Here is a 121896-nt window from a genome sequence, read left to right as displayed (position 1 = left end):
TCTGTGGCTGAAGGGGGACCTAGAACGTGGCTCTTCACCACAAGACCAGGCTGAGAGGAACGATCTAGCCCAGAGTCCAAAGGAGGACCTAGAACCCGCGTCTCCCTCTTGCCAGCCCAACGTTTTCGCCACTAGACCAAGCTGAGAAGGAAGAATCATCCTAGAGATCCCAAGAGAACTTCTGTAGCTGAAGGGGCACCTAGAACCTGGGTCTCTCCACTCCTGGTTCAGCATCTTCACCGTCTTTTACACCTATTCCCAATACAATGTGTGCATGAACAATGAAGGGCAGCCGGCTTTTGCACACCTCTAGTTGGATCACTCTGGAACCAGCACGATGCTCTGGGGAACATTTCTCCTTCCAATGCCATTCCCTTCATTTATTAGAGCTTAGCTTGGTTTGTTACAGCCAGCATCTCAAGACAGGATCTCTTCTCTCTTGCAGAAGACAGCATCCTTATCCCAAGTGTCCTAGGGAGGGAATCTGATCCTGAGGGCCATGTGGCTTGCACAGGCTTTAGATTTCACAACCCCCAGAAGTAACATCAGTCCCCACTCCTTGTGGTTATTGGTTGGCCAGGTTATTCAATATCCTGACCTTCTGAACACAAACAGCAACACCCAGAAAACCTGGAATGGTTATAAGTCCTCAGGGCTGGGAATGGTGATCTGCCAAGTGGCACCTGTACTTTCCAGACAACAATTGTGTTTTTTTTCAGGGTTTCCAGCTGTCAAGGAACAGAGACTTATGACTTTTGCAATACTGCAGAGTTCCTGCAGCAATTCTTCGCGGCTTCTTTTTGGTGGCCCTGTTTTTCAGACATCAGCAGGTTGAAAGAGAGAAGGCGGGGAGAGGAAGGGAGGGAGGGGGAGGAGAGAGGGAGGGAGGAAGAAAGAGGGGGAAAGAGGGAGAGAGGGAGGGAGAGTGGGAGGGAGGGAGAGAGCAGGGAGGGGAAAGGAAGGGAGGGGGTAGGAGGGAAGATGGGAGAGGGAGGGAAGGAGAGAGGGAGGAAGAGAAAAGGGAGGGGAGAGAGAGGAAGGAGGGTGGGGGGAAGAGGGAGAAGAGAGGGAGGGGGGGGGAGGGAGGGAGATGGGAGAGGGAGGGCTGAGAGAGGGAGGAAAAGAAAAAGGGAAGGAGAGAGAAAGGGAGGGAGAGGGAGAGAGAAAGAGAGAGGGAGGAAGAGAGAGAAAGGGAGGGAAAGGGAGAGAAAAATAGACAGGGAGGGATTGTGGGAGAGAGAGGAAAAGAGAGAGGGAGGAAGAGAGTGGGAGGGAGGGAGAAGGAGGGGGGGAGGGAGCGGGAAAGAGTGAGAGATTTTCTTCTAAGTTTTTATTATCTCTAGGCCAGACCAAGAGTTCTCCACTCCTCTACTCGTTGTAGAATACCTTATGCCACCAGACTTGAAATTCTAGACCTAAAAAACCTTAAATTAAGCCATCTTCTGTCTGATCTAAGTATGGTATATAAAATCATACATTGTAATGTCCTATCAGTCAAGGAATACTTCAGCTTCAACCATAGGTTGAAGAGGAAACAATAGATACAAACTCAAGGTTAATTGCACCAAACTTGATTGCAGGAAATACGACTTCGGCAACAGAGTGGTCAATGTCTGGAATACTCTACCTGACTCTGTGGTTTTTTCCCCAAACCCCAAAAACTTTAACCTTAGACTGTCTACTATTGACCTCACCCCTTTCCTAAAAGGTCTGTAGGGGGCGTGCATAAGCGCACCAACGTGCCTACCGTCCCTGTCCTATTGTTTCTTTTATATATATTTTTTATTTTTCTTATATGTATCCATGTATTCATAACTATGTTTTACTTATACCTATTATCTTGTAAGCAATTGACAAATTAAAAAATAAAAAATAAAATTTTCAAGGGCAGGCCCGGCAAGAAATGCATGTTGATTCTGGTTTTCCATTTGAGTCATATATCATTTCTATAAAATGAGGGATGTTTAGCAATGGATTTGTCAGCCTCTGAAAGTCTAAGGAAATATTTTTATATTACCAGATTTAAAAAAAAAAAGTCTAGTTCCTCTGACACAGAGTATCTATTAAACATTTAGCTATGTTTTAACAGCAGCAAAGGAAACCTTAGATTTCTCCTGCCCTGGGACCATTTTTAATAGCATTTATTCAGAATAAACTCAATTTACGTAACATGATAAACAACTGAAGCTAAGTACAACCTCTGAATCTGGCCAGAGGACTGTAAACAACTGTATCTGGCTTAATACAATGTGGCTTAAAGCAATGTGTGACAGCTATAACCACTGCCTATCTCTTAACGTGATGCTTTTGTCAATAAATTATACTAAATGGACATCAAGCCACTATGTCTTGTTCAATAAATTATGATCACAACAAACCATGAGGGCTCTAAACCATTCCCCATGTCTTCATGCAGCATTTCTTTAACTATTTTTCCTCAGGGCCTCTTCCCACTTTTAAAAATCACGGAAGACCCCAAATCAGCTTTTGTTTATATGTGTTATATTTATCAATATTTACCGTATTAAAAAGTAGAATTGAGGCCATCACTGCTACTACCTCCTGTCACAATCGTTTGATGGGATTTTACTATTGAGTCAAAAAGAGGGCTGTGAAAATATTTACAGACCCTTCACATCCCGGACACAAACTGTTTCATCTCCTTCCCTCAAACGCTATATAGGATCTTCTGCTTGAATAAGGGCTGGACTAGAAGACTTCCAAGGACTCTTCCAGTGCTATTCTGATTAACATTAACATTTGCGACACTGCAGTTCCCATTAGTGGTTGCAACCTCTTTATTTTCTGCCTACAGCTGCTAAATACTTGCAATCTCCCAGCTATAGAGCTTCTCCTTCCTCTGTTTAAAGCTGAGAATAATAACAATGCGTTGTTTCTGTGTCATATATGTGGGTATGTGTGTGTACACACAATTTATTTATTTATATTTTTGTCAAGTTTATGTAGTGTATACTGGAGGTGGTGACCCTTTGAGAGCTGTATGCAACAAATTTTCATTTTAATCTATGCCGATTTATGTACATTCAAAGTGACAATATTCTATTCTGGAACAGCTTTGTCTTCAGAAGTTGTGGGATCTTCATCACTGGAAACTTTCAAGAAGAGATTGGACAGGCATCTGTCAGAAATGCTACCAGGCTGTGATGGCGAACCTATGGCACGCATGCCACAGGTGGCACGCAGAGCCATTTGTGAGGGCATGCAAGCCCCAGCCAAACTTACCTGCACTGTGCATGTGCGCCTCCCAGGTGATTGTTGGGCTGTTTGAGGCCTTTTTCACCCTCCCTAGAGCTCGAGGGAAGCCTCTGCAGCCTTTGGAGGCTGAAAAACAGGCCTTCTGGAAATATCAGAAGTGCTGAAACCAGAAGTGCTGAAATGGGCCAGTTTTTTGGCCTCCAAAGGCTGCAGAGGCTTCCCTTGAGCCCCAAGTGGGGCGAAAAAGGCCTCAAACTGGCCAAAAATCAGATGGGAGGCATGCACATGCACAATGCAGGTAACAGGAGGGGGGGGCAGAGCGCACTGCATTGTGGGTGCATGCATGTGCTTTCGGCACACCACAACAAAAAGGTTCGCCATCACTGCTATAGGGTCTCCTGCTTCAGAAGGGTTGGACTAGATGACCAACAAGATCCATTCCAACTATTCTATTCTATTCTATTCTATTCTATTCTATTCCATTCCATTCCATTCTTATATCCTATCCTATCTATCCTATGATTCAATTCTATTCTATTTCATTCCTATTCGATTCTGTATATTGGGAATGGTGACCCTTTGAGAGCTGTATGCAACGAAATTTCAATTTAATCTACGCCTATGCGTACATTTAAAGAGACAATCAAGTTATTCTATTATTCTGCTATTCTTCTAATAAACTCCGATTGCTTTTCCAGGGCGGACCGCAATTGGGGTGGGGGAAGACAGAGCGAGGGGGAGGGACAGTTTCCTCCCCCTTTGCAGGAAGTGACACACACGTTCGCAACCGGGTCAGCTGGGATTCCGCTTTCCTCGCCGCCCACCCCCTTCGCAACTTCGCAAAGCCCGGGCTTTCAGGAGGGCGCATGGGATTCCTGCAATGGGAAGGTGGAGGGCGTTGTGGAGGCCTTGGGGCTGCGGCCAGAGCAACCTCTCGGCGCCTACGGTTAGTTTAAAAAAAAAAAACCCTCGCCGCCGCCCCCCCCCTTCTCTTTGGTTGTTGGGTTTTGTTTTTTTGCAAAAACGCCGAAGGTTACTTAGCAGGGCGAGAGCGTGCAAAAGTTAAGGCGGGGTTGTTTTTGCAACAATTGCCACCCGCGCGCGGCTGGTTGCCATCCGTGCGCGCGGACGTGCAGAAGGCAACGCTTGCCCATGAAGGCGGGGGGGGGGGGTCTACCCTGAAATTGGGGCGGAGTGGGGGGTAAAATAAGGGGTTTAAGGGGAAAACAGGGAGTCGTATTGCAAACCGTCCTGGAAAGTGATCCCGTGCAAAAGAAGCCGGGATCGTGTGCAAGAAGCTTTGCGTGCAGTGCAGCGTAGCGCAACCAGCCTTCCTCCCCTCCCCCCTTTTCTCTTTGCTTAAGGGCGAAACCTCCGAGGATCCAGATGGCAGGCTTTGTCCACTGCGTGGAGAGGTGTTTCCTACCTCCCCCACCACCACCACGTAGGTGGTGGTAGCTCCCGTTTTATAAAATTAAGCGCGTTTAATGTATAATTAATCGATTATGGTATAAGCAGCCTTTGATTTCGCCGCGCGGTTTTGAAGGGCGAAGTGCTATCTCCGTTTTCGGCGGTGTGCATGAATAAATCGTGGTATTACCGATTACTTTAACCATTAGATTATAATATAAATTATGTATAAATGATGTATTGTGGAATTATGATAAGTTATAAAAATGCAATGCTAATAATAGGATGGTATATCGCCGTGCCCTGCTTGTATTCAATCGTGGGTTAGTTACCTTTCGAGGAAGCAAATAAAACCCGTTTAAATACAGGTTTGCTGCTGGAGATCCCTTTAGATGAGATTTGCTGGGGGGTGGGGAAACGAATGCCGGGGATAGGAGTCAGATAATCGGCATAAAACTACCATGGGTTGATAAAAGATTAGATAATTTTTCCTTAATAGACGCAAGAGTGCCACTTTTTCTGAATTCGGCCTTCACCACCAGATCTTTCATTCCAATTTTCCCGGCTTATAACCAAACTAGAGTCTGATAAATAAGCAATGATACCCTCTTGATTTGTGTCTGGGATGTGGGGAGGTACAGGAAGCCAAGTTTTGGGAGCTAGGCGGGTGGGAAGGAGCTGATTATCTTAAGTCTTTGAAATTCTAGTTGTTTCTAGTGGTTGAGACTTGGGAGGTGTACAACTTTAGTAGATCAAACTAAGATATAGTAATTTAGGTCCCATGTGTATTGTAAGAGATATCTCTCAGCCTCTGTGTACAAGCAATTTTTTAAGGATCTTTCCCCCACATTAAGAAAACACATAATAAAGTTTTAGCTAAGGATAGTTGAATAAGCCATGGTTTTAACCATGATTTATTGAACTTTGTTGAGTCCACATATTACGTTAATCCATTAGCCACCCATTAATGAGAAATCCCCTCACTAAACCAGAGGAGCCAAATTCTAGATTTAAAAAAAAAAGTTTATTGGAGAAATACAGGAACAAGGAAAAGGATGGTTTTTACAAAAACTCCGGATAAAATCAATATCATCTGTTTAAATAGACAATTTTTACCTCCTTGAATTAAGATGTTGGATTCCCAAACATGTTGGAAGTTCATTGACCAGATATAGTTGGAGAAATGTCGTCAGGGCCTTCTCTGGAGATGTTGATAGGCAGGGACCTCTTTCCTCCTTCCTTGGAGTGCTTCTCTGTTTTAGGGGTGGAAGGTAGAAGGTAGATCAGAGCCAACCTCTTTGAGCAGAGTGACTTTTATTTTGCCCAATCCAAGCCAGTCCTCTTTCTCTGATGTCTTAGACCTAGCTAGCAAATCAGAAATTACCTTACTGGTTAGACCCACCTTCATAGCAAGGTGGAATATAAAGACATACCTGTAGTTTAGTGTTTAGTCTGTATTATGTCAGTGGAAATCTCATTTGAGGAAACAAAATAAATAGAATAGAATAGAAAGGACAGAACATTGTTCTATTCTCTATTCTAGTCTCTATTGAATAGAGAATAGAACAGAATATAGAATAGAACAGAACAGAACAGAATAGAATACAGTAGAATAGAATAAGATAGACAGAACAGAACACTGTTCTATGATGGAAACTGAACAAGGAGAGATTTAACCTGGAAATAAGGAGAAACTTTCTGACAGTGAGAACAATCAACCAATGGAACAGAAGTTGCCCTCAGAAGTTACGGGTGCGCCATCACTTGAGACCTTCAAGAAGAGATTGAACTGCCACTTGTCAGAAATGGTGTAGGGTCTCCCGCTTGGGCAGGAGGTTGGACTAGATGACCTACAAGGTCCCCTCCAACTCTGATTATCTGTTATCTGTTATGCTATTCTCTATTCTAGTCTAGTGAATAGAGAATAGAATAGAATATAGAATAGGATGCAATAGAATAGAAAAAATAGAACAGAACACTGTTCTATTCTCTATTCCAGTCTATTGAATAGAGAATAGAATGGAAAAAGAGCAGAGTAGAGTAGAAAGGAAGGGACCTTAGAGGTCTTCTGTTCCAACCCCCTGTTCAAGCAGAAAGCCCAATTGTGTACCGTTTCAAACAAATTGTTGTCCACACTCTTCTTTAAAACCTCCAGTATTTGTGCCTCACAACGCATAACTAATTTATTAGATCTATATTGGGCAGTTATGATAGCATAGTATCTAATGCCTGAAGAGTTCAATGTTTACATGTTGAAGAGTTTACATGTTAAAAAATTACAGATGTTTCCCTTCGCCCCTGCAGAGGAGCCATTATTTCCCCATGCTTTTGTGACTTTTCTTCCGCCATTATCCTGTGGGAAAGTCTAGCTGGGATACAAGTCTTCATGAGGAGATATATCTCTCTAAACCTTAGATCAGGGGTGTCCAACCTTGGCCTCTTTAAGACTTGTGGACTTCAACTCCCAGCTGAGGAATTCTGGGAGTTGAAGTCCACAAGTCTTAAAGTGGCCAAGGTTGGACACCCCTGCCCTAGATCAAGAGTCTTCAAACTTGGCAAGTTTAAGACTCGCGGACTTCAACTTCCAGGATTCCTGAGCTAACATGAATCGAGGAAGAAATCTGGGAGTTAAAGTCCACAAGTCTTAAAGCTGTCAAGTTTTGAAGACCCCTGCCCTAGATCAACCTTGAACCCTATCCATTTTGCCAAGATGGCTGCCTCATGGGCCTTATTTAATGAGGCCTCTTTCTCCAGGCCGTCTTTTATACCCTGCTCTTCAATGGTGGTTCAGAGGAGGAAATCGTTTTAAAGAACCGATGCCTACAATGCATCATCTGCTATTCCCAGAGCAGGGCTGCAGTCTTCTCCGGTCAACAGCGAGGGGTATGAGAGTTGTAGACAGAAAATATCTGGAAAGAGAGAGAGAGAGAGAGCATAGAGAACAACTTTGAACGACAGAAGGATTGAGCTGCTAAGCCCATCTAAGGTCAGATAAGAAGGGACAAGAATGTAAGGTGAGTAAACATTACAGAGAAGCCCCTCCCAAGTTCACATGAAGATAAATTGAGGGAAATGGAAGGAGTTTGAGGCTTGGGAAGATTCTATTACTACAGCTGTTACTATAACTGTGATTCTGTGGCCCTCATGTTGTGGACCCCTGGCCTACACAAATGGGTGCAAGATAGTCCATACAGCTAATCCTTGACTTGTGACCATAACAGCCTGCAATTTTGGTCATAAGGTGTGAGGGTCCTTGAGCAGATCACTGCATCACCATGTTACAGGCTTTGCTGTAATTTTATAGTCTTTTTTGTGGTGGTCATTAAGTGAGCACCACAGTCGTTAAGCAAACCCATTGTTTGCTGTGGAGTGGAGGGGGGGAGGGGAAGGGAAGGGAAGTCTTTATTGGCCAAGTGAGATTGGACACACAAGGACTTTGTCTTTGGTGCATTGTAAAGATTGTAAAATGCAGTCACATAACTGCAGGATGGCGCAAGCAACAGTAAATACCGGTTATCCACCCTCTGAATTTTGATCAGGTGACCGTGGGAATGCTGTGACGGTCATAAGCATGAACAATGATTGTAGGTCATTTTTCTTTTTTAACTTCGAAGGGGTTATTGAATGAATGGTTGTAAGTCAAGGACTACGTGTATCGTTGGGTTTTGTGGGTTTGGATCGCTGGGTTATGAGAACCCAGCTCCAAGGGGTCGATGGGAGGAAGGAAGAAAATAGTATTGACTGAGCAAATATGCCAAGTTCTCTCTTGCCTCCTTTTGACTCTCCAGGTGTTCCCCCACCGAAATGCCTCTTCCTTTGCCCTCCCCCGCCAACCTGTACCATCGTTGGCTCAAACCATGACCCAGTACCTGCGCTCCCTGGAGCCCCTGGTGAACCCCAAAGACCTGGAGCAGACGCGGCAGCTGGTGGCAGCCTTTGGGGCCCCAGGCGGAGAAGGCGAGAGGCTGCAGGTGCGGCTGAAATGCAGGGCTGCCCGCATGGAGAACTGGGTAAGGAAAGGGGACTCCGGAGGGCAGGGGGAGGAAACCATGGAGCCCTGAGGGTGCAGTGGCTAGAATGCAGTACTGCAGGCAAACTTTGCCCGCAACCTGGAGTTCAATCTTTACAGAGCTCAAGGTTGACTCAGCTCGCCATCCTTCCAAGGAGGGTAAAATGGGGGGAATCCAGATTGTTGGGGGCAATACGCTGATTGTCAACTCGTAAAGCATTCAAGGCCTGCTCTCGAGTTGCCATAAGAAGTGGGGGGCGGGGGGGGAGAGATCCGATAGAGCAGTTTGGTTGCTATGACCAGAAACACATTCCACATATACCTTTCTCCAGATTGTGTCCCAGGTTACCAGAGCCACCCAGAGTGGTGTGTTTTCTATAGCCCCTGAAAGTGCTCAGTTGGAGAATATGATTTATGACACACTCTGGGACGAAGCGGGAAACAGGGTCATAGGTGGGCAGTAAATTACATAGGGCAGAGTCGACTGCACTTGGGGAAAATGCTGACACGTTGCTCCTAATAAATAATTGGTTTCCTTTTGAAATTTGGCCCGAGGCGCATGAATTAATTAGGGCATCCATCGGAACACTGACACTAATATTGTGAACTGCCCAGAGAGTACTCTTAAGAAGGGGTCCCCAACCACCAGGCTGTGGCTCACTACCGGCCCATGGCTTATTTGCAACTTGGGCTGCTTAAGTGTGCACACAAGCAGCAGGCCAGTACACATGCATGCAGCTTGACTCACGTGAGTGGTGACTCGGTTCCTCCCTCCCCTTGGAAGTTGACCCGCAAAAGTTGAGGACCATAGCTATAAAGCACTATAAAGCGCTATAAAAATCTAAGTGGTATTACTATGTTTCTAGCTATTCCTATCCAATTTTTGTTCCTGTGGCACTATTAAAGGTAAAGGTTCTCCTCGCACATACATGCTAGTCGTTTCGGGCTCAAGGGGGCGGTGCTCATCTCCGTTACAAAGCCGAAGAGCCAGCGCTGTCCAAAGAAGTCTCCATGGTCATATGTTCAGCATGACTAAACACCGAAGGCGCACGGAACGCTCTTTCCTTCCCACCAAAGTGGTCCCTATTTTTCTACTTGCATTTTTTTACGTGCTTTTGAACTGCTAGGTTGGCGGAAGCTGGGACAAGTAACGGGAGCTCACTCTGTTATGCGGCGCTAGGGATTTGAACCACCAAACAGCCGACCTTTCTGATCAACAAGATCAGCATCTTAGCTACTGAGCCACCACGTCCCTATATAGAGGCATTATTGGTAGGTTGCAAATTCCGAGTCATGGAGAGCAACTACGTGGTGGAGGTACGTCTGTTCCCCTTTTGCTTTCTTGGAACGGCTCTTTTCTCCCACTTGGTGCCCACCAGATGTTTTGCAACTGCAACCCTCCCAAATTCTGCAACCGCATCATGGCCTGTGAACTAAATGTCCCCAAAGAAGCCACAAAAGCTGACTTGCCTTTCTGCCTTGATAAGGAAGCTTTGAAGCATCATTGCTGGTCCACACCATTTACTAACACCCCTTTCCTATTCTTAGGATTCTGAAACCCACAAATAATAGGAATAGCAATAGCAGCTTTATATTCTGCTTCACAGTGCTTTTACAGCCCTCTCTAAGTGGTTTACAAAGTCAGCATTTTGCCCCCAACAATCTGGGTCCTCATTTCACTGACCTCGGAAGAATGGAAGGCCGAGTCATCCTTGAGCCGGAGAGAGTCGAACTGTTGGCAGTCAGCAGAAGTAGCGTATAATACTGCATGCTAATTAACCACTGGGTCACCACGGTTCTCTGGGTTAATGTTGGTTGCTTTTTTTCTTGTTTCTTTTCGCTTAAAAAATATCACACTTTTGTCTCTCCAGTAATGTCACCGTGTCATCGGAAAAGCTTTGTGGTCCTTGACGCCCTGATTGGTTTCTTAAATTTATCTCCAAAAGAAAAAAAGAGTCCTTAATCTTAAGGGTTTGTTCATATTAATGGGAAAAGTGGTGAGGGAACTACTACTGGGCACACTACTGCCCCAAGTTGCTTATTTGATGGCATGGGAACTCAAGAGCTTGCTTCTGTCCTTATCTTGTCACAGAAATGAGCCACCAAGTGGATGCCAAGTTCGTAATGATCAATCTAGGGTCTACTTAGTAGCATTTGCTGGGGGCAAGAGGAGAACAGATCAAATGGATGTGACAAGGGTCGTTGTGTAAAAGTTACAACTCAGATACGTGCACCCGATGTTGCACCCCAGGTACACAGTGGCAGTGTTTGCATGACGTTTCACTGCATGGGATTCACTGCATAACCTAAGAATCGTTGTAGTTTGCGCTGGATTCTGTCGGGTCTTCCCACAGGTAAGGGGAAGCCTGATGACCTCCAGATGTATTGGGCCAATCTTTGCACATCTGGAGGGGCATTAAGCAGGGGAAGGCTGCCATAACTATATGTTAGATTTTGCAGCAGAAATTCTAATCCAGAAAGCTCACACAGATGACTAATTCAGTAGGATTCATTAACTTCTTTGTATATATATATATAATAACATGTGAAGTAAAGTTTACAATACCAATAGTAGATTCTTCCAACGTAACACAAGCAAAACACAAGCAGCAGCTTCAAAGCTCAGAGCAGAGACTATAGCCACACCCAGGTGAATCTAGTTTCACTTTCCAATTCAGCTCCCATTGGCTGGTTTGTGGCCATGCCTATACTTTGGCTGACTTTGTTAATAAGCTCTATTCCATTCATGAATATACTCTGACACTATATACCAGTGGTGGCTAACTTTCCTGTGCCAAAAATTGTGTGTGCTGTTGCGCGCTCATGTGCCAGCACCCAGAAGGCAATGTATGCCCTCCCATTGCGCATGTGCACGCAATCCCCCACCCCCTTACCTACACTGCACCTCCCAGCTGATTTTCAGCCGGTTTGAGGCCTTTTTCGGCCTCCCAGGCTTGAGGAAAGCCTCTGCAGCCTGAAAAATAGCCTGTTTCATCACTTCCTGTATCACAGGACGGGCCTATTTTTCAGGCTGCAGAGGCTTTCGTCAAGGCTGGGAGGCCGAAAAAGGCCTCAAACCAGCTGAAAATCAGCTGGGAGACACGCGCATGTGCAGTGAGGTAAGTTTGCCTGCGGCTCGAGGGCTGCCATAAATGGCTCTGCGTAGCACCTGTGGCACGCGTGCCATAAGTTCGCCATCATGGCTATATACTACTAAAAACCTTGTGTATCCACTGATTGTAACCAGGGTAGATGAAAATTGATGTTTTTTTTTTAAAAAAAGCAAAAAAACCCAGATTTTTTTAAAATTTAAATTGGATTTTTAATTTTTTTTTATCCAAAAAAAAATTGGTGGTGTAGGGCTTCCTGCCTAAGCAGGGGGTTGGACTAGAAGACCTCCAAGGTCCCTCCCAACTCTGCTATTCTACCCTACCTGCTTTTTTGCCTAGCTGCGATCATTCTGTTCCTCTGTTTAAATAAGGAAATATCCCTGAAACAATGACCTAGTAGATCACAGGTTGTCTAGTTTGAATTAGACAATCAAACTTCTAACACTTCCAAGTGTGCAAGCAAGCAAACATGATAATCTTACTAGACTTTGTCTTCAGTGTTACCACATTGTCCTCGTTTTAATGACCCTTTGCGTCAGTGGGGAGCTGATAATTAATAGTTTGGAGGAAAAATATTAAAGCTTTCTCTTGTTTTGGTCCACTGAAGCTGGACTTTCCTTTCAGGAAGAAAGTAGACTGTTCAGTCCATGCCTGACCGACTTTATTAATGATCTCAGGAGGATGTGGCACTAATGCAAAAATTCAGCTGATGCAATTTATATAACTTCTTTTTGCTGCTGTATAAATTTTTATTTTTTAACCCTAAAAACATGCCATGTTCCCCTTAGAATTTACAAATATAAATTCCTTCATACAGAAATTTACATTCTGTCAGAACGGTTCTATGCATTGCTTGAAAAGTTTGTACATATTTTAAATTTCTTGTTGCTCTCTATATATTTGTAGCTTTTACTTATCTACTAACAGCGTTTATTGGCTGCCCCCATGTGGCCAGTTTAAGGCAGTGTACATCAGCAAACAGATACAGAATATCTTTATAATTAAAACCAATGAAAACACATTACCAAAACAATAAACAAGCACAGAATGAGATGAGCTGGTCTAATCCCTTTGAAAATAAGAACTTTTTAAGAGCCATCCTGAGCGGAAGGAATCACAAGGAATGATTCCTTAATTATGGGGCTGTCGACATAAAACCCCATCTCTTGTCTTATTACGGGAAAGGCACTGATATCAGAAATGAATTTTCTTTCATTAGGCCCAGAAAAGCAAAATCATATTCGGTGAGTCAGTCCGCAGTAAGTCCACATGCATAGTATTCTGGTCTGTAGAAGCATGTTTGCATCATTGAAAATAGAATAGGAATAATTTCAATAATATAATTAGCAATAATGAATTTTCTTGAGTCTATTGATCTATTTGAGCTTACCGAAATATTTATCAGACTTATATAAACTGTCCAATTCCAGAGGCACCAAGTTTTTGGTAGCTTCAAATATTTTTTTTAGAAGCAAAGTATGAACGCAATTGACCCCAAAATTTCTGTTGCTGAACAAGACCGGGATATGTGGAGTTTGCCCTGTTTTTCAGCCTTTCTTGTTATTAAATGCATCACTGCAGTTTAGTTAGGGACAGGGCTGTTAAGTGAACCTGGATTTTCACTGACTTTGTCAGTGACCCCGGGCCAACTGTCGTAAATAGGAGTCAGTTGCTGCAACGGGATGCTGCAATGGTCATAAGTGTGAAATATAGTCACGTATTTTTTCCATTGCCGTTGTAACTTTGAATGGTCACTAAATGGAACTGGTGTAAATCAAGGAGTGTGTCCTTTTGTCTAATGGCAACAAGATAGAAATCAGGATCGGGGCAGGGATGTATATCAAAGGCCTCAGTGGAGGTGGGGCAGCGACCAGATTGCAGCCTCAGTTGCGTATTGCATCCTGAGGCAGCTGACGCAAATTCTGTAATCTGGGTTTGTGTGATGATTGCCAACTCATAAAACATTTTCTGTGCCCCGTTTTATAATTGCCAACAGAAAGGACTTTGGAAGAGCAGGGCAGCAGTTTGAAATCGAAAGTGCATTCTGTTCATATTTTGCAGAGATTGTAACTAGGTGACTGAAGTTTCTGCTGTGGACAATCTCTAATTGGAGAACATGATTGATGACTCTTGGCTATGGACGTGTTTTGTTGGAGAATATGAATTACGATACACCCAGAGGGGTGGGGGAAAACCAAGAGTCAAGGATGACAGTGAATTATGTGTCTCAGAATCGGCTACATACAGATCGTGCCAATATGTCGCTCCTAATGAATTCTTTGAAGTTTTTTTGAAGATTGGCTCAAGGGTCGGGATTTAATTCGGGCAATCGCTGGAATCCTGAAGCGACTTCGTGACAGATGTACTGTGGCTTCTAACAGTTGCTTATGCATGCCATAGACCAGGGGTCCCCAAACTTGGCAACTTTTAAGACTTGTGGACTATGCTCGCTGGAGAATTCTGGGAGTTGAAGTCCACAAGTCTTAAAAGTTACCAAGTTTGGAGACCTCTGCCATAGACCTTCCTCCTGCCACGCATATTCTGATGGTTGATGGTTGACATATATTCTAACCTTGCCTAATTCATCCTAGATCAGAGATTGGTGGATTCAGACAGCCTACTTGGAGAACCACCTTCCCCTGGTTGTTCACTCAAGCCCAGCTGTCGTCCTGCCCAAGCAGGATTTCAACGACTGGAAAGGACAATTGAGGTGAGTCATTTGGTATGGGATTAAAAAAAAAATGGCTTGGGTCAAGAAGTGGAAGTGTCATGGCTGTTGGAGGAAGAATCAGGTCTTTGGGAAGAAAAGGGAATGACGAAGGCAGTGATTGAATTGATACATGAGATTCAATCATGGTTTAACCCGGGGTGGCTAACCTTTTTGGGCTCCCGTGCTGAAAATTGCGTGTGCTCTCTCGCGCGCTCGTTTGCCAGCACACAGAAGGCAACGTGCCCTTCCCCCCCGCGCATGCGTGCACAACACCCCCTGCATCCCGTTACCTGCATTGCACATGCGCATGCCTCCAGGCTGATTTTCAGCCTCCCTGAGACTCGAGGGAAGCCTCTTCAGCCTCAGGAGGTCGAAAAATGGGCCTTTCGGAAATACCGGAAGTACCCATTTTCAGCCTCCGGAGGGCCTCTGGAGCCCAGGGGAGGCCGTTTTTGCCCTCCCGGAGGCTTGAAGGATGCCTCTGCAGCCTTTGGAGGCCAAAAAACAGGCCCATTTCGGCACTTCTGGTATTTCCCTCAAGCCTTAGGGAGGCCGAAAACTGGCTCAAATGGGAAAAAATCAGCTGGGAGGTGCACGCATGCGCAGTGCAGGTAAGTTTGTCTGGGGCTCGCATGCCTGCACAAATGGCTCCGGGTGCCACAGGTTCGTCATCACCAGTTTAACCAATATCCCAAAGGTGCTTTTTCAAGAGGCAACTGGATTTTCTTGTTTTTGTTTGAAGACATTTCACTTCTCATCCAGGAAGCTTCTTCACCTCTGACTGGATGGTGGGGAATGGAAAGATTTATATTCCTTGCAGACAGCTGGTCATTTGCATTCTTTTCGAGAGTCCTTGAGGCCACCTGGAGGTTTATCTGTGTTGTCAGGGTCACCTGAGTGATGTAAATGGGTGTGGAGCCTTCTGTTGAAAGGACTGTGTTATAGACTGGAGATAGATGATGCTATATCCCTCCCCCTCTGTTGAGAGAGAACATGTTCAATTTCGACATTGTTGGCCTCTTTGACCCCTCTTTCAAACTAGCGGTCCTCTCTCTCCAAAATGTGGAGTTTTTTTATCTTCAAAATAAACCTCAGGTAGCCTCAAGGACTCTTCGAAAAGAATGCAAATGACCAGCTGTCCACAAAGAGTATAAATCCTTCAATTTCCCACCATCCAGTCAGAGAAGCTGAAGAAGCTTCTTGGATGAGAAGTGAAATGTCTTCAAAGAAAAACTAGGAAGTTTAGTTGCATCTTGAAAAAAAGTTTGGCTTGTTCTATTTGGATGACTGAGAACCTCCATAGATGTTTAATCAATGGTTTAACCAATGTTTTTGGGATAAACTATAATTTGCTAGATTCTTTCAACATGCTAAACATAAACCATGTTTCATATATCTCTGCGCTGGGGCTTTCAGAATATATTATCCCACAAACAAAATATGGGACATTTTGGAATGCATTGACCTATTTTTAAGATCTTCAGGATCGCCTTATTTTATGGTAGGGGCTCAGTTGTGTAACACGACTTGGAATGTGGTTTAGCAAATTGGATGAGCTAGCCAGTTAGGTTTCCAAACTATGGTTGATGGTTCAGCATGTGACAAAAACTTAGCCAGTTGTGGCTCCCATCAGCCCCTTTGCAGCGTGTCAACATCTCAAGATAAGGCCGTGAATTTTTTTTCTTAAATTGAGCTGGTTTCAAGAATACAAATGGGGAGATTCTTGCTCTATCCCATCATTAAAATGAAAAGTGATCAAAGAATGGCCTGAGAAAAATGTCCATAAGTCCCCCAGTGACATCAAGACATCCGTAGAGCGGAATGTATTAAGAGTTTGCAGCAATCCAACCAGCACACAAGTAAATAAATCAGCAGGATTCATCTATAGAAAAAAACATGTTCATATACAATAATATAAAACATGATTCAAGTATACAATACTCATGCAGCTCTTGCAATGTGATAGCAAGGACAAGAAGCAGAAGCAACTAGAACCATCAGAACTCAGAAATCACAGAAGCTCTATATTTATACAGACCAGTTACTCTTAAACCACGAGCCGGCTGACATAGCTCACAGCAGGTGGTGTTTCTTAGTTATCAAACAGTTCCCATTGGCTGACTTGTTATGGCTATTCCAGATCACGATTTCTTACATGCTGACAGAATGGGACAATTTGCCACAGCCAACTGAGTAGAGTAGAGTAGAGTAGAGTAGAGTAGAGTAGAGTAGAGTAGAGTAGAGTAGAGTGGAACAGGAATAGAACACAACAGAATGGAATGGAATCATAGGGTAGGGTAGGTTAGGATAGGATAGGATAGGATGAGAATAAGGATAGGATAGGATAAGAACAGAAAAGAACAAGAGAATAGAATAGAATAGTAGTGTTGGAAGAGACCTTGTAGGTGATCTAGTCCAACCCCCGGCCCAAGCAGGAGACCCTACACCATTTCTGACAGGTGGCAGTCTAGTCTCTTCTTGAAAGTCTCCAGTGATGGCACTCCCACAACTTCTGAAGGGAAACTGTTCCATTGCTTGATTGTTCTCACAGTCAGAAAACTCAGTACAGGACAACTCGCCACGGCCAAGTCACCGTGGGACAACTCGCTGCAGGACAATTTAACAATTCTATTTAATTATTTAATTATTTAAAAAATTTTTGTCATTCACATATTCTGCCCTCCTTTTGCACCCTTTCTTTCATTATTCCATTCTGCCATTTCTTTAATACCAGTGGAACTCTTGTCCTGCAGTGAGTCGTCCGTGTTGAGTTGGTCGCGGTGAGTTGGTTGTAGCAAGTTGTCCTGCGGCAAGTTGGCCGTGGCGAGTTGTCACAGACCCCTATAGAGGCCCTCTGAGGTCCTCAAAGGATGGGGCTGAGGCCCCGACCCCTAAAACTGAGGTCCTCGTTATTAGTGCAATGCACTAATCCAGACTGAAGGCTGAACCGGCACTGGCAAATCACCAGCAGGAATCACAACAGAAACAATAGGTCTGTAGTGTACGCTGAACACAAATTGCTTTGAAGCTGGGAGCATTGTTTGAAGAGCTCCTTATCCAAAGACACATCGAGCTGAGTCTGGCGTAAAATGAAGTATAATTAAAACTTGCGTGGGTGGCCAGTCAAACAGAGATCACTTCATATAAGTACACCTCTGGCTGGCAGCTGCTGAAAAGGGGTGTGGCTTAATGCATATCCTTAACCAGATTGTTTGAAAGGAACAAGTGTGGGGGTATAGCTCAGCGGTAGAGCATTTGACTGCAGATCAAGAGGTCCCTGGTTCAAGTCCGGGTGCCCCCTTCTTTTAGTGGGGGGAAGGAAAAGAGCGTTTAACTTCAAGGTCATCGACTACCTTCCCAACCTTTTGGCCACTATCCCAAAGGTGCTTTTCTCAGGAGGCAACTGGACTTTCTGGTTTTTTTCTTTTCTTTGAAGATGTTCTCATCCAAGAAGCTTCGTCAGCTTTATACTCCTTGCAGACAGCTGGTCCTAGAGCAGGGGTGTCATTAAAGTGGATTTCATTGAGGGCCGCATCATGGTTGTGTTTGATCTTGAGGGGCTGGGATGGTGGGGGTGGCCAGGGTAGCTGTGCTCAATGTCACTCAAGTCAGGGGTGCCTGTGGTGGCCCAAGTGCTCTGCCAACGAAAATGGGTTTCCGAGCTCCGTTTTTGGCTGCGACCCTCTGACAGCGAAAACTGAGCTCGGGAGGGCCACATGCAGCCCTCCCGAGCTCCGTTTTCACTGGTAGAGGCACTGCGGGACGGTCCTTTGCTGTTTCCAGAGTGGCCCCCATGGGCCAGATCTAAGCACCCCGTGGGCCGAATCTGGCCACCGGGCTTTGAGTTTGACACCCGTGTTTTAGAGGGTGGTTGAAGCACCTTTGGGACAACCATGACCTGGATGACTGAGAATATCTAACAGACTTTTAGCTATACAATTTGGGATGAACACCCTTTGGATGGTGTGGGAGCAGGAATGGATTTCCAGAGGAAAATAGCAAACTGCAGGAACCAGCAGCACTACTTGAATGACATTGAGGACACAGATAAACCTCCAAGTGGCCTCAGCGACTCTCTACAAAGAATGCAAATGACCAGCTGTCTGCAAGGAGTATAAATCCTTCCATTCCCCACCATCCAGTTAGAGCTGAAGAAGCTTCTTGGATGAGAAGCGAAACATCTTCAAAAGAAAAAAAAAACAAGAAAGTCCAGTTGCCTCCTGAAAAAAGCACCTTTGGGACAACCATGACCTGGATGAGGGAGAATCTCTACAGGCCTTTGGGGCACTAGGGACCAGTTCTATGGAGAGAGGTTTTTCCATGGACAGGATGGGGCGTGGTTTTGCATGCTGCTTGCACCCCATGGATGGGGCTTTGCTTGTTTGGGTGTCCTGGTTTTTGGCATGCCGTGGCCCAGTGCCAGTCTACAGATCCCAGGGGTTGTTGTGGTTAGCCGGCAGCAGGTGCGGACAGCTGAGGAGAGCGAGGACTCAGGTGAGGGGCCAGGACCATCAGGGAGTGGACTGCTGCCTTCAGAGATTGTGGGGGCTGGCAGCAGTGATGAGGAGGTTCCTGAGGAGCCCGTGGCCAAATGCACATGTGCGCAGGATTGCTCACAGGCAAGAGCAGCTACAACAGCACGAACGACTTGGGAGTAAGGCTGCAAGGTAATGGCCCCTCCTTCAAGCAGATAAAAGCCAGGTGTGAAACGAACATTCTTTGCAGAAGGCAAAGACATTTTGAAACTCCAGCCTCGTGGACATTCCAGTGTCCTGAGTTTGTATTTAAAGATTCTTGTATTGCAAATTATTTCTTGCCTGTTATCTTTTGGCTGTCTCGTACAGTTTGGCAAGGCTTGTGCTTATCACAGCTAACCATTTTGCAGAAGCATTAAGAGGTTTCTGTTCCTTTTGGATTGTGTTTGATTTGTTGGGAAAGGGTGTGGGTCAGAACGGGTTGGGGACCCCCTGTTCTATGCCAACAAAACAAGTGGGAAATAAATATTGAGACAGTTCCCCAAGACTAAGAGTTAAGGTCTTAATTTGTCATTCTTCATTATGGGGAGGTAGACGTTGGTTGCTTGCCAAGTAAGAGATGCCATTCTCGGCCACACCCACTTCTTAGGGAAGAAGGAATATATTTCTAATTTAAACTATTTGGATGTAAGGGTTGGGTAGTTGGGTAAAACCTGGAGGACTTCACTTAAAAACATTGTCATGTTTTTAAGTGTTCCTTTTTCTTTTTTTTCCATTCTTTTTTCTTTTTTTCTTTTTCTTTTCTTTTTTGCTCTTCTATTTGTGTATGTGTTGTTGATTTGTTTTTAATTGTAAAATTAATAAAATTTGTTTAAAAAAAACCTGGAGGACTTAAAAACAGCAGGGAATAGAAATAGAATAGAATTCTTTATTGGCCAAGTGTGATTGGACACACAAGGAATTTCTCTTGCCATCCCCTTTTCACTCATCGCATCACATGAACCAATCCCAAAGTAAGTTCCTTTTTTTTTCCTGTGCCACACTCTTTGGCCTTGAACTAACAAAAGAATTCTGTTTTGTCTACTAAGAGCTACCCAATTAAAATCACCACCCTCCCACTTTCTCAAGCTATTATGTGGCAGCCACGAATAAGGATTCCAAAGCTGACACCAGTCACAAGTGGGAGGGGATGTGTGATAAGGAGTGACGGAAAGATTAGGTGTTGTGAAATTTATTTCCCTATCTGCATGGAGAAACTAGAACAGCCTGTTTTATTTTTTTAAAAAAGAAAGAGGCCCATCATTCATTACAGACAGCCCTCAACTTATAACCAGGCCAAAATGTCCATTGCTAAGCAAGAGGGCTGTACAGTGAGCTTTGCTGCCATTTTGTGAGCTTTCTTGCCAGAATTCTGTCAACTTATAACCAGGCCAAAATGTCCATTGCTAAGCAAGAGGACTGTACAGTGAGCTTTGCCGCTATTTTGTGAGCTTTCTTGCCAGAATTCTTTCAACTTATAACCAGGCCAAAATGTCCATTGCTAAGCAAGAGGACTGTACAGTGAGCTTTGCCGCTATTTTGTGAGCTTTCTTGCCAGAATTCTTTCAACTTATAACCAGGCCAAAATGTCCATTGCTAAGCAAGAGGACTGTACAGTGAGCTTTGCCGCTATTTTGTGAGCTTTCTTGCCAGAATTCTTTCAACTTATAACCAGGCCAAAATGTCCATTGCTAAGCAAGAGGACTGTACAGTGAGCTTTGCCGCTATTTTGTGAGCTTTCTTGCCAGAATTCTTTCAACTTATAACCAGGCCAAAATGTCCATTGCTAAGCAAGAGGACTGTACAGTGAGCTTTGCCACCATTTTGTGAGCTTTCTTGCCAGAATTCTTTCAACTTATAACCAGGCCAAAATGTCCATTGCTAAGCAAGAGGGCTGTACAGTGAGCTTTGCCGCCATTTTGTGAGCTTTCTTGCCAGAATTCTTGAAGTGAATCACCACAGTTGTTAAGGTGGCAATACAATGGTTGGTTAAGGGAATCTGGCTTCTTCCTTGCCTTTGCTTTGCTAGAAGGTCACAAAAGGCATAAATACACACCAGTTGCCAAGCAGTACCTCATGTGACTGCAGGGATGCTGTAATGGTCGCAAGTGTGAAAAACAGTCATAAGTCACTTTTTTCAGTGCTACTGTAACTTTGAATGGTCATTAAGTGAATAGATGTAAGTGGAGGACTACCTGTAATAGGTGGAGAGTCTTATATTTTTTTTAACTGGTCTGGGTATCCCACCAGAATTCACCTTGATTTCTCCAAGGCCGAAAGGAGATGTATACTAAACTAAAAAAGACAGCTTAAAATCCTTCCTGCTCAGGACAAGATTCTGGATTTTCCCCAGTTTTAAATGAAAGGAGGAAGAGATAAAAGGGATAACTTGTCTTTTCAATGTTGTATAGATTTGGACCGCTTTCTTCTTTTCAGACCTTCCTCCAGAGCAGCAAATGACTTGGGGAAAAAATTTTGTGCTTCACATTTTGTGCTTCTTAGGAGAAGCTGGATAAAGTTGCTAGAAGGTGAAAAAGTTTCTCCATAAGTAGGGTCTTTTCCATCCCTTCTTTGAGCAAATTCAAAGCATTAGAAGAGCCGTGGTGATGCAGTGGTTAGAGTGCAGCATTGCAGGCTAACTCTACCCACTGCCAGCAGTTCACTCCTGACGGGCTCAAGGTTGACTCAGCCTTCCATCCTTCCGAAGTTAGTAAAATGAGGATCCAGATTGTTGTGGGGGGGGGCAATAGGCTGACTCTGTAAATCGCTTAGAGAGGGCTGTAAAGTACTGTGAAGCGGTATATAAGTCTTAAGTGCTGTTGTTATTTTCTTTACTTAAGTCCAGGGTGGAAAATGCCACATCAGGGCTCCAAGTAATAGACCCATAGAAAGCAAAACTCCGAGGCAGGTAGATTCCTTGAAGAATAGCTTCATATTGGCACAGGTCTGGTGAAAACCGACTCTGAAGGTTCCTGGTAAAGTAAAAGTTCATCCCTTTCTCAAAACAATCTATCACATGGCCCAATCACAGCGCTGTCTGGTTGCCTGGTGACATCACTCTGCCGCCTTCTGCCCAGGTGTGAGAATGACCTTGGTTCCCAAGAGAAAGTATTTTGCTTTGGCTACAAAATCCCAGCTATCTCAAATCCTCCCTCCTTATCCCTCGGCTCCAGTTTGGTAACACTGAAGCTCTCAAGAGGGCTTCAGTCAGGTCAGCTTCAGGGTAGAAAAACACCATTCTCCAGACACAGATGAATACCTTACCTTGATGATGATCACTATTGAGGATCTTGGTTACAGGTGTAATTAAGCAAACACCAGCCAGGCCTTTCAGTGTATATCTGAAGAAGGGCATTGTTGGCAGAAGCGATGCTCACCATCCTTATCATCCCACAGAGAGAGAGAGCATCCATTGAAAGTTAGGATCTTTTTCTTTTGAAGTTTAGAAGATGTTGGTATTCAGACTGTTTCCCAGACTATATCCCAGAAGGTTGTTCTGCTCCAGGAAAATGGTTGCAGAATTATAGGTGTAACATTTGAAAGCAATTACTCATAAATTTAGGGAAGAGAGAGAATGCCGTAAAACCAGTACTCAAATTAGAGGCCAGGTGAGGCTTACCTGTGTGCTGGGGGTATAGCTCAGCGGTAGAGCATTTGACTGCAGATCAAGAGGTCCCTGGTTCAAGTCCGGGTGCCCCCTTATTTTTTTTAAACCCGCCCCCCCCAAACACTTTGGACTATTTGTTCCTTATTCCTTTCTCCAGAGGTGTCCTGGGATCATGTGATCTCCTTTTGCAACCTTCTGATCAGCAAAGTCAATGGGGAAATCAGATTCACTTAACAACCAGGTTACTAACTTACAAACTGCAGTGATTCATCGGTGCCAGTCCACAAATTGGGGATCCCTGCACTAAGGGACAAAGGAAATCAATGTTAAACCTAGTGGAGGCAGCCTGAAGTCCTTCCTGATGCAGCCAAGACCATGGATTCCTCCCACTTCTAAAAGCGATGAAGAGAAGGCTCTGTCAGCGTTCCAATTAAGCAACTCCAAACCGATAAAACTCCGAGACAAACAGTTCCTCAAAGTTCGGTTTTATTAAAGTTGACATTTTGGTACATCTGGGAGAACCCGAATCTGAGAATTCTGGGTTTTCCCTTCCCCAAGAGAAATCAAAGACCCATCCCCTACGTCCATCAGTCCATCGCATGGCCCAATCAAATCTTCGTGCCAACTGGAGACATCCCTCCACTCATTCCCCTCCAGGCGCAGGGCAACATGTCCTTGACTCTGAGAAATAATGTTGTTGTGTCCAATCTTCTACCTCACTATGAAATCTCCCCCTCCCAGATTCCCAGGCACTGAATGTGGCAGCCTCGAAGCTTCCAAGTAACAAATGGCTTCCAAGACTTGACAGACTCATCTTCTCAAGGTTGAAAATTGGACCACTTGTTCCCCACTGCCCCTTTCTCCAGAGTGATAGGAAACCATGAGAGATGTTTTGAGCCTCACAACAATAGAATAGAACAGAACAGAACAGAATTCTTTATTGGTCAAGTGTGATTGGACACACAAGGAATTTATTTTGGTGCAAATGCTCTCCGTGTTCATAGAAAGAAAAATAATACATTCATCAAGAATCATAGGTATAACACTTAACAATAGACAAAGGGTACAAATAAGCAATCAAATCATACTAGGAAACATAATAAGTGATCAAATCAAATTATACTAGGAAACTCAATTAAAAAAAATCATAAAGATACAAGCAACAAAGTTACATTCATATGTAGGACGAGATGGGTGAAAGGAAGGATGAGAAGATGAATAGTAATAGTAATGCAGACTTAGTAAATAGTTTGACAGTGTTAAGGGATCAGTCAGGAGAAGCTAGACATAGTTGATTAAAAGCTTCCTCCATAAGCAAATGAACAAAGTCCTTCCCAGAGGCCTCTCTGAGCATTGTCAAAGAGTTATCCTCTTTCTTTAAGACCAAGGTGGAAAATGCCATTCTCCAGCAACTGATGGTTGGCCAGTCTTGATGATGCTCGCTATTCGGTGGTGAAGCTGCAAGAGTAATTCAGCATTATCTCCCAGATTTTTCTGTTTATGTCTGAAGGAAGTCATTGCTGGCAGAGAGGGTGCTCATTGTCTTTGTCCCAAAGGTGCTTTTTTTCAAGAGGCAGCTGGACTTTCTGGGTTTTTTTTGGAAGATGTTTCGCTTCTCATTCAAAGAAGCTTGTTCAGCTCAGAACTAAAACCGAACCATGACCTGGATGACTGGGAATCGCTGTAGATATTTAGCGATCACCATCCTTATCTTTCCATAGAGCAGGGGGTCTCCAAACTTGGCAACTTTAAGACTTGTGGACTTCAACTCCCAGAATTCTGGGAGTTGAAGTCCCACAAGTCTTAAAGTTGCCACGTTTGGGGACCTTCGCCATACATAGAGAGAGATTCCATAGAATTTTAGCATTCTTTTTTTTCAGATTTGAAGGTCCAATGGAGAAAATTTTGTTGCCCTTTTGGACTATACCCCAGAATTATAGAGAGAGGGTCGTTTCTACTCCGGGGAACTTGTTACAGAATTACAGGTATAACGGTTGAAAGTGATTACTCATGAATTTGGGGAACAAAAACTTCCAGTAAAACCAGTGTCCAAAACAGAGCTTAGGTGAAACTTACCTACATATTGGGAGTATAGCTCAGAGGTAGAGCATTTGACTGCAGATCAAGAGGTCCCTGGTTCAAGTCCGGGTGCTCCCTCCTTTTGTTTTATTTTTCCAAACAATTTATATTTTGAAATCCTTGAAGGCACACAGTGGATGGCATGTAGGAAGAAATAACTTCTACTGAAAGCTTAAAGGAATAATAGTAATGATTACAGGAATAATTTCAAGTCCTTTATGAAAAAAATGGATTACATTTTTTTTATTTCTAAACTACATATGTAGATTTTACTAGAATGACCGGAAAAAAATATATGGAGACATATCCCATATCCAAAACTTAAGGTTTTAATTCTATATTCCTGTATGTTAGGAGTGAAGGTCAATTGCTTGCCAATCAAGAGATACCACTCTCAGTTACACCTGTTTTGAGGAATATGGAATATTTTTTTCTAATTTAAACAATTTGGATCTAAGGATTGGTAGTTGGTCACACTTTGAAGTGTTTAAATAATAGCTACTGTGCTTTGAAATACACTGCTCAAAAAAATAAAGGGAACACAAAAATTAAACATCCTAGATCTGAATGAATGAAATATTCTTATTAAATGCTTTGTTCATTATATAGTTGAATGTGCTGACAACAAAATCACACAAAAATTATCCATGGAAATCAAATTTAGCAACCCATGGAGGTCTGGATTTGGAGTTACACTTAAAATGAAAGTGGAAAAAAACACTACAGGCTGATCCAACTTTGATGTAATGTCCTTAAAACAAGTCAAAATGAGGCTCAGTATGCCCTCCCTACAACGCCTGGGCATGCTCCTGATGAGGTGGCGGATGGTCTCCTAAGGGATCTCCTCCCACACCTGGACTAAAGCATCCCCCAACTCCTGGACAGTCTGTGGTGCAACATGGCATTGGTGGATGGAGAGAGACATGATGTCCCAGATGTGCTCAATTGGATTCAGGTCTGGGGAACGGGCAGGCCAGTCCATAGCATCAATGTCTTCGTCTTGCAGGAACTGCTGACACACTCCAGCCACGTGAGGTCTAGCATTGTCTTGCATTAGGAAGAACCCAGGGCCAACCGCCCCAGCATATGGTCTCACAAGGGGTCTGAGGATCTCATCTCGGTACCTAATGGCAGTCAGGCTACCTCTGGCAAGCACATAGAGGACTGTGCGGCCCCCTAAAGAAATGCCATCCCACACCACTACTGACCCACTGCCAAACCGGTCATGCTGGAGGATGTTGCAGGCAGCAGAACGTTCTCCACGGCGTCTCCAGACCCTGTCACATCTGTCACGTGCTCAGTGTGAATCTGCTTTCATCTGTGAAGAGCACAGGGCGCCAGTGGTGAATGTGCCAATCTTGGTGTTCTCTGGCAAATGCCAAATATCATCCATGGTGTTGGGCTGTAAGCACAACCCCACCTGTAGACATTGGGCCCTCATACCACCCTCATGGAGTCTGTTTCTGACCATTTGAGCAGCCACATGCACATTTGTGGTCCGCTGGAGGTCATTTTGCAGGGCTATGGCAGTGCTCCTTCCGTCCCTCCTTGCACAAAGGTGGAGGTAGCGGTCCTGATGCTGGGTTGTTGCCCACCTACGGCCTCCTCCACGTCTCCTGATGTACTGGCCTGTCTCCTGATAGTGCCTCCATGTTCTGCACACTATGCTGACAGACACAGCGAACCTTCTTGCCACAGCTCACATTGATGTGCCATCCTGGATGAGCTGCACTACCTGGGCCACTTGCGTGGGTTGTAGATTCCGTCTCATGCTACCACTAGAGTGAAAGCACCGCCAGCATTCAAAAGTGACCAAACCATCAGCCAGAAAGCATAGGAACTGAGAAGTGGTCTGTGGTTACCACCTGCAGAACCACTCCTTTATTGGGGATGTCTTGCTAACTGCCTCTGCTTTCCACCTGTTGTCTATTCCATTTGCACAACAGCATGTGAAATTGATTGTCAATCAGCGTTGCTACCTAAGTGGACAGTTTGATTTCACAGAAGTGTGATTGACTTGGAGTTACACTGTGTTGTTTAGGTGTTCCCTTTATTTGTTTGAGCAGTGTATATTTTCCCATCCACGTGTGAGAAAAAGGAATAGTTTCTTTCTTTTTTAAATAAGATAGTTCATCATTTATACCAGATTGGAGTGGGGCGGGAAGTCTTGTATTTTAAATCTTATATTTTAGTAGGGTATCTTGCTGGAATTCAGCCTAATCTCCCAAGGAGAATGAAGAATGGTGCTAAACTAAAAGCAACCTGAAGCCTTTCTTGATCAGGGCAAAATCCTGGATTTTTCCCAGTTCTCTACTGTGGGGATGAAGGGATGATTTGTTTTCTCAATGTTGAAGTGATTTGGATCACTTGCTCCTCACGACCTTTTCTCCAGAGTGGTGGCAAGCCTGGGAGATGTTTTTTGTTTCATGACACTCAGGAGAAGATTAAAAGGTTCCCCCCCCACACACACACACACACGAATAAGGGGTTGAGTCCTTTCCAATCCCTCCTGTAGCATCATCAAAGCATTGTACTTTTTCCTTAAGACCAGGTGGAAAATGCCGTTCTCCAGGCCCCGAGGAAGACCTTAGTTTGATGGTGCTGTTCAGGATCTTGGTTGCAGATGTAGTTCAGGAGACTAAAACATACGAACAACGGTTGCAGGAAGTGGACTTGGCTAGTCTAGTGAACAGAAGGACCAAGGAAGACGTGGTAGCAGTGTTCCAATATTTGAGAGGCTGCCACAGAGAGGAAGCGGTCATGCTAATTTCCAAAGCACCCAAAGGCCAGACAAAGAATAGTGAATGGAAACTGAACAAGGAGAGATTCAACCTGGAAATAAGGAGAATTTTTCTGACAGTGAGAGCAATCAACCAATGGAACTTGGTTGGCCTTGTGGGAGCTTCATCGCTGGAGGCTTTCAAGAAGAGACTGGACAGCCATCTTTCAGAAACGGTGCAGGATCTCCTGCTTGGACAGGGTTGGACTAGATGACCTACAGGATCCCTTCCAGCTCCGTTAATCTAATCTAATATGCTAAAGTGTCAGAGTTTTCTGTTTATGTCCGAAAAAGGGTGTTGATAGAAAAAAATATGCTCCTTATCCCAGTCTTCCCGTAAAGAGTGCATCCATAGAAAGTGAGGACATTTTTCCAGGTTAGAAGGTTTTAGGTAGGTGTAGTTGCCATGCAGGCTCTCCTCCTGACTGTGTCCCAAAATAATAGACAGACATTTTGCTCCAGGAAAGTTGCTGAATTATAGGTGTAACATTTGAAAATTACTCATAAATCTAGGGAACAGAAATAACCAGTCAAACCAACACCCACAACTAGGCCTTAGGTGAGGCTTGTTTATGTGCTGGGGGTATAGCTCAGTGGTAGAGCATTTGACTGCAGATCAAGAGGTCCCTGGTTCAAGTCCGGGTGCCCCCTCCTTTTAATTTTTTTTTGCGGGGGGGGGGGAAACGGGACAATCATCTGTATTATATTCCCAAACTAGATACTTTGTTACAAGTGGAAAATAGATATTCGGCAGATTCCATATCTGAAGCTAAGGTTTTTACCTCATACTCCTCTGTCTTGGGAATAAAAGTTAGTTGCTTGCCAATCAAGAGATAACATTTTCAGCTAGATTTGAGGAAGAAGGAATATCTGTCTTTGGGTCTGAGGGTTGGTAGATGGTGAAATCTGGAAGAACTTCAACAACAGGGAATGGGTTGTAAAAAAACATTTTCCCCATCCATTCAGATGAACAAGAATAGCCTCCTTCATTTTAAAAGACAGCGCTTCATCGGAACTAGGTTGGAGTTGGGTAGGGAGATATATATTAACTGGCCTGGATATCCTACCAGAAAAACCAAATTCACAGGTACAAAATACTTGGTACCTTGCTCAATAGTAGTCACTGAGAGGGATTTTAGAGTCCTAGTGGATAGTCACTTAAATATGAGCCAGCAGTGTGCTGCAGCGGCCAAAAATGCCGACGCAGTTCTAGGCTGCATAAACAGAGGAACAGGATCAAGATCACAGGAAGTGTTAATAATACCACTTCATAATGCCTTGCTAAGGCCACACTTGAAATATTGCATCCGGTTTTGGTCGCCACGATGTAAAAAAGATGTTGAGACTCTAGAAAGAGTGCAAAGAAAAGCAACAAAGAGGATTAGGGGACTGGAGGCTAAAATATAAAAAAAAAACACTTGCAGGAACTGGGTGTGTCTAGTCTGATGAAAAAAAGGACTAGAGGAGACATGATAGCAGTCTTCCAGTATCTCAGGGGCTGCCACAAAGAAGAGGGAGTCAAGCTATTCTCCAAAGCTCCTGAGGGCAGGACAAGAAGCAATGGGTGGAAACTAACCAAGGAGAGAAGCAACTTAGAACTAAGAGGGAAAATTTCCTGACAGAACAATTAATCAGTGAAACAACTTGCCTACAGAAATTATGGGTGCTCTAACACTGGAGATTTTTAAAGAAAAGACTGGACAATCGTTTGTCTGAAATGATACAGGGTTTCCTGCCTAAGCAAGGGGTTGGACTAGAAGACCTCCAAGGTCCCTTCCAACTCTGTTATTCTATTCCTGTTCCATTCCAATTCTAATTCTTTCTGACCTCTCCAAGGGAGAAAGATAATTGAGGCTAAATTAAAGGAGGCAGCTTGCAGTCCTTCCTGATCAGAATGAGATTCTGGATTTCTTCCAGTTCTAAACCAAACAGATGAAGGGAGGACTCAGCGTTGAAAAGACTTGGAGATGCTGTTTCTCCAGAGTGACAGGAAGCCTGGACAATGTTTTATGCTTCACGGGAGAAGCTGGAAAAAAAATGACAGAAAATTAAAAGGCGCCTCCTTAAACAAGCGGGCAAGGCCCTTCCCAGTCCCCCTTTCTGAGCATTGTCAAAGAGTTATCCCTCTTCTCTTCCATAAAAGGTGTCATGAAATCCTGGATGCCCTATTTGGAAACTGGTTGGTAGGTGTCCATTGATTAAATCAGTGTTTTTTTCAAATCTGACAACTTTAGAATGTGCAGAGTTCAGACTTGACAACTTTAAGATGGATTGACTTTTAACTCCTGCACATTTTGTTTTTCAAACTTTGTTTTAGTTGCTGACTGGGAGTTGAAGTTCACACATCTTAAAAGTTTGGAAAACACTGGTTCAGGGCACCTTTTCAGGCTTGTTGAGGTAATTCCCCGTTAGGAGAATGAGCGCATACAGGGAGACGTATTTGAGAGGAGTGTTTGAATAATACACACACAATACACAGATACACTGTACAGTAAATGTAGGTTTTTTACTTCCAGAAAGGTTTAAGCAAAGTCCAAAATAAGCAATCCAAAATCATTTACAAGTTAAATCAGTCAGTTTTCAATCCAGGGATAATCCAAGTATCAAATTCCAGTGTCAAAAACAGTTCAGTATCAGACTTAAATTAAATCCAGTAATATCAGTCAATTAGAAGAAATGGGGCCACAGCAATACTTTCCAACAGAAGGAAACAGAGATACACTCAGACAGGCACTCTTCTGAGACTAAGACTAAACAACCCAGGTTTCTGGCTCCATCTTATTGCTGTTTGAGAAACCACACCCAATTGCAGTTTTTGCAATCTCTTAAAGACATAGTACTAAAATGTTTATCCTGGTTTATATATTTCTAACCCAAATACCTGTTAGATGACTTATATTCCTAACAAGGCTGATTTCATTATAAGGCTTACTCGAGAGTTGAAGGACAAGCCACCAGTGGCCTGAATGGTTATGCAAATAAAACTTTGGGATGGAGAAGGGGGAGATTACAGGTAACAAGTAACAACTGTAAATTTGTTAAAACCCCTTTGTGTTTGTTCAAACCTTCTGAGATGCCCTGCCTTCTTTTGGAGTTCAGTAACCTCCCACTCAATTGTGCTGCTGAAGTTTCTTGGTTCCAAAATTGTTACCTGAGATGTTTAATGGAAAGTCCTAGGAGTTTAAACCCTGTGTACACATTTGATGAAGTGAACTTCAGTTTGCAAAGATTTATTGCCTTGTAATGAAATTTGCTAGGCTTGAAAATGGCTGTCAGACTCCTTTTAATTTTGGGCTACCAACACACCTTCCTGCCTTGTCATTAATTTATGGGAGGAAAATATGCAGCAAAACTAGTCCAAACCTAGATATTAAAGTAATCATAATTGTACTGGGGAGATCGCTCAGTGGTAGGGCATTTGACTACAGATCAAGAGGTCCCTGGTTCAAGTCTGGGTGTCCCCTGTTTGTTTTGTTTTTTTTCCCAAACAATTTATATTTTGAAATCCCTGAGAACACACAGTGGGTAGCATGTAGGAAGAAATAACTTCTACTAAAAGCTTGAAGGAATAATAGTAATGATTATGAGAATAAGTGTGATACAAACTATTTAACTTACAGGTCATCTTAATTTACGGCTAGAATTGGGACTAGGGTTTCCATTTCAAAGCAAGGCTGTTCTTGAGTGAGTCGCATTTGATTTCATGACCTTATGGCCATGATTGTTCAGCAAATTGCTGCAGTTGTTAAGTGAATCATGTCATTAAGTGAAACCAGCTTCCCCCATTGACTTCACTTGTTGGAAGCTGTCTGGGGAAGGTCCTAAATGGGGATTATAAGATCCTGGGATGCTTGCAACCGTCGTAAATACAGACTGGTTGCCAAGCACCCAAAGTTTGATCGCAGGAGCTTGCAGATGCTGCGAAGATTATATGTGTGAAAACCAGTTTGTCGGTCCCTTTTCACTGTGGTTGTAACTTGGAACATTTGCTAGAGGAATGGTTGTAAGTCAAGGATTACCTGTATTTAAGTTTCCCCATAGCCGGAGTTCCCCGTAGCTGGATAATAGAAGAAGAAGAATAGAATAGAGCTGGAAGGGACCTTGGAGGTCATCTAGTCCAGTGGTCGCCAACCAGTGGGCCAGGGACCATGAGAAAATTTTGGTGGTCCACAGAGAAACGTCACCCCCAAGGCGCCCCCCCCCCAAGCAATTAATCCAGGTTGCACAGGAACACAAGGCTTGTGTTGCTTGCATTGCGAACAACACGAGGTAGTGAGGGGAGGGGGGAAAGGGCAGAGGGAGTGAACTTGCCCCATTCGGCCCATGTGCCTGGCCTGGCCACCGGGCTGCTTCTTTCTGCTTCTTTCTTCTTCTGCTTTTGGCTGCACGCAAGGAAAGCAGCAAAAGACTTTCTTTCTCTGCCCCAAACTCCCCCAGAAATGAGTCTTTGGGACCCTGCAAGGCCTCCCGCTCCAAGAGGCTGCGCCAGCACGACAATCAGTCTCACAAAGGCTGATTTCTGGCGGAATTTGGGGGAGAGAAAGACTTTTGCTGCTTCTGCTGCTTTCCTTGCATGAAGCCAAAAGTCTCTCCTCCTTTCCCCCCACCCCCACCCCCAAGAACAGAGCTGGAGATGGTATCCTGTGATCCCAAATAAAGAATGAAAACGGGGTGGGGAATTTTCCTGCAGACTTTTTTGGCGGGGATTTTCCCAGGATCTCTGCTGCTTTCTGCAGAGACCCTGGGAAAACACCAGCAAGCCACCATCAGTCAAAATTCATATTAGTGGTTCGTGGGATTTAAAATTATGAGTTTGGTGGTCCCGGAGGTCCAGAAGATTTTGGCGACCCCTGATCTAGTCCAACCCCCTTGCTCAAGCAGCAGACCCTCTACCATTTCAGACAAGTGGCTGTCCAGTCTCTTAAAAACCTCTGTGGTCTCTTAAAAACCACAACTTCTGAAGACAAAGCTGTTCCACTGGTTAATTGTCATCCCTGTTAGGAATTCAAGGTTGCTTCTCTCCTTGGTTAGTTTCCATCCATTGTTTCTCGTCCTGCCTCTTTGTGGCAGCCCCTCAAATATTGGAATGTTGCTATCATGTCATCCCTGATTCTTCTTTTCCTCCAGACTGGCCATACCCAATTCCTGCAACCGTGGTTCTTCATATGTTTTAGTCTCCAGGCCTTTGATCATCTTAATTGCTCTTCTCTGAACTTCTTCCAAAGTCTCAACATCTTTTATATATGGTAGAAACATCTGGAAATCTAGAAGAGGGGATGTCCACGGACATTCTCCATTCCCAACGATGCTTTTTTCAAGAGGCAACTACTGGACTTTCTGGTTTTTCTTTGAAAAAATTTCATTTCTCAAGCAAGAAGCTTCTTCAGAAGGGGGGATGTTGGGATAATCCTTTTCAATAAAATTCTTAAGAGGTAGGGTAGTTTGGATTTTAAGTACAGGTAGTCTTTGACTTAACGACCACTATTGGGCCTAAAACTCTTGTTGCTAAGTGAGGCATCTGAGCTTTGCCTTGTTTTACAACTTTTCTTGCCACCGTTGTTAAGTGAATTGCTGCAGTTCATAAGTTGGTAACCTGGTTGTTAAGTGAATCTGGCTTCCCCATAGTTTTTAGCTTGTCAGAAGGTCTCAAAAGAGAATCACATAACCCCAGGACACTGCTGCCGTCATAAGTGTGAAATGACAAATGATTGAATTTTGATCACAAATGTCGTAACTATGAAAAAGCAGTCCTAAACCACATTTTTCAGTGCCGTTGTAACTTTGAACGGCCATTAAACAAACAAGAACTGCCTGTCTTATCTTTGACCCCGGAAGCAAATATACCTTACCTGGTGACATTGTCTGTGAGCACTTGATGGCCTCTTTCCCCTAAAAATCTGCCTGATGCCTTCTTTAAAAAGTCAGCAGCCTTTTTTTCCCCCATGGTCCAAAAACTTTTCAACATGAATGTGTATGCAAAAATTTGTTTCTGGGCTGACATCTGGAAGAATAGAAGTTTACTTTGGGAGGAAGGCTTAAAACTCATTTTGTTTGTGGTAGGTAAATATGTAACCAAACCAGTATACATGAGTAAACTTCTGGGAGCTGTATAGGATGTGCTGGGGGTATAGCTCAGCGGTAGAGCATTTGACTGCAGATCAAGAGGTCCCTGGTTCAAGTCCGGGTGCCCCCTGTTTTTTTTTATTTTTAAAGAAAGGTCTTTAATTAGATTTGTTTCCTTTCTAAAATTGGTTATTCCTGGCAACATAGTAAAATTAGGACAGGAAACTTGTAACCAAAAATGGGACTTTTCCTATCTATTTCATGGGGCAATATCATGGAGTTTAACTATGTAACTATGGAGTAACTATGGATTTTAAACATGACCTTTCTATGTATCTTTTCATGACAAGAGGTGTATCAATTCCAGAAGAAATATTAAGTAGCAATCAGAAAAATTCGGATTGTGAGTAGAAAGGACTGAAATACCAACTGACTTTTCTCTCTTATTTTTTTCAATTAAACCAAAAAGAGAACTACATTTTGAAAATCAATTTTACTAAAGCAATATTAAATCTTTCCCCAACCTTTCTGCTGCCTTTGGTAAATGATCAAACATTGTTAATGAAGTACTTTTAATCGAGTTTCCAAATTTTAAAAGAGTTGGCAGCATTGTGTTTTGTTTAGTTGAGCTTGAAACTGCATTGCTAAATCATTTTCTATTGTGAAAGAGTCCGTAGGACAATATGGCAGAAGTGAAATTGCACTGTTGCTGGCTGGGGAATTCTGGGAGTTGAAGTCCTCCAGGCTTAAAGTTGCCAAGGTTGGAGACCCCTGGTTGAGAATAATCTCATCCCTTACAGATATTCTTGCCTTCAATTCCCCTAATTTCTAGACTCATGAGCATCCAGAAGGGGGTTGACTGACTTATAGGTACTCCTCGACTTATGACCACAATGGAGCCCAACATTTCTGTTGCTGAGCTTGTTAAGTGGGTTGTGCCCCATTTTACAACCTTCCTCAACACAGTCGTTAACTGAATCGCTGCAGTTCTTAAGTTAGTCACACGGTGGTTCGGTGAATCAGGCTTCCACATTGACTTGTCAGGAAGTTGCAAAAGGAGATCACATGATCCCGGGACACTGCAATGATGTCATAAGTACAAGCCAGTTGCCAAGCGCCTGAAATTTGATCACGCGACCATGGGGCAATGGTTGTAAGTGTTGAAAACCAGCCACTAATCAACTTCGAATGGTCACTAAATGAACTGTAGTAAGTTGAGGATTACCTGTACAATGCTGTCTTGAGTTATAGCTTTGTTCTCTGTTGGTGCAATGACGCAGGGTGGGATACAAAACAAACACAGTCACAGAAAACAGGTGAAGCCCCTTTTATTCCTCCACTTTGCTTCCAAGCTCTGAATATCTTTGACGGAAGACAAAAACACTCCCACACAAACAGTTGCAGGAAGAAGGAAAAGGGCAACACAAACCAGGCAAGATAAGGGCTGGAGGATGTCCACAGATAACACACACTGGGAAGGACGCCAAACTCAGTGAGGAACCATAAACGAGATATTTACACGCTTTGTTTCCAGCGTTCGCCCGTACGCAAGTCTGTCGTCTTATTCAGTTTTCACAGCTGCAGCCCATGAAGAGGATCAAGGCCCTCTCCTCCCGACTAGACCAGTCTCTCCCTTATCCTCTCCTCCCTGCGTGCCCTAGGATGGAGAGGGGATGGGCCTGGGTCTTCCTCTGTCTGCCCAGCCGGCCTCTGCCCTTCCCCAGCCTCCTCCACAACCTCCAGAGCCACCCTTCCACTCCGTGTCAGCTGTTCCTCCTCTCCCTCAGAGTCAGTCACCACCAGGTCTTGCATTTCAGTCTGGGTTTTTTTTCAGTCCTTGTTTTCCCATGTATCAGGGAAATAATCAGGTACGGAAGCAATTGGTTCTTTTGGATCCAGAGGCAATAAGCACACCAGTAAATAAAGAGATTTTAAGCTTTATTTAAGCTTAAAAGAAACAGATTGAAAGGCATAATATACAAAGCATACATACCAACCAAAATAATACTCAAATCTCTTGGATAAACTGTTAGATAAATCTGTTGGATAACCATTTGTCTGGAGTGGTGTAGAATTTCCTATTTAAGCAAGTGGTTGGACTAGAAGAGCTCCAAGGTCCCTTCTGACTCTATTATTCTATATCTAAATCTCTCTCACAAACTGCCAGGAACTCCTTAATAAAAACAACGATTTTTTAAAATGGACAGCCAGTTTACATAGTACAGATAAGTCTTCGGCTTCCAACAGTTCATTTAGCGACTGCTCAGTTACAACAGCACTGGAAAAAGTGACTGATGACCTTTTTTTCACACCGCTGCACTGTCCCTGCGATCATGTGATCAAAATTCAGGCGTTTGGCAACCGATTCGTCTTTATGACGGCTGCAGTGTCCCAGGGCCATGGGGGGTCCCTTTTTGCAACCTTCTGGCAAGCACAGTCAATAGGGAAGCCAGATTCACTTAACAACCATGTGACTAACTTAACACCTGCAATGATTCACTTAGCAACGGTGGCAAGGAAGGTCATAAAATGGGGTAAAAACTCACTTAACAAATTTTTCACTGTGGAATAGACTCGATTGTGGTTGTACATCAAGAACTACCTGTACTCATATGTCTTAAAAACTACCAGGAGCTTCTTAAGAACAAAAGTTACAGACCCCTCACATCCTGGACATAAAACTGTTTCAACTCCTTCCCTCAAAACGACGCTATAGGCCACCGCACACAAGAACAACTAGACACAAGGACAGTTTTTTCCCGAAAGCTATCACTCTGCTAAACAAATAATTCCCTCAACCCTGTTCGACTATTTACAAAGTCTGCACTACTATTACTGTTAATCTTCTCATCACTCCTTATCACCCATCCCCTCCCATTTGTGACTGTATGACTGTTACTTTGTCACTTGTGTCCTAATGATTTATATTGACTGTCTCCTAGTATGATTTGATTGTTGATTGTACCCTATGGCTATCATTAAGTGTTATACGTTATGATTCTTGATTCTTAACAAATGTATCTTTTCTTTATGTATACTGAGAGTATTTACACCAAGACAAATTTCTTGTGTGTCCAGTCACACTTGGCCAATAAAGAATTCTCTTCTCTTCTCTTTTCTTCTCTTCTCTTCTCTTAACCTAAATTGGATAAAAGTGACTTTTCTTTGGATACCACCACGTAAATCTTACTGGCCAATCGCAACAGGGACATTTAAATTGACTTAAAGATTGCCACATGTACCTTCGTATATTTTGTATATATCTACATGTGTATATTTGAAAATGCTGAACTTGAGTTTGACACTCCTGCATTACAGGCCATCCTCAACTTATAACGATGCGTTTACTGACCGTTTGAAGTTTCACCAAAACTGAAAAAAGTGACTTGTGACCAGTTTTCACAGTTATGACCATTGCAGTGTCTCTGTAGTCACATGATCAGCATTTGGGCACTTGGTAATTCTATGCATTAATAACCGTTGCGCTGTACTGAGGTGGTGGGATCCCCAGTTAACCTTCCAATCCAGCTTCCGACAACGGGAGATGCCATTTGATGAAGGATGACATGATTCACTTAACAGTTGCAGTGATTTCCTTAACAATTGCCCTGTTTAGCAACATGAGCTTTGGGGTCAGTTATGGTTGTACGTTGAGTTCTAGCTGTAGTGGTTCATACACCATGATAAGCTGCACATCATGTCTGCTAACTACAATGCCTGTTTGGCCAACAGAGAGCAAACAAGTGGTTATTCTTGCTTACTATGAAAACTCAGCCAGCAATGCCTTTGTCTTTAATACAATTCATAGATACCATGTCTTTGTGTATGTGCAGAGCTTTGGGATACAATTACTAGGGGATTAGTTGCAGATTAGTGGGAGGAAAAAAGTGCTCGCTACTGCACAGAATAGATTATAACAGGTGGAAGGGAGGTGGACTTGTCTCTCTGCAGCCGGAAGGGTTGGAAGGAGATTCAGAAGAGGCCAAAGGAAGCAGGACATCTTCACACAGAACATAATTCACCTAGTGGAAACCATTACAAGACTTTGATGGTGGCCATTGAAAAAGACCCTGGATAAATTCATGAACAGTGAGGCTATCAAGGGCCTACACAGCAATATTACTCAACCTTGGCAATTTTAAGACATAGGGGATTTCAACTCCCAGAATTCCATAGCTGGTTGGGGAATTAACAGAATAACCGAGTTGGAAGGGACCTTGGATGTCTTCTAGTCCACCCCCTCTCAAGATGGAGACTCTATATCTGTGATGGCGAATCTATGGCATGTGTGCCACAGGTGGCAACGCAGAGCCATTTGTGCTAGCACTTGAGCCGCAGGCAAACTTACCTCACTGCGCATGCGCGCAGCTCAAAGCTGATTTTGAGGCTGCTTTTTCGGCCTCCCAGAGGCTTGAAAAAAAGCCTCTGCAGGCTTTGCAGGTCAAATAGGCCCGTTTTGTCACTTCCTATAATACCAGAAGTGACGAAATGGACCTATTATCCGGACTGCAAAGCCCGCAGAGGCTTTTTTTCAAGCCTCTTGAGAGGCCGAAAAAGCAGCCCCAAACCAGTTGAAAATCAGCTGTGAGGCACAGTGCAGGTAAGGAGGCGCCGTGGGGGGATTGCACGCGCGTGTGCAGGGAGTGTAGGGGAGCACACATTTCAGACAAATGACGGTCCAGTCTCATTTTGAAAGCCTCCAGTGATGGAGCACCTACAACTTCTGAAGGCAAGCTGCTCCACTGGTTAATTTTCTTCATGGTGAGGAAGTTTCTCCTTAGTTCTAGGTTGCTCTTCTCGTTAGTTTCCATTCATTGCTTCTTGTCTTGTCTTCAGTTGCTTTGGAGAATAGATTGCCCCCCCCCCCAATTCTTCTTTTATCTAGACTACACATACCCCAGTTCCTGCAACCGTGCTTCGTATGTTTTAGCCTCCAGATCCCTAATCATCTTTGTTGCTCTTCTCCGCTCATTTTCCCCCCCAGAGTCTCAACATCTTTTTTATATGGTGGTGATCAAAACTGGATGCAGTATTCCAAGTGGGGTCTTACCAAGGTATAAAGTGGTACTAACTTGTTTTTCATTTCTCCTGTCTTCTCACCCTCTCACAGATTCGCAGCTAAGCTCATTGCGGGCGTGCTGGATTTCAAGGCAAAGATTGACCGGTGAGTAGGTTCCTTTGGATCTACTGGTCCAGTAGAGGAGCTATCCATGCAGATTGAAACCCACTGGACCCACTGATGGGATTCAAATTTTTTTTACTACCGGTTCTGTGCGGGTGGCTTGGTGGGCATAGCCAGGGAAGGCTACTGTAAAATCTCCAGTCAGAGATGGTATTTGCCGGTTCTCCGAACTGCTTTCAGAATTTCCACTACCAGTTCTCCAGAACTGATCAGAACCTGCTGAATATACCACCTCTGCACTGGGCCAATCTGCAGGATAAATACTATCTCCAATGGAAGTTGGAAGAAATGGGTTGTGATGGCGCCATGGTGGTGCAGTGGTTAGAAGGCAGCACTGCAAGCTAATTCTGCTGTTTGCCAGGAGTTCAATCCTGACCGGCTCAAGGTTTACTCAGCCTTACATCCTTCTGAGGTTGGTAAAATGAGGAGCCAGATCATTGGGGGCAATAGGCTGACTCTGTAAACCACTTAGAGAGGGCTGTTAAAACAGTATATAGCGGTATCTAAATCTATGTGCTATTGCTGGTGCCATTTTCCCTGGGAAGAACATGGGGTCTTCCTTGGGTCAAAAGTGGCAAATAGCTACAGGTGTGTCTGTGGTTCCCAGGGACAAAGAGACTTTGGGTGTTGCTGCTCCTGTGTGAAAACAGGACAGACTGGGAAGAGGATGGCAGCTGGCCAAGTCAGAAAGTTATAGTTCCCTTTTTCCCTCTGTACTCCCAAATGGGAGGTTGGAGGGTTCTTGTCTTCCCCAAACTCTTACCTTTCGGCTTACCTGCGCAACTGGAGAATCGGTCAAAGGCTTCCAGACCGGATCTGTTTCTCCTTCTCCTATGACTTCACAGAGGGCCAGAGTTTACAACAATGAAGTTCGACCCCAGGGTAACCACCAAGCAAAATAAACCTTGTGCTTTGGGTCCCAAGGACAAGAAGGGTGCCATAGAATTATCCCCTTTACCCAGGTATCACGCACTTAATTTCTTTCCTGGCCACACTGCCATTGGAGGCAATTGTTTTGGAAGCGGCCTTCAACTTTAACCTGCCTTGTTCAAAAAAAAGGTCTTCTTTGGCACCGTAAAAGTTTGGTTTGGTTGGTTTTGGCAATGTCACTTCGGTTTTTGTCTGGTGGCATCCCAGGTTTTGCTTCTGTTGAGGAGAAACATTTTTGGGCTTTGCTTGGAGGCATCAGTTAGTGAAGGTTCTAGACTAGAAGTGGGGAGAACCCGGTTCTAGTTCTCCTCTGAGCCACAGAAGCTCTCTGGGAGAACTCATTCATTCATTTTATTTGAACCAGAATAACAGAATTGGAAAGGATCTCGTAGGTCTTCCAGTCCAACCCCTGGACTGGAAAAGCTAGTTGAGGAACTCTGGGAGTTGAAGTCCACAAGTCTTAAAGTTACCAAGGTTGGAGACCCCTGTTCTGGTCCAAGTCCCGGCTGAAGCAGGAGACACTAGGCCAGGCCTATCAAACTGGCAGCCCATGGGCCAGATATAAACCCACGTAGGCCTTGCCCATCCTGGCTCCGTTAAGGCAAAAAAACATCCCGATACGACCCGCGATGCCATCGGGTTTGACACACTTGCTCTATACCATTTCAGACAAGTGGTTGTCCAGTCTCTTCTTAAAAACCTCCAGTGTTGGATCACCCGCAACTTCCCGAGGCAAGTTGTTCCACTGATTAATTGCTCTCCCCGTTAGGACATTTCTTCTTAGTTCTAGATTGCTTCTCTCCTCCATTAGTTTCCATCTGTGGCTTCTTGCCCTGCCCTCAGGTGCTTTGGAGAATAGCTTGACCCCCCCTCTTCTTTCTGGTAACCCCTTAGATATTGGAACCCTACTATCGTGTTATCCCGAGTCCTTCTTTTTCAATAAACTACTAGACCCGTGATGGCGAACCTATGGCACGCGTGCCACAGATGGCACACAGAGCCATTTGTGCCGGCACATGAGCTGCGAGCAGAGTTACCTCACTGCGCATGCGCGTGCCTCACAGCTGATTTTCAGCTGATTTGAAGCCTTTTTCGGCCTCCTAGAGGCTTGAGGGAAGGCTTCTGCAGAGCTTTGCAGGCCAAAAACTAGCCCCGTTTTGTCACTTCCTGTTTTTCTGACAATACTGGAAGTGACAAAATGGGGCTAGTTTGCGGCCTGCAAAGCCTGCAGAAGCCTTCCTCAAGCCTCTGGGAGGCCGAAAAAGGCCTCAAACCCACCAAAAATCAGCTGTGAGGCGTAGTGCAGGTAAGGGGGCGGGGGGGGTTATTTGGGTGGGTGGGGATTACACGCGCATGCGTAGGGGGCAGGGGGGCATGCATTGGTTTGAGTGCTGGCACGCGAGCGTGCAAGCATGTGCACAATTTTTGGCACAGGAGCCCAAAAAGGTTTGCCACCGCTGTACTAGACAGACCCAATTCCTGCAACCGTTCTTCATATGTTTTAACCTCCAGTCCCCTAATCCTCTCCATTGCTCTTCTCTGCAACTCTTTGCAGCCTTTAGGGGGTGGGGGAGAATTGAATTCTGAGGCCGACCTTCAGATCCTGGATGAAAAGTGGGACAAAGGACTATCAGAAATTCATACGCAAGGATGCCCGCGGCTTTCTTGTGGACCGACATTGAAAGAATGCTGATTTGGTTCCTTTTTCTTTCCATCTCCACGGCAGCCAGACCCTGCTAGTTGAGTATTCCCACGGTCACCCACTCAGCATGGACTGCTATTCTCGCCTGTTTGCCTCTTGCCGACTCCCTGGACGAAAACATGACTCTATTTTGCTGCCTCCACCTGGACGGAAGCCCCCAAATTATATTACTGTTGTTCGCAACTTCCAGGTAAAATGCCTTCATGTTGGCCCAACCATTGTTCCCTGGATCTGTTGGGATCAGTTCTTTGGGCCTCAGTATAAGAACCTACACTCATTTGCTGCTGTATAACAAAAGAGAAAAAAATACTATTTTAATATCTTAAAAGTGTAACGTTCTAGTTTAGTGTTGACACGTAATTGGAGACATCCAGATTCTAGTCTCCCTTCAATCACGGAAATCTCCTGGATTACTTTAGATCAGTCATGTGGCAGCTTAATCCTCTTCATCCACTGTACCCCATAGAATTGTTTTTGGATAATATGGAGAGCAGTTTGGATGCCCCCTTAAGCTCCCAAACGAAGAGTGGTATATAAATCTAATGCGTCAGTAAGGTACATCGTAGTTATAGGATTGGTCCAGGATTGTGAAGCTCCTGTGAGTCCCTCCTCTCCTTTCAGAAATCATTATGGTAGGTGATCTCCAAACTTGGTAACTAATACCTGTGGACTTCAATTCCCAGAATTCAGACTTGAGAATTCTGGGAGTTGAAGTCCACAAGTCTTAAAGTGTGGACTTCTCACTTAAAGATGTGTGGACGTCCATTCCCAGAATTCCCATGCTGGCTGGGGAATTCTGGGAGTCCACAAGTCTTGCCTCCAAAAGTTGCCAAGTTTGGAGGTCACTGCCTTGGAGGAAGGCTACAGTTAGTCCTCGGGTTAAAACTGAAATAGAGACTGGAAAATTCATTAAGTGATGAAGTCGTTAAGTGAGGCATCACATGGCAGCACCCAACTTTATGACCTGTTTGCCATGGTAGTTAACTGATATACCATGTGACCATGACTTAATGATCTTCCCTGCCTGCTTTCCCGTTGACTTTAGTTGTCGGAAGCCAGCTGGGAAAATTGCAAATAGCGATCACATAGGACATTGTGACTTCTATAAATGTACAACAGTTGCCAAGCAACCAAATCATAATTATATGACTGTGGAGATGACGTGACAGTTATAAACATAACGACTGGTCATAAGTTGGTTTTCTTCAGTTGCTAAATGAATGGTCATCACTTGAAGACTACCTACAGCAGCACTCAGGGCCTTTGGACGATAGAGGATCATTCTAGGTTCTTAGAGTTCCTGGAAGGGTGTGAGCCCCAAAATATTTGGGGACTTGATCAATGAAACCAGAAGTAAACAGCTCCTTGGTGTGATGGGGTAACCCCCGTTTCTCTGTCTCTTCTGTTCTCTGTCTCTTTCTCAGTTCTTCCGGCTTGAAGTATACAACAGTGATGGGACACCCCTGACCATTGACCAGCTTTACCTGCAGCTCCTAAAAATCCGCTCTTTTTCTTGGAAGTTGAATAAAGAGCCCTTGGGAATCCTCACCAGTGACCACCGACATACCTGGGGAGAGGCCTTCACTAGTCTCATGAAAGGTGGGCAAGCCAGGTTTTGGGAGGTAGAAAGTATGGGCCTTCGATCATGAATCCTCTGTTCCATGCAGAAATCCAGATTAAAGGATCCATGTTAGAGGGCTCTTCGTTCTCCATTTTGAGTGAAGGGAGTGCCTTGAGTGCCTCTCAAGGTCAGCTGTCAATCTGCTCCTAATTTTATTTTCTTGCCATTCCCCAGTGACTGGATCCAGATGTAAACAAATGGCTTCTTTTAAACACAGATAACAGATAATCAGAGTTGGAAGGGACTTTATAGGTCATCTAGTCCAACCCCCTGCCCAAACGGGAGACCCTATGCCATTTCTGACAAATGGCAGTCCAATATCTTCTTGAAAGTCTCAAGTGATGGTGCTTCCACAACTTCCGAGGGTAAAGCTGTTCCATTGGTTGATTGTTCTCACTGTCAGAAAGTTTCTCCTTATTTCCAGGTTAAATCTCTTCTTGTTCAGTTTCCATCCATTATTCCTTCTCTGGCCTTCGGGTGCTTTAGAAAATAACTTGACCCCTTCCTCTCTGTGGCAGCCCCTCAAATATTGGAAGACTGCTATCATGTTACCCCTGGTCCTTCTCTTCACTAGACTAGCCAGGCCCAGTTCCTGTAAGTTTTAGTCTCCAGTCCCCTAATCATCTTGGTTGCTCTACTTTGTACTTTTTCTAGAGTCTCAATATCTTTTTTATAGTGTGGTGACCAAAACTGGATGCAGTACTCTAGGTGTGATCTTACTAAGGCTTTATAGAGTGGTATTAGTACCTCACTTGATCTTGATTGTATCCCTCTGTTAATGCAATGTAGGATTGCACACTGCTGCCTCCTATTTAGCTGGTTGTCCACTAAGACTCCAAGATCCCTCTCACAGTTACTGCTGTTGAGCCTGGTTTCACCCAGTCTATACTGTGTATTTTTGGTTTTTCTTGCCTAAGTGTAGGACTTTACTTTTCTCTACATTGAATTTCGTTTTGTTGGATACGGCCCAGTGTTCTATTCTGTCAAGATCCATCTGGATCTTGAGCCTATTTTCTTGGGTGTTACACATCAGATAAGTTTTAGTCTCCAGTCCCCTAATCATCTTGGTTGCTCTTCTTTATACTTTTTCTAGGGCCTCAAGGGTTGCATTTAAGCACCTACTGTACAACCTTCTCTAACCTGGTACTCTCAAAATCATTTTTTCTCAATCTTGGCAACTTTAGGATACATTAGACATCAGCTCCCAGAATACCCCAGTTCCCCATTGGAATTTTTTGCATTTTTTTTTCAGTGAGCGGTTTTTTCTAAAGATATGTATTTTTATACCAAGAATTCAAACTTGCTATTCTTTTTGCAATTGTACAACTTTTAGCTTGATATATCCACATTTGATCATACACCCCACCGAAGTTTCTTGTAACTCAAATGCTGTTAACTTTATCTTTTCAAAATTACACCTTGTGCCAAAATTAAAGTTTTTTTCTGCATGAATATTATCTAGCTAAGCAAATAATAATAATCTGTGCAATCCATAAACTAACATCAGAAAGCAGTCATCTTGAGTTACAAAAATGTTTAAGCGAGTTTCGTCAAGCCTTGATTTGATTTGACATCAGCCACCAACTTGCTTCTTGGTCTCTGATATGACCCTCTGTTTCTCATGTGAATGCACTCTGCTTGCTGCTCTGTGACCTATCTCATACATCTCTCTTGACTGGGCATGACAGGGCCACTGTGGTATTTGCATTGTTTCCTCAATGAATTTCTTTATTTCCACTGTAGTCAGTTTGCACGTCAAACGTGGCTCATATGCATCTTCAGACCAGTCAATCAGGATTAAACATTTGATGGGAGGGTACAGTGTAGTCATATTTATCGATATCTTCTACCTCTATCTTATCTATCTATATCTACATATAAAAGTGAAACACCACTCACGCATCATCACAAAATCTCCAGAACCGTAACACCTACAAACTTGAAATTTAGCACATATGTTCCTCTTGCCTTCTAGGTGCTCACTAAGAAAGGATTTTTTGAAATGACTATTAGAGCATTAGTATTTCATATATTATTATTAATATGCTCTGTTGCTAAGGAGTTCTACTCCCCCTCCCCATCTGAAAAGAAATCTGTACCAAATGCAAAACACAAGCATAGGAGAGGATTTTCAGTTCTAGTTTCACAGCACCAAGCAGCTTTATTACAGAACAGTTGAGCTAAGCCACACCCAGGCTCCTTGCTGTCTCCTTCTTGCTCACACAGCAGATACTGTTTCACTTTCCAAACAGCCCTGAACTCTCACTAACGGAACACTAGCCAGATGAATACTGATGGACGCTAGTAGGCAGAGGCACAATTTTTCCCTCCTTATTTTCCTCCCCAAAAACTAAGCCCAACCACATAGTTTTGTAGTGAAGCATGGGTATCGAGCTTGTTAAATATATGTTCAGTTTACTTTAATTTTAACTATATGAAAATGAAAAAAGGAAAGAAGTCAGATTTAAAAAATTTGTAAGGTTGCACCCCCTTTTCTGACTGCTTTTCTCCCTCCAGAGAATTAATTTGATTTTGTCCTGTGCTACCATATTGGGAATTTTGATTTTTTTTTTTTCCTGTACAACCACACCGGGAACTAAATCTGGCATTTCTTGTTCCAGACAAACTGAACCAGGAATCAGCTCTGACGATCCAACGTAGCCTCTTCACCGTCTGTCTGGATGCTCCTACCCTGAAGGTATCGGATGCTCATGCCCAAAGCCGTTTGGCAGCTCAGATGCTGCACGGTGGAGGGAGCTACTCCAACAGTGGCAATCGGTGGTTTGACAAGACTCTGCAGGTGAGCATCAAAGCAGGATGTAAGTTAGGCTTCAGTATGGAAGCGTAAAGACATGGGATCCTCAGTTGCACGATAATAAATAAAAGTAAGTGTCGGATGGCACTCCATTCAAAATCCAAGAAAGGCACTGTTAGACTCCATTGTTACAGAGAAAAGAAACCTTTGCTGGAAATCAAGTGGTTAGCATCAAAAGAATTCTAGATCTGAGGATTTACGTGCGAAAAACTCATATACAAAGTGATGGCAGTATTCCCACTCACAATAGTTCAAACGGTCCATCCAATCGAAGATATGTACCGTGTTTCTCATATAATAAGGCCCGGTCTTTTTTTTTTTTTTTTTTTCCAGCCCCGAAAATATGGCTAGGCCGTCTTTTCAGGGGTGACTTAACTCCCCCCCCCCTTGCATCTTTGGGCAGGCGGGCGGCGACGGCTTGGATGTTGACCTCGGTGTTGGTGGGGCACTTATTATCAGGGTCAACGCAGGCAGCACCATATCCGGGTGTGCAACAAAAGTACTTCCTAGCAGCAAGCCCCCCCCGCCATTTCCCCCATTTCGCATGTTTTAATATAGGCCTTAATTTGGGGGGAGGGGCTTCATTTCATTTCATGCCTATAAAACATGCTGGAACTTCCTATTGGGGGAGGCCATATTGTTGGAGAAACAGGGTATAATGTCATGTGGGGCATCTTCAGGTGGTGATACAGACATCTGGCCATTGACCTTGGCCTGGTTTGATAAAGAGTCGGTCAGCAAGCAAGTAAGCACAAACAATAAAGTTTTCCCCCCAAGTTATACAGTTCATTCTCTGAAACCTCCAGCACGTTTCTCACCCAAAAATTTCACCCTCCCCCAGTGGTGGGATTCAAACAATTTAACAACCACTCTGCCCTCATGATTTCTTCCAACAAACCAGTTCACCAAACTGCTCAGAAAGTTACCAACTGGTGCGAACTGGCTGAATCCGCACCCCTGCCCTCCCCCCGTTACTATGGCAACCGAAAAGATGTGAGGGAAAGAAAGGAGTTGTGAAGGCTGTGACAGTAAGATTAAAAAGATAAAGATATAGATAAAAGTAAGGTTGTACACTTAGGTAAGACAAACCAACTATACATCTATAGGTGAAACTGGACTCGGTGCCAGTAACTCTGAAAAGGATCTTGGAGTCTTAGTGGACAATCACTTAAATAGGAGCCAGCAGTGTGCGGCAGCAGCCCAAAAAGCCAATGCAATCCTAGGCTGCATCAATAGTGGGATAGGATCAAGATCTCGTGAAGTTCTAGTAGTTCTACAAAGCCTTAGTAAGACCACACTCTAGTTACTGAAATACAAAAAAAGATGTTGAGACTCTGGAAAGCGTGCAGAAAAAACTGATTAAGGGCCTGGAGGCTAAAATGTACCAAAAACAGAGGAATTGGGTATGTCTAGTCTAATGGAAAGAAGCATTGTGGGGACATGGTAGCGCTGTTCTAATATTTGAGGGGCTCCTAACAAAGATGATGGGGTCAAACTATTTTCCCAAGCCCCAGAAGGCAAAACAAGAAACAAGGATTGGAAACTAACCCAGGAGAGAAGCAACCTAGAACTCAGGAGAAATTTCCTATTGGAGAGAGCAATTAACCAATGGAAGAATTTGCCTTCAGAAGTTGTGGGTGCCCCATCGCTGAAGGCTTTTATTTGTCTGAAATAATATAGTTCTGCTTGAGCAAAGGGTTGGACTAGAAGACCTCCAAGGTCCCTTCCAACTCTTATGTTTTATGTAATTAAGTCAGGGTAATCAATATTGTCTCATTTCACATGAGATTTAAGAAGGAAGATTTCTAAAAGCTTCTAAATTTCGGTTACATCATAAGCATTTTGAACATTTTTAGAATTTTTTTTTTTTTTAAAAAAGATGGGATGGCTTCCGTTGGCCAAATACTAGATTAAAATTTAAGCATTTAAGAGTATTGTCCCTTTCTCTTGATAAGAACAGAATGAGATTTGGCCTGTGTGCCGATCTCTATTAAAAAAAACAACCCAATGATTTAAGAAACCTATATGGCTACCTAACAAAATAATAACTTGGGCTGATAAGCAGTCAGCCACTAACATATAAGGAAAAATTTAAAAAAATTTTTTTTAAAAAATTATCTTTATTACACATTTTTCAAACATTTACACCAAATTTCTGTTTGTGACAGTGCTTAATAGTCAGCTTTTTTCCTATTTACATAGTAATACTTTCATTTTCAATTCCAGGTATATTTCTCTAATATTTTTACATTTATATTTACCTTTTTATAATTCCTCATATATACATTTCCTGCAACTCTCAAGTAATTTTTATACATATTCTTTACTTTTCTCTCTAGCCACTCATACCATATGTCCCAAATCTTATAATATTCTGTTTTCCTCCTTGTCTTTTAACTCCATCGTTAATTTATCCATCTCTGCACATTCAAGCACTTTTTTTTTATCACCATCTCTTCTGTTAGGGATATTGGTTTCTTTCTACTGTTGTTCAAAAACAATTCTGGCCACTGTCAGTATATGGAGTATGATATATTGATTTAAAATATATATATATATTTGGGAATACATGTTATTTTATTCTGCTTTTTCATCATCCAAAATAAAAAAAAGATGAGAGAATCCTCTACTTCAGGGGCTCCCCAGCCTTTATGGCGTGGCGGCCTGGCTGGGGAGGGGGGTGGAATTGGCCCTTGTAAGCAGTGGTCTGGTGTGTGCAAGTGCCATTCCGCCATTCATGTAAGTAGAGCTGCGTGCATGTGCACCGGACCGCCACTTGTGCAAGTTAGAGCTGTGCGTGCGCCAACCCTTCATTGTGCAATCCACTTTCAAACCAGCCATGGCCTGGTAGTAGGCCTCGGCCTGTGGTTTGGGGACCCTGCTGTAGCTGAAACCAGCTTTTTAATTTTATCTTTTTCCGTGCCTAACAAACCGTTTTCCTTCCTTCTTCCCATTCGTTCTTTTTCCCTGGCCTTCAGTTCATTATCGGAGAAGATGGCACCTGTGGGGTCCTTTACGAACAAGCCATCGCTGAGGGGCCACTGATTGCCACGGTCATCGACTACGTCCTTGATTATTGGTAATGTTCCCTATTGGGGGGAGTTGTGATGAAGCTGTGGGGATAGATAGCCTGACTTGACTCCCGTGGGCGGATTTTGAATCTGTGTTGCAAAAAGTGTTCAAGAAACCATCGTCCTTGAGATGCAGCTCTGAACTAAATAGCCAGTGACAAGATGCTAAGCTCCCCTCATGATTAATTACAGAGGAATTATTGAATGTGTCATCTGTACCTCTGTAACTGTCTGGTTTAGTTCTGCAACCCAACAAGACAGAGACTTCAGAGGATAATTAGGACTGCAGAAAAAACAATTACTACCAACCTGCCTTCCATTGAGGACCTGTATATACAGCACGAGTCAAAAAGGGCTGTGAAAATAGTTACAGACCCCCTCACATCCCAGACATAGACTGTTTCAACTCCTTCCCTCAAAATGACACTATAGAGCACTGCACACCAGATACAGATAATCAGAGTCGGAATGGACCTTGTAGGTCATCTAGTCCAACCCTCCACCCAAGCGGGAGACCCTACACCATTTCTGACAAATGACAGTCCAATCTCTTCTTGAAAGTCTCAACTGAGGGCGCTCCTCACAACTTCCGAGGGCAAGCTGTTCCATTGGTTGATTATTCTCACTGTCAAAAAGTTTCACCAGAACAACTAGACACAAGAACAGTTTTTTTCCCAAACGCCATCGCTCTGCTAAACAAATAATTCCCTCAACACTGTCCAACTATTTACAAAGCACTACTATTACTGTTCATCTTCTCATCACTCCTTATCACCCATCCCCTCCCACTTGTGATTGTAGGACTGTAATTTTGTCGCTTGTATCTTTATGATTTATATTGACTCCTAATATGATTTGATTGCTTAATGTACCTTGTGACTATTATTACGTGTTGTACCTCACGATTCTTGACTCTTGACGAATGTATCTTTCTTTTATGTACTCTGAGAGCATATGCACCGAAGACAAATTCCTTGTGTGTCCAGTCACACTTGGCCAATAAAGAATTCTATTCCTATTCCTGTTCTGTTCTGTTCTGTTCTTTTCTACTATTCTATTCTATTCTGTTCTGTTCTGTTCTATTCTATTCTATTATTGCATGGAAGAATGAAATGAATCACTTTAGGGCTTAGTTCAAGGATATGAACCTGGCTAGAGGGATGGTTGTTTTGATATAACACAAGAGTAGTCCCAAAGAAGCTTCTTGGATGAGAAGCAAAACATATTCAAAAGAAAAAACAAACAAACCAGAAAGTCCAGTTGCCTCCTGAAAAAGCACTTTGCGACAACCATGACCTGAATGACAGAGAATCTCCACAGACTTAAAACACAAGAGTATATTTTAATTAAGATAAATGTCTGTGGAGATTCTCCGTCATTCAGGTCATGGTTGTCCCAAAGGTGCTTTTTCGGGAGGCAACTGGACTTTCTTGCTTGTTTGTTTTTTCTTTTGAAGACGTTTTGCTTCTTCATCCAAAAAGCTTCTTTGGTTTCAGAAGAAGCGAAACATCTTGAAAGAAAAATCAGAAAGGCTTCTTGAAAAAAACACCTTTTGGGGGAGAATTTTAATTAGGTGCCTGTTTGTTTTAGTTTTGTTAATCACATTTATATGGCCGCCTAACGTGAGAAGCGACTCTGGGTGTTGTGCAACAATCAGCGAAAGCAGCCGATGTATAAAAACGTAGAAAAATGGAAAAAAAAGTCATGACTAAAAATAAAAACATTGAAACATGTAAATGTAGTGCATCTTTCCTCCCTTTCTTTTCCCTCAGCAAAGATCCAGCCATGACCCGCAGCCCGATGATTCCTCTACAATTGCCCCAGAAACTTTATTTTTCCATCACTCCAGAAGTCAAGCGTGACCTTGAGCGTGCAAAGCAGAATTTGGATGTGTGAGTAAGCAGGGCGTGGGCTCCGGGATGGCCTGTTTTGGTAACACGCCTTGTCAGCCCCACTGAAGGGGTGAAAAACTCAATTTAACAACAGTTCACTTAGTGCCATTGAAGGTTACAACGCTACTGAAAAAAGTTATTCTTTTTGTTCTGATCCAAACCCTTTTCCAATAAAACAAACACGAACCAAAGGGAACAGAAACCTTTTAATGATTCTTACGAATCCCCGGTTAAAAGGCTGTTGCAAACTAATTAACTTTGATAAGCACAAGCCTCGCCAAAACTCTGGGAGGCTGCCAAGAATAACAGATAAGGAATATTTTACAACACAAGAGTCTTCAAATACCAACTTAAGATACTGTAATGTCCATGAGGCTGAGTTTCAAAACGTCTTTGCTTCCTACAAAGAACGTTTCCTTCACAGCTGGCTTTTATCTTTTTGAAGGAGGGGCCATTACCTTGCAGCCTTACTGCTGAGTCTCCTGTGCTGCTGCAACTGCTCTTTCCTGCGAGCAGCCCTGCGCGCACGCGCACTTGGCACAGGCTCCTCGGGAACCTCCTCATCACTGCTGCCATCCCCCACAATCTCTGAAGGCAGCAGTCCTCTCCCTAATGATCCTGGCCTCTCATCTGAGTCCTCGCTCTCCTCAGCCGTCCGCACCTGCAGCCGGCTAACCACAACACTTTTTTACACTTAATGACCGTTGCAGCATTCCCATGGTCATGTGATCAAAATTCAGGTGCTTGGCAGCTGACTCATATTTATGACCTTTGCAGTGTCCCGGGGTGACATGATTCCCTTTTACGACCTTCTGACAAGCAAAGCCAATGGGGAAGCCAGATTCACTTGAACAACTACAGTGGCTAACAATTGTGGCAATCAAAGGTCAAGCAAAATTCACTTAACAAATGTTTCACTCAGCAACGGAAAATTTAGGCTCAATTGTTTCTTGCTTTTGTTTCTTGCTCTGCTCTGGAACTTTTATTTTTATTTTTTTTTGTCTTGATTGATTATGCGCCGTTAAGTCACCTTATCAATCATATAGATAGGGATTTTTTTTTTCATAATGAACTGCTCATAGTCAGGTCTTTCAGCTCTTCCGCTAGTACCTCTATTGCAGGGGTATCAAACTCAATCTCATTGAGGGTCGCAGCAGGGCTGTGGTCGATCCGGGGGAGGGGGAGATGGACCCTGGCCAACTGGGTGGGTGTGGCTGACTGGGTGGGCGTGGCCAGCTTTATGCCACTCCCCAAACTGCTGCCATGTTTCCTCTTCACATTGGGTAGACTTGGCCGAAGCAGGCTGGCCCCTTGCATTTTCCAGGACAGCCCTACGGGCAGTATCCGACTACATTTTGGGCTAAATCCGGCCCACGGGCCTTGTATTGGACATCCCTGCTCTATTGCCACTCTTAACAACAGAGTCCATCCATCTTGCTGGTCATTTTCTTCTCTTTTCTTCCGCCTTTCCCAACATAATCTTTGGATCTTTTCCTTTGGATCCTATCTCCCCGAAGTGTTACTTTTAGTTTTCCTTGTTTGATGGTGGTTTATTTTGTGGCTGCGTACTTCTCTCTTCAGTCACTTTTAATCAAAATACTGCAATGTCAAGCAAATGTAAGAAGTCTATGAGTCAGGGAGCAGGGTTGGCCTTAGGAGACGCCACCCCAGGTATCCCATCAAGGACCTTCAAATAAAATGAGATATATTAAGAAGTTATTTTAGTGATTTACTGGGAGGGGGGAATACTTTAAATATATACATTTCAAAACATACAGTTGATTATTTAATGGATATTAGAAGTGTATCATGAGAGTATTTTATTATGATTAAAGTAGGGGAATGAAAAACACCATGTGGATTCTAAATATATTAGCTTTATTTTATTTTTACTCTTTTTAGATTGTTTATTATATACCGACTTAGAAAAAAATAAGGATAATAATGATATGTAAATCTAAAATAAAATAGTGGTAAGCTGAAAATGGAAATAATAGGGGATAAAGAATTGAAAACTTATGTGTTGATGGAGTGAGATTGATATGAATTAATGAATTGAAATATGAAATGCAAATTTATTTAAAGATGAGTGAAATGGCTAATGATATATGAGATGATATTAAATAAGAAAAATGGAAATGAAAGTAGGACTATGTACAAGTGTTATAATCCGGAAACATGTTGCCCACGTGAAGAGATGTGTAAAAAAACCCTTTTTATTAAAAAAAGGGGGGGGTCCTTCAGGAGAGGATCGTTTCTCTACCTCTGGCATGGCATCTACCTGAGCACTGAGCCTCTCCCTCTCTGTTTCTCTCTCAGCCTCATCAGCGACCTGGACATCCGTTGTTTCACCCATGACAGCTTTGGAAAGGATTTTCTCAAAAGCCAAAACTTGAGGCCTGACTCGGTCGTGCAAGTCGTGCTGCAGCTGGCACATTACAGGTGAGCTGGCAGGGGAAGTCAAAGGATGGCTTGGGGGAGGAGGAAAGGTAAGGTCCAGAACCTGAAACAGGGGTTCCCAATCTTGGGTGCCTGCAGATGGATTTTCGGGGTGCAACTAAGAGTGGTTTTGTTGGGTCCCTTAGTGACGAGCCATACCTCACGATTACTTTTAAAGGCGGTGTGAACTTTTTGATTGATTGAAAAAGGGGCAGCTACGTTTAAATGTTTTGAATAGTTAGTCCTCGACTTACAACCATTTAAGAGCTGTGGTGGCACAGTGGTTAGAATGCATTTAATGCAGGTTACTTCTGCTGAACTGCCAGCTGACTGCAGTTCGGCAGTTTGATTCTGACTGGCTCAAGGTTTGATTCTGACGGGCTCAGCCTTCCCTCCTTCCGAGGTGGGTAAAATAAGGACCCAGATTGTTGAGGGCAATAGACTGACTCTGTAAACCCCTTAGAGAGAAAACTGTAAAGCACTGTGAAGCAATAAGGTAAAGATAAAGGTACCCCTCACACATACGAGCTACTCATTTCCAGCTCTAGGGGTCGATGCTCATCTCCGTTACAAAGCCAAAGAGCCAGCGCTGTCCAAAGACATCTCCATGGTCATGTGGCCGGCATGACTAAACGCCAAAGGCGTAGGGAACGCTGCTACCTTCCCACCAAAGTGGTCCCTTTTTTTCTACTTGCATTTTTTACATGGTTTCGAACTGCTAGGTTGGCAGAAGCTGGGACAAGTAACGGGAGCTCACTCCGTTACGCGGTGCTGGGGATTCGAACCGCCAAACTGCCAACCTTTCTGATCGACAAGCTCAGCGTCTTAGCCACTGAGCCACCACGTCCACTGTGAAGCAGTGTACAAGTCTAAATGCTATTGCTATTGCTGTTCGTTTAGTGATGTTCAAAGTTACAACAGCAGTGAAATAAGTGACTTATGGCTGTTTTTCACACTTAACGACCACTGCAGCATCTCCACAGTCAAATGATCAAAACTTGGGTGCTTGGCGATTGGCTTTATGTGAGTCCCGGGATCACACGATCCCCATTTGTAACCATCCCAGCTAGTTTCCGACAAGTCAGATCAAGGGGTGAAGCCAGATTCACTTCATAACCACACGATCCATCTAATGACTGCAGTATAATTGGCTTAACAACTTTGGCAAAATGGGTCATAAAACAGGGTGCAACTCACTTTAACAACAGCCTTGCTTTGCATTGGAAATTTGGGGCTCAACTGCAGTTGTAAGTCCAGGGTTCCTTGTAGATAAGTAAATAAAATGCAACATTTCCTAGGGCTGTGGGCAGGGGTGGGCTGCTGTGCGCTCGGGAGAGCCCCTAACTAAAATCCTGTGCAGTCCAAATCCCACTTCTGGCTGGCCCTGCCCATCCGGCCCTTCCCCTCCCAGGACTCCCCACGTGGCCCGTTTTGGGGGCAGGTAAGTGCAGGGCGCACACGGAGGCTCAGTGAGGGCGAAAAACAGGCCTCCCGCAAGTTCGGGAAGGCCGGAAATGGGCCCGTTTCCGGCTTCCAGAGAGCCTCCGGAGCCCGGGGAGTCTGTTTTCACCTTCCCAGAGGCTCGAGGAAAGCCTTCGGAGCCCAGGGAGGGCAAAAACACCCCCACACCTCCCCCCCACACACACCCCGTGGTGCAGGAGGCTGACTAGGCCGCGCTCACCCAGCAACCAGGCAGAGAACCCTTTGCTAAATTTTTTGAAGCCCACCCGTGGATGTGGGGTCATAGAAAAGGTTGGGAACCACTGAACTTTTTTTCAGTGGGAAAGTGGGAGAGGGAATTTCCTTTTGTCCACGTAGGGTTTGTCACCTAGGAGGCACAGTTCTGACGGTGCGCACAGGGTGTGTATTACAACTGACTTTTCCCCCCCTCCTAGAGCACACGGGCAATTGTGTCCCACCGCCGAGACGCCTCGCTTCGTCGCTTCCATCAGGGCCGGTCAGAAATCATACGCTCTGCTACCTCAGCTGTGCTGGCCTTCGCCCAAGCAATGGCTGACGAGAAGTGCCAGGTATTTAGCTTTCCACCTTTGTGTTTTTTCTTTTTAAGGCTGAGGTGACAACACACTTCATCAAGTCCCCATATTATTTGAACCAGAATGACAGAGTTGGATGGGACCTTGGAGGTCATCTAGTCCAGGGGTGTCAAACTCAAAGCCTGCGAGACAGGTTCGGCATGAGGCTGCCCTGGAAACAGTGAAGGGCTGGCCTGCGGTGCCTCTGAAGAAGAAAGGAGAAGGAAGAGAGAAGGAAAAAGGAGGGAGGGAGGGAGGGAAGGAAGGAAGGAAGGTGTCAGCATTCCAGAAAACCTCCACTCCAACAAATAACTCCGAGACAGACATCCTCTCCAAGGTTCTTTTTATTAAGAGTAGTAAACTGGCACATCTGGGGAATCCCGAATCTGAAAGTTCGGGGTTTCCTTGCAATAAGTAAAAACTACAAAATCCACCCCCTGCACCCATCATCGCATCACATGCCCCAATCACCATCCATCCCAACGTGAGACTTCCCCTCACCCAGGTGCAGAAATAACATGACCTTGACTTAGAAGAAGAATGCTATTATATCTAATCAGATACACTCCGAGAAATTCTGCCCTCCCATTTTCCCAGGCTCAAGAATGCGGCAGTGTGGAAGCATTTGGTGCTAACATGGTGACGGAAGGCCAACAGCTGACAGAAGGAAGGAAAGGAATGAGGAAAGGGAGGGAGGGAGGAAGGAAGGAAGGAAGGAAGGGAGACTATGGATCTCCCAGCCCTGCCTGGGCCACCACAGATTCCCCCTCCCAAAGTGGTGTTGCCCTGACCCTGCCCATCCCACCTTGCTCAGGCAAGAAAACCTATAGCAGTGGTGGTGAACCTTTTCGGCACAGAGTTCCAAAACAGGAGTGCGCGTGTATGCCGGAAACCGGAAGAGCAGCTTGCCAGTGGGAGTGCCAGAAACCGGAAGCTCAGCACCGGCCACCCGGTCTTCCGGTTTCTAATGCATATGTGTGTGCAAAGACCAGGTAGCCAGTGCGCACATGCGCATCGGGGAGCTGTTCTTCCGGTTTCCGGCACTCCTCCACGTGGACAGACTTGGGGACCTGTTCTTCCGTGTGCAAAAACCAGCATGTGCAGGCTGGGAACCTAGAAGAGCAACGGGCAACGGCTGGCAAGCCCAGAAAGATGGTTCTGTATGCCACTTCCAGCACGCTTGGCATAGGTTTGCCATTACAGCCCACTACCATTTCAGACAAACGGCCGTCCAATCTCTTTTTAAAAACCGTTCCACTGATTAATTGTTCTCACTATCAGGAAGTTTTAGGTCGGTTCTTATCCTCATGTCCTTGAGTAGAATGAAGGACCATTCCAGGCAGGGAATGGTAGCGCCAATTATTGAAAGAAACTCTACTTTGTTTGCTTAGCATATTTGAGAGCCTTCAGAGGCATTTCTGGATTAGCCAGATGGAGTGGAATTTGGTTCTGCTAATCCTGCGCGTTTCTCTATGTGGAGAGGTCCATTTTTCCTCTTCAAGAAGTCTTGGCCTTGTTCTGATCTTGGTTTTGGGACAAATAGAAAAGTCTCTTTGTTATCTACAACAATCTCTTTTTCCATGCAGCTTGAAATTGAGAATACAGATAGTCCTTCACTTAATAACCGTGATTGAACCCAGGATTAGGGACGTAAGTCACGCTAGTCATTAAATGGGTCACTACATGGCCATGCCTGTTTTTACAACCTTTTTTGTGCCAGTCATTAAGCAAATGCAGTGGTTGTTAAGCGAATGCAGAGGTCATTAATCAAATCCATTGTCTGAAAAGGGTGTTTTTTGTTGAAGACCAGAAGTAAACAACCCGTCAAGGGTGACAGTGAATGATGTGTGTCAGAGTCAGCTAGCTGTCAGGGCTCTGACAGTTACCCCCATTTAAACCATGAGTCTCTTGCCAAACTTCCAAAATTTAAAGATGATTTATTAGGAGTAAACATGCCGGCGCTGCCTGGGTGTAACCGACTCTGAGACACATCATTCATTGTCACCCTTGACCCTGGTTTTCTCCCCACCCCCTGGGTGTATCATAATTCATATTCTCCAATGGGACACATCCATAGCCAAGAATCATCAGTCATGCTCTCCAGTTTGAATTTTGCGCAGCAGAAACTTCGGTCATCTAGTTATTATCTTTGAAAACTTTTTGTGGAACGCGAGCTGCTCATTGCTCCCTCCTCCCTTTCTGTTAGCAACTCTAAAAAGACCATAGAAATATTTTATGAGTTGACACAACCATTTCCAGCAAAAAAAAAAAAAAAATCACGGTTCCACGATTACGGGATGCTGTAAATGTCCATAAATGTGGGTGGGTTGCTCAGTGCCCAAAATGTGAACATGTGACCACAGGGGGGCAGCGGCAGCCATCAAAACTTCAAATTTTGATCGTAACTCTCCTTCGAGAGGTTCATCATAACTCTGAACAGTCGCTAAACCAGCCGTAAGTCAAGGACTGCCTCTACCCATGTCATCATTTAGATTCCTCTACATACATTCATAGCAAAGCTGGCTGAGGAATTCTGGGAGTTGAAGTCCACAAGTCTTAAAGTGGCCAAGGTTGGAGACCCCTGCTTTAACCAACATCTCACTTAGCAACAGAAATGTCAGGCTGCATTGGGTTATAAATCAAGGACTACCTGTATGTTAGCAGTTGAGACTTCTGGGTGTTATGGTCTGAACGTTCTGGTATTTAAAATCCATGTCTCTTTTTCTTCACCAGGGCCCTGAAAGATTATCTCTCCTGAAACAAGCGGTTGAATCCCACAGCACCCTGACAGAGCAGGTAACTTATCTCTCTGCTACATGTTTGGTAGGAACATTTATTTTTAACGTCTTCAAGTCAGCCTTGAAATTGGCAACGTTTTTCTTGGCAGCAACATTTTCCAAAAATGGCTTGCCATTGCTGGGTTTTTACGGCTGATAAAAAAAGTGACTGGCCCGAAGTCTTACCAGTTGGTTTCACGACTTCTGGGAGCTGCAGTCAGTTTGGAGACCCCTGATGTTGTGTGTATGAGTTCAAACCACCTTCCGGAGGTAGCTGGTTTGTTCAGAGTATTGCAGCGTAAATACAGCGCCAGAAAAATAAACACAGGTGGCTGAGGCTTCATTTAACTTCTTTATAAGCACATAAAGTAAATTTTACAGTACCAGTGGTAGATTTCTCCAGCATGGAGCAAACTCAAACAGAAGCAGACATGTTACAGGTTCAGAGCAGAACAGTAACTCAGGAGAGCTCAGAAACAGACATCACTTTAGTTCAGCAGGCAAGCAAGCAAGCTAGTTTTTCTTTCACTTCAGAGCTGCAGCGCTTAATATAGGGCCACGCCTAGGCTACTTCTAGTTTTAGCTTCCAAACAGTCCTCATTGGCTGACTTAGTTGCTATGCCTATTCATTGGCTGACCTTGTTACCGTGCTTTATTCCAGTTCATGAATATACCCTGACATGATTTTGTGCGATGTCTTGCAGGCTCTGGATGGACAAGGCATCGACTGCCATTTGCTTGGACTGAAAATGGAGGCCATAGCAGACGGCTTCCACGTGCCTGAGCTTTTTATGGATATTTCCTACACCCTGGCTTCATACTGGAAACTCTCCACAGGGCAGGTACAGAGAGCCAGTTCCAAATTTGTACCTCTTTACCACATTCCTGTATTACTCAGGTTACGATATTCTCCATACTGATAGTCCCTGTTTGTTGACTGTCTTATTAGATAGCAACCATTGGCAAATTCCTTGTGTGTCCAGTCACACTTGGCCAATGAAGAATTCTATTCTATATTCTATTCTATTCTATTACTATTACTATTCTATTCAATGATAATAAATGCTGATAAAACATTCATTTCCCCCCACAACAAAAGCCAGCGTGAAACTGATTAAGGCCCGGTCAGTTTCAGGAACTAATTGTGAGACAAGGCTGCTGAGAAAAACAGCTCAGGAAGAGATTCCTTATTTTCAACAGGATTGCGGGGGGGGGGAGAGAAGTGACTTATAACTGTTTTTCACACTTATGAGCATCGCAGCATCCCCATGGTCACGTGATCAAAATGGCAGCTGATTTATATTTATGACCGTAGCAATCTGGTGGTCTGTCAGGGTTCTAAGTAATAAATCCATTGAAAGCAAGACTCCGAGGTCATTGAGAGCCTCAAACTTTACTTTTGGGGGGGAAATATATTGGCACATATCTGGTGAAAACCGACTCTGAAACTCCTACGGTTTTCACCTTATTAAAAGTAAAAGATTTTCTACTTTCTCAAAACCATCAATCACATGGTCCAATCAACCATGCAGTCTACCAACCAGATGACATCTTCTGACCAGGTGTGAGAATGTCCTTGGTTCCCAAGAGAAAGTATTTTGTTTTGGCTACAAAAATCCCTCTTACCTCAAATCCCACCTCCCTGACCCTCCACTCCAGTGTGGCAACACTAAAGCGGACAAAACTGCTTCGGTCAGGCCAGCTTCAGGGTTGACATGGTCACCCTTTGGGACCTCCTGACCAGCAAAGTTAATGGGGAAGCCAGATTCATTTAACAACCGTGTTTCTAACTTAAGAACCTCAGTGATTCACTTAACAATTGTGGCAAGAAAATGTTCTGACCAAGGCTTCCTGAGACTGTAATTAAGCACACACTTAGTCCAAACAACTCTCTTTTTATTTCAACGCTGGGAATTATGTGCATTCCCAACCCGTAATGAGTCCCAAACAGTCTCTCGAGATAAGCACCCACCTTTATCTCCTTTGAATTGCTGCCAACAACTAAAGTGCCAAATTAACTGTAAAAATACGACTGAAGCACAAAGTCCACACAAAGCTTCAAGGTTTAATCCGAACAGAACAAACAGCTTTGCTTCCTGCAAAGGTTCCTGTCTCTTTGCACTTCCTTTATATCTTATAGGAGAGCCTTACTCCCAAGTTGCTCCTTTTGTCTTAACTGTTCTTGCCTTCTGACAGCTCTGTGCACACGCACACTGGGAACAGGCTTCCCTTGTTCCTCTGCCTCGCTGCTGTCAGATTCTGGAGGCTCCAGAGTCAGCACATAACTCCCAGATGGCCCTGGCCCCATCTCTGTAGTAGATGCAGGACCCTCATCCTCCCTAGACTTGCGGACTGGCCCATGTTCTTCTCCACTGTCCGATTCTGTGTTTCCTCAGGCTGCCGGCAGACCACAACAGAAAATGGGGCAAAACTCAATTAACATTAATGTTTCACTTAACAACAGAAATTGTTGGGCTCAGTTGTGGTTGTAAGCAGGGGTGGGATTCAAAAATTTTAACAACCGGTTCTGGTTGGCATGGCTTGGCGGTCATGTGACTGGGTGGATATGGCTTGGTGGTCATGTTATTGACTGGGTGTGGCCAACTCAATATCACTCACATCGAGGCACACATCTCTTTGCTTGGCCTCTCATGACTGTGGGGATGCTGCAACAGTTGTAAGTGTGAAAAATGGTCATAAGTCATTTTTTCCAGTGCCATTGTAACTTTGAATGGTCACTCCACCAAGCAAAGTACCAGCAAAGGAGGGGAAAAAAATACTCAAGAGACATTCCTGAGACAGGAAGTCTAGTCCTGCCAAGAAGGTAATAAGGGTTAACGGAGAGGCAGTTTCTGTAAGCAACACCAGAATGTTTCCTTCCTGCCTTCCTTACAGGATTAGGCCAGTAATTTCTTCTAACAAACGGTTCTCCGAACAGCTTAGAATGTTAACAACCGGTTCTAGCGAATAGATGTGAACTGGTAGAATCCCACCCCTGGTTGTAACTGAAGGACCACCTGTATTCAGAGCAGGGGTGTGATTCAATGAGTGTAACAACCAGTTCAGCGGGTGCTTGCTTTGTGCGCGAGGGTTTGCTACTGACCTGCAATCCTGCAATCTCCCTGTGTCTTCAACAGCTGGACGTGCGGCAATCCACTGTGCTGCGCTAAGCAGCTGAGCTTGAAAATCAGGAAATAAAGGTCAGAATAGAGCCCAGATGGGAAGGCCCAGTAGCTTATCGTCGGAGCAAACCGATTCGTTCACAGATGATCCTTGGAGCTACCGGTTGAGCCGAACCGGTAGAATACCACCACTGATTCAGCTGTTTTTTTGATCTCACTTTCCTGTCTTTCAGGTTGCTTCCCGCACGGACTGCATCATGTGTTATGGGCCCCTCGTGCCTGACGGCTACGCTGTTTGCTACAACCCTTTGCCCACCCATATTAATTTTGCTGTCACCGCCTTCAACTGCTGTGAGGAAACCAATGCCACTTACTTAGCTGGAAACATCCAGAATGCCCTGGCTGATGTGGGGGCCTTGTTGGGGAACTTTGGAGAAGGCCAGCCTGACAAACTCTGAGAAAATATTTTGAACTTCACTTCAGACTTCAAACGTGACTGAGGGCATCTCTCTAGCTTGGCCAACAGATGACCCGTCGTTGTTGAAAAATCCCCAATCTCTCCCTTGCCTCCTTTTGGGCTAAAATTTTGGATGCAGCATCCTTCAGCACTCCTAATCCCATAATATCCTTTGCTAGCCCTAACAGGATTTGCAGGGAAATGGCTGTCTCTATATAAATATATACACTTCTGCACATCTTCTAAATGCAAGATCAGATCCTAATTTATTTCCAGAATAAAGACATTTAAACAATATATATATATAGCAGGAAAAGTTCCTGCCAATTTCTTTTTTAGATCAGCAAAAGATCATTATTTTTTAAAATTGTGACTGGGTTGCAAGTCCATTCCGAACAGGCATTTACAGCATAGTGAACTATGATTGTGTTTCATGTTCACATTGTGCCTTAGTTTAGCTGCCTGCAATTTTGGGGGGCCCAGGGACCAGTACTGGGCACTGGGCAGGGCGTAGTTTCCAGAGTTACCTAACTCCTGCGCATATGCAGATGAAGCTTCACTCGCTTGTGCATCCCAGTTTCTAATGGGCCGTGGTCCCGTACTGGTTCACAGCCCAGGGTTTTGGGGGTCCCCTTCCTTATACGCTTTTTCGCAGGAGTTCTCAAAAGTTTGTGGTAGGACAACTTTTTGAAACAATGAATTGATTTCTGGGTCTCCCACCCCTTAAAAGAAATGGCTTCCATTGGGATGAGGTTTGGAAAAAGAAATAAAAGGCATCACAGTTAAACTCTAATCCGTATCTAAAAGGGATTCTTAAACTCTGCAGGATTACAGTGGGATGATGTGAAAAACAACGTCCTGTGGCATTTTCCATTCTCTCAACGTAGCCCTAGTTTTTGTTTTAAAGTCAATCACAGTCAAGTTTCTATTCAGGATTGCAAGATCCAGGAAGAAAGATTTCCACTGACATTTTAATTCAGATTTCCGATTTAATGCTGGCAAAATCAATGATGGTAATAAAGGGGTATGCGTGTGATTGATTACCGAAAATTCAAGAAGGAAAACTGCGGCTGTCATTCATTAGCAAATTCATTAAAGTGGGATCTCTGTGAACTACTTCCTGCAAGACTGCTTAACTCAATGATTCTTAAACTTTTCCCTTTGTTATCTAAAACTGCTTATCAGAAAGCCCTATCAGACTTTGGGGGCCAGTCCTAAATCCTTTCCTTTCAGCACCATCATAATTTCAAACAGTTACTACATGAATGGTCAAATCCTCAAAGACATATCTACTGTATACAGGTAGTCCTTGACTTATGACCACAATTGAGCCCAGAATTTATGTTTGCTAAGTAGGAAAGTTGTTAAGTGAATTTTGCCCCATTTTACGATTTTCTTGCCGCAGTTGTTAATCACCGCACTATGTTAAATTAGTAACGTGGTTGTTAAGTGGATCTGGCTTCCCTATTGTTTTTGTCAGAACATCGTAAAAGATGATCACATAACTCCGAGACACTGCAACGGACATAAATATGAATCGGTTGTCAAGCATCCAAATGTAAATTACGTGACCATGGGGATGCTGCACTAATCATAAGTGTGAAAAATGGGTCGCTTTTTTCAGTGGCATGTGGGAACTTCAAACAGTCACTGAATGAACTCTTGTAAGTCAAGAACTATCTGTACAAGACTCCTGGTGGTGCAGTGGTTAAAGTGTAGTACAAATAGTCCTCAACATACAACAGTTTGTTTAGTGACTGAATGGACACTAAATGAACTGTCATAAGTCGAGGACTACCAGTATTGTACAACAAAAAAAATTCCTGTGTGATCTTCAGGGCATTTCAATCAACATTGGTAATTTCATCAATTTTCCCTTGAAAGGAAATGTTCAGCATTTTCAAATATACACATGTATACACATACAAAATATACAAAGGTACATGTGATAATCTTTAAGTCAATTTAAATGTCCCTGTTGCGATTGGGCAATAAGATTTACATGGTGGTATCCAAAGAAAAGTCACTTTTATCCAATTTAGGGTATTTAGAATAGAATAGAATAGAATAGAATAGTTTATTGGTCAAGTGTGATTGGACACACAAGGAATTTGTCTTGGTGTAAATGCTCTCAGTATACATAAAGAAAAGATACATTCATTAAGAATCAAGAATCATAACGTACAACACTTAATGATAGCCATAGGGTACAATCAACAATCAAATCATACTAGGAAACAGTCAATATAAATTGTAAGGATACAAGTGACAAAGTTACAGTCCTAAAATCACAAGTGGGAGGGGATGGGTGATAAGGAGTGATAAGATTAATAGTAGCGCAGACTTTGTAAATAGTTGGACAGTATTGAGGGAATTATTTATTTAGCAGAGTGATAGGTTTCAGGAAAAACTGTTCTTGTGTCTAGTTGTTCTGGTGTGTAGTGCTCTATAGCGTCGTTTTGAGGGAAGGAGTTGAAACAGTTTATGTCCAGGATGTGAGGGATCTGTAAATATTTTCACAGCCCTCTTTTTGATTCGTGCAGTATAATATGCCCCACTTTAAGCATTAGCTTAACTGAAAAGCGAATGGCTCGTTTACCAGACAAAACATCCACTTGTTCTTTGTTTGCCATATTTTGAAACGCCTTTTTCCTCGTTATATTTTCTCTGGCACCTCCCTTATAAATAATTTGGGGGTCCTATTGGGGTCTTGATTTTCAGTTTGAGGCCTAGACTAATTGGGTAGGAATGCCCATGGAAACATCCGCAGAGCCACAGTGGTTAGAATGCAGTCATATAGGGCCAACTCTGCCCACTGACAGGAATTTGATCCTGACCCTGGCTCAAGGTTGACTTTGTCCTTCCAATGTCGGTAAAATGAGGACCCAGATTGTTGGGGGCAATAGGCTGACTCTGTAAACCGCTTAGGGCTGTAAGGCAGTGGTCCCCAACCTTTAGGGCACCAGGGACCATATCCATGGAGAAAGGGTTTTCCCCAGACCGGAGGGGACCTGTTTTTGCTTCCCTTGTTTACGTGGCCCAGTTTGTGGCATGCCGCAGCCTGGTGCCAGTAAAGCCACTATGAAGCAGTATATAAGTCTAGGGGTCCCCAAACTTGGCAACTTTTAAGACTTGTGGACTTCAACTCCCAGAATTCTGGGAGCTGAAGTCCACAAATATTTAAAAGTTCCCAAGTTTGGAGACCTCTGGTCTAAGTGCTATTGCTATCCCGGGACACGAGGGTGTAGTTCTGATCCTCACAGGACGGCAATTAGGAGCTGGGTTATAATAACAATATCCTGTCCGGCATCTGAGGTAAAATGCGGCTTGGCAAAGCTTTCTTCCGATTGGGCCCTGCTGCTTGAAATCCTGCAAGATTTCAGCATTCTCAACTGAAGGAGAGAGAGGGCTTCAGTGAGGGCAAATAAATTGCATTGAGAGGTTTGAGTGATTTTAAAAGGTCCCCCCACCCCTGCCAAAAAAAAAAAGCTTAATTCTAGAAGTCCACAGGTTTAGGGATGTTTGAGGGGACCTGGCCTATGTGATTCCTATTTTCTGCTCTGATAAACAGAGCCTCAGTCCAACTTCTTCCAAGGTGTTTGTCCTGCTGAGATTTTCTGCTGTGTTTCTCAGAAGAAAACAAAACTAACAGAAGCAATCTTTGGAGTCATCCCAAGCTCTTGTAGAGACACTGAGCCTGTCTCTTCTGCTGCAATCTGTTGGGAGAACCTGCTAAAACATCTTGGTTAGCAGCTGGAATTGAGATGGTAATAGATGTAGAATAAAAAAAATAATTTTTTTTTTGGTCTGCCTTTAAGTCAATCTTGATTCTTGGCAATTTCACAGAGAGGTTCATGCCGTTTCCTTGGTAACGGTGAAGAAGTGATTTGCCACTTCCTTCTGGGATATTTTTTTTTTACTTCTTCATTTAGGACTGAGAGTGGATGAATGCCCAGAGTCCCCTAGTTGGTACCCACAGCTGAGGGAGGTCTAGATGCTCTTTGGTGATCACATTCATAAACATAATAGCAATAGGATTTAGACTATTTCCCCACTGATAACAACCCTGTGAGGTGAGTTGGGCTGAGGGAGAGGGACTGGCCCAAAGTCACCCAATTGGCTTTCGTGGCAAAGACTAGAACTGGTGATTTGGTCCAAAGTTGCCCAGCTGGCTTTGATGGCTAAGGTGGAACTAGGTTTCTTGGTTTTTAGCCTGGTGCCTTAACCAGGGGTAAGAGCACAGGAGGGGTGACAAAACAGCAATAGTCGGAATCAGGGTAGCAGGCAAAGCAACTAATGTTAAAGTGGCTTGTTTCATCAGAGCCTGCATTTAAAATATCGCTTGGGCTGTTAGATCCTCCATTTCACACAATCAATCAATCAATCAAATAAATAAATAACAAATAAATGGAAAATGGGAGAGGGAAGACAGAATGCAAAGTATCTGAGAGACAAGAAAGAGAACATTTCTTTGCACTGACAAAAAATTTATATTAAACGATGATGTCAGACGGACAACCTTTGGTGCTCTATTTCAGATGGGGGTGAAAGTTGGAGGCTGATATTATTTTTTGTGATGGTTATTTTCATTTTTATGGTTATGTGGTGCTCCGCTTGTGTGTGGTTCATGAGATCTCAAGGGGCATCATGACTTCTGTAAATTACCTTGAGCATAAATGACCAGACTCAAAATTATCCTATTTTGGACATATTCTGTGAAGACCCAGCTGTCTGGAGAAGGCTCGTGATGCTGGGAAAAGGTAGAAGCAAGAGCAGATGAGCCGCAAGAGGAGAGTTTCGATTACAGTGGGGGTGGGGGCCTCTGGAAACAAAACGGGACCACTCTCCACGGCCAATTTGTTGTCAGCCCTGAAATTGGCCTGACTGAGGCCATTTTGAGACTTCAGTGCTGACACACTGGAGCTGAGGGATAGGGAGGGGGGAGTAGAGATAATTGGGGTATTATAGTCAAAAGACAATACTTTTGGGAACCAAGGACATAGCTGCAGGTGTTTGGAAGGAGGGGACTGAGGGTGCCTAGCGACTGGACTGTATCCTGATTGGACCATGCGACTGGTTGTTTTGAGAAAGTGACAAACTCCTTTTAATTAGGTGAAATCTTATCCTGCAGTGAGTTGCCATGTGGTGAGTTGATCGTGGCAAGTTGGTTGTGGCGATATTGGCTATGTAAGACCTGAAAGATCCAAGTTTGGAGCAGATCAGCATTAAGAAAATCTATTCATGTGGTTGCTAGGAGTTGAGAATGACCTTTTGGAACGTAATCGTCATTTGTCCCCAAACAGGACAAAAATATAGTGGGCGGGGGGGGGGGGAGCTTAACATCCCATAATGACAACTGGTCCCATGGCAGCCACTTTGGAAAGAAAGGAAATCTCTCCACAGATATTGTGCACAAGTATCTATAATGTATGGAGGCTTGTTCAGAATTGCTACCTTGGCCACCAGCATCTAAAGTCCCTGAATCTGGGAGTGCACATGAGCTTCTGTGTGTGAAGGAAGACAAGAGTCAGGGTCACCCCACTAATACTATAACTTTACCACCACCCACCTTTGAGCTAAGAGGGGGACTGGTCACACATCATTCAGGTAGGTTTATGAATTAGATCCAGTGGGTTTATGAAACGTAAGAAGAATGGTTGAAAGAATTGGGTATGTCCAGTCTCATGAAAAGAAGGACTAGGGGTGACATGATAGTAGTGTTCCAATATCTCCGGGATTGCCACAAAGAAAAGGGGGATCAACCTACTTTCCAAAGCACCAGAATGGAAGATAAGAAACCATGGATGGAAACTAATCTAGGAGAGAAGCAACCTAGAACTAAAGAGAAACTTTCTAGCAGTGAGGACAATTAACCAGTGGAACAGCTTTGCCTTCAGAAGATCTGGGGGCTTCATCACCGGAGGTTTCTAAGAAAAGACTGGACAGCCGCTGGTCTGAACTGGTATAGGGTCTCCTACTTGAGCAAGGGGGTGGGACTAGAAGACCTCCAAGGTCCTTTCCCAACTCTGTTAATTCTGTTTCCAGTGGTTGAAAATGGGGTAGAAACTGGGTCTCTCAATCCAGCTCCTTCAGTATCACTCTGGCTGGTACCTTTAAATCCAGCGCATGGAGGAAACTCTTACAGACACAGGAAGTAAACAAACTAACACCATTCCATTCATTAGAGCCGTGTTTCAATGGAAATCAAATTAATTTGCCATCTTGGCGCCACTGTTCTTCTGCCTACCCTCAGCTTAGAGGTGGTCAGCCCCTGGGGCAAAGATGGATCCTCTTGGCTATACTGATTACAGCTTTCATTGCAACATGTTAGCTTCCCATTCAGCAGTGTTTAAAAAAGAACAGCCAGTGAAGTCAAGTGGGGACGGAGAGTCACGTGATGACTTAAGGAATTATCTCTGACTAATTGGTGCCTGGGGACAACACACCGTGGGGAATCTGGCCATTCAAAAGGAAATTGGACTGCATTTCTAAAGTACACCTAGTCATCGACTTAAGATCACAATGGAGCCCAAAATGTATGTTGCTAAGTGAGAAATGTGTTGAGTGAGTTTTGCCTCATTTTACGACTTTTCTCAACCATTTCTGTTAAGTCATTAACTGCAGTTCTTAAATTAGTAACACGGTTGTTAAGTGAATCTGTTTTCCCCACTGACTTTTTTCATCAGAAGATTGCAAAAAAAAAGAATGGAATGGAGAAGGGAAGGGAAGAGTGAAAAGAGAAGGGAAGGGAAGGGAGGGGAAGGGGGAGAAGGGAAGAGTGAAAAAGAAGGGAAGAGAAAAGAAGAGAAGGGAAGGGAAGGGAAGGAGGGAAGGGAAGGGAAGGGAAGAGAGAGAAGGGAAGGGAAGAGAAAAGAAAAGAAGAGAAGGAAGGGAAGGGAGAAAAAAGAAGAGTGGGAAGGAGAAGGGAAGAGAGAGAAAGGAAGGGAAGGGAAGGGAAGGGAGGGAAGGGAAGAGAGAGAAGGGAAGGAAGGGAAGAGAGAAAAGAAAGAGAAGGGAAGAGAGGAGAGAAGAGAAGAGAAGAGAAGAGAAAGGAAAGGAAGAGAAAAGAAAGAGAAGGAAGGGAAGGGAAGGGAGGGAAGGAAGGGAAGAGAGAGAAGGGAAGGAAGAGAAAAGAGAAAGAAGAGAAGGGAAGGAAGGGAGAAAAAAGAAGAGTGGGAAGGGGAAGGAAGAGAGAGAAGGAAGGGAAGGAAGGGAGGGGAAGGGAAGAGAGAGAAAGGGAAGGGAAGGAAGAGAGAAAAGAAGAAGAGAAGGAAGAGAGGAGAGAAGAGAAGAGAAGAGAAGAGAAAGGAAAGGAAGAGAAAAGAAGAGAAGGAAGGAAGGGAAGGGAAGGGAGGGAAGGAAGGGAAGAAAGAGAAGGGAAGGGAAGAGAAAAGAGAAAAGAAGAGAAGGGAAGGGAAGGAGAAAAAAGAAGAGTGGGAAGGGAAGGAAGAGAGAGAAGAAGGAAGGGAAGGGAGGAAGGGAAGAGAAGAAGGAAGGGAAGGGAAGAGAAAAAGAGAAGGAAGGGAAGAGAGGAGAGAAGAAGAGAAGAGAAGAGAAGAAAGAGAAAGGAAAGGAAGGGAAGGAAGGGAAGGGAGGGAGGGAGGAAGGAAGGGAAGGAAGAGAGAGAAGGGAAGGAAGAGAAAAGAGAGAAGAGAAGAGAAAGGAAGGGAAGGGAAGGGAGAAAAGAGAAGAGTGGGAAGGAAGGAAGAGAGAGAAGGGAAGGAAGGAAGAGAGAAAAGAGAAGAGAAGAGAGGGAGAGAAGAGAAGAGAAGAGAAGAGAAGAGAAAGGAAAGGAAGAGAAAAGAAGAGAAGGAAGGAAGGAAGGAAGGAGGGAAGGAAGGAAGAAGAGAAGGGAAGGAAGAGAAAAGAGAAAAGAAGAGAAGGAAGGAAGGAGAAAAAAGAAGAGTGGGAAGGGAAGGAAGAGAGAGAAGGAAGGAAGGAAGGAAGGGAAGGGAGGGAAGGGAAGAGAGAAAAGAGAAGGAAGGGAAGAGAGGAGAGAAGAGAAGAGAAGAGAAGAGAAGAGAAGAGAAGAGAAGAGAAGAGAAGAGAAGAAGAAAAAAGGAAGGGAAGGAAGGAAGGAAGGGAGGGAGGGGAAGGAAGGGAAGGAAGAGAAGAAGGAAGGAAGAGAAAAGAGAGAAGAGAAGAGAAAGGAAGGGAAGGGAAGGGAGAAAAGAGAAGAGTGGGAAGGGAAGGAAGAGAGAGAGAGGAAGGGAAGGGAAGAGAGAAAAGAGAAGAGAGGAGAAGAAGAGAAGAGAAGAGAAGAGAAGAGAAGAGAAGAGAAGAGAAGAGAAGAAGAAAGGAAAGGAAGAGAAAGAAAAGAGAAGGAAGGAAGGGAAGGGAAGGAGGGGAAGGAAGGGAAGAGAGAGAAGGAAGGAAGAGAAAAGAGAAAAGAAGAGAAGGGAAGGGAAGGGAGAAAAGAGAAGAGTGGGAAGGAAGGGAAGAGAGAGAAGGAAGGAAGGAAGGAGGAAGGAAGAGAGAGAAGGAAGGGAAGGAGGGAAGGAAGAGAGAGAAGGAAGGAAGGAAGAGAGAAAAGAGAAGAGAAGGGAAGGAAAGAGAGGAGAGAAGAGAAGAGAAGAGAAAGGAAGGGAAGGAAGGGAGGGAGGGGAAGGGAAGGAAGGAAGAGAGGGAAGGGAAGAGAAAAGAGAGAAGAGAAGAGAAAGGAAGGGAAGGGAAGGAGAAAAGAGAAGAGTGGGAAGGAAGGAAGAGAGAGAAGGAAGGAAGGGAGGGAAGGAAAGAGAGAGAAGGGAAGGGAAGGGAAGAGAGAAAAGAGAAGAGAAGGGAAGGGAAGAGAGGAGAGAAGAGAAGAGAAGAAAGAGAAAGGAAGGGAAGGGAAGGGAAGGGAAGGGGAGGGGAGGGGAAGGGAAGGGAAGAGAGAGAAGGAAGGAAGAGAAAGAGAGAAGAGAAGAGAAAGGAAGGGAAGGGAAGGGAAGGGAAGAGAGAAAAAGAGAAGAGAAGGGAAGGGAAGAGAGAAGAGAAGAGAAGAGAAGAGAAGAGAAGAGAAAGGAAGGGAAGGGGAGGGAGGGGAAGGGAAGGGAAGAGAAAAGAGAGAAGAGAAGGGAAGGAAGAGAGGAGAAGAGAGAGAAGAGAAGAGAAAGGAAGGGAAGGGGAGGGAGGGGAAGGGAAGGAAGAGAAAAGAGAGAAGATAAGAGAAGGGAAGGGAAGGAGAAAAGAGAAGAGTGGGAAGGGAAGGGAAGAGAGAGAAGGGAAGGGAAGGGAAGGGAGGGGAAGGGAAGAGAGAGAAGGAAGGGAAGGGAAGAGAGAAAAGAGAAGGAAGGAAAGAGAGGAGAGAAGAGAAGAGAAGAGAAGGAAAGGAAAGGAAGGAAGGAAGGGGAGGGAGGGAAGGGAAGGAAGGAAGAGAGAGAGGGAAGGGAAGAGAAAAGAGAGAAGAGAAGAGAAAGGAAGGGAAGGGAGGGAGAAAAGAGAAGAGTGGGAAGGGGAAGGGAAGAGAGAGAAGGGAAGGGAAGGGAAGGGAAGAGAGAAAAGAGAAGGGAAGGGAAGGGAAGGGAGGGGAAGGAAAGAGAGAGAAGGGAAGGGAAGAGAGAAGAAGAGTAGGAAGGGGAAGGGAAGAGAGAGAAGAGAAGGGAAGGGAAGGGAGGAGAGGAGAGGAGAGAAGGAAAGGGAAGGGAAGGGAAGGGAAGGGAAGAGAGAAAAGAGAAGAGAAGGGAAGGGAAGAGGAGAGGAGAAGAACTGGAAGGGAGTTTGGAGGTCTTCTAGTCAAGCAGGGGAACCTATACCCTTGATGGCAAACCTATGGCCTACGTACCACAGGTGGCACCCAGAGCCATTTGGGCTGGCACATGAGACCCAGCCAAACTTACCTGCACTGCACATGTATGTGCTTCCCAGCTGATTTTCAGCCTCCAGAGGTTCGAAGGAAGCCTCTGCAGCCTGAAAAACAGGCCCGTTTCATTACTCAAATACCAGAAGTGAAGAAACGGGCCCATTTTTTGGCCGCCAAAGGCTGCAGAGATTTCCCTTGGGCTTCTGGGAGGCTGAAAAAGGCCTCCAACAGGCCGAAAATCAGCTGGGAGGTGTGCGCATGCACAGTGCAGGTAAAGGGGTGGTGTGGGGGGGGGGATTGTGCACACATGCACAGGGGGCCTGGGGGAGCCCCACACATTGCCATCTGGGTGGTGGCACACAAACGTCTGAGCACGAGCGCGAGCCCAATTTTCGGCACAGGAACCCAAAAAGGTTAGCCACCACTGACCTATGCTATTTCAGATAAGTGCTGCAACGGTCATAAGTGTGAACAACAGCCATGTTACTTTTTTCAGTGCTGTAACTTTGAACTAAAGGAACTGCTGTTTAGTCAAGAACTACCTGTAGCTAAATCAGGACGAAAGAGATGATCAAGGAACTTGGATAAAAAGAGCAAGTTGGTTGCCACCGATGGCTCATTCAGTCTCCTAAATTCCCATGCAGGTCCCTAGGTGGGCCAGTCCAAGAATCAAACAAGGACCCTCCCAGATACAGTGGGACGTACGCAAAACCTGCCACAAGGAACCGAGAGCTATCAGAATGGACTGGCAAGATGGCAACAACCATCAGATGGACACCAGAAGTCCTGCCCCTCTCTGTGGCCATCTTCTTGGTTGACATGTTTTTGTAAAGAAGAAGAGATAATTTTTTTGGGGGGGGGGGTGTTTGGACCAGGGCTGGTATTCAGCCAGTTCGCACTGGATTGGGTGAACCGGTAGCAAGAATTTGGTGTGGGTCACCAAACCGGTAGTAAGTTCTGATTGGCCATGCCCAATCCAGTTGCCCTCCCATCCGATGCTCGCTAACCCCGCCCGCCTGACGTTCACCTAAGCTTTTTGTTGTGGTAATTCCCCGTTAGGAGAATGAGCGCATACAGGGAGATGTATTTGAGAGTAGTGTTTGAATAATACACACACAGTACACAGATACACTGTACAGTAAATGTAGGTTTTTACTTCCAGACAGTTTAAGCAAAGTTCAAGATAAGCAGTCCAAAAGTCATTCACAGGTAAATCAGTCAGTTTTTCAATCCAAGGATAATCCAAATATCAAAGTCCAGTGTCAAAAAACAGTTCAGTATCAGACTTACATTAAATCCAGTAATATCAGTCAATTAGAAGAAATGGAGCGACGGCAATACTTTCCAACAGAAGGAAACAAAGACACTCTCTCTTCTGAGACTAAGACTAAACAACCCAAGTTTCTGGCTCCATCTTATGGCTGTTTGAGAAACCATGCCTAATTACAGTTTTGCATTTTCTTAGTTACAGTTTTAAAATGTTTATCCTGGTTTATATAATTCTAACCCAGATAGCTGTTAGGTGACTCATATTCCTAACAGTATTTCTTTCTTTCTTTTTCTCCTCCTGACAATCAGTTGTACACAGATCAGCCGTGCCGGGATTCTCCTTGCTGAGGCCCAGGAAGGCCAAAAATGGCTCAGCCCTCCCACTCTATTTATTTCCTCCTGAGCTTCAGAGGAGTGTTAGGGGAGCCAAAACGTGCCCCCAGAGGCTCCTCTGAGGCCAGGAAGCTCCCAAAATGGAGCATGGAGGAGAGCTGTGTGCCCCTCTCATGTTGGTTTTTTTCTTCCTGAGCCTCACAGGAGCCTTAGGAGTGCAAAAATGCCTCAGAGGAGCAAAGGCTCCTCTGAGGCCCACAAGGCCCCAAAAACGGGTAGGGCCTGCATAGAAGCAAAAGCAAAAAAGCCACGCTCAGCCATCACATGGCCATGGCCACCAAGCCAGGCCCACAGAACCGGTAGTAAAAATTTTTTGAATCCCACCACTGGTTTGGACCACAGTTTTCCATAAAGCCCCGAGTCCTTCCCAGACTCCCTGACTGGTCCCCTTTCTTCCCCACTGTCCGATTCTGTTGCCGTCTGCACCGGCTGCTGGCGAGCCACCACAACAAGTCTGCTGCCAGCTCCGTCAGCCGCCACCGGCCCACAAGACATATTTTCCCATTGATGTGTTCCCCTCTTGGAATAAAAATGCGAGGGCAGTTTTATTGTGCTTAAATGCTTCCCTTTCATCTGAACATCATGATGCAGACCTCAGAAATGTAAAAGCGTGGAACAGAAGCTCTCTTACAAGATTAAAAGAAAGTTAATCAGAGGTTATGGTGCCAGCCACATGAATCAGCCGTGGGGATCCAATACAGGTAGTCCTTGGTGTACGAAAGCTCACTTAGCAACCGTTTAAAGTTACAATGACGCTGAAATAATTTTTGACCATTTTTCATACTTCTGACCATTCCAGCATTCTGTCATGCCCCTGATGGAAACGGACTCTGAGGAAGAGGAGGAACAGCCGACAGGGAGTGGAAGTGTGGCTCCGGAGGCTGGGGAAGGGCAGAGGCCAGTCAAAGGAGGACCCAGGCCCATCTCCTCTCCATCCTAGGGCATGCAGGGAGGAGAGGATAAGGGAGAGACTGGTCTACTCGGGAGGAAAGGGCCTTGATCCTCTTCATGGGCTGCAGCTGTGACAACTGAATTTGTTTGGACCTGCGTATTGGCGAACGCTGGAAACATAGCATGTAAATATCTCTAGTTTATTGTTCCTCTCTGAGTTTGGCATCCTTCCCAGTGTGTGTTATCTGTGGACATCCTCCAGCCCTTATCTTGCCTGGTTTGTGTTGTAACTGCTTGTGTGGGAGTGTTTTTATCTTCCGTCAAAGATATTCGGAGCTTGGAAACAAAGTGAAGGGTATAAAAGGGGCTTCACCTGTCTTCTGTGACTGTGTTTGTTATGTATCCCACCCTGGGTCATCACACATTCCATTGATCAGGTGATTTACATTCAGATGCTTGACAACTGACTCATCTTTATGGTGGTTGCAGTGTCCTGGGGTCACGTGATCCGCTTTTTAAGATCTTCTAACAAGCAAAGTCAATGCAGAAACTGGATTCACTTAACAACAAAGTTACTAACTTAACAACTGCAGCAATTCCCTTAAGAGGGGTGACAAGGAAAGTCGTAAAATGGTCCCAAAACTGACTTAACCAATTTCTCACTTAGCAACGTAAATTTTGGGCTCCATTGTGGTCTTAAGTTGAGGATTATCCGTACATGATGTTTCCCTTCCTCGCTGCCTGTTAATTCTTGAAATAATATTGATCCATTCCTGTTCAGGAAGCATGAATCAGAAACCTAACCACCACAAGATCAGCGTGACAATTAAAAAGGGGATAAAATATTGGATAATATAAATTAAGATGAATTTGTGAATAACTAATGGAATGATACGATTTGATAAAATTTGCAAATGTGACGAATATATGATCAATGAATATAGAGAATGATTAAGAGTAAAGAGATCGATATAAAATAATGTAGGAGAATATAAAAAGGGAATTTGGTAATAGGTAAGGATGTGAAATTAGACAAAAAGGTTGTATCTGTGATTATGGTCATGTTTGATTTAAAATGTAAGAAGCCTGGAATTACACTGTTCACCTAAAGATGTATTTAAAGAAATAAATGAGGACCCAGATTGTTAGGGGCCAATAGGCTGACTCTGTAAACCACTTAGAGAGAGGGCTGTAAAAGCACTGTGAAGTGGTATATAAGTCTAAGTTCTGTTACTATTGCTATCATCAGCAGAGACATCATCACCCTGTCAAGAAAAGTGCGTCTAGTCAAGGCTACGGTTTTCCCAGTTGCAATGTATGGTTGTGAAAGTTGGACCATAAGGAAGGCTGAGCGCCCAAGAATTGAGGCCTTTGAGCCTATGGTGCTGGAGAAGACTCCTGCAAGTCCCTTGGATGGCAAAAGCGATCCAACCGGTCAGTCCTAGAGGAGATCAACCCTGGCTGCTCTTTAGAAGGCCAGATCCTGAAGATGAAAACTCAAAAGACTTTGGCCACCTCATGACAAAGAAGGACTCCCTGGAGAAGAGCCTCATGCTGGGAACGATTGAGGGCCAAAGAAGAAGGGGACGGCAGAGAATGAGGGGGCTGGATGGAGTCCCTGAAGCAGTGAGCTTAAATGGACTCTGGGGGGTGGGAGAGGACAGGAAGGCCTGGAGGAACGTTGTCCATGCGGGTCACCATGGGTAGGACCCCCGACTTCGCCACTAAACAACAGCAATCCTCTCCAGTGCTATTGCTGTCTGTATCAGCCGCAGCCGTTCCTGCAATCCAGAAGGCAAACCCAGGCAAGAGAAATCCCAAAGTTGGAAGGGTCCTTTGAAGGTCTTCTAGTCCACCCCCGCCCCGATGCAAGGATCCTGACACCCTTCTGGACAAACAGGCTGTCCCTGTGTTGAAAGGCAGCAAATGCCTTTCTTCCAAGGGTTCTTTTTTTTCCTGCTGGGAGTACTTTCAGAGTTAAGACACAGACAGACAGCTATTTGAAAGCAAGTTTGCTTTAATTTTCAGGAAGGCAAGAGATAGCAAGAAGTCTGCGTTCCTGGAGCTAGCTCGGCACGTGTAATAAGCTCCTGATTTTTATACCTGTCCTTCTTCAGGTGTGTGAGTGCTTAAGTCCTGTGGGGGGGGGTTGTCTCCATTTCCGTCAGGGGGTAAACTCTGCAGGGTGGTTTGATTGGATTATTAGTTTCATTTCCCATATTTGTTTAGTGGCAATCTCCTGTCTGCTATCGGTCTTTTGTCTTATTTGTTTTGCTAATTTGGCATGGCCCATTGTCTGCAAGGGATTTTGGTCCTAGCTTTAATTACCTGGCTTTTGCCTAGGGGGCTTCTTTCAATACCTTTTATCAAATCTCTTTTCCTATGCAAGTTTGCTTTTATGGCTAGCCTGATGTTCCCCTCAAGCATTTTTTCTACTTGGATGTCACCCCTGCCCTGGTGAAGTTCCCTTTCCACACCTGTCTTTCACCACCACCCCCAACCCCCCGCTCCTTTGACTCATCGTCCTTACCCGCGGACATCCAGGATGGGAGGTCTCGTGTGAGTTTGCCAACGGTTGCGGGTGTGTCGCGTCGGGGCAGCGGCGCAAAAACAGAGTCTGACCCTTCGGTGACCTAGCTGAGGGAAAGAGGCGCGGGTGGGGGAGAGAGAGAGGAAAAACCAGAGCCGAGGAAGAGATGGTTTGGAGCCCAATTGAACGGGCGGTGGTGGGGAGCGAGGAGAGCCGCCTGTGCCTTTAATTTGCTCCCCTTCCTCCCCGGCTCCATAATTGCCAACCGCATCTTCGCAAGCCAGGACCGCGTGGTTCTCTCGGCGGAGGGGGAGGGGGGGGGCTGACGCAGAACTTCTCCCTCCCTCCCTCCCTCCCTCCTTTCCATCTCAGGTCTCTTCTTCCCCCCACCACCCAACCCCTCCGCTCCCCAAATCCACCCTCCGGTGGCAGCCGCCTCGCCAAGCTCTCAAGCCGCGATGTCCTCGGAGAAAACAGGTGACGAAGAAGCGCCCTGGAGGCATTGGAGGGGAGGGGAGAGAGGGGAGGAGTGGGGTGGGGGTGGGATGGAGAAAACACGCGGGGGAGGGAATCGCGCGTGCGTGTGGGTTGCCGCGGAGGATACCCCCCCCCTCCACCCACCCAAGCCTGGTGTGTGTGCGTGTGGGGGGGGGAAGAACCAGCTGGAGCGCGCGGGGGCTAGCAAAATGCCACGCGTGGTATTCCCACGCAAGCCCTGGAGGTGCATTGGCGAGGGAGGGGAGGAGGGAGAGAGGGGGAGGAAAGGTGGCATGCACGGGGGGGATGCTGAGAAAGAAGCAAAGGATGCATTTGAAGTGGGGTTAGGAAGAGGGCCCGTCTGCTCAGGGCCCGGAAAGGCTCCGGGGCCGCAGATGGTCTCGGATGCAGCTAAGTCTGGAAATCTAACCTGCGTTTGTATGGAGGGGGGAGGGGAGGGAGGGGTGGGGGCCCGGCCGCGTCTCTCTGCAAGGATCTGCCGCACGTGGCGTGCAGGGATGCCACCCCAGGGAAAGCGGTTTGGGGTGGAGTGCAGAATATCGGCCGTCCCCCTCCTCTTCCCCCACCCCCCCAAAAAAAGCGTCCTTAACCGGGCTCTGCAAAATGGATTAAGGCCCGCTTTTGCGACCTGCGGGGTTTAATCGCACGTCGCTTTTGTCTCGCAAAGCGGCGGCGATCAAAGGAGCCAAAGAGGTGTACTGGTGGCGAGGGGTGGCAAGCCTGATCCGATGTTTGCGTGGATGTCATGGATACAAGGGCTGGCACGTGTGTGCGCGTCCGTGAGAGAGAGAGAGAAGAGAAAGGAAAGGAAGGAAGGAAGGAAGGAAGGAAGGAAGGAAGGAAAAAGAAAGAAAGAAAGAAAGAAAGAAATGCTCTTGTGTGTGTGTGAGAGAGAGAAAAAGAAACAGGTGCGTGTGTGAAAGAGGGAGAGAAGAGAGAAAGATTGAGATGCTTGTGTGTGTGTGTGAGAGAGAGAGAGAGAGGAGAGAAAGAAACAGGTTGTGTGTGTAAAAGAGAGAAGAGAGAAAGATTGAGATGCTTGTGTGTGAGAGAGAGAAGAGAGAAAGGTGTGTGTGAGAGAAGAGAGAGAAAGAAAGAGATGCATGTGTGTGCGTGAGAGAGAGAAGAGAAAAAGAGAATGTGTGTGTGTGTGTGAGAGAGAGAGAGAGAGAGAGAGGTGAAACTCTGTGGCAAAAACCAAACCAAACCATGTTACTACTTGGGTGGAACCCAATTCTACCGTCTGACTCGGTAGGGTGAATGGGGGGGGGGGGAGGTTTCCTTGGGATGTGCCTTGAAGTGTGTGAAATTGGGTGTGAGATTGTGCAGGTAGGGGAAAGCGACAATGGGGATGATGTCATGATAGGCAGAGACCTTGGGGGGAAAAATCAGAGCATTTTTAAGGTTTTAAGCTTTGGAGGTTTGGTAGGAAATTGTCGTTATGCTTGGTTGTCTGAGGACCCAAATATGTGGGAAGCAGACGCTTACGTTATGGGAGTGGGACGCAGATGGCATGTGGCCAAGCCTGGGTGTGAGGAATTGGGTAAGACCGTCTGCTTGTTGCAGGACTGGGATTTCGAGCAAGTGGGCGCCGAGGTGTCCTGTGTGTGTGTGTGTGTGTGTTTTGCGTTTGGATGTTGTTGTGAGCATGTGGATGCTGAAGGGGCTGGTGGGGGTAAAGACATCTGGCAATGTGGTAACATTTGTGGATAGTCGGCCAGCGTTTGCAAACATGATAAACGAAAATACAATTTGGTGAGTTCTTGGTTCAGTGCAGTGGCAGATTAAGGCTCACTGGTGCCCTAAGCACTGACAAATCTTGGTGATTCCCTCCTTTATGCATACTGAACAAATGAAGACAAGCTTAGGCTACATAAAAGTTTTTGTGGTGCTCCCTTTGGGCCTGGTGCCCTAAGCACATGTTTAGTTTAGTTTACTTTATTGTCATTGCACCTCGTACAATGAAATCAGACACCATCCTCAGTACACACTATGATCATGAAAACACACACAAACACACATCCTTCACACTGTACACATTGAACCAAAAAACCTCAACACTGACTGCACCAATACTGCACTATACAGCAGAATTCAACAGAGTTACTGCCCTGGGATAGCAGCGGTTTTTCAGCCTATTTGTCCTTGTTTTTATTATTCTGTACCGTCTGCCAGATGGTAATAAGGTTAAAAAAAAAAGGGTGCCCAGGATGAGATGGATCTTTGAGAATGTTTTGAACTTTCTTAAGACAGCGGCCGCTATAAAGCTCTTCCAAAGAGGGGAGAGGTCAACCCATGATCCTCTGGGCAATGATGTTTGGAGTGCTGTCCTATCTGCCACTGTGCAATTAGCAAACCATACACAGGTTCAGTAAGTTAAGATACTCTATAGTGCAGTGGTAGAAGGTCACCAGTAATTTTTCATTCAGTAGTTGTTTACTGAGAAATCTTGGGTAGAATAATCTCTGCTGGGCCCTTTTGACCAGCGCTGCAATGTGAGCACCCCCAGGTCAGGTCCTTTTTTATGATAACACCCAGAAACTTAAAACTGGCCACTTGCTCCACTCGGTCTCCACTGATAAGCAAGGGCTGGATCTCTGATCTGTTCCTTTTATAGTCCACTATAAACTCCTTGGTCTTATTGGTGTTATTGTCTCCACCCCACGAAAGCAACCAGTCCACCTTATCTCTTCTGAATCTCCTTCCAACCCTCAGCCTCTCCTCTTTGAAGAGATTGAAAACTTTCTCCAAACTAGAGGTGATTTTGTAACATCTTGGCCATGTTCTAGCCTTGGACATCATCTTTCCCCCAATCAAATTGTCCCATACATGCAAGATACTTTCTCATAGAGAAGATATTTCAATCCCACCAATAATTTTGGTTGCCCTTTCCTGAACTTCTCCCAGTTCTATTACATTCTTTTATTAAGGAAGCGACCAGAGCCCTACCTTATGTTTGCATAACACAAGAATCACCTTATCGGTCAGATGGGTGGCGTATAAATTTAATAAAATAACTTGGGTAGAGGGATTTGACATTGTCACTCTGCTGTCCTCTGTGACTTCCAAATTTCTTTCCCTAGTTCATTTTAGAGCACACCATGTGGATTAGGTTTTTTGGGGGGGGGGCATTTTCCTGAAATTGATGGACAATTGTCATTTGCTAGTCCGTTCACTTAGTTTCTAGAGAATTTTTGCTATCGCTTGTGAGCTTTTGCTGCCCCAAATAGTTTGGTGTCTTTCTTGAAATTGTCAGGTGCAAGAAACCACGAGTCAGGATAGAGTTCAAAAGCAAATTGATGCAAAATGGCCCCAGATAAGAGTCTACGGATTTCAATGGGAGATGGAGTTTGTCATGCCCCTGTTGGAATCTGATTCCGAGGGGGAAGTTGAACAGCTGACAGGGAATGGGAGTGTGGCTCAGGTGGCTGTGGAAGAAACTGGGGAAGGGCACAGTCCGGCTGGGCATTCAGAGGATGATCCAGGCCCACTCCCTCTTCAACCTAGGGCAAGCAGGGAGGAACGGATAAGGGAGCAATGTGGGTTACGGGGGAGGAAAGGCCCTGATTCCCTTCATTCGCTGCAGCTGGGACCACAGTGTTTAAAAAGGGAAGCTGCGCACAGCAACTTGTTGGGAGCAAATCGTGAATTATCTGGTATTGTCGAGGCTTCTGTGTTCCTGGCGTCTTCCCAACTGTGTGTGTTTTGCTGTGCTTTCAAGTCTGCAATTCCTTCTCTTGCCCTATCAAGTTAATTACTGCAGCATGGTTTGTTTGGATTTTTAGTTACAGTTTGTATGTACTTTGTTTTTGGACTGAATTTCCTCCACTTAAAGACTGTTCCTGGGAGAGTTTTTCTCCAGCCTGGACATTGGGGGCAAAGTTGGAGATAATAAAGGGACTCTTCTTGCTTATTTGACTGTGTTGCCTTTGTGCCACACCCCTTTGGGTCATCACAACACTACTGTGTAATTTAGCATCCTTTATCTTCTATCTCACGCTTAGGGGTGACAGTTGCACAATATCTTTATAAGATTTTGAGTGTGTATCTGTAGCATATGAACTCTCCTTAGAATTTCTCATCATAGGATTAAACTTTTGAAAAAACTGAAGCAATCCATGGTTAGCCATCACATTAAGAAGATCCAGATGGATTTTCTAGAAGCCACACCTAGCATGTAAGAAACCTATTAAAAGTTTGCAAGGCTGGTCCATTATTGGAATCTTTTACCTTCCCAAGATCTCAGAGAATCAACTAGAGATCATATTGTTGAGGAAGGAAAAGGGGCCATATCATTAAATACAAAGCCCAGTTTAGCAATAGCCCTTAGACTGATATACCGCTTCATCGAGCTTTACAGCCCTCTCTGAGCAGTTCACAGAGTCAGCCTATTGTTCCCCCAACAATCTGGATCCTAATTTTACTGACCTTGGAAAGATGGAAGGCTGAGTCAACTTTGAGCCGGTCAGAATTGAACTCCTGTCAAAGGGCAGAGTTAACCTGCAATACTGCATTTCAACCACTGCACCAGTATGACTCTTTAGTTTGGCCTAGGCTAGGCATTTAAGGCACCAGACTAGAAACCAGGAAGCCATGAAGTTTAGTCCTACCTTAGCCATCAAAGTTGGTTGGCTAACTTTGGACCAATCACAAGGAGAGATCTAATCTTACCTTAGCCATAAAAGCAGTTGAGTGACTTTGGGCCAGTTCTTCTCTCTCAGCCCAATTCACCTCACAGAGTTGTCGTTATGCGGAAAAGCAGGAGGAAGGCGTATTGGGTATGTTGAATGACTTGGGTTAGTTATTAAAAATAATAAATATGAGATGATAAGTTGATAGATAGATGATGGATGGATGGATGGATGGATAGGCAGGCAGGCAGGCAAATGTAGATAGGTAGGTAGGTATGGATAGGTAGATATAATGGTAGATGATAGATAGATTGATAGATAGATGTAGATATTGGATGGATGGACAGACAGACAGATAAATAGATGTAGATAGGACGGATAGATGAATGAATGGATGGATATAGATGATAGACTGATGGATGATAGGTAGAGAGAGGTAGGTAGGTAGGTAGGTAGGTAGGTAGATAGATAGATAGATAGATAGATAGATAGATAGATAGATAGATAGATAGATAGATCAGTAGCTTCTTGAATACAAGAGATTTAAGCACAGACTTAAGATTCTGTTTAACTGGATGGGATATATATACACTTTTCTTGGATTGCACCTTATAAACTATAACAGTTTTTCACGTGGTAGCAAGCAGAGGAGAAATGAGAAAAGGGAGAGCGTGGGAAACAACAGGGACTTCGTAAGTGGTTGGCTCTGTATTGAGTCATCTTTTAATTATTTATCCAGGGCATCATTTTAATACTTTTGAGATATGACCATTCTATTCCGGAACAGTTTCCACAAGGGGCTGGTTTTAATTACTGGAATCCTGATGGCTTTCGTATTTGCTCGAGCTCACACACACCCTCTTCTTGCCTCCTCCCTCAATCTCCTTGTATTATATGTAATGTAACTTTTTTAAAAATGAGCTGATCCATTTACACGCCTCTCTTCTACCCTCCACCCACCCACCCCCCACCCCCGGCTGCCACTTTCTCCCCCAGGACACCTTCCTTTTCCTCTAGAAATAGAAAGCTGGCAGAATCAAGCAAGGTGACCTTTAAAAAAAAAAAAGCACCGAACTAGTTGACCAAAATGAATTCACTCTCTAGGGGGGTGTCCTGTTTTGGAGGAAAAGGGGGTGTAAAAGTCTTGGGAATGTGGGTTGGCATATAGCACCTCCTATCTGTGTGTATGAGATATGTGTGTGTGTGTGTGTGTGTGTGTTTTCTGAGGCTTTCGCGGGTATTTGTATGTGGATCTTTGGTTATTCGGGTTGTCTCCCGCGTAAAATTGGAAATCCAATTTTACGCGGGAGAAAACCCGAATAACCAAAGATAGATAGATAGATAGATAGATAGATAGATAGATAGATAGATAGATTACTCTGAGAAGCACAGAGCCGAAGACACAAGCTTGAAGATGATGAATGAGACTTCATCGAAACGTCGCCTAGATACTTCCAATTTTATGTGGGAGAAAACCCGAATAACCAAAGATCCACATACAAATACCCGCGAAAACCTCAGAATATACATATGTATGTATGTATGTATGTATGTATGTATGTATGTATGTATGGCATTCAGCTTTGTTCGGGTATTTTCCCACGTCATTGTAGTTGTGCTTTTAAAGTTGTAGCAACGTTTCGGCAGAATCTCATCTGCCATCATCAGGCTTCTGTACAGATTCTGCCGAAACGTTGTTACAACTTTAAAAGCACAACTACAATGACGTGGGAAAATACCCGAACAAAGCTGAATGCCATACAAGTAAGTACCCGTGAAAACTTAAGAATGTATGTATGTATGTATGTATGTATGTATGTATGATAATCAGAGTTGGAAGGGACCTTGTAGGTGATCTAGTCCAACCCCCGGCCCAAGCAGGAGATCCTACACCATTTCTGACAGATGGGAGCCCAATCTCTTGCTGAAGGTCTCAAGTGATAGCGCTCCCACAACTTCTTAGGGTAAGCTGTTCCATTGGTTGATTGTTCTCCCTGTCAGAAAGTTTCTCCTTATTTCTAGGTTGAATTTCTCCTTGTTCGGTTTCCATCCATTATTCCTTGTTCAGTTTCCATCCATTGTTCCTTGTCTGGCCTACAGGCACTTTAGAAAATAGCTTGACCCCTTCCTCCCTGTGGCAGCCCCTCAAATATTGGAAGACGGTTCTCCTGTCTCCCCTGGTCCTTCTCTCCACTAGACTAGCCATGCCCAGTTCCTGTAATCATTCTTCATATGCCTTAGTCTCCAGTCCCCTAATCATCCTGGTTGCTCTTCTCTGTACTTTTTCTAGAGGAGGGAGGGAGGGAGAGAGAGAGAGAATGAATGAATATGAATCAATAACGTGGTGGCTTTTTTCTAGTCACATCCCAGAAACTTAATTTAGATGAAGTTCTGCAATTGTTGTTTGCAGAACCTGCAATGTAGAAGAGAAGGCTCCCCAGCGATGTTAATTTTTCCATGTGATATTAATTTGTCCCTGTGATATTTATGTATCAATCCTCCTATTGTTAATTAATATTTTAACGCAAAAATACAAAGTCTAGCTTGAATTGAGCTCAGCTGCTGCCGATTTCATGGACGTGTCCGTGTTGTGTTCGGGAAGCAGCGAGGGAATTCTCTGGCAGACATTGTAATAGCAAGTGACAGGGGATGGATTATTTAGGATTGGCCGTTCACCAAAAATTCAACTTAAATTTCGACATGGGGAGGAGGGAAACAGGTGACCTGGAGATGACTGGAAGCAAACTACAAGTAATCCCCCTCTTACAACCACAATGGAGCCCAAAATTTATCTTACTTACGTGAGGCATTTGTTAAGTGAATTTTACGCACACACACCCTTTTACGATTTTTTCTTGCCACAGTTGTTAAGTGAATCACTGCAGTTCTTAAGTTAGTCACACGGTCATTAAATGAATCTGGCTCCCCCATGGAGTTTTGCTTGCTAGAAGGTCTGAAAGGGCGATCCCGTGACTCCGGGATACTGCAACCGTCATAAATACGAGTCAGTGGCCATGCGTCTGAATGTGATTGTGAGGATGCTGCCTGGGTTGCAAGGGTGAAAAACATAAGTCGCTTTTTTCAGCGTTGTTGTAACTTTGAAGGTCACTAAATGAACTGTTGTTATCATGGACCACCTGTAGTAACATCACTTGCAGAAATGATAATTAACTGTCACAGAACTGGGATGGCTAGTTGGGTTCTTCTATTCTGTAATAATAATAATTGATGGCAAAAAACATGGTTCGACATAGCATGCATTTTGTATGATAAACCTACTAAGACCACACCTAAAGTACCACTTCCAGTTTTGGTCACCACATTATAAAAATGTTGAGACTCTAGGAAAAGTACAGAGAAGAGAAAACAGGATGATTAGGGGACTGGAGACTAAAACATACGAAGAACGGTTACAGGAACTGGGCATGGCTAGTCTAGTGAAGAGAAGGACCAAGGGAGACATGATAGTATTGGGCCAGCATGGCTTTGGCCCAGTCTACCCAGTGCAAAGAGGAAACATGCCAGCAGTTTGAGGAATGTTCTGACCCACGCCCTTTTCCAACAAATCAAACACAATCCAAAAGGAACAGAAATCTCTTAATGCTTCTGCAAAAATAATTAGCTGTGATAAGCACAAGCCTTGCCAAACTCTGCGAGACTTGCCAAAAGATAACAGGCAAGAAATACTTTGCAATACAAGAATTTTCAAATACAAACTCAGGATACTGGAATGCCCATAAGGCTGGAATTTCAAAACGTCTTTGCCTTCTGCAAAGAACATTCATTTCACAGCTGGCTTATATCTTCTTGAAGGAGGGGCCATTACCTTGCAGCCTTGCACCCGAGTCACCCGTGCTGTTGTAGCTGCTCTTTCCTGCGAGCAATCCTGTGTGCATGCGCACTTGGCACAGGCTCCTCGGGAACCTCCTCATCGCTGCTGCCAGCCCCCAGTGAAGGCAGCAGTCCACTCCCTAATGGTTCTGGCCCCTCATCTGAGTCCTCGCTCTCCTCAACCATCTCCACCTGCTGCTGGCTAACCACAACAGGGAGTGGCGTCAAGCTGGCCACGCCCACCCAGTCAGCCCTGCCCACCCACCCACAGGTCAGCCACCGCCCTGATGCGGCCCTCAATGAAATTGAGTGTGACACCCCTGGTTTATAGTCATCAGAGTCAGAGTTAGCTTAAGAACCATACGTACGTCATGTTCCTTGTCATGTCCCCCTACCCGTTAGTGGCTGTCAAACCTATACAGGTAGTCAGAATTCAGAATAACAGAGTTGGAAGGGACCTTGGAGGTCTTCTAGTCCAACCCCCTGCCCAAGCAGGAAACCCTACGCCATTCCAGACAAATGGTTGTCAAATCTCTTTTTAAAATAATCTGTCAAGCGCCCAGGAAATCAGGAGATTGAGGCAGGTTCAGATGAGTATAAAGATTTATTTGCAAGCTCAAGCTTTCTACAAGAATCTGGCCAACTAGCAGTCAAGGGAAATGCATGGGAGATAAGAGAGGCATTCAAAGTGGGCTGGACTTAGATCTCTTGCAGGCATGTAGGTACTCGTGACTTATGACACTGTTGGAAGAAAAATCCTTCTGGGTTCAGTTCCAAGTGGGGAAAAAGACACTGGATTCATGGAAGTTGCTTGGAAAGAAGGTTTAAGGGTGGACAGGACCACAGGCCTTGGAGCACCTGAGCAAAAAGGGAAGAGATGAGGAGAGTCCCTTGGTTTTATACCCTCTGTTGGGCCCCGCCTTAGTGTTTCCTGTTCCTGTGTAAGAAATGTATCCCATTGGCTGTCAGACTCCCAGAGGCGGGGGTCTTAGCTGGACCACCTGGGTGCTGGCTGATGCAATCTCCCCAGGCCAGGTGGTGAGATGGGTAGAGAGAGGCCTTTGTTATGTAGAATACTCTGTCCAAAGGCCTTAATGGCCCACCCATTAACAAAGGTGGGGGTGAGCCTCTGCTTCTGAGGTGAGTTTCTGTCTCTGAGTTTCTACTTTTCTTTTTAGGGGAAATATTCTGCCTTTTTGGTATATCCTAAATTATTTCATTTTCCTAGGAGAGGGGTGGCTGGATCCTTACTTCCTACAACACGTTTGACCCAGTGATGGTGTTCTATGGGTTCTGCTAAGCCGGTAGCAGCGATGAGCAGCGGAGACCAAACCAGTTCTCTCCGCCACTCTACTGTTGGGCCCACCCGCCCGCCTGCTTGCGCGGGCTCTCATACTCACCTTTATCCTCTGAATTCGAAGCGCAGCTGCTTTGCGCGGCACTGAATAGTGCTGCATGGCAGTTCCTGAAGCGACCAGGATCGTGCAGGCTTGCAGGAGCCTCTGTGCCTGAGAAAGTGTGCGGCGTTTGGTGTGCAAAGTGTGTGCGCACACACACAAAGCGCACCCACTAAGCCACGCCCACCGAACCTGTGGTAAAAAATATTGGAATCTCACCACTGGTTTGACCCCTCCCTCAGACCCAGCCTGGCCATCTCCTACAAATCTTCCAGTGATAGAACACCCACACTTTCTGAAGGCAAAACTGTTCCAATTCGAAAGTCCTCGAATGGTGACTATTCACTTAGCAACTACTTTAAAAAAATGTGATCTACAGCCTGTCCTTGAACTTAGGAAGACTGCAGCGTCCCTCCCTGTTATGCGATCAAAATCTGGGAGCTTGGCAACTGGCATATATATAGTTGCAGCATCCACATGACTGCCATTTGCAACCTTCCCAGAGGGCTTCCTATAAGTAAAGTCAACGAGGGAAGCCAATTTTGCTTAACAATCTCATGATTGACAGCTGTGGCAAAAAAAAAAAGGTCTTAAAACATTTTAAAACAGAAAGGTCTTAAAACATGATTGCATTGCTTAGCAACCCACAAGGAATTTGTCTTGGTGCATATGCTCTCAGTGTACATAAAAAGAAAAGATACATTTGTCAAGAGTCAAGAATCATAAGGTATAACACTTAATAATAGTCATAAGGTACAATAAGCAATCATATCATACTAGGAAACCGTCAATAAAAATCATAAGGATACAAGTGACAAAGTTACAGTCACACAGACACAAGTGGGAAGGGATGGGTGATAAGGAGTGATAAGGTTAACAGTAATAGTAGTGCAGACTTTGTAAATAGTTGGACAGTTTTGAGGGAATTATTTGTTTAGCAGAGCGATGACATTCAGGGAAAAACTGTCCTTGTGTCTAGTTGTTCTGGTGTGCAGTGCTCTATAGCGTCGTTTTGAGGGAAGGAGTTGAAACAGTTTATGTCCAGGATGTGAGGGGTCTGTAAATATTTTCACAGCCCTCTTTTTGACTTGTGCATTATACAGATCCTCGATTGAAGCAGGTGGGTAGTAATTGTTTTTTTTTTGCAGTCCTAATTATCCTCTGAAGTCTGTGTCTGTCCTGTTGGGTTGCAGAAGCAAAGCAGACAGTTATAGAGGTGCAGATGACAGACTCAATAATTCCTCTGTAGAACTGTATCAGCAGCTCCTTGGGCAGTTTGTGCTTTCTGAGTTGGCGCAGAAAGAACATTCTCTGTTGTCCTTATTTGCTGATGTTTTTGATGTTAGGTGTCCATTTTAGGTCATATGATATGATAGAACCTAGAAATTTGAAGGTCTCTACTGTTGATACTGTGTTGTCTAGTATTCTAAGAGGTGATATTATGGGAGGATTTCTTCTAAAGTCTACCACCATTTCTATGGTTTTGAGTGTGTTCAGTTTCAGATTGTTCCGGTCACACCATGAGGCAAGTTGTTCAGCCTCCTGTCTGTATGCGGGAGGGAGTTATACGCAAGTGACAAAGCGCACACCTTTGCGGAGCTCCATTTGCACAAGCAATGGGCACACACACATGCCACTCACACACAACTGGAGCTTCAGGTAGGCACTTGCCCACTGTTCACACAAGTGGAGCTGCATGTGTTCTCACTCACCGCTTCTGCGGACTGGTTCCGAATAGGTCACAGCCTGGGAGTTGGGGACTCCTGTTTGAAAACACTGATTTCCAGATTTTAATTTAATCTGCCTGCTTGGCTGCAGTGAGAGAGAACTATAAAGGAACAAATATGGATAAAGCCAAATGATGTTTTTGGTTCAGCAAGTTGGATTCATCCTCACGAGGTGATCATAATAAACCTTTCCCTAGGTTTATTACCATACCTAATATATTAGTTGCACAAAGTGAGTTTTGATAGAAGTCTTTATCATTATTTTCTTGGTTTTATGTTTTGTGTTTTTTTTCTGTCTGGGTATCTCTGTGGCCTTGACTGCCCTCTGAAAGATTTTTTTCAAAAAATTGCCTCATCAGCCTCTTACTCATTTCCAGGAAGCACTTAACAGGCCTATATGTGCTTTTTAAAGATTTTTCCCCCCCTGATAATACCTGTTTACCACTACTTTGTGGTTTTCCTTTAGAAGCCAATCACAAAACAGTGACTGAATGAAAACTGGGTTCAAAGTGGTCACTATGAATGGCAGAAGCAAACATTTCCGAGACATTGTGCAGGGTCCTCCATGAAAGAAGAAATAATGAGATGTATCAGTCTCCAAATAAAATGAAATTGAGTAATTGAATGTAACAGAATAGCAGAAAAGAGTTTTAAGGAAACTTGGAGGTCTTCTATCCAGTCCAACCCTTTGCTCAGGCAGGAAGCACCATTTCAGACAAATGATTGTACAGTCTCTTCTTAAAAACTTGCAGTGTTGGAGCATTCAAACTTCTGGAGGCAAGTTGTTCCAGTAATAAATTGTTCTCACTGTCTGGAAATTTCTCCTGGGTTGCTTCTCTCCTTGATTAGTTTCCATCCATGGTTTCTTGTCTTGCCTTAAGGTGCTTTAGAGAATAGATTGTCTGCCTCTTTCTGGCAGCCCCTGAGATATTGGAAAACTGCTGTCATGGTCCTTCTTTTAATTAAACTACACATACCCAATTCCAGCAACTGTTCTTCGTATGTTTTAGCCTCTAATCCCCTAATCATCTTGGTTGCTCTTCTCTGCACTCTTGCTAAAGCTTCAACATCTGTTTTTATGCCGTGGTGACCAAAACTGGATGCAGTATTCCAAGTCTCAACACTTCACATGATCTTGATTCTATTCCTCTGTTAGTGCAGCCTACAACTGCGTTGGCTTTTTTGGCCGCTGCAGCACACGACTGGTTCATATTTAAGTGATTGTCCACTAGGACTCTAAGATCCCTCTCACGGTTACTACTGTTGAGCGAGGTACCACCTATACCAGTGATGGCTAACCTTGTCTGCACCGAGTACCCAAAGTATGTGCGTGAATCCCAAAAATGCAACACACATGCATCCTCCCTCATGTCTCCTGCACATGCACCCTGCCCCCCCTGTGCATATGCAGCAGAGATGCAAAAATCAGCTGGCTGGCGGGAGGCGCATGCACAGCAGAGCTGAGCTGGAGCGACGGCTCACCTGCCCACAGAGAGGGCTCTGTGTGCCATCGCTTCATCATCACAGACCTATACTGTACCTGTGCATTTGGTTTTTCTTGCCTAAGTGTAAAACCGGAAGACATGCTGCTATTGCGCTCAGCCGAAAGGAAAAGAGAATCTGAAGGCACAACAGTTAAGGTGTCCTGCTTGCAACATTAAGCTGAATCTGATGAACCTCCTCATTAAATAAAACTATGTAATGGCACTCTCAGGTGTGTGATTGCACTGGCAGCAATGGCATTGTTAGCCGACAACTAAGCTGTGTTTGACACACAATGGCTTAAAGTGTTGAGCTGAGAGCCGAAAAGGGGAAAGGAATGAATTAATTGAACAGACGCTGCAAAGCCTGGGATTCATTGTCAGAATGGAAGGGTATAAAATTATCTTCTGCTATATTAGAGGTGAAGTAAATGTAGGCAGGAGCTGACAAAAAAGGCGGGGGGGTGGGGAATGCACAAAGCTACTTGCTGCTCCCAGCAAAGCAACCCAGTGTTCATTTCAGAACATGCCACCCACACCAAGCACAGCGCCAACCTCTCTGCATTGATCGAGCACTTAAGAACTGATTCCTTGGTGCCCTCTTACTCATGAAGGTTTTTTTTTTCCCTCAGCAAGTGGATGTTCAGAGAAACGGGTATTTAGGAAAACAATTTTCGGCTCAGAACATGCCCCGCCCTCTGCAACATTGAGCCCCTTTGCAGTTTAGAGGTGGAAGGAACTTAAACAGGGGTGGGATTCAATTTTTTTTAACAACCAGTTCTGTGGGCATGGCTTAGTCAATGGGTGTGGCTTGGTAGTCATGTGACTGGGTGGACATGGCTTGCTGGTCATGTTATTGGCTGGATGTGGCCAATTCAATATCACTCACATTGAGGCATGCATCTCCTCGCCTGGCCTCTCATGACTGTGGGGATGCTGAAACAGTCGTAAGTGTGAAAAATGGCCATAAGTCACTTTTTTCAGTGCATTGTAACTTTGAATGGTCACTCCACACAAGCAAAGTACCAGCAAAGGAGGGGGGAAAAAAACTCAGGAGAAGTTTCTGAGACAGGAAGTCTAGTCCTGCCAAGAATGTAATAAGGGTTAACGGAGATGCAGTTTCTGAAAGCAACACCAGAATGCTTCCTTCCTGCCTTCCTTACAGGATTAGGCCAGTAATTTCTTCTAACAACCGGTTCTCCGAACTGCTTAGAATGTTAACAAGCGGTTCTAGTGAATAGGTGCGAACTGGTAGAATCCCACTCCTGAAGTTAATGTGAAGTATTCAATCAAATCAAAATTACCTGAAGTATTAATACCGAAAGTATAAAGCCTTAGTAAAGCCACGCCTGGAATACCGCATCCAGTTTTGGTCACCACATTACAAAAAAGAGGTTGAGGCTTTGGAAAGGATAGCAAAGAAGAGCAACTAAGATGATTAAAGGCCTAGGAGACTAAAATATATGAAGAACAGCTGTGGGATTTGAGTTTGGCTTGTCTAGAGAAAAGAAGAATTAGGGGTGACATGATAGCAGTATTCCAATATTTGAGGGCCTGCCACAAAGAAGACGGGGTCAACATCCTGGACATAAACTGTTTCAACTCCTTACCTCAAAACAATGCTATAGAGCACTGCACACCAGCAACTAGACACAAGGACAGTTTTTTTTCTGAATGCCATCACTCTGCTAAACAAATAATTCCCTCAGCACTGTCCAACTATTTACAAAGTCTACATTTCTGTTACTATTAATCTTCTCATCACTCCTTATTGCCCATCCCCTCCCACTCATGATTGTATGACTGTAACTTTGTCGCTTGTATCCTTACGATTTATATAGACTGTTTCCTAGTATGATTTGATTGCTTATTGTACCCTGTGACTATTATTAAGTGTTGTACCTGATGATTCTTGATTCATGACGAATGTACACTGAGCATTTGCATCAAGACAAATTCTTTGTGTGTCCAATCACACTTGGCCAATAAAAGAATTCTATTCATATTCTATTCAAAGCACCAAAAGGCAAGACAAGAAACAATAGATGGAAACTATTCAACTATACACTGTTGATAACGTTAATTAGCAGTTCTTGGTCCAAATTTTCTCCCAATCTTCTAACTGTATGCTATGACCTACATTTTGTGCCCAAGCAATCAATGGGCCCTTAACTACTACTTCCTCAATTTCTACTTGGAGTAAATAATTATATGTTCTAGTGATAAATTTTTCTTTTTTACCTGTTAAAATTTGGTCTAATTGTTGGGGTTCCAAATTCCTCCATATCTTTTTTAGGCCTAGTTTTTATCTGCATATATGGCCACCAATCCACAATTCTACCTTGTTCTTTTAATTTTTCTGTTGTTTTTAAATTCCCCTGGTTATCCAATAATTCCTGGTATCTAGCCTGATGCCTGAACCCTGAACAATCAAATGGTCTCTCCTATTTATTAAGGAAGTGCTAATAGGCTGAAATGAAATGAGGTTCATGAGAGATCAAAATCCCTGAGAGAAAGAGGTTGCATAACTGCCTTTGTCCTGGAGTAATTCTGTGCCCTGGCTGCGTCTGAATTATTTATTTAATGATTCCTTATGCAGAGAGGAAACCACAGGCCTATTTCTGTATCACCGCACCATATGCCAACGGGAAGAGCTTTTCTCCCTTTCGGAGTTTCAGAAAACCTGCCTTGGGCAGGTAGTCCTTGACTTATGACCGCAGTTTTGAGCCTGAAATTTCTGTTGCTAAGTGAGGCGTCGGTTACATGAGGGCCGCCCCGTTTCTCGAGCTCTCTTGCCTCAGTTGTTAAGTGAATCACTGCAGTTGTTAAATTAATAACTCAGTTGTTAAGTGAAACCGGCTTCTTCATCGGCTTTGCCTGTCAGAAGGTCCCAAAAGGGCACGACAAACATGGCCTCCCCGGAACACTGCAACCATCATCAATACAAGTCAGTTGCCAAGTGGCTGAATTTTGATCATGTGGCCGTGGGGATGCTGCAACGGTCGTAAGTGTGAAAAATGGTCATAAGTCACTTTTTTCAGTGCCGTTGTAACTTCAAACGGTCACCAAAATGGACTGTTGTAAGTCGAGGACTACCTGTATTTATGCACAGATTGGAAGAGTTGACTCCTGAAGACTGTATGCTTCTTACTTTTATGTGCCATTTGCTGGTATTTTATCTTCCCAACAGTCCTGCAAGGTAGGCGAGATTGAGAGAATGAATCAGAATCACAGAATAACAGAGTTGGAAAGGACCTTGTAGGTCATCTAGTCCAACCCCCTGCCCAAGCGGGAGACCCAACACCATTTCTGACAGATGGGAGCCCAATCTCTTCTTGAAAGTCTCAAGTGATGACACTCCCACAACTTCTGAAGGCAACTTCTGTTCCATGGGTTGATAGTTCTCACTGTCAGAAAGTTTCTCCTTATTTCCAGGTTAAATCTCTCCTTGTTCAGTTTTCCATCCATTTTTCCTTGTCTGGCCCTCAAGTGCTTAGGAAAACAGCTTGACCCCTTCCTCTCTGTGGCAGCCCCTCAAATATTGGAAGACTGCTATCCTGTCTCCCCTGGTCCTTCTCTTCACTAGACCAGCCATGCCCAGTTCCTGTAACCCTTCTTCATATATTTTAGCCTCTAATTATCCTGGTTGCTCTTCTCTGCACTCTTTTCTATGAGAGCAGGACTGGTGCAATATTCCCCTCACCCTCTTTTTACTTCCTTGAGCAAAAGGCGTTTCGGAAGGATGGTTTGAACCAAATTAACTAATTTTATCCTATTGTTCCAGTGATTCATTTTTTGTGCTGAGTCCTGAATTCAAACTAAAGGCAAAACACAATGAACGGAGTCAGGCTGCAGTTAAGTAAGAAGCAGCCAAGAATTTTTAGATGCATTGAACGGATGGTCAGTCTTTGAATGGTCTCTCCTCGCGCGTGGATGACAGAACCAATTGTTGGTAAAGCTGCATAAAACCTCTCCGCATTAGTGTTACCTGGACACCTCAAGAAACAACCAGGGGTGGGATTCAAATGTTTAACAACCAGTTCTGTGGGCGTGGCTTAGGTGGTGGGCCTGGCTTAGGTGGTCATGTGACTGGGTGGACATGGCTTGGTGGTCATGTTATTGGATGGGTGTGGCCAACTCAATATCACTCACATCGAGGCACGCATCTCCTTGCCTGGCCTCTCATGACTGTGGGGATGCTGCAACAGTCATAAGTGTGAAAAATGGTCATAAGTCACTTTTTCCAGTGCCATTGTAACTTTGAATGGTCACTCCACACAAGCAAAGTACCAGCAATGGAGGGGAAAAAAAACTCCAGAGACGTTCCTGAGACAGGAAGTCTAGTCCTGCCAAGAATGTAATAAGGGTTAACGGAGAAGCAGTTTCTGTAAGCAACACCAGAATGTTTCCTTCCTGCCTTCCTTACAGGATTAGGCCAGGAATTTCTTCTAACAACCGGTTCTCCGAACTGCTTAGAATGTTAACAACCGGTTCTAGCAAATAGGTGCAAACTGGTAGAATCTCAGCCCTGGAAACAACCCCTGTCACCATAGGTGGACAGGACTACATGGCTTGGAGCTCCAAAATGAAAAGGACGATCACATGCTTCAAGGTGAAGGAAAAGAGAGAAGGAAGGGCTGAGATGCTGAGAGTCCCTTATATACCACTCTGTTGGGATTTGAATTTGAGCTTGTATTCTGATTGGCTGTCAGACTCCCATGGGGTCATGCAGGGGCAACTCTGTAGGCTGTCCTGAGTCCCAGGCTTGGTTGAGCCTTGCTGGATGATGATGTAATGAAAAGGGCTTTGGGCAATTCCTATTATAGCTCTACCTGGAGATCTTTGTTAGGTAAAATATTCTGGCCCAGGCCTTAATGGGCCCACCCATTAACAAAGCTGGTGGTGAGCTGCTGCTTCTGAGGTGAGTTTCTGTTTCTGAGTTTCTACTTCTCTTTTTAGGGGAAATATTCTGCCTTTTTAATATTTCCTAGGATATTTCATTTTTCTAGGAGAGGGGTGGGTGCTAACTTCCTACAAAATGTCATAAGATCTCCTGCCTGAGCAGGGGGTTGGACTACAGGACCTCCAAGGTACCTCAGAGCTCTGCAATTCTTTTCCCAGTGGTTGAAAGTGGATTAGAAGCTGGGTCACTAAAACCAGTATCACCCTACATTGAAAATAAGAACTTTTTGTCTGAAATGATACAGGTAAGTTCTCCACTTATCACCACAATTGAGCCCAACATTTCTGGGTGTTAAGTGAGACATTTGAGTTTTGCTCCGCTTTACAACTTTTCTTGCCACTGTCGTTAAGTGAATCTCCGCAGTTGATAAGCGAGTAACTCGGTTGTTAAGTGAACCTGTCTTTCCCCATCGATTTTGCTTGTCAAGAGGTCCCCAAAGGGGATCCCAGGACCTTGGGACACAGCGACGGTCATAACTATGAGGCAGTTTCCAAGCATCGGAATGTTGATCACACGATCAGTGGGGATGCTACGAAGGTCGTAGTTGTGGAACAACGGTCATCAGTCCCCTTTTTTTTCAGTGCCGTTGTAACTTTGGAATGGTCACTAAATGAACCGTTGTAGAGTCTTCTGCCTAGATAGAAGACCTCCAAGGTCTTTGTTGTCTCTGTTATTCCGTAAGTGAAGACGGTAGCAATCAAATGTCTGCTCCTGTTTTTCCTATACAGGAAAACACATAGGAAAGGATAGGGACTTGAATGACATGATTGAGGATGCCATAGTGACACACACACACACCCAAACACAACTGAGTGAAGAAGCTATGTACCCCCTGCTGCTTTGCATTCGCCTACTTAACTCAGACCGGGAAAGAATGCTGTATTGGGGCCAGGCTGTGTCAAGTGTGGGCCTTTTATCACAAGGGAGCAATTGTCTTCTGGATTGCCACCAAGGGGAGTGATGCATGGTGCCGGCGGTAACTGGTTGTGGCAGAAGGGAGAAATTCCTATTTTGCAGGAAGGCAGAAAGACGGAACAGAATTCTGTTTTATTAATTGGAGTAAAATAAAAGCAGATAAGGGCATTGGAGGGCCTTCTCAAACTTCATGCAATAGTTGTAGGGCTGCAAAGCACTATGAAGCAATATATAAATCTAAATGCTATTGCTATCTATATACATTTTACTTATTTTATTTAGTGTGTGCCATCTACGGAGGTCATGCTATCTATCTATCTATCTATCTATCTATCTATACACATACATACATACATACATACATACATACATACATATGATATACACTGCTCAAAAAAACAAAGGGAACACAAAAATAAGACATCCTAGATCCGAATGAATGAAATATTCTTATTAAATACTTCGTTCATTACATAGTTTAATGTGCTGGCATCAAAATCACACAAAAATTATCAATGGAAATCAAATTTAGCAACCCATGGAGGTCTGGATTTGGAGTTACACTCAAAATGAAAGTGGAAAAAAACACTACAGGCTGATCCAACTTTGATGTAATGTCCTTAAAACAAGTCAAAATGAGGCTCGGTAGTGTGTGTGGCCTCCACGTGCCTGTATGACCTCCCTGGGCATGCTCCTGATGAGGTGGCAGATGGTCTCCTGAGGGATCTCCTCCCACACCTGGACTAAAGCATCCCCCAACTCCTGGACAGTCTGTGGTGCAACGTGACATTGGTGGATGGAGAGAGACATGATGTCCCAGATGTGCTCAATTGGATTCAGGTCTGGGGAACGGGCAGACCAGTCCATAGCATCAATGTCTTCATCTTGCAGGAACTGCTAACGCACTCCAGCCACGTGAGGTCTAGCATTGTCGTGCATTAGGAGGAACCCAGGGCCAACCGCCCCAGCATATGATCTCATAAGGGGTCTGGGGATCTTATCTCGGTACCTAAAGGCAGTCAGGCTACCTCTGGGAAGCACATGGAGGGCTGTGCGGCCCCCTAAAGAAATGCCACCCCACACCATTACTGACCTACTGACCCATGGCCAAACTGGTCATGCTGGAGGATGTGGCAGGCAGCAGAACGTTCTCCATGGAGTCTCCAGACCCTGTCACATCTGTCACATGTTGCTCAGTGTGAGCCTGGTTTCATCTGTGAAGAGCACACGGCACCAGTGGCGAATTTGCCAATCTTGGTGTTCTCTGGCAAATGCCAAACATCCTGCACGGTGTTGGGCTGTAAGCACACCTGTGGACATTGGGCCCTTATACCACCCTCATGTAGTCTGTTTCTGACCGTTTGAGCAGCCACATGCACATTTGTGACCTGCTGGAGGTCATTTTGCAGGGCTCTGGCAGTGCTCCTCCTGTCCCTCCTTGCACAAAGGTGGAGGTAGCCGTCCTGATGCTGGATTGTTGCCCTCCTACAGCCTCCTCCATGTCTCCTAATATACTGGCCTGTCTCCTGGTAGCACTTCCATGCTCTGGACACTACGCTGACAGACACAGCAAACCTTCTTGCCACAGCTCGCATTGATGTGCCGTCCTGGATGAGCTGTGCTACCTGAGCCACTTGTGTGGGTTGTAGACTCCGTCTCATGCTATCACTAGAGTGAAAGCACTGCCAGCATTCAAAAGTGACCAAACCATCAGCCAGAAAGCATAGGAACTGAGAAGTGGTCTGTGGTCACCACCTGCAGAACCACTCCTTTATTGGGGATGTCTTGCTAACTGCCTATGCTTTCCACCTGTTGTCTATTCCATTTGCACAACAGCATGTGAAATTCTGCAATTTGGCAATTCGAATCTCACCAGGCTCAAGGTTGACTCGGCCTTCCATCCTTCCAAGATGGGTAAAATGAAGACCCAAATTGTTGGGGGCAGTATGCTGACTCTGTAAACTGTTTAGAGAGGATTGTAAAGCACTATAAAGTGGTATATAAGTCTAAGTGCTATTGCTATTTCAAATAATAATATATTAAACTAGTTCTATACCCTTGCTTTGCTACGAAACTTTGTGATCGGGCTTAGTTTTGGGGGAGGAAAATAAGGAGGGGGAAAAATCTGCCTCTGCCTACCAGCATCCATTGGTATTCATCTGGCTAGTGTCCTGTCAGTGTGTGAGAGAGTTGAGGGCTGTTTGGAAACTGAAGCAGTATTTGCTGGGTGAGCAAGGAGCCTGGGTGTGGCTTAGCTCAACTGTTCTGTACTAAAGCTGGTTGCTGCTGTGAAAATAAAACTGAAACTCCTCTCCTCTGTTTGTGTTTTGCATTTGGAACAGATTTCTTTTCAGGTGGGGAGGGGGAGTAGAACTCCTTAGCATCAGAGCGTGTTAATAATAATATAGGAAAGACTAATGCTCTGATGGTCATTTCAAAAAATTCTTTCTTAGTGAGCACCTAGAAGCCAAGAGGAACATACATGCCAAATTTCAAGTTTGTAGGCTTTACAGTTCTGGAGAATTTGTGATGATGCATGAGTGGTATTTCACTTTTATATATATAGATTAATAAAATCACCATAATATGGAGCCATAGAATTGCAATGGGTTAGAGGTAATAATTCAATATCTAAAAAAGCTAACCATCTAACTGCTTCTGTTGTAACGGCAGTGAGATTATCCCAGGTGCTTTGAGATATGCATAAATAAAAACATATTAATCCACCTTTTCAACTCGCATGCTATTTTGGCCTGGGAAACACTCAGCTAAGAACCTTACCATAATTTATGGCTAATACCATGTAACTGAGTCCATTCAGCTGGTTGCTAGTTACCATCTCTTTACTTCCATCTTTTTTTAATCTCAGAATCTTGTCCAGGGAGCTGGGTCATCTCATCAGGTGTCTGAAATAGGATAATTTGAGCCTGGTGATCTGTCTCTCAAGTGAGAACTGTGGGTTGATTTATTCAAAGATCCATTGGTTTGTTTTTTCTTGGCCGGCCACAATAGAACAGGATACTTTATTTGGCCAAGTGTGATTGGACACTCAAGGAGTTTGTTTCTGGTGCATAAGCTTTCGATGTGCATACATAAACGACAAAGTGATATAAATCATAAGAAACCAATAGGAGAAGTTAGTAGGAAAGATGAAATGAATGATAGCAATAAGTCTGTAGAGATTCTCAGTCATTGAGGTCATGGTTGTTCTAAAGGTGCTTTTTTCAGGAGGCAACTGGACTCTCTTGTTTTTTCTTTTGAAGACGTTTCACTTCTCATCCAAGAAGCTTCTTCAGCTCTGACAGGCTAGTGGGGAATGGAAGGATTTATACACCTTGCAGATAGAGCTGGTCATTTGCATTTCTTTCAGACAGGTGGATTTTCAGAGGAAAAATTGCAGACTACAGGAACCAGGGGGTGACCCTGAAGACACAGATAAACCTCCAAGTTTATCTTTCAATGACCCTTTAAAAGGATGCAAACGACCAGCCATCTGCAAGAAGTATACATCTTTCCGTCCCCCACCATCCAGTCAGAGCTGAAGAAGCTTCATAGATGAGAAGCGAAATGTCTTCAAAAGGAGGAACAAGGAAGCCCAGTTGCCTCCTGAAAAAAAACCACACCTTTACGATAATAGCAATACAGCCCAACTAAATGGGTAAATATCTTTAGACATAATTCAGCGTTGTGGGAATGACTTGTTCAGCAGAGTGAACTGTCTCCATGTCTAATTGTTTTGGCATGCAATGCCCTAGAGTGGCGTCCTGAGGAGAGGAGTTGAAACAATTTTTTGTCCAGGATGTGTAGATATTTTGTCAATCCTTTTTCTCAGGAGTTTTCTCCAACAAGGAAGAAGGCAGGGGCTTCTAAAAATCTTGCCAAGACAAATCCCGCAGCTTGGGTTTGTCAGGAATCAAGACTGATTTGAAAGGAAGCGTACGTGCATAATATCGACTGAAGGAAAGAGAGACCACAACCACAAGAATTTCAGCTCACTGGTACCATAGAGAAGCTACCTTCCCGCCATCTTGGGCTGTGCCTCTTGGTAGGATGAGGGACATCCATGTAATACATTAAGGGACTGTCTCCTCTCGAGCCAAGGCTGTGACATTGGTGTGTCAGCTCTATGCCTTTTGTTGATGTTGACATTTTTATGCTTCACTTGCTCTCCAGAAATCAATTTGCTATGTTCAGACTGGAAGGGAAATAGTTTATACAGTATGACCAAAATCACAACACATGCCTCCCCACTCAGAAATAATTCAATGGGGCTTACTGGAACATGTGATTAACAGAGTCCATGCTAGGAAGCCTAATTAAGACTGCTTGTTTCCCCCCCAGTATATGAATAGATAAAATAGAATAGAATTCTTTATTGGCCAAGTGTGTTTGGACACACAAGGAATTTGACTTGGTGCAAATGCTCTCAGTGTACATAAAAGAAAACATATATGTCTAGTATTTGAGCCATATAGAATAAAACAATTGTGCTATTAAAACAGATTAGCTACCATATTCTTCATATGTTGATCGTTTTTGTTTAAATAAGGATGTTTAGCTACTAAGCGTTTTTCAAGCCTCTGAATGCATCTCCCAGTTCAAGAAAAGGGCTTAGTTGCACAATTGGAAAAATTGTACTTTTTCCTTCGGAATTCTTGTTTCCCATTTCTGTGTATGTCAAAAGTGCTGGGGAAGGCCGAAATGCACAAAAGTAGAAGATGAGTATTAAGAATGAGGAAGACCGCATTCCATCGGTGTGGAATACCAAGTTGGGAAGGGAAAAACAGGAAGGAAAGTTTAATCCTGCAGGGCATCACTTTATGCTGCAAGCTTTTTTTCCCCCTTGCTTTTATTTGAGCTACGTTTGCATAATACACAGCTCCACAAACTGTCTAACCACATTTTAGTCTAGTGCTTGTAGGAAGGCCCCCCTCAGAATATTCTACAGAATATTAAAATATAATTTACAGAATATTATTACTAACGTAATAGCTGCAGTGATTCACATGTCACCCGTGGCAGAAAAGACCGTACAATGGAGCAGAATTCACTTAATAGCTGTCTTGTTTAGCAACAGGAATTTTGGGATCAATTGTAAGTCGAGGACTAACCTATGTTCTTGGTCACCTGTTTCCTGACCTGATCTATCTTGGAGGGATGATGTTTAGAGCCTCGGTGGCACAGTGGTTGGAGTGCTGTACTGCAGGCTACTTCTGCTGACTGCCAGCTGCCTGCAATTTGGCAGTTCAAATCCCACCAGGCTCAAGGTTGACTCAGCCGTCCATCCTTCCGAGGTGGGTAAAATGAGGACTCAGATTGTTGGGGGCAAATATGCTGACTTTGTAAAACGGCTTAGAGAGGGCTGTTAAAGCACTATAAATCGGTATAAAAGTGCTATATATCTGCACCAATTCAGGAAGCTCAAACTGCCCAAGGAGCTGATGATAATTTCTACAGAGGAATTATTGAGTCTGTCATCTGTACCTCTATAACTGTCTGGTTTGGCTCTGCAACCAAACAAGATAGACACAGACTTCAATGGATAATTAGAACTTCAGAAAAAATAATTACTGCCAACCTGCCTTCCATCGAGGACTATATACTGCATGAGTCAAAAAGAGGGCTGTGAAAATATTTACAGACCCCTCACATCCCGAACAAAAATTGTTTCAACTTCTACCCTCAAAACGACACTATAGGGCACTGCACACCAGAACAATTAGACACAAGGACAGTTTTTCCCCAAATGCCATCACTCTGCTAAACAACTAATTCCCACAACACTGTCAAACTATTTAGTAAGACTATATTACTTCTCATCCTTCTTCTCATCCTTCCTAGTACCCACCTCTTCCCACTTACGACTATAACCGTGTTGCTTGTATCTTTACAATTTATATTGTTTTATTTGTTTCCTAGTATGATTCGATTGCTTATTAGTAACCTATGACTATCATTAAGTGTTGTATCTTATGATTTTTGATAAATGTATTTTATTTTTTCTTTATGTACACTGAGAGCCTATGCACCAGAGACAAATTCCTTGTGTATCCAATGACACTTGGCCAATAAAGAACTCTATCGCTATTGCTGTGTCAAACTATATACAGGAGAAATTGGTGTTGATGCCACCTTCTGTTTCATGCAGGCAAACTTTTTTTCTAGTGGGGGTTTCAGACTTAGGAGAGAACCAGGAAGACTGAACATCCATTTCTCTGCAGTTGTCAATGTGACAGAATTAGGTCTCTTTGTTTCTGGACCGTTGGTCAGTCAGAAAGCAACACGGGGCATTGGTGTCACGTTGCATTTCTCTTGACAGACGTTGAGGTTTGTTCCACCCTGATCTATCTTGCTTTGGAAATATAACCTAAACCGATAAGGAAATGTGGGCTGAGGCTAACCTTAGTACAGTTATCTGTCTCGGTTGCTGTTTTTAATCTGTTATTTTGAGCGCTGGAATGGTGCGGCAGATTGCAAAGCCGCCTGTGGAGTCTGCTGTTCATGTTTGGGAGTTCGGGAGTTGGGTTATTAAAATATCTATTTTGAATGGGTACATTTGTGTTTTGGATGCAGAATAGATCAGTCAGGGAAACCGAATATTGATAGAACAGGAATAAATATAACCACATGGCTTTTGAGCGTTCCAGAAAACCTCCATTCCAACAAATAACTCCGAGACAGACATCCTTTCCAAAGTTCTTTTTATTAAGAGTAGTAAACTGGCACATCTGGGGAATCCCGAATCTGAAAGTTTGGGGTTTCCTTGCAATAAGTAAAAATTACAAATCCACCCCCCGCACCCATCATCGCATCGCATGCCCCAATCACCATCCACCCCAACTTGAGACATCTTGAGATGTTGAGACTCCAGAAAAAATGCAGAGAAGAGCAACCAGGATGATTAGGGGACTGGAGAGTAGAACATATGAAGAACGGTCACAGGAACTGGGCTTGGCTAGTCTAGTGGAGAGAAAGACCAGGGGAGACATGATAGCAGTCTTCCAATATTTGAGGGGCTGTCGCAGAGAGGAAGGGGTCAAGCTATTTTCTAAAGCACCCAAAGGCCAGACAAGGAATGGAAACTGAACAAGGAGAGATTTAACCTGGAAATAAGGAGAAACTTTCTGACAGTGAGAACTATCAACCCATGGAACAGAAGTTGCCTTCAAAAGTTGTGGGAGCGTTATCACTTGAGACCTTCAAGAAGAGATTGGACTGTCATTTGTCAGAAATGGTGTAGGGTCTCCCACTTGGGCAGGGGGTTGGACTAGATGACCTACAAGGTCCCTTCCAACTCTGTTTATCTGTTTAACATCCCTTCACCCAGGTGCAGAAAGAACATGACCTTGACTTAGAAAAAGAATGCTATTACGTCTAACCACATACACTCCAAGCAATTCCCCCCTCCCATTTTCCCAGGCTCAAGAATGTGGCAGCGTGGAAGCTATGTCTGGTGCTAATATGGCTTCCAAAGCTGACACCAAGCTTTCACCGGGGTTTCCTTCGGTGAGAGTTGTTCCGTGCTGACATGTGATTTTTGGTGGTTTCTTTTATCTTGACTGCTTTCTCTCTCTCTTTTTCTCCCCCTTTAGGACTTCCTGATTCCGCCCCCCACACCTCTCCCCCACCTTACAACACCGTTTTGCAACCTCCCCCTCCCCCTCCTCAGGATGCCCCCGTCCCGGGATACAGTGATTCCTTTGCTACGGTTGTGCATTCGGGAACAGCCACTTTGCCCCGGCTTGGAGGGGCTGCTACTCTCCCCAGGCCACCCCCCACGTCAGCCACCCTCCCACGCCCACCCCGCCACCATTCTGCCACCCTACCGCGCCTCCCCCCTGACCCCTACATGCAGGAAACTCAGTTCAACGGAGCTGCCCAGGGCTATGTAGTGCAGACACATCCGCCTGTCGGGACCCTTCCCATCGGAGGATACATGCACCCAGGGTATCCAGTTCAACTACAGCCTTGCACGGCATATGTGCCAGTCTACCCTGTAGGAGCGGTGAGTATTTATGTTCAGTTGGGTACCTGGAGACATTTCTGGGGTTGTATTCATTTGGGAGTTTCTTATAAGTAGCCCTTGACTTACAACAGTTTGCTTACTGACCGCCGGAATTTACAACACTGAAAAAAGGGACTGATGTCCATTTTTCATACTTGCAGTGTTTGCATCATCCTTACGATCATCATCTTTATCTTCATTTAATGACCCCATAATCCTTTGTGGGGTGGAGTCTGAGTAACCGGATGGAGCGAACAGAGTGTTTTTTAATGGCCGGATGCCCTTCGCGTCGCCAGTGTGGAATTTTGTTCAGCAGATATATCCTCATTGTGTGAGGATATATACAGGGTGGGGACACAAAATCAACAAAGTCACAAAAACAGGCGACGCCCTTTTAATTCCTTCAACTTGGCTTCAAAGCTCCAAATATCCTTGACTGGAGACAAAAATCTCCCTCACAAACACTTGCAAAAAGGAGGAAATGCCATTCAAACTAAAAATACCTACAAAAGACAAACAGAAAAAAAAACACACATACCACACTGAAGCAATTAAGGAAACCAGGCAAGATAAGGGCTTGAAGACATTCACAGATATTGGAATACACACTGGGAAGAACGACAAACTCAGATAAGAACAGACAGACTAAAAATATTTTCATGCTTTGTTTCCAGCACTGGATCATGTGCAGTTTGTCCTTTTAAACAGTCCTCCCAGCTTCAGCCCATGAAGGGGATCAGGGCCCTTTCCTCCCCCTTAGACCAGACCATTCACGTTTCTCCCTTATCCTCTCCTCCCTGCGTGCCCTAGGATGGAAAGGGGATGGACCTGGGTCTTCCTCTGACTGCCCAGCCGGCCCATGCCCTTCCCCAGCCTCCTCCACAACCTCTGGAGCCACACTTCCATTTCCTGTCAGCTCCAATAGGGGCATGACACATTGTGTCCAGAGAGGGAAATATCTGCCTCTACCTAGAATCAAACTCACAGCCTGTTGATTGTGATGCGAGATCTCGACCTCTAGGCCACTGCACCATTCATCATCCTTATGATCATATTGATCAAAATTCAGTTGCTTGGCAACTGGTTCATACTTATGACCGTTGCTGTGTCCCAAGATCATATGATTCCCCTTTTGCGACCTTCGGGCGAGCATAGTTAATGGGGAAGCCGGATTCACTTAACAACCGTATTGCTAATGTAATAACTGCAATGGTTTGCTTAACAATAGTGGCAAGAAAGGTGGTAAAGTGGGACGAAACTCACTTGACAAATGTCTCCCTTAGCAGTGAAATTTGGGGTTCCATTTTGGTCGTAGGTCAAGGACTACCTGTATTAGTCCGGGACCTTCTTACAGGTAGTCCTCGACTTAATATTACAATTGGGAGCAAAATTTCCGTTGCTAAGCAAGGTGGTGGTTAAGCGAGTGGTGTCTGATTTGATAATCGATAAGCAAATCACTGCATTTGTTAAGCGGATCATCTGGTCATTAAAGGAAACTGGCTTCCCCCATTGACTGCTTGTCAGCAGCCGGATGAGGTCACAAATGGCAGTCACATGACCAGGGGTGGGATTCAAATTTCCTAACAACTGGTTCTGTGGGCATGGCCTAATTTGTGGGTGTGGCTTGGTCATGTGACTGGGTGGGTGTGGCTTGCTGACTGGGCATGGCTTTGTGGTCACGTGACTGGCTGGGCATGGCTTGTATGTAAATATTGTAAATATTTATGTAAATATTGAAATAAATAAATAAAAAAGAGCAACTTTCACCCAAAATCAGGCAAAGCAGATTGAGTTGCTTGCAGAATCACAGATTCACTCAGAGATCTACCTTTCTGCAATCTGCTGCCTGAGCCTGCACTGAAAAATAGAAGCTTCAGTCCTAAGGAAGATTCAACTCTGCTCTCAGGCCACTTCTCCCCCCCTCTTCCCCTGAATACCACCCCTGACTGGGCCTCAGGGAAGCCTCCTGGGTGAAGGCAAAGCAGTACAACAGCGATTTAGATTACCTAGAAAGCAGAAATCCGACAAGAGGGGAGCGGCCAGCCAGTGCCGCAATTTGCCAGTTCTCCAAACTGCACAGAATTGTAACAACCGGTTCTATAGAACTGGTCCAAACTGGTAGAATCCCACCCCTGCACGTGACCCAGGGACACTGCAGTGGTTGTAAATGCAGGCAGTCTGTCAGGATTCCAGCAGTTACTCCCATTTAAATCATGAGTCTCGAGACAAACTTCCAAAGCTTAAAGAAGATTTATTAGGAGTAAACATGCCAGCATTGCCTGGATGTAGCCAACTCTGAGGCACATCATTCATTGTCACCCTTGACCCTGGTTTTCCCCCCAACACCTGGGTGTATTGTAATTCATATTCTCCAATGGGACACATCCATAGCCAAAAGTCATCCATCATCCTCTCCAGTTAGAATTTTGCATGGCAGAAACTTCGGTCACCTAGTTACTATCTTTGAAAACATTTATGGAATGCAGTTTCGGTTTTGCAAGCTGCCGCACTGCTCCCCCCTCCCTTTCTGCTGGCCACTCTAAAAAGACCAAAGAAATATATTATGGGTTGACATAGTCCTTGACGTATGACCACAATGGAGCCCCAAACTTTGGTTGCTAAGCAAGACATTTGTTGAGTGAGACTTGCCCCTTTTTACGACTTTTCCTGCCACATCTCAGCCAGTCCTTGAATACTGAAGATTTGTCCTGAAATGAATACAAACTCCAGCTCCTTTCTAGTGCAATGGAGGTTTATTCATTAGGTCAGCAAACAACAAATACTCTTATCTGACAAGAAAAGCGAAAAACCAGGCAAGGTTAGCGCTGGGTTTAAGTTTGCTCCCTTTCGTTTTATTACCATTATCATGAGACACACCTCACCACACCCAGGCCTATATGCCTAACCCATTATCCCTAAATGCTATTAACCCTATAACATGTCTACATCCCTACCCTATTCCGACCATCACTAACTGATGCAGTAACCGGGAAAGGGATTTTGGAGTCTTAGTGGACAACCAGCTAAATATGAGCCAGCAGCGTGCAGCCGCCTCCCAAAAAGCCAATGCATGAACAGAGGGATACAGTCAAGATCAAGTGAGGTATTAATACCATTCTATAAAGCAGAGGTGGGTATTCAGCAGGTTCTGACCAGTTCTGGAGAACCGTTAGAGGAAATTTTGAGTAGTTCAGAGAACCAGCAAATACCACCTCTGACTGGCCCCGCCAACCCCATCTATTCTCTGCCTCCTGAGTCCCAACTGATTGGCTGGGTCTTCTTTTGTTGCCCTGCACAGGAGAACAGAGCTGGAAAGCAGGTTAGTGGGGTGGGGAGGGAATGGGGATTTTACAGTATCCTTCCTTGTCACGCCCACTACGCCACAGAACCGGTAGTAAAAGTTTTTGAATCCCACCACTGCTATAAAGCCTTAGTAAGATCACACCTACAGTACTGCATCCAGTTTTGGTCACCACATTATAAAAAAGGTGTTGAGACTCTAGAAAAAGTGCAGAGAAGAGCAACCAGGATGATTAGGGGACTGGAGACTAAAACATATGAAGAACGGTTACAGGAACTGGGCTTGGCTAGTCTAGTAAAGACCAGGGGAGACATGATAGCAGTCTTCCAATATTTGAGGATCTGCCACAGAGAGGAAGGGGTCAAGCTATTTTCTAAAGTGCCTGTAGGCCAGACAAGGAATAATGGATGAAAACTGAACAAGGAGAGATTTAACCTGGAAATAAGGAGAAACTTTCTGACAGTGAGAACAATCAACCAATGGAACAGCTTTGCCCTCAGAAATTGTGGAAGCACCATCAGTTGAGACTTTCAAGAAGAGATTGGACTGCCATTTGGCAGAAATGGTGTAGGGTCTCCCACTTGGGTGGGGGGGGTTGGACTAGATGACCTATAAGGTCCCTTCCAACTCTGATTATCTGTTTATCTGTTATCCCCACCTGGTGCCACCTTCACCATGTTTAACCGAAGGCTTACTTACTACCTATGTGTGCCCCAACCCCCTCTAACAATATGCACCACATCAATACATGAAAAGAGCCATCTCCAGCCTTGCAGTTGCTTCAGAATCCATCCTGCAGCCCTGCAGTTGCTTCAGAATCCATCCTGCAGCCCTGCAGTTGCTTCAGAATCCATCCTGCAGCCCTGCAGTTGCTTCAGAATCCATCCTGCAGCCCTGCAGTTGCTTCAGAATCCATCCTGCAGCCACTCTCAACACATACAAGCAGAAATACAGATCCGGCAGCAGCAGAGATAAGGTGACATTCTGCATGGCCAGCTGACTTGCTGCGAGGCGTGTTTGGAGCTGACGGGCTCCATAGCAAACTCGGAGCCCAACACCACAATTGTTAAGTGAATTGCTGCGGTACTTAACTTAGTGACATGGTTGTTGAATTAATCTGGCTTCCCTTATTTACTTTGCTTGTCCGAAGGTCGCAAAATGGGATTATGTCACACACACACACCGGGGACACTGCAATGGTCATAAATATGAATCAGTGGCCAAGTGTGTGAATTTTGATTGCGTGACCATGTGGGCTGCAACGGTTGTACGTGTGGAAAACGGTCTGACGTTCCTTTTTTTCAAAGCCGTTGCAATTTCAAACGGTCACTAAACTAACTGGTAAGTGTGGGAATTCCCTGTATGTGCCAGTTCCCAAGTCCCTGCGTTTTGATGATGTGACTCTGGGGATGCGGCAATGGTTGTAATTGCAGGGACTGGTTGTAAGTGAGCTTTTTAAAACATACCTTTGTAACTTTGAAAAGTTGTGGTTGCAAGTCAAGGACTGCCTCTTTATGACTATGACAATTGGCCAACTCCCCACAGGTAACTTGCCTCGGCCAACTCAGTGCGGGATAACTCAGTGCAGGACAAGAGTTACACAGATATCAAAGAAATGGTGGAATAGAATCATTCAAGAAATGATAACAGATAACAGATAACAGATAATCAAAGTTGGAAGGGACCTTGTAGGTCATCTAGTCCAACCCCCCGCCCAAGCGGGAGACCCTACACCATTTCTGACAAATGGCAGTCCAATCTCTTCTTGAAAGTCTCAAGTGATGGCGCTCCCACAACTTCCAAAGGCAAAGATGTTCCGTGGGTTGATTGTTCTCACTGTCAGAAAATTTCTCCTTATTTCCAGGTTGAATCTCTCCTTGTTCAGTTTCCATCCATTATTCCTTGTCTGGCCTTCGGGTGCTTTAGAAAATAGCTTGACCCCTTCCTCCCTGTGGCAGCCCCATGATGCAAAAGGAGGGACAGAATGAAATGTGACTGGCAAAAATTAAAATGATTTTTATTTCTTTTAAACAATGAAATAAAATTGTTCAATTGTCCCGGACTACCGGTTTGAAGGGCTTCGGCGACAGTCATAAATCTGTGATCGTGTGTGGTTTCTGTCTGGGCTTGCCGCTGGAGCATCCCGAGCCGGCTGGTTTCGGGGCTAAGCCACCCTGTAGAGGTGGTGAAGAGGGGGGAGACCGCCAGCAGGGTCGAGGAGAGCCGCATCTCTCCTCCTCAGCTGGCCATTACTCCTCTTCCCGACAGCAGTTGGAGCGGTGGTCAGAAATGGCTACCACAAAGAAGAACTCGACCGGAAAAGAATGTGCAGGAGGAAGATAAGAAGTGAAAGTTTTGGCTGACCGGTTTAAATTGTAAAAGCAACAACTAAGGTACTCTGGAATTTAAACTTACAAAAAATAACATCGCTCCCAAAGAAGAGTCGGAAGCAGCGAAAGAAAGTGAAAAGGGAAAGGTTTGGCTTTTTTTCTTCTTCTCTCCTTCCCTATACTGACAACTAAGAGACTTAAATAAGAAATTGGAAAAATCCGCTTTGACATCAATAGGCAATTAAGCTGAAAACAAAACAAAATGCCAAAGGGATAATAAAGATTTCTGGACATTAAAAACTTTTCTTTTTCATAAGCAGGAAAAGAGAGAAAAAGAATAAGGACAGGATCTGAAAGAGGGAGGAGACTGCCTGGAATTAAAAAGAATCTACAGTAAAACTTCAACAAGACTTCTAAAAGATACATTTTAACTGAAACTTTGCAACTAAATAGTAACCCCAGGAAGAGAAAGTGAAAAAAAGAGCAAAAAAGAAACAGCTTGTGTGTATTTAGATTATTTGGTGATCTTTCGATTTTTGGTTGTTATATTTGAATGACTAAAATCAATCAGGTGGTTGTTTAAAAATTTATACAATGGCACCACTTCTGGATGAATTGAAAATGGAACTTAAAAAGTACAAAGAAGATGCACAAGAAGGGAAGGGCTCTTTTGGCTTCGTTTTTCAATTCTTAGAAATGGAGATTTGGAACTATGAGAAACAACAAGAAAAGATTGCAAAACAAGAAGACGGGGACAAAGAAGAAGCCATCTTTAATGAACAAGTAATTCTATGTGGGGAAGAAAAAGGAAAGGCGGGAAAGAGAATGGAGAATTTAAGACTTAAAAAAACAACCAAAGAAAAGAAAAATAATTCAAAAAATAAGTATAATACTGGAAAGCAACAGAAAAGGGGAATACAGAAGAGAGAAATAGAGGTAGAGAGACAAGGGGGTAAAAAGGGGAGAGAGAAGAAGAGAGGGAAGAAGGAAAGGAAAAGAAGTTACAAAGGACTGGAGCAAAATATAGAGAAACAGGACCTATTTAGAGATAATGGGTGAAAATCTAACTGAAAAAGGGATTCTGTAAAGGTACATAAGATTGTATTGTTATATTAGTAATAGAAATAACTTTAGAAAATTGGAAACAATGTATGATTAAAATGAGGGATAAAATAGTGTAATTTAGTGAAATGTTTGTGAATAAAATAAGTGAAATAAATAAATGAGAAAATTGAATTAGGAAGGAATGGGAACATTTTAATGAGTTAATGTTTTATAAAATATAAGTGAAGAGGGGGGAATTAACTATGGAAAGCTTATAATTGTTCCCATAGAAGTATGATATTTAATTGAAAAGTAATGTGAAAGATGTTAAGACTTTAATGAATATTAATATTAATGATAGAATTGAATTGGAATGGAATGTTGTTTTAATTATATACATTTATAATTTTTTTCTTTTTTTAAGAATACAGTGTGTATTTTAAGAATGTACCAAGCAGAATCCAAATGGAAGTTATGTATTATATTGAATGTTACAACTTTAGGGAAAAGATATAAAGGCCTCATACTCCAATCAGTAACTGCAGGAGAAATTTTTTTTAATGAGAAAAGATAATAGATAATTGAAACAGGACAGACAAAAAATATAAATACAATGATTTGAATTGAGATGAGATAATTAAAATAAAATTGAGAAAATTAAAAGAGGGGAGAAGCTATGCAGAAAATGTAAAATAGTAATAAGATATGGAATAGAATATAAAAATGAGCATGAACCTGAATTTGTGTCTGTACGAAGAAATGTAACCCGGGATTATGCTGCTTTCAAAAAAGATGTTTTTTTGTGTTTTTTTTTCTCTTTGTGAAAACTCAAACAAAATTTACAAAAAAAATTAAAAATTGTTCAATTGTCCCATGGCGAGTTGGCTGTGGCATGTTGCCTGCTGCAAATTCAGAGGTGGGTATTCAGCAGGTACTGACCAGTTCTGGAGAACCAGTAGCGGAAATTTTGAGTAGTTCAGAGAACCAGCAAATACCGCCTCTGACTGGCCCTGCCCCCATCTATTCTCTGCTTCCCATTGAGTCCCAGATGATCGACTGGGTCTTCTTTGGTTGTCCTACATAGGAGAACGGAGCTGGAAAGCTGGTTAGTGGGGTGGGGAGAAATGGGGATTTTACAGTAACCTTCCCCTGCCATGCGTACCAACCCATGCCATGCCACACCCACCAAGCCACGCCCACAGAACCGGTAGTAAAAATATTTGAATCCCACCATTGTGCAAGTTAGCTGTGGTAAGTTTATTTATTTATTTTCATTTGTTTATTTGATTTGTCAATTGCTTACAAAATAATAGGTATAAGTATATACATAGTTATGAATACATGACATGGGTACATAAAAGAAAAATAAAAGAAACAATAGGACAGGGTCGGTAGGCACATTGGTGGGCTTATGCCCACACCCTACAAACCTCTTAGGAAAGGGGTGAGGTCAATAGTAGACAGTCTAAGGTTAAAGTTTTTGGGGTTTGGGGAAGAAACCACAGAGTCAGGTAAAGTATTCCAGACATTGACCACTCTGTTGCTGAAGTCGTATTTCCTGCAATCAAGTTTGGTTGTCCCATTCCCTGCCTCTATCCTGCAGATACGACTTAGTACAGAAGTAATGAGAGCCATGATTTCTTGAGGTATCACTCCAGTGGTCATATGCCCTTTATTAGGAAGGAGAGGGAGAAAGGAAAGGAAATAACCATACAAATTAAAAATGACAGGGGAAAAACAAAACACAACGAACACATTTATAAGAAAGATGACCTACGACTTCCTTTAATACCAAAGAAAATAATTGTACAGCAACCTCTCTCTAAATTTAAGTAGCTAATAATCCTAAAATCCTAACAATCATAAAATGCCAATATTAAAATATTCTTTGCTTAACTGTAATCTAACAGGTATTAAATCATTAAATATAAATAACCCGTGCATTTATAAAACCTATAATATTTCTCTAATCCAATCCAAACTAATCTTCACATTCCAAAATCGGAAGTTGATTTTTCTCCTTATCTTGTAAGAGATCAAACCGTGGTCTTTACATTGCAAGAAATTTAGTCCAGTTATTGTCTCTAAGCCGAGCAGTCGGCTAGCTTCGTGAGTTTCCAAATCCATTCTTCCACTGGGAACAGAGAATAACAGGGTTGGAAGGGATCTTGAAGGTCTTCTAGTCCAATCCCTTCCTCAGGCAGGAAAAAAATCTACCATTTCAGACAAATGGTTGTCCAATCTCTTCTTTAAAATCTCCATATTGGAGCATTCATAACTTCTGGAGGCAAGTTGTTCCACTGATTGTTCTCACTGTCGGGGAAATTCTCATTAGTTCTAGGTTGGACTTCTCCTTGGTTTGTTTCCACATTTTCTTCTTTCCAATTTTGGGCATATCACAACCTAAGGCAATTTTATTTTTATATTTCACGGCAGTTTGATTAGTGAAGGACAAACTTCCTCTAAAATACAGCAGCCGTGTTTTAGAGATACAGCCTTATCCTCTTACTAACCTTAGCTTAAAGGAACTGTAATTTGTCCTTTTATGCCAAGCCATTGTTTCTTTCAAACATCTTCCTTGTGCTATAATTAAAAGTGACTTATTTGATGCACAACATTAAACCCTAAGCTACTGTTTCCTTCAGAAACCCCTGCGGCTGGATGCAGACATCCTGCTAAGTCAAATGGCCTGAATGCAAGATGTGAATCCATTTATTTTTGGTAGAAAGGAAGGAAGGAAGGAAGGAAGGAAGGAAGGAAGGATAGAGAGAGAGAGAGAAAGAGAGAAAAAGAAAGGAAGGAAAGAAAGACCTGCAGCTAAAGTGAAGTGTTAATACAACTTTATAATGCCTTGGTAAAACCACACTTGGGATATGGCATCCAGTTTTGCTCGCCATGATGTAAAAAAGATGTTGAGACTCTAGAAAGAGTGCAGAGAAGAACAAGGAAGAGTATTAGGGGACTGGAGGCTAAAATATATAAAGAACGGTTGCAGGAACTGGGCTTGCCTAGTGATGAAAAGAAGGTGACATTATGGCAGTCTTTCAATATCTCAGGGGCTACCACAAAGGAGAGAGAGTCAAGCTTTTCTCCCAAGCACCTGAGGGCAGGACAAGAAGCAATGGGTGGAAACTAACCAAGGAGAGAAGCAACTTAGAGCTAAGGAGAAATTTCCTGACAGAACAATTAATCAGTGGAACAACCTGCCTCCAGAAGTTGCAAAGGCTCCAACACTGGAAGTTTTTGAGAAGAGATTGGATAACCATTTGTCTGAAGTGGTGTAGGGTTTCCTTCCTAGGCAGGGGGTTAGACTAGAAGACCTCCAAGGTCCCTTCCAACTTTGTTATTCTATTCTATTCTATTCTGTATTCTGTATTCTATATTCTATTCTATTCTGTTCTATCATGAAGTGTGGATAGGCAGTGTGTGTAGGCTGGGATTTGTTTGAAAGCACCCAATCCAGCTTTTCACCCCCTTCTCTTGGCGCAGTTTAGGAGAAGGGCATCTGAGCATCCATGTACTCTTAATGAAACCATGTTCATCTCCTTTACTCGGCTAGGGCCTTTGTAAGGCTCCTGACACGTATTAATTATGTGCTCTTTGGAGGCGGTGTTTTGTCTTTTTTGTATGCCAGGCAAACAAGCTTCCTTAAAAGAACAGCTAATTAGTCTTCTTTATCAGGCCCACAGTCGGGAATGGGCAGGGGAGAGCTACGGAGGCTTTGCCAGACAGCCAGAGGATAAATGCAGGCAGCTGGATTGCAAATTTTTACAGAAAAGAAAAAGAAAAAAAAAGTTGATGTGACGATTTGTACTACTAATACTTAAAATGCCACTCATTGCTTGCCTTTCATTGACCCGAATTTTAGAGGGCGAAGGAACTTCTCTCTTTTAGCAGCAAAATACCACTTGTCTTCTTATTCACTGTCTAGAATAGAATAGAATAGAATAGAATAGAATAGAATAGCAGAGTTGGAAGGGACCTTTGAGGTCTTCTAGTCTAACCCCCTGCTTAGGCAGAAGGCCCCCATTTCAGACAAATGGTTGTCCAATCTCTTCTTTAAAATATCCAGTGTTGGAGTATTCACAACTTCTTGAGGTAAATTGTTCCACTGATTAATTGTTCTCACAGTCAAGAAATGTCTCCTTAGTTCTAAGTTGCTTCTCTCCTTGATTAGTTTCCACCCATTGCTTCCTATGCTGCCTTCTGGTGCTTTGGAGAATAGCTTGACTCCCTCTTCTTTGTGGCAGCCCCTGAGATATTGGAAGACTGCTATCATGGTCCTTCTTTTCATTAAACTAGACATACCCAATCCCAGGACCTTGTAGATCATCTAGTCCAACCCACTGATTAATCAGGAGACACCATACTATTTCTGACAAGTGGCTGTCCAGTCCCTTCTTGAAAGCCTCCAGGGATGAAGCACCCACGATTTCTGAAGGCAACTTCTGTTCCATTGGTTGATTGTTCTCACTGTCTTGACAATTTCCCCTTATTTCCAGGTTGAATATCTCCTTGATTCATTTCCATTCATTGTTCCTTTTTCTTTGTTGTTCCAATCATTTTTTGTAAAAACTCTAGAAGACTATCCTTCTCTTCATATTTTTTGGTATTTTTTCTTTCTTCACTATAGTCTTCCTTCCAGTTTCTCCCTCACAGCCATTGCCCTAGCTATGAACTTCCCATTTTGCTGTCATTCAGAGGCCAAGACTGAAAGAGTTGGGCAGATACATTTTATAGTATTGGTTTTCTAATACCTTTCCCCATCCTAGAGATAATCAGAATTTGAACTTTTTAACCTGCAGAATCTACCACTGAGCTATTTTGGGTGTGTGTGCAAACACTCCAGATTGCAACACTCCACCTGCAGATTCAAGTGGTACATTCCATAACGTACTCTTCTACTTGATAGTGATGAAACTTGTTTTCCTTCATATTAAGTTGAATGAATGAATGAATGAATGAACAAACGAATGAATGAACGGTTTCTTCAGCTTTTCAATTTTTTTTTTCCAGCCTTACCCTCAGGGCAACCCACCTCCACCACCAGCTCTCTCCCCGACACAGATGACGCCTGGCATCGCCATCTTGGAACCCCGGCGCCCACCGCACGATTACCTTCCCATCGCCGTCCTCACCACCATCTGCTGCTTCTGGCCCACAGGCATCATTGCTATCATCAAGGCTGTGCAGGTGAGTGGTGTAGGCCTCAGTCCCGCAGGTAGGGTACAGGAGATAGGTTTCCGAATGCAACAGCTGTATTTATTTGTCAGGATGGACATTCAAGGCTGTTTTGCTTCTCAGAAAGCTCATTGTCTAGGACAGTGGGCGCCAACCAGTGGGCCGGGAGCCACTGGTGGTCCGTGAGAAAATTTTGGTGGTCCGCAGAGAAATGTCACCCCGAAAGCACGCTCCCCTCAAAGCAATTAATCCAGGCTGTGCAGGAACACAAAAGCTGCGCTGCCCACATGGCTTGTGGGAGCACAAGGCTTGCATCACTTGCATTGCGAACAACACGAGGTAGTGAGGGGAAGAGGGAAAGGACGGAGGGGGGAACTTGCTCCACTCGCCCCATGTGCCTGGCCTGGGCACCAGGCTGCTTCTTTCTGCTTCTTTCTTCTGCTTTTGGCTGCACGCAAGGAAAGCAGCAAAAGTCTTTCTTTCTCTCCCCCAAACTCCGCCAGAAATGAGTCTTTGGGACCTTGCAAGGCCTCCTGCTCCAAGAGGCTGTGCCGCATAACATGTCTCACAAAGACTCATTTCTGGCGGAGTTTGGGGGAGAGAAAGAAAGACTTCTGCTGCTTCTGCTGCTTTCCTTGCATGAAGCCAAAAGTCTCTCTGGCTTAGGTTGAGAAACACTGATCTGGAGGGAGGTTTTGGTCCCGTAGCTGCCTGTGTTGGTGGTTAGTGAGCAGGACTACAACCTAAATAATACTGTACTGCAGCTTCACTGGAATCCCAAGCATCTTTGTTGCCAAGCACCTTTAAAGTACCAAAGTGTTGAAGGAAATCCTTCTGGAGTAGGGAGCCCCCTTTCCAGATCCAGAAACGTCATGAAATGGCAAGAATCTACTGCACAGAAAAAGGAAATTGATTGAACATATGCCGCATGCACTCCCTGTTCACGCCTGGCTGGCAGTCCTCACCTCCCACACATGTACAGTACTGTACACATTTTGTGGAGTCAAGCGACTTTGTTCTGAAAATAATCCAGGTTTCTGAGGAGCCAGGCAACCATTTTTTCACAGGGGAAGGCCATATTGTGCCCGCCTCCATTTGAAGTGTTGCATTCACCTCACAGATAACAGATAATCAGAGTCGGAAGGGACTTTGTAGGTCATCTAGTCCAACCCCCCCGCCCAAGCAGGAGACCCTACACCATTTCTGACAAATGGCAGTCCAATCTCTTCTTGAAAGTCTCAAGCTGCAAGATTCACTTAACAACTGTGGCAAGTAAGGTCATAAAATGGGAACAAAACTCCCTTCATAACTGTCTCACTTAGTGACACAAATTTTGGGCTCGGTTGGGGTCATAAATCAAGGACTACCTGTATGCTGCTAAAGTGAAGAAAAGAGGAACGTATATCCAGTAGCTAAACAGTCAGGAAACTGTCCTCTTCCCTCACAAGCTTCCATAAGGGAAACTAAAATGGCAGCAAGAATTTCCGGAGTAGAAGATTCATTCATGTGACTAATTGAGATTAATAGACCAGTTTGCTCTCTAGTGGGGTAAGGCATCAGGACTAGAACCGGGAAATTGTGAGTTCTAGTCCTGTTATTTAGGCGTGAAAGCCAGCTGGGTGACTTTGGGCCCGGTCATCCTCTCTCAGCCCAACCCACCTCATAGGTTTGTTGTTGTGTAGGGAAAATAGGAGGAGGAAGGAGTATAGGGCGTGTTTGCTGCCTTGAGTTACTTATAAAAATAAATAATAAGTAAAATAAAACAAATTAATTTCTGTAAGTAAGGAGCGGGGGTTGACACTTAAGAGCAGGGATCCCCAAACTTGGCAAGACTGGTGGACTTCAACTCCCAGAATTCCTCTTCCAGTCATGTTAGCTCAGGAATTCTGGGAGTTGCGGTCCACAAGTCTTAAACTTACCAAGTTTGAAGACCCTTGATTTATGGTCTTCTCTTGATCCTGAAAACTCATTAGGGAGCTTTTGACCAAGAGGTCCAGCATAGCTGGCTGGAGAATTCTGGAAGTTGAAGTCCACAAGTCTCAAAGTTGCCAGGTTTGGAGACTTCTGCGTAAGAGGAAGGCATAGAAGAGCCATTTTCTCCCTCATCCCTGCAGTTAGTAAATGATTCTTTCATCCTTTACACTCCAGCTTTTCCCCTTTGTCGAAGAGCCTGCTAACGGGGAGGCATGTATCGTGCCATGTGCTCCACGTGCTTTGCAGCTGCAGCGCCTGTGTTCTCCTCCTATACCCATACTCCTTGTTCTCTCCCGTCAGGTGCGGACTGCAGTTGCCCGCGGCGACATCGTATCGGCCGAAATTGCCTCCCGGGAGGCCCGCAACTTCTCCTTCATCAGCCTGGCGGTGGGCATCGCCGCCATGGTCCTGTGCACCATCCTTACCGTGGTGATCATCATCGCCGCTCAGCATCATGACAACGACTGGGACCCCTAGCGACTAAGCGCCTCTCTTCGGCCTACTCCTGCACCCTGGCAACTGGTCACAACCGCCCTGGCAATAGCCACTCCCAACCACACACACACCCAGGGGATGGTCCTTGGCAACTACCTCCCCTCCTTCTCCCCTGTCTTCTCCCTTGCCGACGACACTCGGAATGCTTGGCAACCCTTCTCCGCCCACTCCCATCGTCCTTGGCTGTTGTTGGCCTTGCTAGCCGTACCGACTCAGCAAAATGACTTCCAGGTGACGCCATTCAGACGTGCTCCATAAGCTAAGGCTCCTAGCGAAATTGCTTGTCCTCCGCCCGTTCCTTTCCCAGAATACGTTGCTTGCTTCCTTCCTTCCTGAGGAGTAGGCTTCGCCTTCTGTGACCAAGAAATAACCATCTTCCTCCCGCTGTGTTTGCATGCCTAGTGCTGCCCTTGTGTGGACCGGGACGCCAGTGCAGTCCTGGTTAAAGCCCTGTCTCTTGTGCCCCCATCGTTCTTTCCATCGGCTACTTCCCTCCCTCCATTTTTTGCAATAGCTAGAGGCACCCAGTATTTGGAGAGCCCGATTGGCTGTCTTTATCCCGTTTTATCTGAGGTGAGAAAGGAAACTGTTTCTTTCAAGCCAAGGGAAACAAACCACCATCTGTAATTAGGGAGGGCATATATTTTCATACGCTGTTTAGAGATGTTGCATGCAAGCTATAATCCACAGCCTGTTGTTGTTATTTTTTTAAGTTCTATTTTTCAGGGCTTAAGCATCGTTCTTTTTATACCTTTCATTTTGCACCGCCATTCTAACATTTCTTCCTTGGAGAAGACTGTGAACGTTATTATTTTTTTAAAAAAAAAAAAACCTCTGTACTTAAGTTTGATTTCTTCCCATCTGGCTCCAAGCTCTTCAATCCATGTTTTGACATTATCTTAATATCTTCTTAACAAGAGGGGCTTAGAGAATTTTGTTGCCTTTCGGTGACTTCTACTCAATGAGCCAACTCTTTGGCTACTGGCTGATATCCAGGGTCAATGAGGCAAGGCATATTACAGTAAACTTCCAACCATGAAAGAAAGCAAGTTGGGTCAAAGGGCGTAAGAAGAACTGCTAGGCAATTCCTGGATAGTATCAATGCTTCGATAGCAGCCAGCATAATAGTGTCAGAAAACATAGCAAGATCTAGCCAATTGAGAAGACAGAAGGGGTGAGGAGATGAAAAGTAACAGGAGGAGGAACGATGGAACAAAAAGATCCAAGTGTCCGTCAATGGGGGAGGGGTCCAATTCCAGGACCAGGTAAGGTCCAACCTAGAAGAAAATCCGGCGAAGGGTTTCAGAGAAGATGCTATTACAGCATCATATTACTAAATAAAAGAGTAAAGTCTAGCCTGAACATGGTGGTGAGACAATAGGATGGACTACACTCTTAACAGATCAAAAGAAGTGGGAATAATATATTTTTTGTTCCCCGGCTTTAAATCTTAACCATCAAGTCGCACTAAGGTAGCACATTAGACAACTGGATTCAGACAAAATTTAGAGCCTTATTTGGCTTGCCACATTTACTTGTCTGATCATCTATTACCCTAACCTACCTCAGGCTTACTTTAAAAAAAAAAAAAAGTGATCCACAGAACAGCCTAATACAGATAGTCCTCAACTTATGGCTTACCAAAAAAAAAGTTCATAAAATTGGGTTGGTCGGGTGACTGATCTGCTTTATGGCCATGATGAGTAGGGTCTATTACGGTCATAACGTGAGGATTCCCTGTAGTAAGCCAAGAGAAGGAATGAGCTCTTCCGGCTATTGCTACCAACTAATTTTTCAGGGAAGATTTGGGGAAAAAAATACTCAAAATTGCAACCCACATCTACGGTCTGTAATCAAACAATGGTCTGTAATCCACCACTTTTGGGACATGCAAATTGATTCTTGGAGACGTTCTATATGACGCCATTAGAAATGGTGGCAGAATCTGACCTTATTTCTGTCTGGAAGTGAATGTAGGATATTTTTGAATACTTTCTTTTCCTATGAATGACCCCCGCAGGTAGTAAATTAGCATAGACGACAAGACCAATACTGTTCCTTTTGAGGTGCTGGTTTATTACATGCAAATAGTTTGATACAAACAGGGGAGAACAATTTACAGAAAGAGCTCCCTTAATTTAACCAATGGACATGAGACAATTGAGACTTTGACACCACGCCTCATTCTGGCCGATAAGTTGATCATTTCTAAGTTGCCATCGGCCAAAATTGGTTGGCTGGTTTAATGGTGCACTTCAGGGATCAGGCATTGGGGAGGCTTCAATACGGAAAAAAGTTTGCATTATTTTGTATTTTTAAGGCCTCCTGTCATCTCCAATCTGCCAAATCTCATGTTCTCATAAGAACTTCTCATTCATTCCCCTTTCCTCCCACTCCTCTTTGGATGTTGGACTCTATACTCTTATCTCTGTTTGCAAGTGACATGGTTACAGAATCTCTGTTAATAAAGACTTTGGATTGATTCCCCGGCATCTGATGTAATTGTGTTTACAAGCGGAAGGTTCGATATCCTTTCTCTCACCCCGGTCAACTCTTTCCCACCTCCTTCCCCTCCACTGGCTTACCATCCCCAAGTTCTGCAGTCTCTTAGGAGATGGTTGCTTAGAAACAGCCAAAAAGGAATATGATATGGATTTAAAGCGATCACTGGGAATGTGATAGCCTTAAAAGAGCAAAGAGAGAACTGGAAAAACCTATAATAATAATAGCAAGAAGGGTGGGAGATTTTTGACTTTGATCCACCACAGCAGAAAGAGATTTGGAGATATGGAGCAAAATGCAGATTTCTTTATTAGGCAGAATTGCCACAATTAAAATGAATGTTCTACCCAAACTGCTTTATTTATTCCAAACGATTCCTATATTATTGGATAAATCATTTTTCAAAGCATTGGATAAAATTACTATGAAATTCATATGGGCAGGCAAGAAATCAAGAATTAAGAAAATTTATTTACAAAATAATAAAAGCAGAGGCAGCTTTGCCTGGGAGACCTATTATAAAGCAGCAATATTAACGTGGATAAAGGATTGGATTAAATTGGATAACAAAAGAATTCTAACATTAGAAGGATACGACTTACAAATAGGGTGGCATGCCTTTTTGTGGAACCCGAGTAGTAAAAGTCACTCATACTTCCAGAGACATACTCTACGCAAATCTTTGATAAAAACCTGGTCTGATATTAGGAAAAATCATTATATTAAAGTTCCGTTATGGTTGTCAACAATGGAGGCAATGTTCCACCCTAATACAATGGACATCAGTAAAAAGCTCAAATATTACCAAATTTTAGACAAAGCAGGAAAGCTCAAATCGACCCAAAAAATAATGATTGATCCTATTTCCAAATAGCAATAAGATATGAGAAAGATTTAAAAGAATTCGGAATAGAATCAAAGAGTGCTAAATTTGATAAGATACTTTTGGGCCCAGACAAAAATATGATATCTAAATTATATAATTATCTATTGGAATATGAATTAGCAGAGGAAATTGTGAAAGGACCAATGATAGTGTGGGCAAGAAATTTCGGCCATAATATAGACTTAGAAGACTGGGAAGAAATCTGGTGGAGAAATCTTACAATAATTAAATCTGTGCTATATAAAAAGGACTTATATAAAATGATATATAGATGGCATCTAGCACCCTCCAGATTACCAAAAATATATCCAACATCCAATGCAACTTGTTGGA

General features: G+C 44.0%; 3 protein-coding genes and 6 non-coding genes across 11 annotated transcripts in view; 8 read left to right on the top strand and 1 right to left on the bottom strand.

Moving 5' to 3' along the window:
* Positions 1-3958: 3958 nt before the first annotated feature.
* Positions 3959-61854, top strand: LOC113449081 (carnitine O-acetyltransferase-like). The gene is given in 15 exon segments (XM_026720050.2): positions 3959-4162; positions 8415-8636; positions 14337-14455; positions 38608-38661; positions 41336-41501; positions 42736-42910; positions 45554-45732; positions 48726-48826; positions 50591-50710; positions 53030-53152; positions 55045-55073; positions 55076-55179; positions 57916-57978; positions 58664-58801; positions 61315-61854. Coding segments are annotated over 15 exon segments (1884 nt in total). The 5' UTR covers positions 3959-4096; the 3' UTR covers positions 61540-61854.
* TRNAC-GCA (transfer RNA cysteine (anticodon GCA)) lies at positions 17685-17756 on the top strand. Its single transcript has one exon. It is a non-coding gene; the product is annotated as a tRNA-Cys (tRNA).
* TRNAC-GCA (transfer RNA cysteine (anticodon GCA)) lies at positions 22598-22669 on the top strand. Its single transcript has one exon. It is a non-coding gene; the product is annotated as a tRNA-Cys (tRNA).
* TRNAC-GCA (transfer RNA cysteine (anticodon GCA)) lies at positions 24662-24733 on the top strand. The gene has a single exon. It is a non-coding gene; the product is annotated as a tRNA-Cys (tRNA).
* TRNAC-GCA (transfer RNA cysteine (anticodon GCA)) lies at positions 28014-28085 on the top strand. The gene has a single exon. It is a non-coding gene; the product is annotated as a tRNA-Cys (tRNA).
* On the top strand, positions 30827-30898 carry TRNAC-ACA (transfer RNA cysteine (anticodon ACA)). The gene has a single exon. It is a non-coding gene; the product is annotated as a tRNA-Cys (tRNA).
* TRNAC-GCA (transfer RNA cysteine (anticodon GCA)) lies at positions 33556-33627 on the top strand. Its single transcript has one exon. It is a non-coding gene; the product is annotated as a tRNA-Cys (tRNA).
* A 14726-nt stretch (positions 61855-76580) lies between the features above and the next one.
* On the top strand, positions 76581-120659 carry PRRT1 (proline rich transmembrane protein 1). The gene is made up of 4 exons (XM_087928549.1): positions 76581-76879; positions 103438-103850; positions 115542-115718; positions 117981-120659. The coding sequence occupies exons 1-4, from the start codon at positions 76861-76863 to the stop codon at positions 118155-118157; spliced, it is 786 nt and encodes a 261-aa protein (XP_087784675.1). The 5' UTR covers positions 76581-76860; the 3' UTR covers positions 118158-120659.
* Positions 118998-121896, bottom strand: part of FKBPL (FKBP prolyl isomerase like) — a 24030-nt gene continuing 21131 nt past the window's right edge. For all 3 annotated transcript variants that reach the window (XM_026720061.2, XM_026720060.2, XM_026720062.2), the window contains exon 2: positions 118998-121896. This exon is cut by the window's right edge and continues 2612 nt beyond it. The gene's annotated coding sequence lies outside the window, so the exon portion shown is untranslated.

This window comes from Pseudonaja textilis, chromosome 2 (assembly GCF_049901715.1).
Source record: "Pseudonaja textilis isolate UNSWEBS1 chromosome 2, rPseTex1.2, whole genome shotgun sequence".
NCBI classification, from domain to species: Eukaryota; Metazoa; Chordata; class Lepidosauria; order Squamata; family Elapidae; genus Pseudonaja; species Pseudonaja textilis.
The sequence above is the reverse complement of the archived record's forward strand: the minus strand, read 5'-3'. Positions and strand labels throughout refer to the sequence as shown.

Excerpts from the sequence above, each read along its gene's own strand:
- PRRT1 (XM_087928549.1), top strand. Across the intron at positions 103,851-115,541 it reads CAGTCTACCCTGTAGGAGCG|CCTTACCCTCAGGGCAACCC; the intron begins GTGAGTATTTAT and ends TTTTTTTTCCAG. Across the intron at positions 115,719-117,980 it reads CTATCATCAAGGCTGTGCAG|GTGCGGACTGCAGTTGCCCG; the intron begins GTGAGTGGTGTA and ends CTCTCCCGTCAG.